Genomic DNA, 124,886 nt, shown 5'->3' on the forward strand with positions numbered 1-124,886 from the left:
GATGAAGGATCTTCCTGCTAACATGTCCATGTAAAAATTTAGCTGACTAACTGCAGTGCTTTTTTCTCGTTTCTTTTTTTTCCAGGGACTGAAAGCTTTTTCTGAGGCACTGAAGGTTTGACTGTTAGAAGCTGGGACTAGACGACAGGAGATGGATCACTCGATAATTGCCCTGTTCTGTTCATTCCCTCTGAAGCATCTGGCACTGACCACTCTTGGACGACAGCATACGAGGCAAGATGGACTATTGGTCTGACCGAGCAAGGCTGTTCTTATGTAAAGAAAGTTTAAATACCTGCAATCTTATAAACTTTCTCAATTTGGATTTTCTTTGTGCCTTTTCAGTGAGAAAACCAACTACCTTTACCAGGGGACAAAGACCTTCATAAATCAAAACAGCAGCTGCATTTTTGTTCCAGATGTATCCACACCCAGACTCTCCACCTTAATTCACTAAGGAAAGGCAGGGGGGGAACGGACAATCATTTTTGTCTGTCAGAGCAGATGATCAGTATTTTCAAAGCCCTCACTTATTTGGGCTGAAGTTCACCCCTGTGCAGAGAGCCAGGACAGGGCAAGTCCAGGTAAATTCTCAAAATCAAACTTAAGTAGGGTGACCAGAGGTCCTGATAAAATCGGGATCGTCCCAATATTAGGGCTTTATTCCCCGCCCTGATCAAAGTACTGTCAGGACGTCATTTGTCCCGATGTTTCATGTGGGTGAAGAAGCCCAAGGCTGAGCTGCGCTGCGCTAGGCTGAAGGAGGGGCTTGGGCTTCTTCGGTCCCTCATGGCAGGGCTCAGGCTTGGGTTCCTTCAAGGAGCCCTATGATACAAGGTAGGCCTATGTGCCCATTATATTTTTATTTTTCATCTTATTCTTCCTCCCACCCTCTCCCAGGAAAAAATAGTGTCCCGATTTTTCACACTTACTATCATGGTCACCCTAAGCTTAAGTGAGATTTAAGTGGCCCACTACACAAGGGTGAATTTTACTGTTTCCTTTTCAACCAGGTGAGCAATTTTACTTTATCTTTTTTGTTCTTCTTCTGTTTGCTGCAGCTTCTCTTAGGCCCCGATCCTTCAAATTGTATCCTGCATCTATAACTTTATTCATGCAAGAAGTCCCATTGAAGTCAATATAGCTAATCACATGACTTAAGCTATCCATGTGGGTAATATTTTGAAGGATCAAGGTTGAAGCCTCTTAAATGGTTCTAGCTTTAAGTAGTGAATTTCTGAAAAATAGGAGAGCACAGGATTGTAAACTGTTGGTGATTTCCAATTGCACTCAAGTCATGACATAATGACATCAAACAATGAAGAGTGGAATGTCATATGAATATATTGTGCATGTCGTTACAAGGACATCATCAGACAATCAAGATTAGACCTAACAAAGAGAAACAAGTGAATGTAATATGACTGATGAATGCAGGTTAATTCATTCATAAAACCTTGGTGGCCTCACCCCAATTCTAACCACATAGAAATAGTTCATGTTTTCTCAAATACTTAGTGATTATTTTTCACAAAGACTCCAGTCAAGTAGAACTCATTCAGAATCTCACAGACTTACATATGTCACATGTGGATTCTGTGTAGATCATACAGTAAATACTTTATATTCGTCTTTGTGGGACTACTGGATTCAGTTACAAGGTCACCCCTTCCTCCCCCCCAGCTATTCTGCTGTTGTTGGAGCTGACTTGTAATGCTAGAAGGGCAATAGGAAAAGAGAAGGAAAGGAGGAAATCTGGCGGAACTACTTGTGTGGTCAGATAACCAGTTAACAACCTTTATTTTCCTGTGAAAAGACAAGCTTGACTTTGGCAGAGCTGAGGTCTTGCTTACCCCTGAAAGCTTCCTCCAGGCCTATGTTATACTTATAAAATAAACAGCAGGATCTTATTAGGGGGGAGGGGACAAGGCAGTACACCACGTTTATTGTGAATACAAATATTTCAAAAAGCAATTGCATACATACTTACACACACACACACACACAAAGATGAAGTAGAGTAACCAGCCTCAGTTGCTCATGTTAGTCCACTGGCCAGGTGGCTAAGGCACGAGGGAGGGAGCAGGGGTCTGTCGGTGTACACCGATGCTCCTAGAAGATGATTGTAGAACCAAATCCAAAGTCCTCATCTTTTTGTCCCCTTTTTATAGGGGTAAGCTCTTATGCCACTCTAAGGGCTTTGCTTCATCAGGCTGCATCTGCATCCTGGTGTGATTATCAATCACTCATATTTTGCAAGCGTGACCATTGTTGTTATCTATTACCGTTCATTTTGGTTATTAGGGTGCACCAGCATTATTAGGGTGGCATTCTTCGGCCAGCTGAGTCGTAAAAGTTGTTATTTTCACTTCCTTAAACATTCGAGGCCGGCGCCTTTCTTCGTCACTCCCTAGTCTCATGGACACACATTGCTCACTCATTCATTCACACACTAACTTCTTAACATTGAACTGAAACTTGTAACTGAAAGACTCAGATGTCCTTCGGAAACAATAACATCTTTTCTTATCTAAAACATTTTCTACTATTACAAAAGTAAATTCATTTAACAATGGATCTTTCTGTTTCAGGACATCTGCTGATGTTACTTTAAACAGCAATCCTAGAATACATGTACTTCAGCAATAGCAACAGTTTCACAACCAGGATCTTTGGCAACTTTACAAACAGGATAATCAATGAGCAAATGATGATTTTAAATGAAGTTATCAATAGTTAGCAGATCTCTGTTACATAAGCCAGGAGGTCAGGTCAAAATGCAAAGCCTCAGAAAAGCTGCTGTAGTGGTTTGTCATGTACCAAAGGGGTAAGGGTATTTTAATGTCCTTAATAACAGAATCAATATAACAGAATCGAGTTTTGGGCCTACACCTACATTTGATTTTTATAAACACAATTTCTACCCGCTTTTTAAACTAAAAACCGCTAACACATTTAATGCCCCAAAATGTCAACAAGTGTACAAGAAACGCATAGTTACAGTGCTATTTCTCAGGCTATTGAGTATTAATACAATTTATCATTTACATAGTGCCATTGAGCTGCATGACTCTTTGCAAATATGCAAGATGACCACTTCAATCATAAAGTCAGAATAACTTCCCAGATTGCACTAGTTGGGGTTATGGCCTCCCAAGAGAGGTAAGTCCACCTGGACGGAAGGTGAAGTGGTACAAGCCACTCGCGACTCCTGCTCTGCTGGGGGACAAAAACCTGGTTGACACAGGTCCATTGAAATCAATGGGAGTTTTGCCATTGCTATGAATGGCGGCAGGATCTAGCCAGATTCTAGGCAGCTTCCACCAACAGGGTTGTTATGGGCCACAAACAGATTTGAAAGTTACTTTCCCCAGGAAGGAATCACTTCTCCATCAGGGCACCAGGTAGTGTAGATTGCAAGTTTTCTGTCTGAGGAAGTCAATCCGGTTCTTTAGTCTGTACCTGTGCCTCTCTCCTTATCCGTAAAATGAGGGAAATGCATCCTCACCTTGCACAGATTTTGTGAGGATAAAATCCATTAATGATCATGAGGCTTTCAGATTCTACGTTGATGAAGATAGCAATATATGTACTACCTAGATAGAAGGGGAGGATAGGTTTGAACTTGAAGTGATCTGAAATAGGAGTTTGGGATGGAGTATGGCTTGACCAGAGAAGTCAGCAAGAATGATAGCTTTAACTACGGTAAAATGTATCAGTGTTTCCTCTGCTCTGAATGAAAATTTATTATTTATTATTATTATTATTATTTTAAGATTTGCAGAGTTGTTGTAGCTGTGTTGATCCCAGGATGCTAGAGAGACAAGGTGAGAGAGGTAATATCTTTTAATGGACCAACTTTTGAGGCTGAGACTATAGAACATGTCCATGCAAATGTCTAAGGATACATTACAAAGACAAAGTATTTCAAGGAAATACGTATCCGTTTAATGTGGAACGACAGAGTACCGCTTGGTACATCCTGTGCAAGTCCTTGTATTACACCCTAGGTGCAGCTGCCATGTATGGTCCACTGTTAATTTAGAGGGCAAGAAGGAGCTACCCCAGGGGAACACTGTACTGATCTGAACCTGGCGTTAAAAACAGACGACTAGCTAATTTTTTGTGCCCTTTTGGGAATTTTTTTTATTTCCTCTTTTCTGCAGTTGGACATTTAACGAATCATGAGGGGGAAAGAAAATCTCTTGCCAACTCTGGCTTCTTCTGAATGGCAACTATCAGTACAATAACTTGTGGCCGTCACATGTAAAGAAGTGCTAATTCTTTGTGGGGGACAAAATTGCCTGCCTGTCTTTTAATCCTGTATTATGATGGGGAACAAAGGTTCAGGTAAAGACCTCCATGGCTGGGATTGTATCTCTTCTGTGTTTGTACGGCACCCAGCACATTGGGACCCCAATCTCAATAGTGGCCTTTGGGTGCTACCTAATACAAATATTTACAATAATAAAAATAGGTACAGGTTATAAGGCAATGCTATATGGAAGGGATGGAAGATATGTTGGGCCAGAGCCTTAGCTGGTGTCAATCAGCCTATATCCACTGACTTTGACAAAGCAATGCTGATTTACACCAATTGGAGACCTGGCCCAGTAAAGAAGCATAATAAAATAAGCAGCTATATTGAACAGCTTACACTATGCCAAAGGGGTAACAGCTGCTGTCAAGGTAGCTATAATCTACTTACTAGGGCAATCCATCCAGACAAAAGTAGGAATGTTTAAAAATGTACATCTCAAGTTATGTTATGTTTGTATCCCCAAGTTCCAGAATGAAGAAGTGATTTCTATTTAATGTAAAATACAGATTTTTAGATTTTCTGTGGTTCTCTGCCTTTGTCTCTTTTTGGTTTTGATTCTTGTGTGTTAAGGTTCTGGATTCTATAAAATAGTTTTACGTTGCAACCTTCCAGAAAGAGTATTTTATGCTTTTTATCTAATTTCTCTGTTTGTATGTTCTGAACATAACAGGGGCCAGATCAGAATCATGAATCTGCCCCAGTATTGGGCCCACACAGACCCTCTTCAATCTGTGGTTGTAAAAGCAGTCCTCATTGTCACCATACAATAGAGAGCTTATTCACAACTTTCATCAAGACATAAAAAGGATGAAAGCTAGGTGAATAATGTTGGGTTTTTTGGCTCACTGGCAATTCCAAAAAATCAGAAAACAAAAATTGTTTCCGGTCACCCCAAAATGAAATTTTTCAGAAAAATTGGAGAGTAAAAAAAATGGATTTCAATTTTTCCTTTTTAAAAAACTATAAAAATAAAATTAAAGGTAATTTTTAAACAAAAAGGTTCAAATCAGAGGGTCAAAATGTTTAATTTAGAAAATATCAAAACAAAAACTCAGATTTTTTCCCACATTTTTTTTTTACCAAACAAAACTGCCAGAATTGTCACAAATTTGAAAAATGTTGTGATCCCACTTAAGATTTGATTGTGCAAGGTGCTCCAGTTTTACTTCCTTGCACTTCCTGGAGTCAACTTTCTGATCTTAAAAAAAGGTTTTGGTTTGAAATTACCTTTATCTTTATTTTTTTTATGTCAGAAGGAAAAAAAGTTAAATGAAATGATTATTTTTTGACTTTTCAATTTGCTGAAAAGAGTCGACCTGAAACAGTTTTTGTTTTCTGGACCTTCCAGTGAACTGAAAAATCCATTATTTGCACAGCTCTAGTCCCTTTTTTGGCGTCTTGGTGGAGGTTGTGAATGAAAATGATGTGTTTATACTGCTAAAGTGAGGACAGCTTTTACAACTGCAAATGCAGGGTCTAGCCTTTAGTTTTTGCTGAACATCCTGGCTTGACTCAGAGCATGGCAATTGCCCCTCTCTCCAATGAAGATAGGCTCTTCACTTCTACCCATTACTGCAGTTAGTGGAAATATGGGTTCTTCTTTTAATTTTTTTTCACTAGAGAGCTCCCTTCCCCTTTCCCAGAAAGCTTGATCCTGTGATTGTCTCTTTATAAATTAAAAACACTGCTGAGGTCAGACCCTGTAACTGTGATGTTGATCCCTGGACCATAAATATTCCCCATGCATGGACATTACTCGGGGTAGAAATTCCCCTCTTTTAGATACAGTTGCACTGATTTAACACGTTTGGTATCTGTCACAATGATGAAGTATCTTTCAGTCTTCAAACAATGAGGCTAATGGTTGTAGCCCGAGGTATGAGTCTGCACAAGTCTCAGAGAGTTTCCGAAAGCATCTGGCCAACTAAACTGGAAAAAAAAATTAAATAAAAGGGCTAATCAACACACTTCACAGCTGCTTCATATCTGCCTTTAATGTAAATTCAATCGTGATCAAATTTGCTGATGGCGTAAAAATTGGACTGAAGGATTAGCAAATGCCAAGGAGGACAAAACCAATCTGCAGTGTTACCTGGGGAGATTCAGTGTTCTGGCATCTTTGTTTTAACACAAGGGCTAAACTTTAAATGAGGTAATTAATCTATAAATCATGAACTTAGACTGTAAGTGGCATCACACTTTCTCCATGGTGCAAAGAAGAGAGAACCTTCAGAGAACTAAATGAAGAGACATGTCTTCTACTGTCATAGCAATATTATTTTATATATTTTTATTGTATGCTCTTTTTTCTTTTAAAACAAAGTTGAAGACTGAAATCCTATATTTATTAGTCACAGAAAAAGTGCAGTATGAGCAGGTATGATCCAAATTGCTGTACACCATCACCTCACTATTTCAGCCCTGGTCCTAAGGTGTGAGATCACTTCACACAGCTAGTAGCACAAGAAAAATAATGGGGCTGGAAGTTTTTAATGGCCTGTGAGAATAATTGCCTTAGCATGAACATATTTAGGATCTGAATTGTGTGGAGTCACATTGCTCACGTAAATAATAAAGTTAGAGAACTTCAAATGCATGTGAGATGGTGGTAAATTGGATCTTAAAATTATAGGCAAATGATTGTGATAGACATGATCAGAGCGATTGCTGGGTCTAGTTCTACCATGTGTTGTACCATGACGGTCTTGGGAGCCTCTGTGGGATGGCCTGGAATTTTGATAGTAAGATGCCATGCTAAGTTTTAAAGTGTTTCTTCATGGGAAGTCAGAGTTAAGTCCCACTACACAAACAACCCACATAATGTTTCAACTTCCTAGACATCAAATGTGTAACGAGGACTTCCAAAGTGTGCAGCAAAGATCCACTAAAGCATTATACAGCCAAGGAGTGAGGGGTTTATTAGACCTCCTGTCTCTAAAGCTCATTTGATGCTTAGGATGTCAAGAGGCATGATCTGGAGAAATAGAACCACTGCTCCTGTGGGGGTAAGAGTCTAGGGACGTGTCTTCATAGGAACTGTCCTCTCCTCAAAAATCTAAAAATCCCACCCAGATCTCTCCCTTATTCCTCCACTCTGCAAATCTCTTCTTCCATCATTCCCCTCCCCCCCGGTTAACCTGCTTCCCCTGGTCTTTTTGTGGTGCAGGGAGTGGGGAGACAGCCTCCCATTACATAGCACCACAGTAGTGGGAGCTTCAGAGGAAACCACAATCCTGGGTTTGAGCAATCCTGGGATCAGACTTTTTGCTGAATTGTCTGACTGCAGCGCTGGCATGGCCATTGCTTCCACTTTGCTCAGTTGCCTGGAGGCTACAATGGTAACTGAGTAGTAAAAGTAGTTGAGGCCTTGTTCCATTTGTTGATCCAGGCAATACCTTCCCTTTTCACCCTCCCCAAAACAACTAGTGCCTGGGTTGCTCAAGTTCCTCCATCAGGCCCAAATACAGAAACTCTCTGACTCAGTCTGAGCAGAGAAGCAAAACTTTGTCACAAACCCAGTCGGCTACACAGAATTCAGAGCACTCGGTGTGTACAGTAACCACACTGCACAGCAGATGTTAAACTTGGTTGTTATGAAACCAGATTTTAATAACATGCTAAGACCAGCCCAGGGTCAAACTACAGGTCCAATTCTGCAAAAATATTACTGCCATGCACAAAGTGAGTAGTAATAAGGCAATCATAACAATTCATAGTAGAAGGCATCAAACTTGTTAATAAGTGATTGCTGGGCCTAAATTCTAACCATTTTTGTTTGTTTTTGTATTTTTAATAAAAATGTATTCTAGAGCCATCTGCAATACATATACGGAGCTGCAGAATCACATGTCCAAACCAAGCTTTGGCACAGTTCAGAGATGTGGTTAGTGATCCAGCCTACAATTGCAAGCCGAAACTGAACTTCAGTCATATCAGAAGCTAACCATGTTGTACCTTTGTCCCCCAACCCAGTTATATATTTAGTGTAGGCCTCTGTTACTGCATGGATCACAAACCTCTTTGAGTCTGACTATGAACTCACCCTTCATTTATCATAACTGAAAGATGAGTTAATCAGGACCTAAGAAGGGGGTTGTGGATTGAGTGGGTGGTGGGGTTTTACTGAGTATTGTGTGGGTGGGGGCGTGAGGTGTGTGTCCGAGGGGGTGGTAAAAAAGCAGAACACACAGAACAGAGAGAGTGAGGCAGAGGCAGAAAAGCAAGAGAGACAAGCAATATCCTGTGAGCACAATGTATAATCCTTGAAAAGCTGGAGAGAGACCTTTTGGGTCTGGTGTTTGCTAAAAAGGCTTGGAACTGTAAGATAAAAAACTGCTCCTTTTGTATTTTATGCCTTCTGCATTCTGAGACACAGGACTTTGTACATTCTTTGCAAATAAACAAAACTGCATTAAAGAAATACTTGGCTATCACCAATTTCTCCACCCAACGGGAATATTACCAGCACCCAGCACTTTGACTAGCTGCTCTGGTTTAAAAAAGGCAACACCTCAGTTTAGATCTCTGCATGATTTACAGCATATTATGAAGCTGATTATGATACAGTTTGGCTCCCTCTAAATAGACGCCAGATCAAAGTGTTCTATAACTAGAGCTGGTCAAAAATACAACAAATATTTCATGATGTTTGTGTTTATATTTTATTCCCTTTTTTCCCTTGAAATTTGTTTTTGTTTGTTTGTTTGTTTGTTTGTTTGTTTTTGACAAAAACCTTCCTAAAAACATCAAATTTTGGGAGGGAAATTTCATCCTCCTCTACTTATCAGTCACAACCAAATTGATCAGTTGTTGTGAGACTCAACATGTCTGGGGAAGTATATGTAATCTTTACAGAAGCTATGATGGTTGCGTGGGAAAAAAACAATAGTGGTGTGGACCTCGTAAGTTATCTGCGCTCTGTTCAAGCCACTTGGCCTGCTGCTTCCTGTAACTTCAAAAATACAGAGAAAATGCTCAGTGGGTATTTTCTTGTGGTTTGTCCGACATTGCATCACATTCGCTATGCTGAAAGAAAGTAAAACCTTTTTGTTTGTTGGTGGAAGTTTTGAAAGCCAGAGAATTCACATCCTCCTCCTTTGGTTCACCTAACCAAGTGAGAGTTCATCCTCCTCAAAGACAAAGGAGCTAGCCTGAGTGCAGCAGCAGGGCAGGAGATGGAGAAATTTCGCGTCGTGCTGGATTTCTGCCTCAGTCACCAGAAGATGCTTGGTTACAGCGCTCTGTCCCTCCTGACGGCGGGCAGCGAGCGCCTCTTCTCGGTCGTGGTGTTCCAATGCCCCTGCAACTCCTGGAACATGATCTATGGCTCTGTCTTCCTGCTGGTGCCTGCTCTGATCCTCTTCCTTCTTGGCTACCTGCTGAACCCCAGGACCTGGCGACTGTTCACTGGCTGCTGCTCTCCGGAAAGGTGGTGCCACTGCACCCACAGGAGGCGCTGCTGGCGCTACGTTAGAGTGCTGTGGCTGGTGACTGTGAGTGCTGCTGTGGCCCCGCTCACCTGGATCGCCGTGGCCCTGCTTAGTGCCAACTTCTATGAGTGTGCAGCAAGTGGGAGCAGCCTGTTGCAGAGGCACCTGTGCCAAGACAGAGGGACTCAGTGCTGTGAGCAGGTGGCCAGAATCCCCTGTGGTGAGACTCTCCCCCATGAGAAACTGAATGAATTAGTGAGCTTTCGGACTCAGTCCCAGGTATGGTCTCTTCCATCCTTTAATTTATCCTATTGTTTTTAGCCCCCTGGAGGTACAGTGGACGTGGCGTGGTTTCTGGAGAGATGGAGAGGCAATGTAAGTAGTTCAGTTAGGTGCTGTCCTGACGCAACAAGTGTCACCTCTGCTTACTTGTGCTGATGTGATGGCATAGGGGTGCCACATCAAGACTATCATATGGGGGAAAAAATCTTGTATTTATGTAGTTAGCAAGATAGTCTAAAGATGCTAAAAGAAATGCAAGGTAGTGTTAGTTCCATCTCCCACTGCAGTCTATATTTCTTTCTAACATTTTGGCCTACTGTATATCTGAGCAGCGAGAGTTCTGTGGCATCTTAAAGATTAACACATTTATTTGGGCATAAGCTTTCATAGGCAGAAACCCACTTCGTCAGATGCATGAAGTCGAAACTTCAGTTAGGTAGGTATATATACACATGCAAGGATGGGGGAGTTACATCACAGTGAGGAGGGCAAGTTTTATATATATATATATATATCTGAGGATATTGCTTCATAATGATGTTCATGTCCTTTCCTTTGAGGCAAGTTGAGAATAAGCCTACATGGGCAGGGAACTGGGCTGCATGTCACATGCATGTCCAGCTGTATATTTTCTACCCATTTCAAAAAAGATGTATTGTGAATGCCTCTTCTCCTATTCCACTTCCTTGACTATTTCTACATCATGAGTTCAGTTCCTATACATAAGAGGAAGCTGGGGTTTACTTAAAATCTTTAGTAACAGCAAAGAATTAGCATGTGAAAAAGGAAGTATTGGGTGTTTGACTGTGGTCCCTAAGTTTGAAATCACTGTCACTGTCAATTTCACACTCATTGCAGGAAAAGAGTTTATTTTTTTGTTTCCCTGAAAGCAAGGTAGCTATAGTCTGTGGAAAGCTGAAAAGGAAGAATATGTTTGTGCCCTTTTTTCCCCCTTTCTTTATGATGTAAAAAGAGGCCCAGAAAGTTTTGGGAATTTTTGGTTGTTCTTGTTTCAATTTCTCCTGTTTTCTTCCATTAGAAATTCAGGTTTTGTATATTCTCTTTTCACTAGAAGACTACAAGACCTTGTCTTCACTAAGAAAAAAGGGTATATCCTTAATGGGCGTTTGCTAACTGGAGGTAAAATCCTAGTGAAGACATGGTATTTTGTAGTTTTCACATGAGTAAGCAGATCAAGTTAAAGACTCAGCTCCCCAAGAGGCTTTATCTGACCTGCTAACTTGTGTGAAAACCACAGACTGCCTTGTCTTCACTAGGATTTTACCTTGAATGAACTAACTCAAGTTAAGAAGACACCTTTTTTCCCTAGTGAAGATAAGGTTTAGAGTTGACTAGAGAACTAGAAGATTTGTGAAATCAGGGAAACAATATAATTGAAGTCTGATTAGTTAAGATGTAAAATGATTTTTGTTCAGATGCTTTAAAAGTGTTTGTTTTTTATCAGCACCTGCTTAACTCAAACATGTCAGAGAAAAGAGTTGAAAAGTTTGTCAAAGATATAGCATGCTGCCCTTCAAGTAAAAGGCTGGGATGGGAAAGGTCCAATCCATATTTCGGAGTCATGCAAAAAATCTGGCAAAACCAGGAGAGAGAAGATCAGCTATTCCTGATATTTCTAAGGTTTAAAAAAACCAGGAAAAGGGTTAAACTGTTGTTATTTATTATTATTTTAAATTAGATCTTTATATATAATTAAAAAGCAAAAGGGGGTACAACTCCATTTTATTCTTTGATGGTCAATTTAAAATATTATAAAAACACATTTGTTTTTTTACTTGTAACACTCAATCATTAGGAGGTCTTATATGAAAATGGACACTATTATCTCTTCCCCTAATCAGTGTTTTCAGCCATTTCCAACAGAATGTTGTATTGACTGAGGCTAGGCAAATAACAGAGATTAGACATCTGAACCCTCCCACAATCAGGATGGATTATTGTTCTCTTTCAAGTCAGAAATCTCAACCCAGACATTTGAAGTTTAGCAGGCTTTGCTGAGGTTGTTCACATATATGCTTTCCACAGACAGCAGAGTGTGATGGGCTTTTCATGCAGTGACCACTTATTGATCTCCTGTCTAAAACAATGTTAAATTACATACCCTTAGCAATGAAATTTTGATGCTCCTAATCATCTGCAAACTTCATTAATCCATCTTTATGTTCCCCAAGGTATTAGGATGGATTCTGATAGCCAGCGTCATGACTTTATTACTGGTTGTCACATGCATCAACCGCTGTCGTTCTCCAGTCAGCTATCTTCAGCTCAGGTTCTGGAAAATTTACTTGGAAAAGGAGCGGGAACTTTTTGAGAGCAAGGCCAAGGAGCATGCAGCCAAGCTGGCAGAAAGGAACTTGAAGTGCTTCTTTGAGTCCACTGATCCAGAACCATTTGAGACTCCCAGCAACAAAGACTGGGAGCAGATTTCGTCCTTGTTTACCTTCAATACTAAAGGACAGTATTACAGCATGATACACAAATATGTTAGTGCAAACAGAGGCACCAGCATCAAATCTACTGATGGGGATGTGCTTTCTACTGTTCTAGGGTTTGTGGATGGCGCTGATTGTAGTGCAACAGGGATAATGTAATTAAATAAAGACGTTTTATTTTTGTAGCATGAACAGTTACTTAATGATGGTCATATAAAAGTGTCTTGTTCCATGCACTGATCTCTCATTGACATCAATGGAAATTATGTGTAAAGCCTGACAGGAGAAGATGGGCCATAAGTTTTACAGCATTATTTTTAATGAATTTTGTTACTTTTACTTAAGTGCCTTTAATAAAATATATATTTCTGGATGGTGGTTTTACAATATTTTTATCCCCTTCACTCCTTCAAGTTAGTCTGCAGAAGAGAAGAGTGAGGGGGGATTTGATAGCAGCCTTTAACTACCTGGTGGGGGGTTCCAAAGAGGATGGAGCTAGGCTGTTCTCAGTGGTGGCAGATGACGGAACAAGGAACAATGGTCTCAAGTTGAAGTGGGGCAGGTCTAAGTTGGATATTAGGAAAAACTTTTTCACTAGGAGGGTGGTGAAGTACTGGAATGAGTTATCTATGGAGTTGGTAGAATCTCCATCCTTAGAGGTTTTTTAAGTCCTGGCTTGATGAAGCCCTGACTGAAATGATTTAGTTGGGGTTGGTCCTGCTTTGAGCAGGGGGTTGGACTAGATGATCTCCTAAGGTCCCTTCCAACCATAATCTTCTATGATTCTAAGATTCTATGCTGCAGAGGAAGGCAAAAAACAAACAAACAAACAAACCCTGAAGTCTCTGCCAATCTGTCCCAGAGGAAAATTCCTTCCTGACCCCAAATATCATGAACAGTTAAGACTCTGAGTACGTTGGCAAGACCCACCAACCAAACACCTGGGAAAGAATTCTCTGTCGTAACTCAGAGCCCAGAGTGTCCGATCACTGGCAGTTAGGGATATTTGCTGCTAGCAGTCGTAGTTCAGCTACATGCCATTGTAGGCAGTCCCATCATACCATCCCCTCCATAAACTTATCAAGCTCAGTCTTGAAGCCAGTTCTGGTTTTGCCTCTACTGCTCCCTTTAGAAAGCTGTTCCAAAACTTCACTTCTCTGATGGTTAGAAACCTTCCTCTAATTTCAAGTCTAAATTTCCTGATGGCCAGTTTATATCCATTGGTTCTTGTGTCCACATTGGCGCTGAACTTAAATAATTCCTCTTCCCCCCTGATATTTATCCCTCTGATGTATTTATAGAAAGCAATCATATCTCCCCTCAGCCTTCTTTTGGTTAGACTAAACAAACCAAGCTCTTTGAGTCTCTTCTCATAAGGCAGGGTCTCCATTTCTTGGATCATCCTAGTAGCCCTTCTCTGCACCTGTTCCAGTTTGAATTCATCTTTCTTAAACATGGGCGACCAGAACTGCACACAGTTTTCCCGATGAGGTCTGACCAACACCTTGTATAATGGTACTAACACCTCTCTATCTCTACTGGAAAGATCTCACCTGATGCATCCTAGGACCACATACTCCTAAAGAATTCCCACTCAAACTCACCTGTTTACAGTAGTTTGCTGGTGCCCGTAGAGACTGAAACACAACAAAGAACATGATGTTTTTACTGCAGTTTCTTATTGGATTTGAAATGTAGCACAAATCAGTTTACCTTGAAAACATTCAGCTGTCTATTGGTGCTTGTATCATTGCTTCCTGTACACATTGACAGCTCAGACTCTCAGTACTCAGCACATGACAGAATAAAACCACAGTGGCAGGCTCTGTTTCCCACTATGAACACCTCAATAGCAACACTGTGCTGTCATTTCTAATTGCAATATACATGTGTTAAGGTTTTATAAAGCACTATACTACAAATGACTTGAAACTTACAGGCAGAAGAGAAAAGCCTATTTCTCACACAGAAGTGGTGATTCTGACAGATGCATCAGCCAAAAAAACCACACAGTTGTATTTTAAGATCATAGTAATTACAGGATGGAAAAGCCTTCTTGGTTTTTGAGTCTATCCTCAAACTAGTAAAGGAGATAGCTCCACCCCCGCTGGTGGCATTTGGTTTATAAAATGCAGGAAGGGGCTAAACTGTTATCTTTTAGCTCAGAATGAAAAACTACATGAAGTATTTAATGAAACCAATTTTTCCCTAGTATTACTGCCATAGTGTGCTTTTGAGATAGAATAATTTCTCCCTAGTGTTATTTTAAAACAAAATCATATATTTTATTCAGAATCACTGAGGTTTGAATAAATAGCATCCATTTAGTTAGCTTCACATAGTATTTTATTATAGAATTGTTCATATTTGTAATATAGTATTATACTGCTCAGTTTATACAACAGTTTAACTACTGCACCAGCGATGTGGATTTTTTTTCAAGTTTAGACTGAAAAAGGAACGGTGTTACCCTAGAGATTTTTATGCCTTGTTTTGCTTGTTTGACCATGATGATAAGAAGCATTTGTCAGAAGCATGAATATTTTTCATGCTTCATAATGGAATGATACCATTTAAATCCTTGACAAAATATTGAAGGCCAGATTCCCAGGTATTTTCAATGGTGTTATGATAATTTACACCAGATGAGGATCTGACACTTAGTTATCAATGATATTTGCATATTATGCCCCTTTTGTTTTTCTCTTGAAAGTTTAGCCACACATTCAGCTGCTTTTTCTCTTCCACAAAGGTGAGGAAGGTTTCTTTAGAGAGGACCCCTGTAAACCTCCTCAAGAAACATACTTGTTTAGTTTAAATATATATATTTTTATTAAAATAAATTTAAATGTTCATATTAAAAAAACCAACTTAACCAGAGATGATTTAAAAAAAAATCAGATCATATCCAGAAAGAAAGGTCTGTGTGAAAAATATTTTTCTAATGTTAATTTCCTGTAGATTATTATGCTTTAAAATGCCATTAAATTACTTGACACCATCTAAATCCTAATGTGTTAGGTTTGAAAATATACATTAACATTACCTACAGAAAATATTTAATACTCTGACCTCTTTACCTTCTCCATTATTTATCTTGTGCAGCTCTTTTAATGAAGCTGTAATAGTCTCTTAATCTGAATAATTATAATTATTAAAGCATTAAGCATATACAATTATGTACACAACAGGTTAGTATAAGGCTATCATTCAAATGGGAGATTCTAAAGCTCTGAATGACAAAAGGAAAGTGGCTTGGTACTGCAACGGTACTGAATCGCTACAAATCACTAGGAAATGTTCAGCCAGCTAGCTCCCTGGATGAGCTGGACTTTCCTGTCACTGTAATTTTGAGTGTAGAAGGTGCCCTGGGCAATGCAATCACTGTCATAGACACATTATTTTCCTGTAACTGCAAAGAGAAGGGGAAGCAATTCATTATTAAAACAAATAGAAATCTATAATATTGACTAACCCAGGGGTTATTTTGCCTGCCTTGACTGAGAACCAGTCACATGGCATCAAAGAACATATGCTGTTGCCATTAAACTGACTTGCAGAGGACTTTAGCATGTATATAAGAGGGAACTGATGTTCATTGTGAATACAGAGAATATCAATTACTGGCTGAGAAACATTTGTGTGATTCTAGGCTCCATCCCCCAAAAGAACATCGCAAGGAGGAGGCGGCACTGGCCACTCCCGGGGCAAGGACTAACTGAAAAAAGCCTTCTGTCCCTTCAATGTCTTCACAGTTGTGGAGGCAAAGCAGAGCACAGTGGAGGTAGGAAATTGGGGGAGCTGGTGGAACTGAGGCAGCAGAGCCCTTTAGAACTGCGAGCATATGAGGGACCCGGGCTGAAGATAAGTAATTTCATACAGCAACAGGGTAAGTCATAGCATGCTTTTCTCATAAATGAAATAATGTATTCCAGTGCATCACACACTGAGCAAGGAACAAAGCTGTGGCTGTGATCCAACGCTATAAAGATATGCATGCCACATAATCCCTAAATGTTGCAGGAAACCGGTTTATCATTAAAGAGTGTTCCCTTACCAATCTTGTTTGAAACCAGTATGTAGGTCCACATGTAGGTCTTCCCTTTTAAGCATTTCATATGTTGCAGATATTTTTGTGGTGGTGTGCAGTGATTTTCTTCTGTGTTTCTGAGGCATGGAGTGGTTAGAACAGAAAGCTATGGTAAGTGGTCTTGTCTTACCCAGATTCTCCTTTTAACACTCAAGTTGTAAGATCATTGGGGCAAGAACAGCTTTTTGGTTATATGTGTATATAGGGCCAACACAATCCCAGACTGGGGTTTCCAAACTATGTTGCCATACAAATAATAATAAATGTGTCAAAACTTTTGGGGTCCATTCCTGGGTCTGCCAGTGATCGGGGTAGGTCACTTAGTTCCTTTGTCCCCGTTGTTAAAGTTTTCCCATTGTTATAACTGGAGCAATTAACTGTATCTATCTTACATTATTATATCTATCCCACACAGCTGGTGAAGCTTAATTAATGAGTGCTTACAAAGTGCTTTGAAATCCTTGGATGAAAGGCAACATGTAAGCACAAAGTATCATTATCTATGCAGGAGGACAGAGAAATGTGCAGACGTTTCTGTGTGTTGGTGTGAGGACATTTTTCTCTGTAGTATAAAATGAGACATACCGACTATGGAGAGAGCCAGCCTACAGAAGAGGTGTGCTCTGGATATGAACTCATTTGATTTTTCACAGCCAAGTTCATAAAGGGTAACATATTGTACTGAAGAAAATCCCATTACATTGACATTCTTAGATTCTTTCAGACAGGGACCTTGCAGAGACAGATGTGGAGCATACAGTAGCATCAGCACTATGCTTTACTTTAAAGTTACTTCTTATTAGTTAAATAAATAAGTTAGCCCAAAACCTGCCTCTGTCACCACTGAAATAGTACACTGGCTGATGTCCAGAGGCGGGGCTGGGAGGCTGAATAGGAGAGAAAAGGAGAAAATATGCGCCGGGGGATAGCCGTTCGGATAGATAGGCTATAGCATGGTTTCTGAGAGCACTGTTCTAACTCACCATGTAACTTTATGTATGTGGACACAAGCTGTTTTACAACTATGATTTCAAGCTCAGCTTCAAGCCCTTGTATGGACAGGATTTTTATGCCTGAAAAAAAATCACTTGGATGACCGAACAAAGTCGAGGTGTCAGGCTTAGCACATACTAGGCTGCAACAGCTAAAATCTAGGGGTTAAGTAGAAAGTCGATAATAACAGGAGTAATAATCCTGTGACATGTCTGTCAGAGAGGTCAAAGTCATGTCACACAAAAACTCTGTCAGTGCGTCATTCTGCCATGTCAGCAGGATGTGTCTTACGTATGATAAAATGTCAGGGCCCCTTGTCTTTGTGTGGTACACAGCATATGTTCGCACAACACGCTGGCTACCTGAACAAGCCAAATTATGTAACGGTCAGACACTCAGGATCAATGTGAGAGTGGCAGGGACTGTGTGAGGGGGTGTTCAGTAGCGCTGAAGGGGTTAAAGTGGCAAGAGAGGCCAATTAGCCTTAGGCTGCACCTGCTGGGGAGCTGAAGGGCAATGATAGGAATTGAAAATGAAGCTCACCTGGGCAGGAACAGGCAGCGGGGATTCTATAAAGTCTAGGAGCTGAGGATAGGGAGGGTGGCAGTGAGGTGAGTCTGCAGTCACACTCTGTGGTACAAAGTGGAGATTAGACAACAGTCTGAAACAAAGGCAGTATCGGAAGCAGTCCAGGGAAAGAGCAGTAAAGTCTGAGAGTATAGACCTGAACAACTGGTCTGAGGGTCCCTGTACTGGAACCCAGAATAGAAGGCGGGCCTGGATTCCCTTATCAACTACTGTGGGAGTGACACAGTCAGCGCAGTGGGTATGGAGTCTGCCTGAGACTTTGTGGAAAGAGACAGATGAGACTCCGGAAGGGGTGGATGATTGTGTCTTGGCCAGAAGGCTAAACCATGAAGGAAAGGCGCTGCAGCTCCTGACTACAGTGAGAGAGAGGCCACAGAGTAAGTGACTGAGGCAATGGGCTGAGTGACCGCAGGATGGGGTGCAGATAGTGGTGAGCTAACTCCACGGATGAGCCACGAGGAGGTATGCTAACGGGAAAATAGCAGACTCCATTGCGGAATGGGATATTGCAACTACAAATTTTTTTCTGAATTATTATTTTATAGCTATTTTTAATAAGAAAAAAAATGTCTCAAAGCTATGAATAACATCACTTCCCAATAGCTCATAAGACACATGTTCTTTGCTAAGTGGGATCAAAAGGAAATAGCTAGAGCTAGTGGACAACTATAAATTGCACAGACAAAACTGAGCCTCAGGTGGGATTGGTTGACTGGCCCACTGACAAATGAGGTCCTGCTATATGTGTGTGCTTTGAAGAAAGATTTATTAATGTCGATGGATGACTGTTCACTTCATCTGTGCTGCTCCAAACCAGAGAGACTTGTTTTTTCTTTAATGAAACGCTCCACCCAAAGAAATGCTAGAAACAGCAACTGCCCCACCAATTATGCCTCATTTTTCTCCTGTTTTGTGGGTTCATCAGTTCAAACATGGGTATCTTCCAAACAGTTTTCAAATTCCTCAGTAGCCAAAAGAAAGCAATTGCTTACAGTTTGATGGGACTGCTAACAGTGGGAAGTGAGCTTTTATTTTCTGCTTCTGCTTTTAAGTGTCCTTGTGGCAACAAAAACTACTCCTACGGGCTGGTGTATCTCTTTGTCCCAGCCTTGGTACTACTGTTTGTCGGGTTTGCATTGAATGGCAGTACCTGGAAGCTTATCATGGGCTGTTCCGTGAACCCCAGAAAACTATTCCCCAAAAGGAAGAGCTGCCATTTCTTTTATGTCTTTGGCCAGATCACCTTAAAGGCTTTTGTAGCCCCCATGATGTGGCTTTCTGTGGCTTTGCTCAATGGGTCTTTTTATGAATGTGCCATGAGTGGCTCAAAAAATCTGAAGTACTTGGAGATGCTTTGCCACAATAAATCCAACTTGTGCTTGGAAGAGCTTCCCAAAGTAGCATGTGGCCAAACTACCCTGTCCTCTTGGGAGACTGAGGAGATCATACTAACACTGCAAGCAGAATCTCAGGTAAGATATCATTTTGATTAAATCATGCTTTGTATTATTCTTTTTGTTTATCATGAAGCCCTAAAATCAATGTGTCCAGATAGTTTAACTATCATTTTAAAAAATTTCAAACACCTATTTCATTACAATGCAAGCAGGATTCAGACTGTGGGAGTGTGTGAGAAGTAAAATACCCAGGGCCTCAAGCAGATTTCTGTAAACGGCATAGCACATCAAGGTGTGGAAGGGTTTGGCAGCTCAGAAGTGCTAGGGAGAATGTTTGTGACTAGAGGGAGGGGAGAATTTTAGCAACCTGGGTAGAGAATTCAGGTTGCTTGATATTTCTGTGGAGAGGGGGTGAGCAAAAGATTTAATCAAAGTAAAGGAATGGTAGGCAGGGTTTTGGAGATTGGAAGGGGATGAGCTCCTTCCTTTCCTCTTGAAGGGTTTTGGTACAGTGGTTGGCCATGTTGTAGAGGAGTTCATAATACAACAAGGTCCCTCCAAAAGTTTATGACCCCCATGATTTGCGCAAGCATTGGGCTAACCCTGAAGGCAACAGTAGAACAACAATGTTAAACACCAGCTGACAATTCTATTGGAATAAATCCTTATTAAGTTTAAAATCAGAAAGAAAAACATAGTTGTACCATACTTAGCGGCCTTGTTCCTTTGAATAGACTTCATTTAGACTTTCTTTTTATAGCAAGATATGAAGTGCCCCAGCAATTATTTTACGTTGTGTACCTCACTTTCAACTATTTAGTAGTGGAGACAAACATTCAGTTACTTTCTGTATAATACAATAATAATTCTAAAATATAGTGTGTCGTAAGCATTCAATAATACTTCAGACAATAAGATTTATTACATATATTCTGGATTTATATCAATAGGGCCTGATCCAAAGCCCATTGAAGTCATGGGATGTCTTTCCAGTGGGTTATGGATCAGGTCCATAATCACTATTTTTAAAGTGCTGAGACTTCCATTTTTGGTTAGAGCTAGTCAAAATTTAAAGTTTCAGTATACAGAAAAATAATATTTACATAGCTGTGTAGATCATAGGCTCCTGAAAATTAGATCCAATTCAGTCTTTGCTTTTAGTGCCTTAAGTCCTTAGGAATTCAGGGCCTCTGCTTGTGAATAGAATTGACTGTTGGTGGATCACTTTATTTTTTAAACCTTGTTTTTTATTATCACACTTCAAGGTTTTGTTACTGATCATTTAAAGAACACAGTCTCAATGCAACAGTAAGAACTAATTTGAGTTTGCAATCAGCTTTCTTATTATAGCCTTTCTTTTGTGCTTCGATACCAAATTATCCTTTCTTTTACAGGTCATAGGGTGGTGTGTGATAGTTAGTGCTGCTTTTCTGTCTTTGTTGATCACTTGTTATGGTCACTGCCAGTCTAATACCAGCCATCTCCAAAAGAGGTTTTGGAAGATCTACACGGAGAAGGAGAAGGAACAGTTTGAAAAATATTTTGTGGAATATGCTACCAAATTGAGCGAACGAAACCTGAAAAGTTTTTTTGAGAACGAGAAACCGGAACCCTTTCCCATGCCAAGTTTCCAGGCCTGGGAAGATGCTTCTGCTTTGGACTCTTTCAACATAACCAGAAAATTCTTCAGCACACTCCATAAAGTAGTGGAAGATAGCATGAAAGAAAATGATTCCAATGAGACACAAGATACCGTGGTAAACATAGCTGGAGGAGAAACAGTTTAGCTGTCAGCTCTCTTTAGCAACATAATTTGTTAATTCACTGTATTTTTCACTTTTCGTTCTTTATGTCTGTTTTTCTGGTAATGATCTGTTTTCTGTCATAAATTCTCTGTCTCACCAAACTTCTGCAGCATGTCCTCAAGCAAGATGACAAATGACTTCCAAGCTCTAATAGCACAACAAAGGATTCAATGTAGTTCCATGGGATACATTGTCCCACACGGACTAACCGAATAGCTTTCCAAGGGATGTTCCCTCTTCTCTCCCGTGCATCTACTGTGCTCACATTTTTAAACAAAACAAATACACACATAATGTCATTGTTTTACATAAATGATATTCTCTCAGTTTTCTTCTGTAAGGCTTGAGACTTTTCAGCTAACAAGTTGTACAATGGCCCATGCAAACATCCAATGACCCAGGAAGCCAGATGTCCTCTTGTAATTCTAATTTCGATAAGAACACCACATTTGCTTTTATGTTTCTGTCTGTCTGCCACCTAGCTGTAAAGATTTCCCCCCCCCCTCTCCCTCCACCCTATCCCCCCCCCCACCAGGTGTAACCTTAGCAGTCTGGATGTAAATGGAGTGATTAAAAGTGTCTCTGTATGTATTTAACAACCATTATCACCGTTGTTCTCTGTAGATGGGACAATGTCTGTATTTGTAAATGAATAGACAAAGAATTTAAAATGTATTATGTAATCGATAAGAAAGGGTATATAATTTATCACTGTAACATCAGGAAGCTGAAGCTGATTTCTCAGACTTCCCGGTATCGTGAATAAACCCCTTCAGTATTGTGTGTGCTGCCTGATTCTTGGAGAAAGAATCCTTCATGCTTTACAATTTTGGCGCAGCGAGCAGGGTGCAACTGGGATCCTCGAGGGCTTCCCATGACTAAGGACAGAGGTGAGTAACTTTTATATTTACCACCTCTGACACACACCTTGGTCTGGGACTCCCCGAGATACCCCTTTGCACCCCTTTTTATACGAACCACATATAAGGCACACAGACAAGAGGACTGAACAGGGATTGTGTTTTGGGGTTGTAGTTTTGGCCACGTTTTCGGGGTGCAGGGATCGCTTCGGCGAAGGCTGTGCTGCCAGGGTTTTCGGGGTGCAGGGATCGCTTCGGCGAAGGCTGCACTGCCAAGTACTGGGCACCAGTGTGTGCTTCTGTAGGGTTTTCGGGGTGCAGGGATCACTTCGGCGAAGGCTGCACTGCCAAGTACTGAGCACCAGTGTGTGTGCTTCAGTAAAGCTGAGTACAAGGGTGTGCTTGACTGATTCCCCTGAAACGCCATTCAAGTGGGTTTTAGGAAGCTGGGTGACAATGTCCTACGAATTGTCCCAGGGTGCTTCAATGATGCCCTCAATGGGAGGAAAAATCATTGAATTTCTAAAAGAAAAACATGCAAAAGTTCAGAAGCTTGTGGTAGAAGAAGGATAAACGGGTATGTGTAAAAGACAGTTGATGTGGTGGTCTTGTCAGACAAGAGAAAAGATAGAAAAAAAAAAGAAACTCCAAACCCAGAACAGTGCTGTAAGGGTTAAACTGAAAAAGTGTAACTCTTCTGCATGTCACATTATTGCTATCATGCAACAAGAGGAATACACCTATTTAGAATGGAAAACAACTAAGCATTTTCATAGTATACTCCTCTCAGTACAGAGGAAATAAGGGGCTTATTAAAGAATCTCCCAGATATAAAGCCCAAAGACCCAAACTTAATAGTTTACATCTTAAGAATCTCAGTATCCTGACTAAGCCAAATGCCCCAGGCAATGCAGCAGGTAACCAGGAACTGATAGTGAAATGTGTGTAAACCAAAACAAGCCTGCTGCCTGGAAGAAAGTGGTTAAAGAAAAAAGAGTGAAAGAGATTAACTCTATAAAAGCTGGAGGAAATGAAACAGTTAAAAGTTGTAAAATTGTTATAGAACAATAAATTCTTCGTTTCGTTGCAGCCATTCTGAAGGAAAATGGGCCCTTCTCCTAAAGGAATGGTCTGTAAATAAACCTAACTGAAATTAGTCAAATATGGGTGATTTGGAACTTAACTGCCTCCAAAGGAAAATGTGTATTCTAAGCAATAATTCGCCCTCCTCCCCCAAGGGGGTAGAAAAAGTGTTCTTTTATCTTTCAGGACTATAAAGGAAAAAAAACTGGTACCAGTCAAACAGCTAGAAAACAAAAACATGGATCTAGTGTTGCAACAAGGGTTGTGTTTTGTGTTTGTTTTGTCTTCATTACTAACTCTGTGTTGTATTATGTTTTATATTTTGTCTTGTTACTGTTATGGTTGTGTTTGGTATTGAAGGTACTGCATTAAGCAGAAAGGAATCAGGAAGAACTGTAAATCAATGAAATCCTGATATTAGATGCTTTTGTAGTATTGTACCAATTAGAGAATGTGATTTTAAATTTCACCACAGCCAACACTTCCTAATTGCAAAAGGAACTGTTGGCACAGGTACCCCTTCAAGTTCTAATTTGTGCAAGATCTGCAAGCAGTTTATGCTGCAGTGTTTCTGTTGTAATCCAGCTACTACTTTGTCATGTTTTCCTGCAACTGCTATCTATTTTACCGTTGTTGTTTGCCTTCATTCTCTAATGGCAGGGTATGGTAGACAATGAATCTTAAAGTTTGCTCCACTTGTAAAATCCCTGCAGAACCTAACCTGAATTCAGTCACTGAGCCACTTATCTAATCGGCCGAGGCTGTCTTATCTCTTTACTTTTTCAGTTTTGCTGCGAGAAGGGGGGTTTGCCCACCCCAATTCAACTCCTCAGAGATCACGTTACAGCAAGCAGTCTGTCTCCCCCCCCTTCCCCTGCTTTCGCTCCGTGACTACAGCAGCCATCTAACTCTAGGCAAACTGAGTATGAAAGGCTTTTCCTTTCAGCCCTAATGCTCTGTAAACTTAGAGCTAACCAGTTAAAGGTGATGTATACCTTTTATTCTTCTGTGAAACCTGTACTGCGTAAAATGAATTTGACTGTTTGCCTGTACATCCTAATTTGCAGAATCAGCTGCACTGCCAAACAGAATAGGCACAAAGTCATGATTATAGGTATTTGCAAGAATTGCCCACCAGCAATCTATGAAGGTAAAGTTTGGAAGGTAAGCCCCTTACCAAAATTGGCCACAGGATCCTTTGGGTTACCCTGGGTTATAAGTCAGTGGTCTGGGAAAGAAAAAAAAAAAACGATTGGATATCAGGGGCTGTAGTACATGTAACCCCACAAATGGGTCTGCCTATCCATACTTTCCTCCATAGAACCATGCAGCAGGACTACCACAGTGGCAACATGTATTTGGCATAAAATAGAAAATGCCACAAGAGTTCTGTACATTGGACAGTGTGTCTGTGTTACATCATGGAAGAATGGGAGTACTAGAAATTGTAGGAAAATAAAAATCCAATGTAAGTGTTCTGTATACCTCAAATCCAAGGGTACAATACAACTCTCACTGCCAGCCTAACTGAATTTGCAGTAAACTTTGGGTTAAATTGGTCTAAAATAGCTAATCACTTGTTACAGAAAGCAAAAGTAACCCAGTTTTTGCAGCAAACAAAGCAAGATGCTGGAAACAGAATTAGAATTGCTAAAGCAGAATAAGAACTTACTGCATATCATAGGTATAATGTTTTTACTGGATGGTCCCCCACCTCTTCAGGAATAGTCCCCCACCTCTTCAGGGATAATGTCTATTATACTACACTCATTGTTAATTGTTTTAGCTTCAGGTTGTATTTGTTTAAGTAAGCATATGTGCTATATGCTGTTGGATAAAAAATATATGCTAAGTTAAAAGCCACAAGTCCATAGTGTAAGCCCAGCAGACCCCTACTGTGTAATATTGTAATACCTTGCATACCGTGCCCGTGCAACTCACTCTGTGACTCACACGAGCAAAGGGGGGATGTCATTGTGATTTGATTTTGTCGTGATTTTTATTTGATTTTTTATTTTATTTTTTTTTTTAAATTTGATTTCATCGTGATTTTTTATTTGATTTTTGTTTTTGTTTTTGTTTTTAAGAGTATTTCATTGTGTGATTTCATCGTGATTTGATTTTTATTTTATTTTATGTCATCTTGAGTAATTTGATTTTTTGACAATTTGATTTTTGATTTTGTGTCATCCTAATTTGATTTGATCATGATTGGGTCACCCTGATTTTTCCTGAATTCCCAAATTTTTCTTTTTTGCCCGAATTTTTTCTTTTTCCTGAATTTTTCATATTTGCCTAGCGTCCCTTTGTGAACTTCACCTCCTCCGTGGGGACCCTTGGTGAACTGGCAAATGGATTACATCCAAATGCCTAAATGTTGTAACCTTAAATATGTGTTAATCATCATTAATATGTTTTCAGTATGGGTAAAAGCATATCCTTGTAAGCAAGCAGATACAGTAACTGTCCCCAAGAAACTATTGAAAGAATTTATACCCAGGTTTGGGTTATCCCTCATCCTGGACAGTGATAAAGGAACTCACTCCACAGAACGTCATTCAAAACCTATGTGCAAAAACCAGCTTGAAGTAGCCAAATGGCTTACCCATGGCTCTCATGTATATTAGAAATACTGTCAACATAAAACATGGACTACCTCCACATGAGATCCTTATGGCCAGATCCATGAGATCACCACTAGACTCACAAGGATTGGATCTGCACTTAACTGATGATGTGATACTGAACTATTGTAAATTATTAATGAAGTGTGTTAAGTCTATCTACTCACAGGTTCAGGAAACCCTTCCAGCACCTGCAACAGAACTGTACCACTCCTTCCAATCTGGCAATTGGATCTGTGTAAAAGTCCACCAACAACACAATGTGTTGCAACCTCGGTGGAAAGAACCTTATTTAGTGCTGCTAACCACTAATACTGCAGTGCAATGTCAAAGATACCCTAACTGGATTCATGCTTCACATTGTAAGCAGACTCCACCGCCAAAAGAAGAAAACAACCAAGAAATCCAGCAACTAATGGACATTTCTGTTTTGCTGTGAAAGTTCAAAATCCTCCAAGGAGACCTTACATTCTAACTGCCTTGACTGCCTGTTAATATCGTTTGATATAATGTAACCTGGACATTTGCACAAGTTTTAAGATTGTGCCTTGTAAAAATGTTTGATCGTTTCCTATCCTAGTCTCTCCTCGAAGACCAGGCCTGTAGTTTTGGGTATTATTGTCCAAGCAGACAACCGCCTCCCTTGCCTCCCCGTAGCATGCCCAGTGGATAAGGCACCGGACCAACCTGGAGCCAGGGCCTCCTCGACCCATGCCCCACTGGTCAGTGTGCGGGAAGGGCAGGTGCCTGGACCTCTCTTTAGATGAGAGTGAGGGTGTGTGGAAAAGTATACTCTAAAGCAGGACAAGTACTGGAACCTGAACTACAGAAAATGGATTCGTGGCACAGGCAAACCTAAGTGTGTTTAGCAAAATTTTTGTTTCAATTCTGTTGTAACTCTCCCCAGTAGTAACTGGTAAAGGAGGCCACAAATGCTTATGCCCTGTCGAATCAAAGTCTTTTATGTTGTACTGGATGTACAAAATGGGGGATTGTGGTATCAAAGAATTAATCATAGAATTGATTAATAGAATGCCTGGTCTAAAGTTGTGACCTGAAACTAAAATAAAAGCCTGAGGTTGAACCATTAGCAGGAGGCCCCAAATGAAACTAAGATAACATGCTAAAATCCCACAGAATGTCTCTGAACCACCATTCTACCTGGTCATGTTAATTGTCTGTCATGGGCCTTAGGCCTTTCTGTTCTGTGAACAGACATCTCCTGTTCTGATAAGTATCGATACGTGCCCCCCTGTCTACCCGGCCCCATACAAATTAGCATTTTAACATGTATTGTGTAGTCACCCATCTTCGGGTGATAGCCAGGGTACCTGATAACCACATTGTATAATCAAGTGACTCTTTGGTCTTTCCTTTGAAAACATCTGGCGCACCCCATTGTGCATTATGATTGTCTTTCCTGTCAAGTATAAACTGTTAATCAAAATCCACTATATGATCAACATGTAAATGAACCTAAGCAACCCCTATATAAGTCTTTTGTATCTGGTAGCCAGGCGAAGTACATTTGCCCAGCATCCAGACATGTTGCTTGACTTCCCTATAGCCACCTGGGTTTTCCCTATGGCTATAGCATTCCCCATAGCTATGGTTATTTGATTGTGTGTGTGTCTATTGCCACTGCTAAATCTGTGACTCTCACCTGGAATACCTCTAACCCTTTTCAAGAATTATGTTCCAGATTTCCTTCCATCTGCGCTGAGGACAAGCTATCCTGCGGTACACAAAATGTTTTTGAGAAAGGAATAAGCCTAGGAGTGGGATGGACAGAACTTTCACCTTTGCTATGGGAACCTGGGATGGAGGGACGGTATTGCCAAGAACACTGTTCAAACCCAGTCAGATGCCTGGGATGTTCGGATGTAAGATGCTATAACTTGACTACCTGTGGTTATATCCCCTCTACCACCTGCTCTGTGCTCCACTCCACCCCTCCTGATGATATTATCCATTTGGGATCTAATAAGACACTTCTACATGATGTAATTATGGTTTCTGTTAAAGTTAAATATGATTTGTCTAAGTTTGCTGTACCACTACAAAATGTATGTTTTGACCACCCTAATTCTTTACAATGACTACATGAACAGTTAAAGTTAACGCAGCCATGGATGGATTCTATACAGCAATTAAAAAATCCTCCGATATCATACTTAATATGACTATATCCCAGTCTAAGGGATGAGCTTGTGATATGCTAGCTTGTGATTTGTTCAATATGTTAAAAGAAGATATGTTAGATATATGCCTTGGTTTCCCCCCCTCCCACACCCTCTCTTCCTCTGCCCTTGCAAACTTGGATTCTTGCCTCCACCCCCTGTTTTCCCCCCTCCATAACACCTCCCCCGTATAATCCTAAAGTAGATCATGAATATCAAAGTATTTAAATAATTGATCATATCTCACTTAGTAGTTCGATTTGTCAAACAGGAGGGAACTGTAAGGCTTGAGACTTTTCAGCTAACAAGTTGTACAATGGCCCATGCAAACATCCAATGACCCAGGAAGCCAGATGTCCTCTTGTAATTCTAATTTCGATAAGAACACCACATTTGCTTTTATGTTTCTGTCTGTCTGCCACCTAGCTGTAAAGATTTCCCCCCCTCTCTCCCTCCACCCTATCCCCCCCCCCCCCCCCGACCAGGTGTAACCTTAGCAGTCTGGATGTAAGTGGAGTGATTAAAAGTGTCTCTGTATGTATTTAACAACCATTATCACCGTTGTTCTCTGTAGATGGGACAATGTCTGTATTTGTAAATGAATAGATAAAGAATTTAAAATGTATTATGTAATCGATAAGAAAGAGTATATAATTTATCACTGTAACATCAGGAAGCTGAAGCTGATTTCTCAGACTTCCCGGTATCGTGAATAAACCCCTTCAGTATTGTGTGTGCTGCCTGATTCTTGGAGAAAGAATCCTTCATGCTTTACACTTCCTTCCTCGAATTTGGCATACAACAGAAAGAAAACCAGTGAAACAATAGAATTTGATATTTTTCAGTTTAGTTATGGTTGGTATTGAGGCTCGAGCTTACTAATTTGAATGTACTGTACTTTGCTAACTACCTTGCATGCCTCCGTATATGTCTTGAAAGGAGTTAAAGAGCTGTAAGTATGGAGCAGTGTACATTGGGTTTGATCCTGCTCCACTGGTGCCAATGGTAAGTATTCCATTGAGTTCAGTGGACTCGGGAACAAGCAGACTGTAGTTAGCTGAATTATTATACTCTGGGATGTTTAAAGGAAATAGATTTTTTTTCCCCTCTTTTGACCCCGTAAATATTTTCTCATGCTCTAGATGAGACCTACACTCTGCACCACTTAAGTCCCACTAAATTAAGCAATGTATAGGCTTTGTGCTGACCCTCAGAAGAGAGGGGAATTTCATCCTTTATTAAATGTGAACTCTAACAGATAATTTTATCTTTTTTTTTTTAATTATACGTACATATTTTTTGTACTTTGCTTTGTTCTTCCTTACCACATAATGGAAATGTATACCCTGTGTAATGAGGAAAAAAAAGAAAACTAAAAACGAAGTCTTAATCTGTGTCTTTGTACTGGCTCTTTGAAACGTACTGTGTATAAGCTGATGGAGAGGAACTTCGGTAGGGTTACACTAGAATTGGAGTGTTTTGCTGAATCAAGGTGTCAAGTGGTACCCTCTCATTTTCCTACATTGAGCACTGCAGCAAACACGTAGTTCTGCCATTTCTAACAATTCTAGAAGAAGTAAAGACAAGGCATGAAATCTTGGACCCATTTAAGTCAATAGCAAAACTCCCATTGACTTTAATAGGGTCAGGATGTCACCAATGTCTCTCCCTGAGAGTTTATAATCTAAGGCCATGATCCTACAAAGTGGTGCTTGCAGGCAGAACCCCATTTAAGCCATGGACGTCAGTGGAGACCTGCACAGACACAGAGATCCACCCATTCACATCATATTGCAGGAGTGGGACCTAACAGACAAAAAAAGACAGGAAAGGGAGATGAAGGACAAGGGTTTCAGTAACAGGATCATATGTCATTCTATGGGCAGCATTTGTATTGATTGATTAATAGTGATTATTTTGCATTGTAATTAAAACAGGAAATTCTGGTTCCCAGAGGGGGGATAAGGAAGGATGGTCTAGTGAGTAGGTCAATGGACCGGGACCCAGCTAAATTCCCAGCTCTGCCACAGACTTCCTATGTTACTTTGGTAAAACACTTAACCTATCCTGTGCATCAATTTCCCATCTGTAAAATTACTTCCACACCTCCTGATAGGATAGAATTTGTGAGGATAAAATTAATTAATGATTGTGAGGTGCTCAGATGCTGAGGTGATATGGGCCATGTAAACACCTATATGGAGAAGAATTGGTGACACAGTAAGGTTTGCATTTTTTTATTAGTGTCCTTGGGTGAGGCTCACATTTAAGATGACTGTGCATTATAATATATCATGCTTTTTAAGGTTGCTAACAATCTATATATTCTCAAGAAGAACACTTCAGTTAAAACTGTACAAGGTGCTTCGTCACAAACAGCATTCGTATTCCATTATTTAAAGAACTTCTGTGGGCCTGCATTATGCATCTGAACAAAACCACATGCAGTCATGTTTGCCTACAGGAAACCTGCTCCCCAGGAGATCACATCTCTGTTTGATTTCAGTGGAGTAGATTGAGTAAATGAAGGAAAAACTGTAATCACAAGTGAAACAAAGGAATATGCATTGGAATGAGAAACTGCATGAAGTATTTATAGCTAAACAGTTTCTGATTCACAATTATAAGGGCTAGAATGAAAATCATGTCGGTTACAACACAGTACGTGATGTCTTTGAAACATCACTAATGAGCAAACTGGAAATAGTCACATTGCTAATGAAAAAGAACAGGAATTAGGATGGAGATTTGTGGCCCAATCACACACTTGTTACTCAGGCAAAACTTCTGATGAAATCAATGGGATTTTTGCCTGAAAAAGAAGTAAGGAATTGGGCCTTTTAAAGATTTTATGTTAATTCAGCAAGGTGGTAATAGAAATCATCTGTACGTTTTTTGTACATTTTCTAGCTGTCTTTACCATTCTAGGGTGTGACTGTACCTGAATCAATGAAGTCATTGCCACAATGTGGATTTTCTTCCTAAATAGGTAAAAATGGGCAAACTGTAAGTTAGAGAGAATTTCTTCTTCTATCAGCTTCATTTATTTCTTTTGTGCTTTTTGTCTTCAAGCTTCTTTAAAAATGTAATTCCTATTTCCGTCACATCATCACCCTTCAGTCTGTCTTGAACGAAGGTAACTTCTGCAGCTAAGTGAACCTGGAGAAAAACAGATCTGGTCACTTCATTTAAAGAATTTTTCCTTCCTTTTCTTCATTTAGTTCATCTAGCTGTTTTTTCTCACCACAAGAGGGGCCTCTTTCTAAAGTTTCATTATAAAGGAATTCTGTGGAAATACTTAAGAATTGCACATAACATTTGAGTTAAAAGTATACCCTACTTATGCATTTAAACATGTATACGTATTTCATTCTGCTAATAACATGCTAATATTTTGGTTAGTAGTGCTTAACATGGTGTTTTGCTTTCTTGAGGACCATGAAACATAAAACAGGTGAGCTTCATATTGTGATCTCAAATTTTCCCACATAATAATATGATACCACTTATTGATATAAGTATTCATGACCTTATAAAATGATACCAGAATCTTGAGATTGATTTACATAAAACTGTATTCAATTTTCATTTTTATAGTACCTAGGATAGTTTTATAGTACCTAGGAGTTATATAGATAGATAGATAGATAGATAGATATATGGCAAATTAGATATTGTTTGTAGGAAAGAAGACTGCGGACAAACTTCATCCTTGGTGTAGTTCTACTGTCTTCAGTAGAATGATACCAGAGTTGAATTTGGCCCTGCAAGTTTAAAAAAAGATTTGAGTTATGGCTTGTTCTGTTTATTCTTCTGTAAAAACTGAGATTTGAAAATAAAATATGTCACATTCTGGATGCACCATAACTTAATTCTATTAGTATACTGACCCAAATTCTGCTCCATTACACCAGTGTAACAATGGAGCAACTCTATTTATTTGGATAGAGTAATTCTGAATTTACTCTGGGATAAACTGAGAGCAGAATTTCACTTGCTATCTTTGGTGGGGGCTAGCAGTTGCTATTGCTAAGTTTGAAGCTGAGATGAAATATTTATAAGAGATATTTCATTTGCTTATCCAGTGGTTCCACTTTGCTATATCAATAGGTAACGAGAGAGAGGAAAATTCAGAGTCCAGTTCTTTACCATTTCTAGGGCTCCTCTAATAACGCCACACAGGAGGTTACAGTAGCAAAGTGAAGATCGTCCTGCTGGGAGCTCCTCCACAAAGTCCACTAAAGGGTTATTATCCAGAATTAAGAAGAATTCATTTTCTGTTGTGTTATTGCAGCTCACACTAGGGGTGATCCCAAGGTACATCTTGAAAGCAATCTGTGAAGGGACAAAAATGTGCCACTTGAAACTATTCTGTATAAGCTAGAAGCTTTTAGATGCAACATTCTATTGTTCAGTTTTTCAGTGAGAATAGAAGGGCTGAGGCCAGACAGAGAATCAGGGGGCTATGACTGGCTCCCTGGCAGCTTTCCACTCTGCTGTACTCTGCATTTGCTAGACACAGCGGAGAATCTGGGCCTATATTGGATTCCAAATAGTGTAATAGAGATGCACGGTGATTTTACTCTGGTGTCACTCTGTTGGTTTCAGCACAATCACACTTCATTTACACCAAAGTATGCAAGATCCAAATCAGGTCCTGGCCTTTTAAGTATATTTCTGTAAACATTGAGAATCGCTCAAGAATTCCTGTGGTCATTTAGTATGTGTTCCTGTTTCATTCTCATTTGAAGCTATAGTCAAATAAAAGGAATGATAACTGCAATTGTGATTTTATCTGACAATAGAACATTGTCTATATTTCAGGTTATAGTACAGAAGAATAATACTGTAGATGTGTAAAATCTGCTTTGCCAGTGGCTAGTCCCATATTTGGTGTATTTAGGAGGAAGGATTTACAATGACATCATCACTTTATCTAGGCTGCACTAACCCAGACACTAGCTGGGTATTTTTCTTCTCAGGAGCTCCTCCCTGATACATTGCTACAAACTGCTTCACAATAGACAAAACCTAGGGTTTTTTTTCTCTTTTGTGGACATCAAACATGGATGGTATCCAAACAGTTCTGAAATTCCTTATTAATCGGAAAACTGCCATTGGTTACAGTTTTATGGCTCTACTGACAGTGGGAAGCGAACGGTTATTTTCTCTTGTTGCTTTCAAGTGTCCCTGCAGCAATGAAAACTTCATCTATGGTTTGGTATTTCTCTTTGCTCCAGCCTGGGTGTTGCTAGTTATTGGGTACTTCATGAATAGCAGGATGTGGAAACTTTTCACAGGCTGCTGCGTGAATCCCAGGAAAATATTCCCCAAAGGGAACAGCTGCCGTTTCTTTTATGTCTTTGGACAAATCACCTTAAATGTTCTGATAGGCCCTGTGATGTGGCTTTCTGTGGCTTTGCTCAATGGAACTTTTTATGAATGTGCCATGAGTGGCTTGAAATATCCCGGGTACTTAAACATGCTCTGCAATAACAAATCTATCAGATGCTGGAAAGAGCTACACAAAGTAGCTTGTGGCAAAACTACCATGTCCTTTTCAGAGAGTGAGGAATTAAAACTGACGCTTCAAGCGCAGTCTCAGGTAAGAAATACAGAATAACTGCTTTACTATTTAGAATAAAGCTTTGTATTATTCTTTCGATTTACCAGCACGAGCTTCCAACATCAGCTGCTAAAATAGTAATGTCAGATCAGAATGCCTGTAAAATGCAACAAAACAAAATGGGGTCGGTGAAGGGCAGATTCTATAAACTTGCTCAAGTTGAGTGATGTCTTACTCCTAAAGTAGCTCCATTGAAATCCATAAAAGTAAGAAAATTGGAATCAGAAAGTTTGTTTCTTTAGCGGAAGAGAATGACTCTTGGGAGAAGAAAGTATTGCATTGCTAGAGGAAACTGAAGTAAATAAAAAGCCAGATCCCTAGGATGTCATCCAGTTAAAGGGATAGTCAGATTTAAAAAAAAAATCTATTACAGATTTTTTTAAACTCTGCTACAAATAGCATCTTAGATTATTAAAACCAAAAAAAAATTTAAACAGCTGATTTCCTGTGCACAGTTTATAATGCTTATTTAATTTTGTTTCTCTCAGATAATGAAAATTGACCAGTTAGTTTCACTTCCATATGAAATGTTTTTATTGTATGAAGAAAAATAGAACTATAACCATTACAATGAAATAACAAAAAACATACAAAGATAAAGTCACATTACTCACTCATATCCCACAATTCTATTTTACATTTGTTCATTGCTTTGTGATATAAGGAAACTGGGAGAAAAAGAATAAAAGAAATTAAAAAGAGAAACAGACCACAGGAAATGAGGGAAAGATGCATGTCAGAATGCTGCACCCCAAGCAGAAGAAATACCTTGCAGAGTCAGAAAATTCTCATCATACAACAATCACATCAGTCTATAACTGTTGCCAGTGCTGGAGACAATTTCAGGTCCTAACGCACTGGTATAACCCTGCAATGTATGGGTTGCAGACAATGCAGGGAAATATTTTATTGTTCAAAAAAATCAGTGTCCAGAAAATTAGAATTAAAAAACGTGTGTGTGTCTATTCGTCTTAAATTGCATATATGGGAAACAGTGAAAATCATCTAGCTAGCCAATTATGCATGAGTAGCTAGATCACAAAAGTGCAGACTTCCCCATGTCAAAGTGCAGCACTGAAGTGCTAAAAGGAAGGATTATATGGGGAAAAAATTCATGTCACAAATTCTATCAGCATGATTTGAAAATAAGCAAAATGAGGCTGATCTTTAAACCCCTCTCCTCAATATTTTTTGGTCAAGAAAAAAATCAAATGGTTCATCATCATTCTCTGTTTCACACATTTCCATAAGGAAATTGTGTATATATATTTCTCTCAGGTAAATACAGATTCTACCTGTTAATTATTTATATATCACAGGTTGCAGATTTCCATATCATCACTATTAGAGCTCTCCGGAGGATGACCATTCCATTTTACAGCAACATTTGAGGTCTTCAAATTTATGAAAACACACATTTTTGCACAATGGAATTGTGTCAGTTGAGCATTTCAACTTGGAAAGGCTGGGGTATGTTTGTGTGGGGCTGGTGGTTAGCGCACTGATGTATGAAACTCTGGCTGAAATCCTGCAGCAAAGGACTGGTTTCAATCAATCTCCCAATACAAAGAATGTTGAAAACAAAAGTCTTTAAATTGTCCAAATACGATGTTTTGACATTTTTAAAAGGAAGTTTCAGGTTTTTTGTTTGAAATGCCTTTTTTTTAAATTTTAATTAATTGATACTAAGAAATAGAATTAAAAAATTGAAATTGAAACAAAACATTTTGATTAATGCGATACACATTTATTTTTGTACTATTGATGTTTGAAAATTTTTAAGCTTTTGACTTTACACCTGATTCAGAATGGGAACATTTTTTTAAATCTCAAAAATTCTTGTGGGACAGGAAAACTATTACCCATCCAGCTCTAGTTCTAATTTACCCTCTTCCACCTACATACATTTTCCTTGACGTAATGAAACACAGGGGGCAGTTTCAAACATATTATGCACCCATATATTTCTGTGATGAAATCTGTGCAGTCCTTGGCATCATCTTCTCTAACCTATTTAGCAAGATGGGTTTATATAAATAAGACACTATTCATGCTGCAGGGAAACTTCATTTTTAAAATAAGGCTGTGCATTTTTAAAATTCTCTGGCTGATCATTTTGACTTTTCTTGGTTTTCAACCGGTAAATCAAGAAAACTATAAAGGACCCAGGATGGTCTTGTGGTGAAGACAGTGGACTCATGATCTGGATTCACTTCCTGGCTCTGCCAGTGACTTTCTATGTGACTTTTGAGAAATCACTTAATCATTCTGTGCCTCAGTTTCCCAACAGTAATATAGGGTTAATATAGTTCCTTTCTCCCATCCTTTAATCTGTCTTCTCTATTTCAACTGTAAGCTCTTTGAGGCAAAGACTGTCTCTTACTATGTGCATGTACAGCACTTTGCACAACGAAACCCTTATCCCAATAGGGACCTCTAGGCATGATAGCAATACAAATAATAAATAATAATTTTAAAACCACACAGATCTGTAGCAAAATACAAAATGTAGGGTATTCAGTCTTCTTGATCCTCACTTACGGCATATTTTATATTTGCTCCAAATACAGAACTCCTGTTGACCTCAGTAGAAGTTTTGAGTATAAAATGAATAAAAAGAAATATGCACTACTGATCTGCACTGTGGCTAAGAAATCCACACAGTGGCTGGGAAAAGAATACTGTGTTTTCAACATGAAGAACTGTGATTATGTCAGTTATTCCAGATCTAAGTGGAATTTAAATTCCAGTTTTTTTAAGCGTGTGGCCTGTTTATTTTCTTTTCCAGGTTATAGGGTGGTGCGTGATAGTCACTACAGCTCTTTTGTCTCTGTTAACTACCTGTTGTGCCAGATGCCAATCTAAAATCAGCCACCTCCAAATGAAATTCTGGAGGATCTACATAGAGAAAGAGAGAGAACAATTGGAACAACTTTTCCAACTATATGCTACCAAACTCAGTGAACGAAACTTGAAGAGCTTTTTTGAGAACAAAGAACCGGAAGCCTTTCCCATGCCAACCTTTCAGGCATGGGAAGATGCTTCTCAACTCTACTCTTTCAACAGCAATGAGCAGCACTACAGCACCCTTCATAGACTGGTCGAAGATGGCAAGAAAGACATCAATGAGGAAAGAGAGACAATGCTGGACTTTGTAGATGGACAGGAAATAGTATAGCTAATAGCCGTTTTCAGCTCTTTTAAATATTTTGCTAACGCGGTATATTTTTAACTGTTTTAATCTTTATATTTTGCTGATAGTGGCCTCACTTTCTCCATACTTTCTTTCCCTCCCAGCCAGTTGCATGCCATCTTTCCACGCAAGGCACACAATGCACACTCAACCGGTTGTGTGCCATCTAACTGGCAGCCCAAATCCAGCCTGTGAGATGATTTCGGTCTGGCCCCAAAATGGCATCCTCAGCACAGTGTGACCTTGCACACACCATACCATTTTGGATACCATTTTGGACTGCCTAAGGCATGCAGATGAGTTTTTGCATGCTGTACTAAAAACTACCATGGCACGCCACTGTTCCCAACTATATGTCTGCTCAAGAAAGTTGGAAAGAAAGTTCTTCAGTGCTTCGGACTCCTAATCCAAACCTTGCTGAAGTCCATGGGAATCTTTGCATCAGACCCCCAACAGTATAAAGAATTCATCATACATTTTGATTAGCTGATTTGTTCAAGGCCAACAAATGTAATAGTTCTTGTGTACAATACATAGCATGCCATAATATTTAAGTAAAGAAAATATCATAAAGTGGCTATTTAATTTAAATAATGCATCGTTGTTGTTTTTTTTTCTTCCATTGGAAATCTGAGACGCCTTCCTTTGTAATGGTAGAAAGCTCCCATTTCTGCTTCTATAGGGTTCTGAGATGTTGGGACTTAAACATGTCACTGGTGCAGGACTGTCAAATACTGTCCATCCTTGGACTTGGTCCAGTGAAAGACTGAAGGGCTGGGAGGAAATTCCACACATTGAGAAAAAGGAAATACCTTTGTGGCAGGCTGATTTTATTGAGTGCCTGCAGCTGCTAAAACTCTGGAAACTTAGAATAAGTCTGGGGTGAGATGACTGAGCAGTCAGAGTGCAGATTAAGTGACTGTGGTACCAAAGTTGGTAAGAAGTGCCTTTTACCACATAGCCCTGTGATTTCTCATAAGTATTTGGAATTCAGCACATGGGTGTCACAACCACATTTTCCCTTCTCCAGAGCTTTTAGAAAAATTGTAAAAACTGGAGGCAAAGCAGCCATCGAGCTCTTTTCCCTTGGGTGACTGGCAGACTTTTATGTAGCATTTTACCATCACTCTCCCTGATTATGAAACAGGCACATTTCTTCCACTCATCCGTTCTGTTCTCAGTAAATATGCTCACTGTGATCAAGGCAAGGAAATTTCTATTCTGCATTCACATTTTAGTTCCTTTTCTTCCTGCAATATCCAAGAGTATAATGCACACATGTAAGATCTAGTGCCAACATCTGTTTGGGTTTTTTGAGGTAAAGTTAGTGACTTTGAGCAATTGCAGGGTTAGTGTTAATTGTGTTAGCGAGACTGATTATCCTCATTTTATTGTGTGAAGACCCTGATTGATATTGGCCATTTGTCAAGAATATGCTTAGTACAAATTAGCATTATAGACTATGGAGGCAGCAGCTTTCAGGAAGAAAAGATCACACAGCCTCAAGCATACCAGACAAACTGCCAAAGCAGTTCTGTCATGCATCTTATCGCACATTCAGACCATTCCCCTTATCTATTCATTGCTAGAGACCAAGAGACAAACTTCTCTGTGGTAATAAATGGGTACAGCCTTCAGTGAAGTTTTAATGAATTATGTAGCCCACCAGAGAATTTGGTCCTATTTCTATAAAGCAGAATATTATGAAAAATAATTGTTGCAGTTCAAAAGCCAAATCCTTTAGTCCTCATTCAGTCACAGAGTCAGTTGAATACTGCAGAAAATTATTGATGAACAAATATTAATTCATATAACTGCAAGTTCATTTTTGACATTTGCCTTTTATTTGCTTTCCATAAACATTCACACAATTCATTTTTTATTTGCCAGAATGTTTCTGGAAAAAGAAAACACTGGGATGCTTTATTACTTTTTTTACTGCTGAAAGTGTCTGCCTACATACATACCATCTCTATAGTATCTGAGCACCCGTTTACAAGACTTTTTTGGGATTTGAGACTTTTCCAATCAGGAAGCAGAAACAATCTCAAGTTCTGCTTAAGTAAGCATTATAGGTTACAGACCTAAAGCCTGTGCTTATACTAGAAATCCATATTGAAACAGATCCTCATTCAAACTTCCCACAAGTCTGGGCTTATGTGTTTTGGATGTTCTGTGAGCAAAATACTGGATGGTTCACGCAGCCTTCATACCATATGGAAGGCTTGTGGATGAAGCAAGAAATTCATGTGTACTTTAAGAAATCAATTTTGGGACTATTGCCCCAATTCAGGAAAGCATGCCTGTTCAAGAAAGCACTTAACATTAAACATGTGCTTAAGTCTCATTGAAGTAAGTGGGATTTAAGCAAATCCATGTACTTAAGTGCTTTCTCAACTAGGCCAAAGCACTGATTTGTCATTCAAATACCATCTCTCTGTTGTCAGAGGAAATTCTGATGAGCTTCTTCACTTTCTAATAAGTAGGTAAAGTGCAGAGACTTCCAGAAATTGAGATCCACATTCATGAATTTTGTCTTATAACACTAATTTTAGATTACAAATATTGAATCCTGAATGGTTGATGTTAAATTAAAGAAGTATGGGTTGGATGAATGGACTATAAAGTGGATAGAGAACTGGCTAGATCATTGGGCTCAACGGGTAGTGATCAATGGCTCCATGTCTAGCTGGCAGCCAGTCACAAGCAGAGTACCCCAGGGGTCGGTCCTGGGACTGGTTTTGTTCAACATCTTCATTAATGATCTGGAGGATGCAGTAGATTGCACCCTCAGCAAGTTTGCAGATGACACTAAGATAGGGGGAGTGGTAGATACCCTGGAAGGTAGGGATAGGCTACAGAGAGACCTAGACAAATTGGAGGATTGGGCCAAAAGAAACCTGATGAGGTTCAACAAGGACAAGTGCAGAGTCCTGCACTTAGGGTGGAAGAATCCCATGCACAGCTGCAGACTGGGGACCAACAGGCTAGGCAGCAGTTCTGCAGAAAAGGACCTGGGGGTTACAGTGGATAAGAAGCTGGATATGAGTCAGCAGTGTGCCCTGGTTGCCAAGAAGGCTAATAGAATATTGGGCTGCATTAGTAGTGATTATTCCCCTCTCTTCGGCTCTGGTGAGGCCGCATTTGGAGTATTTTGTCCAGTTTTGGGCCCCCCACTACAAAAAGGATGTGGACAAGTTGGAGAAAGTCCAGCGGAGGGCAACAAAAATTATTAGGGGGCTGGAGCACAAGACTTATAAGGAAAGACTGAGGGAACTAGGTTTGTTTAGTCTGCAAAAGAGAAGAATGAGGGGGGATTTGATAGCAGCCTTTAACTACCTGAAAGGGGGTTCCAGGGAGGATGGAGCTAGGCTGTTCTCAGTGGTAGTAGATGACAGAACAAGGAGCAATGGTTTCAAGTTGCAGTGGGAGAGATCTATGGTGGATATTAGGAAAATGTTTTTCACTAGGAGGGTGGTGAAGCACTGGAATGGGTTACCTAGAGGGGTGGTGGAATCTCCATCTTTAGAGATTTTTAAGCTGCGGCTTGACAAAGCCCTGGCTGGGATGATTTAGCTGTGGTTAGTCCTGCTTTGAGCAGGGGGTTGGACTAGATGATCTCCTGAGGTCCCTTCCAACTCTAATCTTCTATGATTCTATGTAGAATTTCTCTTTGAAAAAGTGACCATTCCTTGATATTCATGACAGCCACAGAGTTTAAGACAAGAAGAGATCATTAGATCATCTAATGTGATCTCCTCTATATCACAGGACATTAACTTTCATCCAGTTAACCCTTTACTGTGGGCAGTAATTTGTAGTGAGCACACAGTAAACATAAAACTTTACAACTATAGATTCAATCCTTCAGTCTTTACACTGAACTCAAAGCGGGGGGGATGGAGGGGGGGAGAAGGGTTGACTGGTAAAGACTGATTAAGGACATCAAGAATGAACACTTAATTAGAAAATTGTATTAATTATTTCCTCCTTTAAGATTTTTTTAAAAACAGATTCTCTTTTAGCATTTAACATGTACAGAAATGGGTACTCAGCAAAGTCCAGTTGACTAGGAGTTAAAATTTTCAAAGTGCCTCATCCCATTTTTCTAAGAGTATGCCTACACGCTGCCAGCGACTTGGGGATCGGTGCAGCGGGACAGATTGAGTGGGCAGTGGAGACCCGCTTAATCGATCCTGACAGTGCTCTCCAGTCGATGCGATTAAACCACCTCCCAAAAAGGAGTAAGGCTGCGTTGACCAAAAGGCTTCTCCGCCTCCCTCCCCCCCCCATGCCAGGGGGTGAAGCCACCCTGTCCGAGCCGGTGCCAGGCTGCAGGGTTGGAGCAGCAGGTAAGTGCGTTGGGGAAGGGCGGTGAGCGAGGCTGGGGCGGCCCAAATGCAGGCTTGGCCCCCGGGCGCCGGAGACCCACGGTATGCCACTGCTCCCGTCAACTGCCGGTGGTAGTGTAGACGAGGCCTAAGTGATGTAGACACTAAGAAGCCAACATTTCCTTAGTGCCTGAGTCACTTTTGAAACTAGGACTTAGGCTCCAAAATCACTTAGGCACTTTGAAAATTTTATTCTAGGTCTTTGTTTCTCTCTCTGTACCTTTTTTTTTTCCCCTCAAAACATCTTTAGTTTCATTACAAACTGCCATCTGGCTCCTGGGAACCTTCTGTGGAAAATCAGCTGAGGGTCCCTCAGTTTGAAGCCCATGTTTTCAATTAAACTTGACCATGGCGCACAGCCCACAGAGTCTTTCAAACAGATGCCTCAAACTCTGTTTTTATTAAAATTGTGTCTAAAGCAAACTTTCAGTTGCAACATCTCCCGGCATGTGCTTTGCTGGACCTTAAGAGTGAGAAGGGTGATTAAAGACTGGAAATTCACCCACAGAAAGTTAATAGTATTTACCACTTTTATAAATGATTTTGCCATCAAAGGGTATGACAAAAAAATTAACAAAACCTCATTAATAGCCCTGGGAGACAGGTTTATGCCATTATCCCAATTTTAAAGAAGGGAAAACTGAACCAGTGATGTTAAGGGTTACTTTACAATAAACCCAGGCTAAGGGGCAGCACTTAGCTGAGCCACTCCAGGGGCAATTTAGAGAACAGAGACTCAGAGAGTCACAATTCAGCCCATCCTCCCTCCTGGCTCTGGGTAAAGAGTAAGTTATTTCATCCTTTTTCATGAAGCATCTTGGTTATTCCTTGCTTGTGCCTGGCTCGCTACTCTGGCTGGTGAAGAAGAAGAACAGAGCCAGGTCACTTCTAGCCCCTCTCAGCCCTCTCCCCTTGCAGTGGGGTCTGGGGAGAGCACTGGATAAGTAGCTCCTGCTCTCTCCTCAGCAGCTGGAGTGGCAATCTGAGCCAGGCTGAGCATGAGAGTAAGGCCTGTGAAAATCTAGCCCTGAATGACTTACAAAGGGTAGTGCCCATTGCAAGTGAAGGTGTGATTGTAGCATGAATAGGCACGGTAACAACAGTTGTGAACAAATGGTGCCAGGGGCTAGCAACACAAATATATACCCAGGGTCCCCAGAAGACTTGTACTTGGAAGGCTAGCCAGGCTGAAGCCCATGCCATCGTGTTTGCCTACCCATGGGGCTCCTGGCTCTCAGGATACTTACCCACTCTCTCTAAAGGGAATTAGAACTGAATATTCCATTTTCTGAACTCAAGATGGTAAAAAATAAACTAGACCTGAGAAGGGAGGAATGATGCGATAACGCTTGGAACTCCAATACCCCTGCCCTATTTGCTAAAGTGGATCAGAAAACAGAATTTCCATCCCACAGGAAATTATAATATACTGATATTTGTTTTCATCCCAGATCAGGACAAAAAGTCAATATCAAAATGTTCATGGAATCCAAAGTTCTGAACATTTTCAAATATTTTGGTTCAGTTTGTTGACCCAAAACAATTTTTTTTGTTTCTGGTTGAGTCAAGATTAATCTACATATGCTTGTGCTGCTGTGGTGCCTCATGGGAATTATAATGCTGGTGCCTCAGTCTCATGCTGCCATTCTCTCCTATGGGCTGGGGCATATGTAGTCAATCCACATTTCCCATGATGCATCGCAGCCATGGAACTCCCATGATGCACTGCAGCATCTGAGCCAGAGGGAAAGAGACTGCAGTTTATGCTGGGAGATGAAGTCTGTCTGGGAAGCCTGGCCCAAATAGAAGAAGCGGGGTGGCTGACGCAGCTGAACTACCATTCCTATTAGGTACTGTAGTGGCTCAAGTGGATGCAGAAATTAGTGTTAAGCCTACCCAAAACAAAACAAAAAAATAATTTCAGGAAAAAGCAACATTTTCCCATGGAAAATGGAAAACATCAATTTTGTATTAACCACATTTTCCATTTAAAAAAAAAAAAAACAGAAATTTCCTAACCAACACTACTATGTCTGTCTCTTAGTTTACTAGACCCCTCTCTCTAATAACACATTTTTCTCATTTAGTTATCAGAGTTCTGTTAAACTCCTCCTCTGCGTTAAATCTAGCTACGCTCTGTCAATCTCTTGGCTTCTGTTACTGAGGAAAGTAACCAGTTAAATGTGCTAAGTGCCTCATATGCTTTTAATTTAGTTTGAGCTGTACTTCACATTAGAATATTATAGGGCTTTCCAAATTCTTTTGTTAAAATTTCCTGTGCATAGCAGAACTCGCAAAGCAGAACTCACATGGAAACAATACAGAACAGTGGCTCTTAACTCATACAAGGGATTAAAATAAGAGGTTAAAATTATAAACAATTGAAAAAAGTTTAGGACTTCAGAATAAGTGAATGGAATGTGAGAGCTACACTAAGAATATGTGAAGAAATCTGAACAGGTAAAAAAGTGGACTTATATTTTCACCGCAGACCATGTCTTGCCTCAATGTTCTTGAAAACTACCCTGTCTAGCTCCTTTGAAGGTTAAATAAGGCAACCTGAGGTTGGCAAAGTGCTCACTTCCAGGCCCTCCTCATGAGGAAAAGGTTTTGATTCCCAAAATTTGAGGCAATTTTTAAAGCTGAATTTCAATCTCTCTGTGCCCGTTTCCACATATGAAAAATTGAGAAAATAATAGGACACTCTGACCACCTCCCAAATATTTATGAATTTACCATGATGCCACCCTTGTGAGATAGGAAGGTCTTATTGTTCCCCTTGACACATGGTTGCCAAGAAATTGAACATACATACACAACTAGCAGACCAGTGCCTTAACTACAAGACCATCCTTCCTAACTATTGAAACTCACCTCACTAACCTAAGATGCCTAAATACAGTGCTGAGTACTTGAGGACAGGTCTATACTTAAAAAACTGCAGAGGCCTGGGTGCTTCTCCCATCGGTGTAGTTAACCCACATCCGTGAGAAGTGATAGCTATGTCAACAGGAGAACCTCTCCTGTCGACATAGTGCTGTCTACACTAGGGTTAAGGCAATATAACTGGGTCACTTTGGGGCTGTGGATTTTCCACACACCTGAGCAATGTAGTTACGTTGACAGAAGTCTGTAGTGTAGACCAAGCTTTAGAAATGCCTATAAATAAAAAATAGCTTGCTTTGGCATCCCAACACGTTACTAGGGATTTTTCACTAACACTGCATAATGCACCATAAATATGAGTAATGGGCCCAGAGTGAAGACTTGTTGTGATAAATAAGCTCAAAAAATGACATTAGAATTCAGATCAGAAAGCAGAACTACTCGTGATAAAAAAAATTAAAGTGCTGAGAAGGGAAAAAGCTGTTGGCCAAAATAACATATTTTGCTGGTATCCTTTTAGTTTTTCCAAAGTATTTTTCCTTAAGCACTGTTTGGATGCAATATGATACTTGAAAGGTTTTGGCATGTCATTGATGATTCCATGGATTAATGCAATCGTAATTGCTGCTTGCTATTCAGTACTCTACTTTGCAATTTACTACTTAGCATAGCAACCTTTCGTATGCATTTTTCTCTCTTTCTCAGAGGCAGTAAAGCAATTTTTTAAAATGTATTTGTTTATTTTTATGTGGTGTTTTGGAGCCCCAGTTGTCATGTTCCTGTACCAGATATGGACTGGTCCCATAGCTTTCTTATATACACCAGATGTGTTCATCATAAGAGCCTCTTAATGCTCTGACTGGTACTGCTGAGGTTAGCTTTAAATAAGGTATTTTACACATAGTGTCACCTAACGGCAGAACTGTATAATGCAGTTCAGCATTCCATTACATCTTCCCGTTTAAGTTTACTTTCCTACCATTTATAATATTTACACTATTACACTATCTTTGAAGTTCAGTACATGTCAGTCTTTTAAGTGTCTCTGAATTGTGCTGGATTTCTAATTACATGACCTGAACATGTAACAACTTGGCTGTCTGCAATGACTGGCTGTAGTTTGTTTGGAATGCTTGAGCCATCTTGTTCTGCATCTGCCAACTGTAGAACTTGTTCTGTTGGTTGTTCTTTCTGAGGAACAAACTGTAGGTATCAAGGGTGTCTGTTGAACTCTCCACTGTTGGTCTCCACCATATGTGAGCTGGGCGCTGAATTATTTTTCTTTACAACAGTTGGAGTTGTCCATCCTTTTTTCTCCATCCAATTTGACATGTAGCCAATCACTAGGTTCTAGACTCAGCAATTCTCTAACTAAGTGATGCCTGCTATAAAAGTATTCAAAAACTCTTTTAGCTTTTTTTATCTTATTTGGCTATTCCCTTCATGTCTGGCCACTTTAGAGATAGCTTCTTTTTCAAAGGTGTCTTCCCATCAGCAGTTGTGCTGGACTATATCCAGTAGCTGGTGTGGGTGTTGATCTGTAACTCAGAAGAGCAAGGAATGGATCTTTCTGCTGTAGGATTTTCTTGGCTGTCTGTACTGCTCTCTCAGCCTCCGCATTCACTTGTGGGTAATGTGGGCTGCTAGTAATATCATCAAAATAATATTTTGTTCAGAGTGACAAATTCCATTGCAGTGAATTGTGGTCTGCTGTCTGTCACTAGTTGTTCTGTAATATCAAAATGAGCAGAAGTGCACTTCAGTTACTCGATAATATTTTGACATGTTATGACTTTCAATTACATTATTTCTATATACCTTGAAAAATAGTCCATGACAACCAGGTGATGATATCCTCTGAAATCTGCAATTAATCTTTTCCAAGGTCTGTCTGGTAGACATGTTGTTATTAAAGGTTCTTTGTGTTGTGTTGATCAGTTAGTTCTGCAATGTTCACCTGCAGATACTTTTTCTTTATGACCTTTATGCTGCCCAGCCACCACACTGACCAGTTGGCCCGTTCATGGCATTTAGTTAATCCTTGATGTCCTTCATGGATGAGTTTTAGGATTTGCCCTTTCATTTTGTTGGGAATTACAATGCAATTGCCTTTAATCACGAGTCCATTTAACTTTCTTATTGTCCATGCCCTACAAAGTAGTCTCTTGTAATTTTCTTAGAGTCCTTTAGATACTTGGGCCAGCTGCACCTAATGTAACTTAGAACTGCCTGAGGTTGTCTGTCTATCAAGATAACTTTTGGTAGCTGTTGTAATCTCTTTTCTGACACTGGTGTGTATGTGTCCACAACATCCACGAATGTATTACAGGTAGTTGAGTGTGATGCTGGGCTCTGTGACAGAGTGTCTGCTACTACTAGGAACATATTTAGCAATTGGGTTAAATTGCATTAATCATAGTACTAGATACTGGGAGTAGGGGAAGGCCAACTCCAACGGCATGACATGACATGAGGAGCTTTTTTCAGGCAATGAGGGCCAGTTATGGGTCACGCTCCTGTGATTTCACATCACTCCAAGCCTAAGATGGGTCGATAGGCTTTAAGGACAGTGAATCCATCAAAGCCAGATGGAAGGAGCATTTTTAGCTACTCCTGAACTGTGAGTCAACTGTCTCTGATGCCACTATTGAATCCATACCTAGACAATGTGAAAGAGAATCACCTGCTGATCTCCCTGTCCTGGAAGAAGTAACACAAGCCATCATGCAAATTAAGAACAACAACGCAGCAGGACCAGATGGCATACTAGCTGAAGTCTACAATCTTGGAGTAGAAGAACTGGTAAAGAAGCTCCACAAACTTTTTCTTCAAATCTGGTATAATGAGAGGATTCCAAAAGAGTTGAGAAATGCCAATATTGTTCTAATCTTTAAGAAAGGGGACAAGTCGAAGTGTGGAAATTATCAAGGCATTGCCTTGTTATCTATAGCAGGGAAAATTCTTGCCTGTATTCTCTTAAATTGATTACTTCCCCTTGATGAAGAAATTTTACCAGAATCTCAGTGCAGTTTCAGACCATCTCGCAGGACAATTGACATGATCTTAATTGCCTGACAAATCCAGGAAAAGTCTCGAAAGCAAAATCAGGACCTGAATATAGCCTTCATTGATTTAATGGAGGCCTTCATTCTGTCATTCCTTAAGGCCTGTTGAAGGTGCTGGCCAGATCCAGTTGTCCTCAAAAATTTATTAAGGTCCTAAGGCCTCTTCATGATCAGATGACTGCTGCTGTTCTTTGTAATGGCTTGGAGATGGACTCTTTTATCATCAAAACTGAGATTAAGCAAGGTTGTGTTATTGCCCCAACCCTGTTCTCCATCTATTTAGCAGTCATTCTGGTCCTCGTTAAAGACTATATCCCCATTGGAGTTAACATTTGATATGGAATGGATGAGCAGCAGTTTAATGTCTGATGTCTCCACTTGAAGTCTAAAATCCTCAGGGCGTCCATTATTGATCTTCAGTATGCTATCCTTCAGGTTGTGCTATTCTTGTGCATACTGAGTGTAACCTTCAGTCCACACTGGATTTTTTTGCACAAGGCTACCAAAAGCTAGGATTTTCACTTAACATCAAGAAGACTAAAGTATTCTATCATACTGCCTCAGGTCTTGCACATGATCCACCACAAATTAGTGTCGAAGGACAGACTTTGGAGACAGTCAAGCATTTCTGCTACCTTGGTAGCCAACTCTCTCAAAATGCAAACATTGACAGTGAGATTCAGCACAGGATCCAGTACACAAGTGTTTCCTTTGGGAAATTATTCTGATGTGTTTTCATGGCTCATGAACTATGGAAGGACAACAAAATCCAGGTCTATAAGGCACTCCTTCATGGATGTGAAACCTGGGTGACCTACCGACAATGACTTAAGTGTTTGGAGAGGTATCACCAACGATGCCTCCGGAAGATCCTTTGCATCAAGTGGGGAGATCACAGCACTAATACCAGCATCCTCATTGAAGCCAATGTCACTAGCATTGAAGCAATGATCCTTATGCACCTACTATGCTGGGCTGGACATGCACCTACTATGCTGGGTTGGGCTGGATGCCAGATTTTTGCCTTTCAAAACAAGTTCTCTATTCTCAGTTTACCTATGGTCAGAGATTCTGTGGTGGTCAGAGGAAACACTATAAAGATACACTGAAAGCATATCTTAAGAAAACTGATTTGGACATAATAAGCTGGGAGGAGCAAGCCACCAACCAACCTCAATGGTGCCTTCTTCATGCAGTGGCCCGCTTTGAGGAGCAGCATCTTGCCCTTGAAGCTGAAAAAAGGGAGAAGGAAAGAAAGAGAAAGAACTTTGTACCAGCAGGCAACTGACCCATTAGGAAATATCTGTACCTATTGCGGGCAGATCTGTGGTTCCAGGATTGGACTCCTGAGTCATCTCAGGACTCATATGTAAATCCATGGTAGAGATCATCCTCGAATCCAAGGATTGCCAATGTCCGAGATGTTGGCATCTTAGCTGCATGTTCCAGGTCTTTTCTGTTGATGAGGGACACAAGCAGTTTATGATCTGTTTCTATGTAAATTAATCCAATCCACATAGGTATCTGTAAAACCTCTCACATGCCCATACGCTTGCCAAGCACTCCTTTTCAATCTGTACATATTATTTTTCCATTTCTGTGTGTGTGCAAGAACAAAATGCAACTGGTTACCACTCAGATCCATGTTGTTGCAACAATACACCACCTAGGTCATAGCTGCTTGCATCCCCACTGACCATTGTGAGTTTCTTCACATCATAGTACTTGAGAACTGGAGCTGTTGAGATGATTTCTTTTACCTTTTGGAAGAATATGTCTTGATTTGGCCTCCATAGCCAAGATGTTTTAGTCTTTAATAGTTCATTTGGTGGTTTTGTCACTATAGAAAGGTTTTGTAGGTATCAACCAAAATAATTTACCATTCCCTGAATACATCTCAGTTCAGGTACATTAGTTGGTGCATTCAATTCTCGAATTGATTTTACTTTCTCAGCACAAGGACTGATTTAATTTTCTTGTTGTCTGTCCCAAAAACTCATTTTGAGGTAGGCAGAAAACATATTTTTCCTTATTTAGTTTCAATCCAAGCTGATTGGTAAGGCTTAGGACTTTGTTCAAGGATCTGTTGTATTTTTTTCCTCGAAGATACATATCTCAGGTTACTGTCCATGAAAACTAAAACTACAACAAAACTGACCCAGGACCGACCCCTGGGGCACTTCGTTTGTTACCGGCTGCCGACTAGACATCAAACTGTTGATCACTACCTGTTGAGCCCGATGATCTAGCCAGCTTTCTATCCACCTTATAGTCCATTCATCCAACCCTACTTCATTAACTTGCTCGCAAGAATACTATCGGAGACCATATCAAAAACTTTGCTAAAGTCAAGATATATCATGTCCATCACTTTTTTAAAATATAGCCAACTCTCTTGATTCTTTCTCCCTTCATATTAGCCTCCCAGGGTATCCTCCCCATCAGCTCCCTGAGGGAGTCAAAGTCTTCTTTTCTGTAGTCCAGGGTCTATATTCTGCTGTTATCCTACTAATGCAGCCCAATATGCTGTTAGCCTTCTTGGCAATAAGGGCACACTGTTGACTCATATCCAGCTTCTTGTCCACTGTAACCCCAGATCCTTTTCTGCAGAACTGCTGCCTAACCAGTCGGTCCCCAGACTGTAGCAATGCATGGGATTCTTCTGTCGTAAGTTCAGGACTCTGCACTTGTCCTTGTTGAACCTCATCAGAGTTCTTTTGGCCCAATTCCCTAATTTGTCTAATTTGTTGCCCTCCAACATATCTACCACTCCCCCCAGCTTAGTGTCATCTGCAAACTTGCTGAGTGTGCAATCCACCCCATACTCCAGATCATTAATGAAGATGTTGTACAAAACAGGGAAGAGCAGAAAGGCGTGTGGCCAGAGTGCCCGAGTTAGCAAAACTGCCAGTAGGCAGCTGTTGCAGGCAGGAAAGATTAGATCATCTCTGAGGCTGCTCTGACTACGGCCAGGGGTTAAATGGGCCCTATGTGTTACCAAGATCTGGGAAATGTAAAGGTCATTTTAAGTCACTTTTGCCCCCACCACATCTCCTGTGGCAAGCACAGCTTTGCTAGACTTCCAGCTTTTCCACAGTTGACTGCAACATGTTTACCATCATCATCATCTTTGTTTTACCCATCAAAGACAGATATAATAACATTTTAGCCATGTTTTGAAATGCAACCCTCTTTATTTCTCGTTCTGTTCATGGCCTAGTTCATTTGAAAAAATACCTCTTCTGCTTTGAATTGGAAATAGATCCAAACCAGAACTTCAAGTGCTAGTCCTCCGAAATGTTATGGAAGGTGGTTGGAGTCTACATCCAAATTGCTCTATAATTTTGGTCTGGATTGGAGCTAAAACCAAAAGACATCTATTTTCTAGATCTGGTTTGTATGTGACCCATGGTGTTGGAAATCTTACAGGATCAGTTGTAAAATTTCTGATTTATGGAGCAAAAGCTCCCAAGAAGAGCTCACCAGATCGCAGAACTTGGCCTAGTTCATCCCAAACCCAAATTCTAAAACTTAGTCTAAACCTAATGTGGATCTGGGTCCAGACTTGCACATTGGCTTGTCTCCTTGGCTTATTCCTACTTTCAATACATTTCTTCAGTTTTTTTCCCGTTTCTTCTCTGGTCAGTTATAGATTTGAATATCCATTGGATTTTTAGAAAGTGGGTTATTTTTTTACTTTTAAGAGGGTCATTACATCTTTTTTCCATTCCAGCGGTAGCCATGTAGCAAATATTTTCTGTCACAGGACCCTGTGACATGGGGATTCACTTCACAGCATGGGAAATTGGTGAAAGAAGGGTTTTCTTTGGCTGATCATCACTCTGTTTTGGCCCTATACCAACTGTGTCTAAATTAGCAGTAATTCCTAGATACTGATGTCTGAATTGCTAAACTACTGTTTTTAAATTCCCACTCACACTAAGTGGCTGTGTTAAATTCTGTCCCCTCAGCATGATAGGGTTGGCACAGCAAGTTGTTTTGGTGCTTATCACTTGAAGCTTCTTTTTTTGTTTAATATCTTCCCAATTTGTACTTGCATTTAACAGCTAAGGCCTGATTCTGCAGGCTTCAGTTTTACTTTCTTAAAGACTGCAGGATCAGAGTCATAATGATACATGTTGTCCCCAAATGATTGCTGGCTCTAACAATCATAATAATTGATCCTAACCTAGTTTATTTAATCTACAGGGTGAGTCAGTGCATTTAGATATACCAGTACCTTGCTTGTTATTTTTAGTCTGGTTAATGAACTGAGGAATTAACATATATAAAGAGTTAATGCAAAAAGCTGTGTAATCTTAAACTAGCAGATTGATTGTGTTTACCTGATATTCCTTTTATTTCCATTTATATACTGGTTCATTTTGGAGAAATTCCTGACTATCTGTTCATCAAGAACATTGTCGTAAACCAATGTTCAGATTGTTATACTACTTATAATTGTATCTATTTCCCAGAATTTTCAGAGCATTAAGTTCAAAACCACACTTAAGAACATTAAACTGCTATTTGTCAATAAAGATTCAGAAGTGGCTGCCAGTTATTTAATCTTATTTTGTTACTAGTAACTATGTTACTAGAGACTCCTTCTATTACTATGCTAAACGGTCTTGATAGCAGTTGATAGTAGAACCTGTAACATGAGGAAAATAGAGTCCTTTTCCTTGTTCTTAAAGTTAGTCTTTCACTACTTATATTTGTGTTGTTTGATCAACTGTACTATATAACAAATCAGGGAGAGAAGAAATGAGGCCTTTTTAAATAGGCAGGACTTTTAGTAAGTTCAAATACCCAGCAAAACCAGAAAGATTGTCTCACATCTGGTATTAACATTTGAAAAAACAGAGAAAACAAAGGAAAATGTATCACGCAGAAAAGAAGAGAAGAAAAACAAGTAAAGAAAAATCTGACTAGGTCCAGAGGCTGATTTGAGGGACATCACAACACTCTTCCTTTCAGGTGCTGAGCACCTGAAGCTGCTTTATGCAATAGAAAGGTGTCTATTTTGTGTTCTATATCGCAGGGGAGACCTCTGGTTGTTGCTTCAGTGACATGGCTTGCAGTCACACCAATGGATCATAGTATTGTGTGCAGTGAGAGACTTTGGCTGTATGACTCATTACAGAGCATTACAGGGCAACATCAGCTGTAATGAATGCAAAGATATCCTTTCTGTGTTTCCAGGTGAGCAGTTATGCTCAGATCCTCAAAGGTATTTAGGCACCAAAATACCTTTTAGTTTCTGGGCCTTAGTCCCTCCATGGCCAACATGAAAGATAAAGTGTTTCCTGTCCTTTCATGTCAGTCACAGGTGAGTTATAACATTATTTATTATATTGTTCAGCAACTGTCCTTAATGCCAAAATATCAGAGTGGATCACACATCACGTTACTTAGTTTCTATAATTTCGCATAATAAATATCTTCAGCTAAACTTTTAGGCCCAGATGTTGCCACCTTTATTCAACTTTAGTAATACCTTACTCAACAAGTGGTCCCACTGAAGTCAATAAGGTTACTCATGGAATAAGGTACGAGGATCAACGTAAAGGTAGCAAAACTGGGCCCTTTGTGATTTGTGTACCAATCGTTTGTGTTTGGTTGTTTTCTTTTGGTCTTTTAACATTTGACATGACACTCAGTAATATGAGAAACAAGGTGTATTCTCGTGAAACTCTGTACAACTTGCAGGTCCACTAGTTTTTCCCAGGCCAGATCTACACTTATCTGAAAATTTGGCAGCAGTCGATGGGAGTTATGCAAGCTACTCAGAGTAGCTTGCGTAACTCTTGTCAACTTCTTACCTTCCATTGTGTGTGGCATCTTCACTGCACTGCACTGACGGGAAATCCGTTCCCGTTGATGCAGCGCTACGCCACTTGAGGGGGTGGTTTTAGTGCGTCGACTCCCGGATCGATTGAGCGGGTCTTCACTGACCACTCAATCGATCCAGAAAGATCAATCTGATTTGCCGTCAGTGTGTACATAGCCCCAATCATGGAAAAGTACAACTTTTTTCCTGTTTCTTTTAATGGTAATGGAGTCTCATAACTTTGACTATGAAAGAATCCCAGAGTTTGTGTATTTTTTCTGAATGTTTATATATTTTATAACCTGTCAAATTAAAAACTGCATAAGGAAACCATAATATGATTGGGCTGGACGTAAAATGGCAATGTTACTTTAGTGTGGATACATTGTTACCATCAAGAGGCATATCAGCTTTACTGGGCAGAATCCTCTAGCCACCACCCTGACACAAGGTAGAAGCTCTGAGCTCCCCACCCCAGTCTAGTAGGTGGAGAATGGTGGGGGGACATAGAGGGTTCCACGAGCCTCACTTTAACTGCAAAAGAGCCGCATGCGGCTCAATGGCCGCAGTTTGGCCACCTGTGGTATAAATGAATTTATTTTTCAAACTGATCCAGTTAATGCCAGTTATGGAGCTGATTTTTGTGCAGTGGCAGTTGAAATGAGGACAAATTAATTTCTCAAATGCCGCCAAATAATTCTCAGGACTGTTAAAATGTAAAAGTGATTTAACATGTACATGCCACAGACATAGGAAAGTCTGTGGAATGTATATGTTTCAAATATTGTAATAAATGGCATATGCATGGGATGCCTGGGAATTTTGTTTTTTGTTTTTTTTTAAATCTGATTTAGATTCACCTCTTCTTAATGCATATATGGGTTTCCTTTTGCAAGTGCTTGGACAACTAAACATATGTAATGTACTAAGTTGTATAATTTGTATGAATTGCCCTCTACTGGATTGAAAAGGAAAATGCCTGGTGGATGGTAGATAGCAGGTGATGTCGCTATGTTAGCTCACTGTGTAGAAAGAAGCTGGTGTTTTACAGATGATTGGGTTCTAGTTTATGCTGCTAAATCTACAGTATTTGTTTAGCTGCTGAGTGAGTCTGTGTACTATGAATCATTACAAGCAGTCACAATTGTGCCAAGCCTCATATAAATTTACTTCACCAAATGATAAAATGGAAATAAAACCCTGATTTAACTTATTTTAGCAACAAATGATTCCCCACAGAGATTCCACTCAATGACCACCTAGTAAACAACCTTTCTTCTAAAAGATGGCTTATTTGTTATTCTCTGAACAGAGATCATGCAGGCATCACAATACTCAACAACTGAAAATCTCCTTTAAGGATATGAAAGGAATATAAAAGAGACCGTTCCCAAAGTAAGAATCTGATTTGGTACTGAAAATTATAAGTCATATTAACAACTTAGGGATAGCCCATCTTCTATGCTGGGGAAACCTATCTAGGGGACAGGGAGCCCTCCATGTTTCCTCTGCTGGAGTTTCCAAGGGGGTGTTTCCTTTGGGAGATGAGATTTGCCCTTGTAGACATAAACCCTGTGTGCAAAGGGCCTATGTCTCTGTACTGGCTCCCAGATTTTCCCTCACGCTTTCCAGTTCTCATGGCAGTGCCAGAGGAAGGATCCTCCTCCAATCAATGACCCTGGACACCCTCCCCATTAAAGTGAATTCCACACCATGGAGGGGGAAAGCACCTGAATGTGATGGTTAAAGTACTCAAGAAGGGCTTGTGGGGAGCAGGGACAGTGTCCCTTTCTTTGTGAGCTAGTAAACACGATTAGTCAGAGCTTGTTCTTTTCATATAATTATAAGATGCATCCTCCTCCATGGAGTCTTCCATTTGCAGAAAAACCCAGTTTCTTCCTAAAGTTACCATCCAGCAAATTTCATCAAGGCTAAAAATACACAAAAATGGTGACTGATATGCACAGTTGTAGCTCTCCATCACGAAAGTTATAGCACTCATAGCATTGATACTGGCGGGCTGCTAAAACTGTTGTTGTAACATCTTGTAATTGGATAATGAGCTCATTGTAGTATTGGGGTTATGAGGAGGTGGGGTGGATCTGCTGTGTGATCAAATGAACTAATGGAGGTCTGGTATTTCTTCCAATATTTATTTTTCTACAAGAGCATTTCAACATGTAAAACAATCTAAAATAGCTTAACTGTTATATTTTTCAAACTGCATGACAAAACTATTCCACATTTCCTGTCCACACAAGTGCTATCAAGCCCTGATTTAGTAAACTACATCAGCATATGCCTAACTTTAAGCATTTGGACAGTCCCACTGAAGTTGACGGGACTACTCACATACTTCATGTTGGGCACGGGCTAAAGTACCTTGCTGAACAGGGGTCTTAGCAAGCTTCCAAAAAAATTCTTCAGCTTTCACCAAGCAAAAGCCTCCGACGCACAGTATAGGACTGAAGGATGAAGTTTTTATTTGAATGTATTTTACCATTAGAAAATATCATTCTCTTAAATTTCCAAAAGCCACACTCTCCCTTTAAACTGTTCTCTACAAAGTTTTCTCGCTAAAATATACACCCTTTAAAATGACATTTTACATAACGTGCCTGAGTCTCAGGTCTGCCCTAGCTGCTTTGCACCATTTGCAAATCCTGTTCTCCGCAGGATTATCCCTGCCTATGGGAGAGCTAAGTTGTCAAGAAATGAAAAGGTAACTCCTTTGTTTTTTTACTTTACTTTTTAATATTTTTGTGCTTCACTTCAAACCCTCAATCTTTCCAGCCTGACATGAGCAGGAAATGTCCTCCTTATCCATTGTTATTGCTTCCATATAGAATAGCCAGTAAAAGAGTTTCAGTCTTGATGACCATTTGGATAAGTGACTGGGCCTCAGCTCCTATAGTGGAGTGCTGTTAGATAGATGTAAAGTTATAAATAAGGGAACTGATTTAGTTAACACAATGAAAGCTTATGTTAATATGAAGAACAACACACTGTCTTGTTCTTCTGCTTTGTAGCACCTTCATTTAAGACAAGAGAGTTAAGCATATTAGTATATGGACTAACTACTTTGGAATGAACTGGTAGGAGGTGAGGCCGCTAGTGTCTTCCCAGAGGCCGAGGACATCAAAGGATAACAAAGTCTAGCTACTTTAATTTTATTTACCTGTGCAATCACCTCTACAGTTTCAGAATAGCTACGGCACTTCCTCACAGCAGAGCGAGCCAAAAAATCTTCAACCAGCCTTGTACCAAGGTTATATCCCCTAAGGCAAAGGAAAGAAAGTTACATGCCAAGTTACTGGACACTTTTCATCTCCTCCCCTTGTTCCTCTGTCTAGTCTCACTCTTTCTCTGTGCAAAATAGCTGCATGAACTGGGTCTGAAAAATGCTGTGGCCTGAGTGTGGTAGTATTTTGAGACATGGAGATTTTACTGGGCCCAATTCTTATTTATACTAAGGCCACTTTACATCACGCTGGCAGTGTAAAGTAGGCCTGGACCTAGTTATGGAAAGGGGGTTTAAAGTTGGCACAAATATAATTTATGCCCATTTTAGGGCCTCTTTGTATGACTAGAGTGATGTAAAGTGGCCTTACTGTAAATGTGAGTCAGGCCCTACTAGCTTGTCACTACTAAAGCCGTGGTTAGTGCCATCTTTCCCCATGTCATTCTCTGAAGTAAGATCTCGAAAGGGGATTCTCTGAGAAGACATCCTGAGCCTACAACTTGGCCAGCTGGGAATGTGATGACACCAGTAAACTATTGCCTATGAATGGCAATTTGGCATACCCAAGCATAGTCTGAGGGGCTGGCATATGCTTTTCATGACATCATTTGCTTAGGATGAAATTTGACAAGTTTAGATTCTTTGAAGCATGTGTGAAACAAGAATAGTTAGCAAAAAATAATAATACTAATTACAGAATAATTGGAAAAACCCATAAATAAAATGTTCCTGGTTAACTAACCACAGAGAAATCACTGCAGTGTTTTATAGCAATTCATTTCTGTGTTTTTTGCTGGGTGGTTGGACTTGATCACAAGTGGAGTCACATTCTGTTTTGTTCTATTTAGGTTCTTTTACCACGTTGGTTACTACAGTATATTAGCACTGCATGGTATGTCCCCTAGTTCCATGACTGGCTGAGCCCAGCCTACCTGATTAGGAGGCTTGGCAGAAATCATTTTCACTGTGGTTTTCAGAGAAGAGTTGTGTTTTGTGTGAGCTCCTGCAATAAGCTGTTATTTATGTATTACAAGAATAAAGGGAATATTTATTTGACCCTCTCCAGGGAGCCTGTCCCTTAGAGTTGGAGCTCCCTGAGTCCTGACACAGCTGTGATATTAATGTATTTATTAATGATGTTTCAGCAATCTCTCCTAGTCTCTCATAGAAACAAAAGGCACTCCCGCAGCAGGTCACATAACTTGGATTGCACAACAGGGGGGCCAGAGTCCAATTTGACCTAGGCATCTTGATTCATCTGCCTCCCATGGAAATTGTAGGTTACAGATGTTTTGATCCCTGCAACCTCTCTGAAATGGGTCATACAAGAGATGAGTAGATCTCCCATGCCTGCATTCTCTCCCTCCTCTGTTGTCTCTCCTCCATCATTATATACCTTCTCCTCATCCACTGCTACTCCCCTTCTCTTTGTCCTTCTTTCTCTTCTCCTCCTTCTCACTCCTCCTCTGAAATGCCTTCTCCACTTTCTCCTTCCTCTTGATTTCCCATCACCATAAAAGAATGTCTAAAGTGTCTGTTGTGCAACTTCTGCACAAAATTAGCTGCATCCCTTTAATCACATTTAAATTCAATTAAAATGTTCTAACAGAACTGGAATTCCAGAGAAATGAAATGGTCAATATAAAAAGGATGAAAGTTTGTAAAAATCTTCTCCAAATAAAATAAGTCCTTTAAATGCACTGCAAGCATTCTGAAGACAACCCTGGTTACTAAATGCAGAGAGATTCTGTAGCTAAATCATAGCAAATATTGTATAGGAGAGTTTGTAAAAGGAAAAGTTAATGAAACTGACACAACTGTCAATACAAGCACCTGGGCCAAGCTCAGAAATGCTTTTATTGATTTTTTTCCCCATATCCATTTAAACTCATTGTTTCTTAATCTCTCTCACCATCATTATGGGCCTTATTCAAAGCCCACTGCAATCAATGAAAAGTTTCCCATTGATTTTGGATCAGGCCCTATGACAAGAAGCCTAAAAGTTATACTATACCCAATGCCATGTTATAACAAAAAGCTTTCTGGAAGACTGAGGTTCAAAATAACCCAGTGTGGTGTACTGCCAAGCCAGGAAATATGTATTTATTGCCTGGCACATTTAGCTAAGTATCACCATTAGCTGCACTAGTAAATATTTCATTAGCAGTTATTAAAATATGTACATCACCAATACAAGAGAGTGCTCAGGTTATTTTTAGGTTTAACCTTTGGATCCATAAAATCAGCTGTAAACTAAAGTGACAAGTTTCTGCCTGACAACCTGTATATAGCAGAAACACAACAAACAGCCTTATTATTATATCTATGCATCTAGGACCTGCTACGTTCTAAACTTTGCTTCCAAAGTTGTGCTGCTTTCATCTTCACCGATGGTGCTGCATAAGCAGAAAAACGTATCAAAATAGCCCTGTTGGCAAAAATTCCAATAAAAACACTAGGCTTAATTCATATAAAATGTTAATGGTGTTAAATCGAGGAGTATGCTCATCCAATGTAAAAGAACGACACTTTGTAGGAAAAAGCTTATGTAGTAGGAGAGACCCAGAGTAGGACTCCACGCCTCCCAATGTGAACCTTTCCCTGTCTCTACCACAGAAGCTGTAAAGAACCTATATAGAATGTCCTGCAATATGTGATATTGATTGAGGCTGGGTGACGTGATATCAAGTGATTGATTCAATGAGTTTCTTTGTTTTTTTTTCTATTTGTGAGCAGATCAAGATTTTCTCAAACTGGTGCTGTCTTGAATAATGTTTGTGAATAACTATTGGCCTGTAATAGTTGTTTGCAAGCAGTTTGTGTGTCTATTAGTCAAAATTCCAGTTGTTTTGACTGAATGTGTAGATCACATGGTATGTTTCTGTTTTCTGAATGGATGAGCTTAACGCTTAAAGTCAGGTTTTGTTGGTTGGTAACGAATTCAGAAATTGCTTCCCACAAATTTTCTATAATATTATTATTTATTGTTTTCTATTATGGTAATCCTTAGGAGTCCCTGTCATGGACCAGGACCCCATTGTACTAGGTAGTGTACAAACACAGAACAAAAAGACCATCACTGCCCCATAGAGCTTACTTGTTTAAAATTCATTGCCCTGGTGAACATTCCTGCCATTCAACTCATTTGCTAGAAAGTCCATCGAAAAGAATCATCAAAGGGGGTCTGTATGGGGGTGATGGGTTCTAGGAACCTGTACCAGGACACAAGGCTCTTCTCTTGAACCACCTTGTCTAGTGCGAGAAAGTTTATTGTAAGCACTCTTGTGTCAAGGACTCTATATTCTTTTGTATTTTGCATGGTCCCAAACACAGTGCTATTATTCTACAAATAATAGACAATAAGGCTGGAGGAATATATATAGGTAGGTGGACATCACTAATGCTAAGCTGGATATGCAACGCAGAATAAACTTGTTACTTACATTCTGTCTAGACACTTGTTCACATCTTCATCCTTTTCATAGTCCTTACAGAGCTGGGCTACCAAAGCCCCATAGGTGAGCACAAAGAGTTCTCTACTCTGTCAAACAAAGGGGAAAATGAGCATGGATATGGTTTGCGAATGAAACAAACTAGGATCAAACTCTTATTGCTCCTCTTAAGCTCATTCAGTGTCTTGGAATAAAAAGTGCAAAATTTATTTTTATAAGAGCCTTCTGTCTATGGATACACAGTCAGTGAAATCCAGAGTGTGGGTTCAGTGGAGCTTTACTTTATTATTACCCCTTGCTTAGACCCCAGGATTGCAAGGGATCTGGGCAAACACTCCTTATGCCTGCATGGAGTACCATTTGCAAGACTGTGGTGTTTCTAATCTCATTGTTTCTTATACCTATAGCAACATGTTTGAATTTTGGAAGGAAGAAGAGTTGTAATATAAAAAAATATATCAATGACTAATACCAGGCATTCAGGATTATTGAATGAATTGGGTCTTTTGCAAAAGTAGCAGCAACCTGGATGGTGAAATTCACTTGCAATAGAAAAAGACACAATGGATCTGAGTCTTGTCATTTACACCTGTGCACAGTGAATGCAGAATGGATGCAGAAAGCTGTCAGTTTAGAACAGTAGCACTTTACATCCACTTTTGCACATGTTCTGCATGGGTGTAAATGACAAGGGAAAGCAGAGGAGAATCAGTCCCAAAGCTCCCTCCTCTTTCAGCAATCTAATAAGATGCCAATATTTTTAATTCTTTTTCATCAATAGCTCTTATTCAATTCCTAGTGCTATTGCACCACCAAATTCCTGAAGACTTTTATCCTCACACTATTTCTGCCACACAAATAAGTATATCTGTTACTTTCCACTTTTAAGCCAGAAGTCTGTCCTGCTACTAATGCTCCCCACTTTCTAAAATCCTCATGGCAAATCAACAAGGTAGGAAGGCAAACGCATGAACTGGCCAAGAGGAGATGGTATATTCAGGGATATCTGGTTATTTATCTATATTACGAAAAGTTGACCTTGACTTGCTAAACTGAGGTAGAAAGAGTTAACCTGGATTTACATTAGGGAAAATTCTTAGTGTACATAAAATCAGAGACACCAACACTCAGTTTACATGGAGTCATATGGTTCACTATAGAACTTTCAGAATTCTACAAAGCACTGGGTTCTGTCCTTTCTGGTTTACACCTAAGTGCCAGTGGCCTTCCATGATGGTGAGACTTCCCTATTAACACCAGACCTGGGCTCTTAGTAAGAGAGCATGAGAGCTCAGACACATACCCCAACAACGCAGCCATGGAAAATCAAGTATGAGGGCTCCTGCCACCTTGTACATCTAAGTGTACATAGTACAAGAGAAAATTAAGGGTTAAAGCTTGTCTGCATTAGGAAGTTGTACCAGTATAACAAATTTAGATAGGGATGTGGTTTTTTACTAAAATAGTTATACTCCTAGTGTGGATGCAGTTATATCAATATAAAGGTGCCTTTACCAGTGCAGGTTATTCCCTTACCCAGATGGGAATAGCAATACTGATATCAGCATGTTCATACCAATATAACTATCTCCACAGTAGGGGATAGTCACCCTTTTAACTGTCCCAGTGTAGTTAGAGTGGTACAACGTTTGTGTGTAGGCAAAAGCTTAGATTGTGCTTTTAGGCACAACCCTGAGTAAGGATTGGTAATAAACTGCATCAACCTGGGAGTAGCCCCCAAAGGCATAGTATTTCAGTGACACCTCTCTGGGACACACTTCCTCCTTTGCTCTGAGGTGGGGGAAGGGGTAATACATTATTGCCATCCTTGAAAGGATGCAGTTTATTTTCCCCCTCAGGCCTGGCCCTCTGCTCTAGCCAGTGAACAGGGGCAGGGTGAGAAAAGACTGCCTCTTCCCAGCCCCTTGCTCATAGAGGGGAATATCCAAAAAGCAGGGACAGTGCCTCAAAGCAAATCCAGACCCCAAATGCAGATAGGTTTTATTCAGTTGCTCAGCTGAGTAAAACAGGAGCACAATCAAGCCCTATATGAAAAGAATGAAATTCAACCCGATGGGTCATTCCTTCATTAGCAGAGGACTTTGTGAAATATGTCAAATGTAATGTTTTGTGGGGATGTTTAGAAGAAAGAAAACTATTCTGTCCTGCAGGACTTTTTTTTTTTTTTTAATTAAATGAAAATATTTGTCTATATCTGAAACACCTTGCACTGCTCGTGAATTGCTGAAAAATCCGGATGGATGGCAGGAAAAACAGTAATCTAGATTTGCTGCATACCATGTGATGTGCTGATGCAGAGGAGGAGAGGCTGGGTAAATGCCAGTCCTACAAGATAAAAAGAAGTAAAGAAAAATGACAAGAGTGCACACAATTCTTTATGTTGCTTCTGATGGAAAGTTAAAAGAAAGAAGCAAAATGTGATGGACTGAAATGTAAAGGCAGTTTAAAGAGAAATTTAAATTACATTGGCAGGAATAAGCCTAAGCATTTAGCACAAAGGGGACCCCGATTAGGGTTCTTAGATGCTACCACAATACAAATAATCTGAATAATTGTAACTTAACAAATCTCAGATAGTAATTGGAGCCAAGGTGAAATAGTCTGTTTTTGTCCTACTCTGCTATTTAGGTTTCTCATATCTGTGTCACATTTTTATTGTTGGTTAGTCTCATTCTTTTAAAGAAAAAGGTTGACCCTGGCTGGAGCTTTTTTAAGACAGCCTTTGTCACAGGCTTGGAGACAGACAAATATTTGTGGTGCCTGACAACAATAGACCTGCAGCACGAGCAGGATTCTAGCAGCCTGGGCAGGGAGCAGACCATGAGAGTGAACTCCAGCATTTGGCTGTGTTTGTGGGCAAGGCAGGGGAAAAGGCCAGTGGATCTACATGGATCTTGCTGTCACACACGCTAGACTGGACTCCTTGGGTTGCACTCCATTCTCAAGGAAAGGTTTCTGCTTTCCTACTCCTGGAACACTATGGATTGCCCCAACCTATAGCCCATTTACTAGCCTTGGACTGGAAACTGGAGACAGCATGTGACACATAAAAATACAGAGCTCAGTTTTGTTCTCATTAAGTCAATCGGAGCAGTATCAAGCTCACAGAGGCAAATCCTTCCTGCCTTATAACATGATTATGCCTATTGACATCAATGGGAATTAGTTTCATTTTATTTATATATGGCAGTGTCATAACAGTCCCACCTGAGCTCGGCCCTATTGTGCTAGGCTCTGTATGAACACATATATAGAGATGGCCACTCCTTCAAAGAGCTTGTAAATAAGAGAAACAAAGGCCAAAAGGGGAGACAGAAGCAACTTGCCTAAGGCCACACAGCCGATCAGTTGCAGAATCCAACTCTTCTGACTACGAGGTCAGTCACTGGACCACACTGCCAAAGCACCTCCTTTCTGACCTGAAACACCCCATTTCTTTTCATCTTGAGCAGAGGCTACTAGTTGGGCAGATTTATATAAAATCCTGTGGTGGGTTTGTTATCCAGATCTTTCCATAGGAGACTAGACTAGTGCTGACTAGTTAGTCATCATTTCATCGTTTCATTTTCATTGATGACCAAAGCCTTATTTCTCAAAACAGACGGCATAGTGCCCTATGCCATTGTGCCAGCTAGCACCCATGGAGGGTACTTTTGAATAGCAATTAAGAACTATATTATATCAAAAATGGGTTGGCGAAAGTGAGGCCAATTCACCTTAAGTTCTTAGAAATAAGAAAACACTTCATCTGTACTTCTGAGCAAAGTTACTTAATGGGGAGATCCAGAAATGAACATCCTTGTGCATACACATTTGGCTGGCAGGCTCCTGGACAAAAAATTAGAACCAAGTGTTTTTAGGGCAGGTTTTCAATAGTTGACTATTTCGCCCCTTAAAACCCCAGTCAGAGAACTAAAGAATCATTGATAACCTTGGTTTTCTGGCCCTTTTCATGGAACAGAATATTCTTCTTTTATTTTTATTTTTTAGTACTCATGCAGTTTCAGAAATGCTTCAAGGATAGTTTCACATGCCACGTTTTTAAAGTAGACATTGGAATATTAGGCAATATTAACAGATACTGCACTTGATCAAAATACTGAACAAGCATAATAGTTGGAACAGCAAAAGGTCTCATTTCAGTATGAGTTTGAACATTGTTTTCAGTGGGAGCAGATTTTGGCCTAAAGGGCCAGCTCCTACCCTGTGACGTGCAGGTCGTTATTTCCTATCCTCCCATGCAAGAGGAGTGCAGGATCTCTCCCTAGCACTAGGAAAGAGGACTGACCTCAGTGCTGGCCAAGCACCACAGCCACAAAAGGGTGTGGTCTGCCATCAAGGAGGCATGTTTAGCTCTCCAGCCGAGCCGCTCACATGCTGCAGCTTTGCCTAAGCCATCTGTCCCTGCAACTGCAAATGGCTCATGCTAGGTGCATGGCTGACACTGTTCTGCTCTCCCCAAAATGAGGGCAGAGTTCTGCCATATGGATTCACCACGTTCTGGATCAGAACTGGCTGAAAAACATTTCATATCACAATCAGAGTCACAGGAGGAATTAGAATGTTTCTATAGCAAACGTTAATGTTGGTTGTTTCACAAATACTTTTAATACCAAGATCTGATTTGGTAAGGAACTTAAAAACAAACAAACAAAACCCACACTAACTTTTAAGTCACAGAATTGGCTGCTCACAAGAGGGTTAATATTTTCATTGAAGCCATAAATGTCTTCAGTGCGGCCATTCTAAAATTGACAGCGTCATCCCTTGGTACATAGATTTACTGAAATTCGGTTCACTTATCTACTTTCTAGCTAGTCTACCATCATGACTGTACAAAACAATACAACACTTCAATAAAAGAATAGCTAGCTACAGTTCCATGTGCAGTAATATTTATATATTCAAATAAGCCTTACTATTTTGTGATTATCTTGTCTTCTGTTCGTTGGCCGTGACATGTTGCTTGAACAATGGTGAACTGTAAGATTTATATCTTTTTTCCTTTAAGAAGCATTTTCCCCTCCAGTTACTGTATTTCTTTCTTCACCCTTCCTAAAGTTTTCTTCTCTCTTCTGTTCTGTCTTTGCACTAGATCCGTTTGCTGCACTCTGTGCTGTAGCTGATGCTCCTCCTATTCATTACAAGCATGAAACCTTTTAGGAGAAATTTGCTTGGCAACAGATCTGCTTCCCAGCACAACCACCTAAATAGCTGCTCCATCCAGAAGAATGAATTGTAATCCAAATACACAACAGCTGCATCTCACTGTGTGAAATCAAGCCAGGCAACACCAAGGGATTCTAAATTCTTATGCTCTGAGGGATAACAAAGTTGGCCTATTGTTCATGCCAGCAAATGAAAGCTTCCACAATAGAAAATAAAAACACAAATTCAGGAAACTGAGGAACAAGATAATCATTCCTTTGATTCTTTTCAAGGATAAAATCAAGGATCTATATTCAGCTGTAGGCTTCTGCTGGGCTACTATTGACAGGGCCAGGTAGGAGAAAGCCCACCTAGAGGGTAGATGCAGGGATGCAAGGCACCTGCAATCTCTGTGCCAGTGGGGCCCAGAACAAGTAGCACAGTGGCACAGACCCCAAAATGGGCAGCATTGGCCAAGAAGGGTGTGTAGCAATGGCTGCAAGAGAAGGAGCTGATTCAATATATCTTCCAGGCAGCCTCTGCTAATGGTGTTCCCAAAGTACCTCTCCTACAGCTTATAGTACCTTGGGAAAGCACTTCTGTAAACAATAACTCCCCTTACAACGGAGCATTTACCATCACCCTGGGTGGCAGATGCCCCTGCTGGCAGAGAGGGGCATGCAATTTACATCCTCCTGCACCAGACGAGATTAATTTAGCCCATTTTGCCAATTTAGTTTAGGTTCAAATTTAGGTAATGGTCACACATAAGTTTAGAAATGTGTGGGGTGGTTATAATCCTTAATGGGCCAGCTTCTGCCACCTGGACTTATCGTGAATACTGTCTAGCTCCACGAATAGTCCTATTGACTCCAGTGAGGCAAGGGTACTGGAATCTAACCTACAATGAATGGAAATGTTTTCATTAATTCGTTTTCTATAATACTCAGTCCAGTGTTAAGAAGTAAGTAAATATTCCCCTGCAGGATTGGGAATGTGAGAAAAAGTTAGTTTAAAAAACCCAAACAAAAAGTAAATTAGGGGTAAAATTTTCAAAATGTGCCAGTACTGTCATCAAAAGTGATCTAGGGCAGGATTTAAAAAAATATTTAGGCACCTAAAGATGCAGAAAGGCGTCTAATGGGTTCCTCATTGCCTAACTCCCATTGCAAAAACACACAGAGACCCTGTCTACACTTACCTCTGAGATTCGGCAGCAGTCGACGGGAGTTACACAAGTTACGCAAAAAACTTGTGTAACGCCTGTCGATTTCTCTCCTCCTCTTCTGCACACCGTCTTCACTGCTCTGCGCTGATGGGAACTGCTTTCCCATTGATGCAGCACTACGCCACTTGTGATGGTGGCCTTAGTACGTCGATTTCTGGATCGACTGAATGGGTCTTCATTGACCGCTCAGTCGATCCAGAGAATTCAATCTGACGGCAGCGACTTTGCCGCTGTCAGTGTAGCTGTAGCCATAGATACATTTAAAAAATATTATTACAAATATATTAACAGTGCCTTTTTATTTGATGTACATTTTATTATCTTTAATTCCCGTTAACGACTGTAATAAAGTAAAATAAGCAGTGACAAATCACAAAACTGACAGAATGTCTACTTTAAACCAGCACTATTTGTATCTCTCAACATTAGCTTTTTCCCCAGCTCAGGCTATACAGGACAAATGATCTGAATGTACTTGGTTAATCTGGCAGACTTGAGGTGGTAAAGCCTTGATTCTTCAGAGTTCCTAAATACATGTTTAACTTTGAACACGTAAATGATCCTGCTGAAATCAGTGATACTGTTCATGTGCTTAAAGTAAAGCACATGCTTAGATGCTTGACTCGATTGGGTCTAGATAAGTAAAAATGTTCCATTTGATTAGAAACCAGTAAAGTTAACAATGAGTTAAAAGATCCAGATTAATTTTATCTTTACCCATTCATTGCTACCTGTCTCTTTTCCCTCATCTTTTATGCAAAGGGTTAGTTTAATACACTGGGTAGACAGCATTAAGCAAAACCAATATCTACAATGTTTAGACACAAAACTGAATGTGAACTGGAGGTTATTTCATATATTGGGAGAATCATTTTCCTTCTATTATTCAGAATTACTATTAGGAACGGGGAAGGGAGAAAGCAGAAAGCTAGAAACCATGCATGGCCCAATGGGGAAAAATACCCCTTTCTTATATGATTGTCATACTTAATAAAATCTGCTGCACATATTCCTGATACGGAACTTTGCAGTTGATCTATCAAATGCATTTAAGTTACAAAACTCATCATTTTATGATTTGTTAAGTCTCTATTATAACACAATATATCTGAAATGTTATTAATATTGAACTATATGGCAAAATTTTAATTATAGTAATATGTATGTATATATGTAAGAACAGTAGGACAATGGGACAAACTGCATGGAGAAGTTGTGGAATCTCCTTCACTGGCAGTTTCCAAAAGGAGGCTTGATAGCCATCTGTCTTGGATGATTTAGACACAACAAATCCTGCATCTTGGCAGGGAGTTAAACTAGATGACCCTTGCAGTCCCTTCTAACCCTATGGTTCTATGACTCTATGATTCTATGTGTGTGTGTGTGTGTATACAAAGAAAGAGAGAGATCTCTACCCTCTGTTGTTGGGAATAAAGGACATACAGGCCCTTTACTCCTCTGCACGGAGGTTCTGGGTTAGTATGACTGATCCTCAGGATACTCGGGCTGCTAAGCGAGGGCATGTGAATAGGAAAAGGGGAAATTACTTAGGTCCCACTTCTGCAAACACTTTGGCACAGGTTTCAGAGAGCTACCTCAGCATCAGATGTATTTGATTTGTATTCATTATTGGATCCAGACCTAAAGAAACATTACAGCTAAAGATTTCTGACTGCGGACACTTTGTTTTAATGCACACAGTAAAAATGTTGATCTCTGATATTATGAGCTTTCTTATTTTTAAAGGGAAATATGAATATTAAAACAGCCATAATTTAAATGGTTTGCTTCAGATCTGAGTTGTGCTTTGTAAGTCTTTCCTGAGTATGATGATCCAACAATATTATTTACAAAATAGCATGAAAGGAATAAAAAAACAAAACACCCACACAACAACAATGCTGCAGTACAAAGTTGTTTTACTGGGTTTACAGATTGCTAATTCAACAGTCTTGAGTTTACTCTTGATGGACTTCTGGTCAATTTTATATCTAATTATTTCTGAGTGAAAGAATGAAGACTTGGGAAAGCCTCCCTCACCTAAAAAGCAAAACAGAAAAGTGTATGTCCAAAGGATGCTCAGCTGAAATCAGTGGAAGATTTTAAAATGATCTGAAGCTTAATGAAAGACAGTCATAAAATAACTCCTGAAAACAATACAGGAGAAGCCATAGAGGTTTGATTTTCCTAATCACAAAGGTGGAGGAAATACCTGTAGAAATGTCATTCAAGTGATGCATGAATTGTATTTCATCTATAAATAGGTGGAAAATCATGTGGTATTGGGAGAAAATAAAGTTTTAAAAGGCACTGGCCACAAGTTCTGCAGATGACACTAAAGAAGTATTGTCTTAGTTTGTGTGCTGAGGAAGTTAGTTAAACAGAAATTAAAAAGATACAGTGCCAAAAGTAAAATCCCTGAAAACTGCATGGAAACTTTTTAAGACATCATAATAGAAGATCAATTTAAATGTATACCCCAAATTAAAAAATATAATAAGAGAATCAAAAAAGTGCCACTATGGCTAAACAACAAAGTAAAAGAAGCAGTTAGAGTCAAAAAGGCATTTTTTAAAAAGTGGAAGTAAAATCCTATAGAGGAAAATAGAAAGATCATTAACTCTGGCAAATAAAGTGTAAAAATATAATTAGGAAGGTCAAAAAAGAATTTGAAGAACAGTTAGTCAAAGACTCAAAAAATAACAGCAAAAAAAGTTACATCAGAAGCAGGAAGCCTGATAAACAGCCAGTGGGGCCAATGGTAAATCGAGAGGCTACAGGAGCTCCCTAGGACAATAAGCACTTAAGAAAGTAAAAATGCCCATATTGGACCAGACCAATGGTCCATCTAGCCCAATATCCCGTCTTCAACTGAAGTCAGTGGAAAATATGGGTGTTCAACATCTCTAAAAAGGTGAGTCGACATATCTCAAATTATGCATTAAAAAATTCAGAAGTCACTTTTCAAAACGTTGATCTGAAATGCTCTGTTCCTCAGCTTTCTCCATCTGTAAAATGGGACTGAAGATATATAAAAAGATTAAACGCATGATATATGGGCTAATTATTAGCTAATGGGCTAATATAATTTATGTGTTTGAACCAGGCTTATCAGTATATAAAGTGAATGGCAGACATAACACAACATTACATTCTTGAAAATCTTTCATAAGTCTAGTTCATGTTGACAAAGACACTTTTTAAACCTGTTTGGTGGCATACGTAATATGACCTGATAGTTGCAGTCCTGTGTCTCCTGGACAGAGGTTAGATTGAGCCAATGCTTAATGGGTGGTAAGAAGCACAAGTGTTTCTCCGGCCCCTAAGTTTCTGCATAATGTAAACTTCCATTTGATTAGAAAATAAGTAGAGGTGGTTGAAAAACGAGATAATTTATCACAAATCCCTTTTTTTGATTGGAACGCTTTAATATTTCTGACTGGCTCTAAAATTAAATTTCTTGCCTATTTTACTAAAGCTATCACTATCTACAAGCCTTTTGCCAAAGACTGGACACCAAGATACAATTCTTCAAGGTGCCGAGTACTCTGGCCTGAAACTATTTAAGTGTGTGCTTAAAGTTAAGCATATGAGTAGTCTTACTGGATTCACTGGGACTATGCGTAGGCTAAGTGCTTTTGCTGGATCAGGCCAGAGTGCTCAGGGTCCAGCGCCAGTGGAAGAAACATTACTAAACATGGCATAGCTGTGGAATGAGGAAGATGAGGGACTGACTTTAACAATTACTATAGTAAAATGCATATTTTATAAACTCTGTGATACCAGTAATAATAATAATTTTTAATTGTCACTGTTTGGATCATTTTGGTAGGATAATGTAGATTTTTTTAAAAATAGGATTGTCCATCAAGCTGTCAGCATGTAGAAATTAGAAGCAAGCTGAACCAAAATCCCAAATCCAAAGACTTCAGACTTTGGGGATTTGAAAACCATAACCAAACATGCAGCTAATACTCATCTGTTTGTACTATAAACACTGTTGACTTGATGAAATGGAAGAAATAAAAACAAGGGCATTACTGTCTATGTTACTATAATGCTGCAAAGAATTAAGCACGAGGAACTTATGAACACAAGTAGTTTCATGGGACTTACACACCTGCTTAAGTCATTGTAAGATTGGGACCTTATTCACGTGCTTAACTTGAGTAGTGTGGTCGACATCAGGGGGATTATTCCAGGGTAAAGTTAAGCACATATTTAAGTGTCTGTAGGCTCTGGGCCTCTTATTTCACCTTCCATCTGCCAAAGTATAAACTTTTTATTTAAAAGAAAAGTGTTACTTGTTTTAGGGGAAAAAAGCATTCATTTAACAAAATGCATCCTTGATTAACTCCTGTAGTCTTTTATTTTATTTGAAATAGGCTTAGTGATGTTATCCTACATCACCCTGGGTTCGGCTCTGGTGGCTACCATTTCAAGATCAACAGAGAAAGTCACCTCTGCTACTTGTTTCAGATTTAGAGCCTCCAGGAACACATGAAGACCAAGGACAGTGACACATACATTCACAAGTACTATGTCTAGTCTGTATTACAAGTTTTATTAGAGTCACAAGCAAGGTGATGATTACCCAAGCATATATAAATCCTAAGAATACCCATGCACAAGTTATATAGTCATACTCACATCCTCAAAGATATTCCTAAGATCTGATGGATTCCTCACCAATTGATCATCAGTAGAAGGATGGTTCCTGCTGGGGTTTTCCCAGAGGTATACCCAATTTTACCCAATCCAGGAACCCTCCTTTATATTGTAATTCTAACTACACCTAACACTCTATACATGTGCATACAGGTGTCAACCCTCTTTTTCCTTATCTGTACTTCCACACTCCATGAATATTGGGGTGCCCCATTTTTCATAGGTTGTTTGTAGTTCCTCTTATTTTCATTAGCATCTATGCATAACGTACCCTAAAAGATGTATTGTAAAAGATGTTACAATGAGGTATCTTGTGATCTTGAACGGTACATTGCAGTCGATTTTCTGCAACATCACCTGTTGGCACATCTTTTTCAGTAGTCTTGTGATCTTACTGGCATAGGGTCATTCTTTGGTCACTTATGTCAAGCATTACTAAGCCTGTGGCCTAGTATGGCTAAGCTGAAATCTCACAGGCCTCAGACTGCCATTTGCGCCCTGCTTTACTTAGATACCTAATGCATACTTATCACTCCTAAATACTTATCAGTCTTATACTTCTATGATCCTACAGTCTAAGTCTATTTAGCATACATTCATTATGTGTAACATAGCATAAACTGAATCATAACATCTCACAGCATAACAATAAATGGATAATAAAATGAACTAACTGACTACATCCAGCTGTAAAGAGATTCTTGTTAAGAGCCAAGGGGCTAGCAAGAAAGTCTTGCTTTATTAGTCACTACTGAACTTGCCTTTTTTTAGATAGCTGGCTGGCTTTTCACCACAGTGGTAACGATCACTGTCTTTCTGTCCTATTGTATGGCAAGATATTTCCATTCAGCTTCCCATACCTAGATACTGGGCCTTTTATATCTGTAATGAGCCTGAACTCTTTGAGGAAGCTGCAGACCAGTACTCCAGGCTCTACGCCACCTTGCATGTTAAGAAGTTCTTTGGTTTTGCCCCAGGGAGCAAAAATGTGAAGGCAATCCATATCCTCTCCCATGGGGACTGGCTATCCATTTCAGGACTGACCTCCTAAAATTTGTGGTTGAAGACCACTATGACTGAGCAGTTAAAGACCCCATGAATGGAAAATAGTTTAAGATTGATGAAAAATCTAGCTCAAACAATGCTGAGCCTGCACCAGCATCTTAAACACACACATTAAATCATTAAATACACTCTTTAGCCCCATATATGAATATGAAAGCAGATACTTCAGATTGTGTCTACATGTGTTCTTGTCCTCCTATCGCATTCTTTACAGTGACACATGGAGACTCATTCACAGTTGAGCTTTGTTTTTATGGTCCATTGTTGAGATTGCTCCCTCATTTGTTTACACTCCCATCTCCTTATTCTCTTCCCCTCCTCACCCAACGTTTTTAGGGCATGAGACTTACCATATGTTGAGATTTAGAGGCCTACTCTGACCCCACCCTTTGTAGCCCTTCTCCAGTGGCCTGAGCAATGGAAAATGCCTATTGAAGAGTATTATAGCTCAACAATTTCTCATTGATTTATTTTTGTATCATTTTTTAAATGAAATAAGTTTAACCCTGAGCCATCTTCCCACCAGCGATGGGTATAATGTCATAAAATGCAGCTAGGTATAAATGCTAGGTATAAAAGTTATATCATGTACAATAAACGCCTGCAGCTATGGACATTGCATTTGCAGAGTAGTTTGTCAGTTACCGAGACAGACAAATCTTGGAGTGGTGACTAAAGAATCTTATTTTAAACAATAATTTTAAATTGATTCTGATAAAATAAATCTCCATTGAAATGAATAGGAGAGAGGGTTAAGTTAATTTCCATATGAAAGATGTCTATGCATGACTTCTTTTAGTGTGGGGATGTTGTCATACATCAACAAACACACAATCCTTTATAGATGAGGGATCTGAGTCTAGTGGCATGGAATCCAAGACGACTGGAAACCCTTAATCTGCTGTCCACTTTCGTCCGCCTTCACAGCCGTTGGAAAGGGGGTTCCACGTTTCTTTCACCTGGTCCGCCGTTGAGGTCTTCTTGGTTTGCTCTTAGTTGGGAACCTTCCCCTCGATCTTGCCGCCATGGGTGACCCTACCAGGAGCATGAAGCTCCAGACGACCTTGCTCTCAGGATCATTGGAACATGCAAGCCTCTCCACCACTACAAGGTAGTGCACTGGGAAAGAGAAACTACTTCCCTAAATGTGTTCCATTTTACATGATTCAGTCTCTTCCCTATGCCCCTCTTCAGGATTTTTTGTTTGTTTGTTTGTTTTTTTTGAGTGAGTTTGCTGGTATTAGTAAAATCAAAAAAGGAATAGATGGCTGATGAGTACTTGGAATTTGACCCTCCTTGTCATGTTCAGTGGGAAAACTGTTGGATTCAATAAGAGAAAGATCCACATGGTCTGTGTATTGATAAACAATCATTATGTCCAGAAGACCATTGTTTAGCTCCTGAATATAGGAGCCTGGAGTAGGGATTGTGCTAAAAAGCCAATCTAGGTGAGCATAACTTTGTGTGTGTGTGTGTGTTTTTTTTTTAATCTGTAAAAAAACAAAAGCAGGCATTTTGCAGATCAGATTTGCATATCAGATGTAATCAATGGGGGAGATGCAGTATGTTATCACCTGATAATTCTGTCCGCAAAACTTCTTCTGGCTTTTCCAGAATTAATGATCTGTAGTATAATTGCATCTATAACTTACATGACCAATTTGGCAAATTTAAAAATAAATATAACTGCACCATATTATTAGTCTGGTAACTTAACTGATCTAGAGAAAGTTGATTTGACTTCAATTTAGAGGAGAGACTGTCATGTTAAAAGCTTTTGAAAACAAATGTCCTTACTGCAGTTATACAGATAACACCATAAAGAATTAAAATTGAATACTTTAAATGTGTAGGCTAGGATTTTCAATGGGAGTTGTGTACTTAACTTTCTTATGCTCCTCTTAAAATCCCACCAATACTCTATATTTTTTATTTTTTCCATTTTCTGTGACTTTGGACAATAAAAACAAACTAGTGGGTTTTGCTTTCATAGCTCCCATGCACCATAGCAGCACCATGATGCAATGTTTAGGGTTAAGAATAAGCTCTATTTGGATGTGGAAGCTTTTTCATTAATTTTTTTTAATTCATGGAGATATTTCTACTTGATTTTATATTTTATAAAACTTGTGTTTACAAGCCCTAAATTAATATGATAGCGCCTCCCAGAAGCACTTTCACCTCCCAAAATTAAAGTGCAAATATTTAAAATTTGTGATTGCTTTTTAAAGATGGTTGATATGTTGGGATTTGAAATTTGTTTATAATATCTTTTATATAGTAGTCATTAACAATACCACTTAGCTTCTGAAGTCCACCTGCCAGAGAACTGTATTCCTGAGAGAGTGTACCATAGCTAACAAAAAAGCAATTAGCTGGTTTGAGATGTCATGTGTTTTCTCTTCTTAAGTATATTTAGACTGCAGAGTAAGGCATAGCTTTCAAAAGAACTTGTAACTATTGGAAATCAATAAGTTGGCATTGAGCAGAATAACTGTGTCTGCTGAAAGCTGAGTCATCTCTTTCAAAATCAATTCAAACTTCTACCTCTTTCACTTTGGAGCTCGAAGTGTCCACTTTTCCTCTATCCTAAAATCAGCTGTTGAAAAATTAGAGCTTGTGAAACAGACTGAGAAGAGTGTGCTGACCATAATCACACCAAAATGATTTATCTTAAAACCATTCTATATACACTATTACAGGTGTGGGCAGGGGCCATTTATCCACATACAATTGCTAAAATGCTATTCACAGTCTATCTTTAAGGTACCTAAGCCAGATACTTCAGTATTAACTCTCTGTGTAAACTCTGACATTGCCTTGGCCCATTCTACATTTGTAACTTACATGGTACATATAACCAAAGAATTCAAAGGTACTTGACAGATTGCTGAGGAAATTTCCTTGAGTATTTGCCAATGAATCTTAATCATGACCTTTAGCACAACTGCTATTTCATCCTGGAGCCAGCCTGCCTGCCATCTTGCTGGGTAGTCTTGTGGTATGGACCTCAGTTTTTAGTATTAGAGAAACGTAGGGCTGGAAGGAACCTCAAGAAGTCAAGTCCAGCCCCCTGCGCTAAGGCAGGACCAAGTAAAGCTAGACCATCCTTGACAGGTCCTGTCCTGTTCTTAAAAAACTCCAGTGATGGGGATTCAGCAACCTTCCTTCCAGAGCTTATACTTAGTATCCTTATACTTAGAAAAATGTTCCTAACAGCAAACTGAAACTTCCCTTGCTGCAGTTTAAGCCCATTACTTCTTGTCCTATCTTCAATGGACACAGAGAATAATTGATCCCTATCCTTTTCATTACAAACCTTAACCTGCCTGAAGACTGTCATCAGCTCACCCTTCAGTTTTTCCCCCTCAAAACTAAACATGCCTGCTTTTTATTTTTAACCTTCTAGATTTTCTAAACCGTTGATCATCTCTAAGGAGGGTGCTATCCCTATGCAATCTGTATGTAGAGAATCCTCTCTATCTTAGATCTCAGCTCTCCTGTAGAGTGGTATTGCACTGACTTCATTGCACCATTTGCCCTTCTCTTTACCAGGATTGCATAGAGCACCATCTGTGTGGCAAGGTAGACTTTAGAGTCTAAGAGGGCTGTTTGTGATTCTATGGTAAGATTGGTACAGTAATCCATGAGTTCACATTTGTTACTGGCTTGGTTAAAGCTAATTATAAAACATACCACCAATTTGGGGTGTCTGCCCTGCGATAGGCACTCACACTTGTGAGCCACTCCAGACAGCAAGACAAAAGGCACCACTGGCAGAACAAGTCTAAAAGTTACAGTACCTGCAACTGCTTTTGTTTATTTGAATGAATGTTGTCCCATGAATGTTAAACCTCACTTCCCTCATGAGAGAAGTATTATGTCAATTGAACAGCTGGGTAAACAGAGAAAAAGTGCATAAAGGTGAGCTACAGAAGTGGGCTGGCGCTGCTTTTTATGATTTAGCCTGATTTTCTGTCCATGCACAATTTTATGCAGTGTGTCCAGAGTGAAGGCGGTTGTGAAAATCAGACTGTGTGAGACTTCGTTAGACCATGGGGGAAGTGACGATTTCCATAAAAAATTCAGCAATCCAGCTTGGAGCTCTGCAAGGAAGACTCCTGGCCTTGCAGATATTACGCACCCCACCCCCCCTTGCTGTGATATCGCCAGCTTTGCCAGCTCCCGCTCACTGCACCTTCCCTGTGCCGAGTAACTGCTCCGCGGCAGCCCAGCACTGACACCGCCGTTCCCACAGGTCAGGGTCTCCACTTGGCAATAACAGAGGTTACGAGCCAGCAGATCTGAACTAGGCAGGCAGGCAGCCCCGCTCCCCAGGCCTGCAGCACTGAGCGCCCCGCCGCTTCTGCAGCAAAGCCGGCACCCTCCTTGACTCCTTCCCGGCGGCAGATCGCGGAGCCCAAGGCTCGCCCACGTGCCCATTCCCACGCCTCCTCACATCGCCCCTCCCACACGCCGCCACCAGGCAGCTGTGATGACGCCGCGACCGGCGCGCGCGGCGATAGCGACCGGCGCGCGCGCCTCCGAGTCCGCGTCGGCGGGTGGAGCCGGGAAAAAAAAAAAAAAAAAGAGGAAGCCCAGGAGGTGTCTGCCCATCACGTGACCCACGACCCTGGCCACAGGCGGGAGCGCGAGCTTCAGCGGCTCCCCCAACACGTGACAGCCGAGTCAAGCCTCGCTCAGACCTAACACATCCACTGAGGAGAGATGCCTATAGCAAAGCGGATCCCCTAGGCTGGTTGCATCCCAAGGGCAGGGCAGGGTAGAGGGGGCTGTCAATCAAGGAGAAACATTTTTTGTCTACAGGTGACTATTCACGTGGGTGAAGGTAGGGTGTGAATCTTAGGCAGGTTAACTACTCTGGATTAACTGCTGCTGTAGATAGTCTTAGTCCAGAATAAAAATGCCTTATTCTGAATTAGTTTATCCTATGTGTGTCCCCGCTCTGTTTCTGCCATTTAGATGGTAGAAGAGTAAACCTGTGCATTGTGCGCATGCTCACATTCAGCAGTCAGCAAGCAATGACACACAAAATAATGGTGACCCTGTATCACCGAATGATTCCTCCCCCCTCTCTGGTTTTGGTCCTCAGACCCTCTCCTACTCCTGCCTGCATCGGCTGCACAGCACAGACCAGTAAAATTCTGTCCCCTGATTACATCCTGCCCAGCCCAACTCACTGTCATCCGAGCAAGGGCAGGGTGCAGAAAACAGATGGTGCCTGAGGTGAGATTGCGTGAGGTGAGATTATTTACAACGCATGGCGGTGTGTGGAAGAGCACAGCATCACCCTGCCCCTGCCCTGGTATGAGTGTGACTTTGCCCACATGGTGCTTTTGAAGTCACATGGAAAGGGGAGGCGTGCTCTGGCACAACCACAAAGGGTGTTCATGTGGTTCCAAACTGGCTGATTAGACTCCTTGTGTGGTGGATTCTCTGTACCTTAAAGTCTTTAAACCATGATTTGAGGACTTTAATAACTGAGTCATAGGTCAGGGGGCTCTTACAGGAATGGGTGGGTGCGGTTCTGTGGCCTGCATTGTGCAGGAGATCAGACTAGATGATCATCTTGGTCCCTTCTGACCTTAGAGTCCATGAGTCCTTAGTTTACACTGGATTAAGGCCCTTCAACCTAAAACACTTTCATTGAGGACTAAGAGCCTGCAGGAAGAGCTCTTCCCAAGTAACTTCCCATTTCACAGTGGATGAATCTGAACCGGAGCCAAGTGCTTCATTCCAGCACCAGCGTCCACACTGTACGGGGACGGGGAGCTCGCGCTGTTCGCGCTAAATCGATTTTAAATCCCGTCGTGTAGACAAAGCGCAGGGGGGGTCTGGCTGCCATGGGCGCCTCAGACGTGCCTAGTCGAGAGAGAGCGAGCAGAGGATATGGCGCGGTTTCAGCGTTCCGCTCCGGCGCCGCCGCCCCTCCCGTTCCTCCCCCGGTTTGGTGGCGGTCGGGTCTGGGGAGCAGCCGCCGCTGCCGCCGCCGCGCCGGGGCGGAGCAGACAGGGCAGCAGACTGCGCCTGCGCGGGCCGCCCGTTCTGGCAGTGGCTGGGCCGCACTGCCTGAGCGTTCCATGGCCGGCGGCGCGGGACCATGACGGATTACAGCGAGGAGCAGCGCAACGAGCGGGAGGCGCTGGAGTCCATCTACCCGGACTCGTTCACCGGTCAGTCAGCCGCGGCCCGGCCCGGCCCGGGGAGGCGTCGTCGTCGTCGTCATCGCCTGGCGCCAGCTTCCCGGCAGAGGGGCGGGGGCGGGGACCCCCTCCCGGCCGGCAGCTCCTAGGAACGGGGACCCCCACCCGGGCCGGTGCAGACAGGGTCCATGGGGCGCCCCCTCTTTGACCCTGCCCCCCGCCCCGGGCCACGGTTACACGGACGGCACAAGCCTCTCGGGGCTCCTGTGGGGTCACCCCAGGCTTCTTCCGGGGCCAGGGCAGCAGAAGCTGGCCCGGCTGGGTCCCCTGTGACTCCTTGTCCCCCTGAGCGACTTCCTCGCGCTGGGGTTAGTGCCCACTAGCCGCCAGCAAAGCGCTTCCCCTGGCTGCTCCCTGCCCCTGCCGCCTGAGTTGCTTTTTCGTGGCATGTGTCAGGCTGGCTTCTTCTCTGGGTGCTAGGCCACAGCACCCCTGGCTCAGGCGGCTACCTCGGGACTCGGGCGGAGAGCCAGCAGCGTTGCCGTGCGTGGCTGCTAGGGCGAGCATCTGTGTGGGAGCCGTTCCTGGCAGGGATCTTGTTGACACCTAGGTGGAAATTAAAAGACAAAAAATAGTTAACTTTGTGCCCTTTTCTCAGTAAAACGTTTTCTAATCATCACCGGGCATGTGGCATTGCTGAGTACAACAGATGCTCAGTTTGCTTTCCTACTTGTTACCAATATCGGGGTTTTGTCCCTAGTTTCCAAGGCCAGAATGGAGCACTGTGATCATCTAGTTTGGCCTCCTGTGAAACACAGGACACAACTTCCCCAAAGTAATTCATTTTTGCTTATTGCTTTGTAATGACCTGTGAGGTAAAGAAAGTGGCAGTAACTCAAAACTCCTATTCTATACTTTATTCAATATGCAAGTGTTGGGTTTTTTTTTTCTTTTTCAGAGTGTTTAATTGACCTGCTGCCTATTTCAGCCTTTTAAAATCCGTGTTGAAGTTATTTTAGAGTGTGGTATTAGGCCAAAGGTATATGAATTGATTACCAGTGACTTAAGAGGCTGTATCATTGATCATAATGAAGTCCTATATTAAATCTGTAACATGCTAGTTGAGCTGATCCAGCTCCCACTGTTAGGATTTCCTCAAACCCAGGGGAAAAGGTTTTTTGTAGTTTGCAACAGCAGCAGCATTTAGGTCAAATTTTAAGACTGGGATGAAAACTGTTTCACCTGATTACAATCTTGAGCAATCAGGTGAAATTGACTCCACCTTCCCAGTATGGGTCTAGAATGTGGGTTGTAATAGAGTTCTCCTGTGGCCATTACTCCAGGCAATGGGCTTTATAGACCCTCTGAAAAAATTGTACACTGTGCTGGAGCATTAGTCTGCAAAATTGTGGGTCTCGTGCCCATCTTCCTTGCCAGATGAAGCACAGTTGTCACAGAGATCTCCTCGTGGTACCACTCATCTAGGGGCCCCCTGTGTAGCCCTCAGAAAGTGTAACTGCTGGTTAGGACCTTGTTTTGCCTCCTCAGGTGAATTTAGCTCTTTTATATCTAAATTGTGTGTGTCAATTGTTCATTGCCTTCATTGTCATGTCATTTCCAAAGCTAGATTGCTTAGTCTTTGAGGCAGGACCCATGTGTTTTCATTCGCTCTGTAAAGCACTCTTCACTCTTCTGGAGGCTTGTTAAAAATAGCAATAGGAGCTGACTTCTGTTTTGGAGAGTTGCTACATATACTACCTGTAATAAAGATAGAAATGCACCCTTTACTGTTCTTCTTCTTATTAGTGAGACACATTGATAATGAATTGGTAACAAATGAGTAGCTGCATTTAGATCAAGAAAGCACTTAGTATGCATATAACTTATGCACTTATTCAGTATGCATATAACTATTCACAGACATATCAACTTTCTTTTAGTCAAACAACGTGTTCTCTGCTATCCTCATAAAGAAAATCTTATTCAAGATTAGATTTGCACTATATGTCCTTTTGGTGGACAAACATTTTGTATTAAATTGATGCTAGAGGAATGCTGTGTAATAGCGGAAGAACAAACCAAACATTAAATCATCTAGAAAACATAAAACTATTAATCTAGAGGAAAAATTAACATACTGAAGGCGCATTAAGTCCCTCTTTTAGAGACCTAAGGATGTTCAGGTTTAGTGAAATAATAGAAGCAAGGTACTAATCCTAATGAAGAAAAGGTGTCTGACTTTAGGAATCTCTCTCTTTATTAAAAACAATGAGAGTTCTTTAAAGACTAACAAAGTGCCACAGAACTCTTGTTGTTTTTGCTGTATACAGACTAACACGGCTACCCCTCTGGAACTATTCTCTATTTATTATACCTCTACTTCTCTTTTTTCTTTTTTTACAGTATTATCAGAAAACCCTACAAGTTTCACTATCAATGTGACATCTGAAGCAGGAGAAAATGATGAAAGTAAGTTGATCATGGGTTGGTCATGGGGAAAACTTTTCTTTATACCTTATAAAATTATAGGGCCTGATTGTTTAAAATATTATCCCAAGTGGCTGTGTCTTTGGGGTTATCTCTAGTAGATATAATATGAAGTAACTTGCTGTGAAAAGTCTGCTTGTCCTCTTGTGAATGAGCTTTGAATATCAGTTAAGGCCACAGCTGTAGTTGGTGTAACAAAACAGTTGACAATGATTTTTTTCCCCTAAATCTGTTATTTGAGAACTCTTAATCTACTGTTAATATGTTCTGATCAGTGGATTGTCGAATCAGAACAATTCCTTTATGATGTTTTAAGTGTCGTTTACTGTTACCACTAGAAATGTAGTTGTTTGTTTTCTGAGTTTGAGATCCTGCTTCTGTTGAAGTCAATAGGAGCAGGTCCTTCATCAGTAAAACTTAACAGTCTATATAAAGTATAGATTTGAAGCGTGTAGTAGTTCAGAACTGTAGGAAGCTCCTAAATTTAGTCAGCCCGTCACAGTAATGGTTCAGAATGTCTTCGTATCACAAACTAGCTGCTCAATACTCAGTCTCTGGTCACTTTATTCATGCTGACTAGGGTATTTACATATCAGATATTGTACAAATAAGCTATATAATGGTTTGAAACAAGAAATGCTCTTGCTGGTTGGGTCTACTGGACTGGCACAGTACTGGGAGCCAGAAACTCCTGAATTCTAGTCTTGGATTTGCTACTGACCCACTTCATAGCCCTGGGCAAGTTACTCAATCTCTCTGCCTTACTTTATTTTTTAAAAGGGGATATTGCTTACTGATCTGCAGTTCCTCAGTAATTAATCTACCTAATACCCCTCTGTTTCTAATGTGCTTTGAGGATGTAAACAGCTAGTAAGTGCTAAGAATTATCTCCTGTGTAATGGATAACTTTTATAACACTTCTGCGGGTTAATGATGAGTTGAGGTTCATATATTATATTCAAACCAACTGATACAATTCCAGCATGTACGTAAGGTGAAGGGTTCCTCTAAAACATTTTATTTATTTAAATACCTGTTGTGGATTATTAGATAAAACAAGATTGTTAATCTAATATAAATCTAAGAATTAATATTTATGACGTTTGAGGCTTTAACACTAAGACTGCCTTTTGTACTATAGCTGTCCAGGCAACTCTTAAATTTACCTACGGAGAAAAATATCCAGATGAAACTCCACTTTATGAAATTTTCTCCCAGGAGAACCTTGAAGATAATGATGTCACAGACATACTAAAACTTCTAGAACAACAGGTAAGGCAAATTAAGTGTGTATTTACTCTCTTACTGATGTCATTTCATAAATAATTGGTTTGAGAGGTGAATCAGGGACAGTAAATTATGATGCTGACCAAAACCCATAAGAGCATATGTCTTATGAATTGGTGTATGCATTCTGCTATAGGAGTGACTGACAATAACTTGAGTTTAATTTTCCAAGCCCAAAGACTTTGCTTTTTGACTGAAGTTGTGTAGTATATATTTAAAATAAAACATTTTGCTGATTTTTTTTTTTTTAAATGCCATGTAAGAAGAATAGTTCAGCTACATAAAGAGGCATGATCTAGCTTTAGAAACTTCATTTAAAATGTTTTTGTCTAAATGGTTAAACAAAGGTACAGAGAAGAGCAACTAGGATGATCGGGGGCAATGGAGGGCCTATCTCATGAGAGCAGACTAAAAGAGCTTGGCTTGTTTACCCTAAGAAAACAAAGGCTGCCAGGGGAACTGATTGTTCTCTATAAATACACTAGGGGGTAAACACTAGGGAGGATGAAGAGCTATTTAGTCCTTTAGCCTATGTTAGCAAAAGAACCAATGGGTATAAACTGGCCCTCAACAAATTCAGGCTGGCAATTAGAAGGAGGTAACTGTCAGAGGAGTGAGGTTCAGGAATAGCCTCCCAATAGGAGTTGTGGGGCAAAAAAAACTAAGTTTTGAGAGAGAGCTGGACAAATTACTAGTGGGATTTTATGAGAGTTGCTTGTGATTGGGGAAAGGGGGGAGAGACAGGGCTTGGCAGCCGCAGCCCTGGGGATCCTTTCTGGTTCTTGTCTGATATTTCTAAACTCTTATGCTTAAGGGCTTCAGCCAGTCACTTGTTGGGGGTCAGGAAGGGATTTTTTCCCCCTGTGTATTTTGTGGTGGGTTTTTTTGTTTTTTTTTCTTTACCTTTTTCTCTGACGCATCAGGGTTGGCCAGGGCTGGAGATGGGGCATTGGATGGGGTGGGCTGGTGCTCTGAGGTGGCGCCAACCATTCTCTCTCTCATGTGCTTGGCTTGCTGGCTCTTGCTCAAGTGCTCAGGGGCTAACTGATTGCCATATATTGGGTTGGGAAGGAATTTTCCCCCAGGTTTGATTGGCAGTGACAATGGGGCTTTTTTTGCCTTCCTATGCAATGTGGACACATGCATCACTTGCCAGGCTCATCTGGTCATATATCTCATGTAATCAATACCCTGCCATTGCAGGGATCTTGAGCTCTGATCCCACCTATTCTCTGCCAGTAGGACATAATAGTTTAGTCTCCTTTGGGCTGTAATTCTTTGGTCTAATTTTGGTTGTTGTGTGGTGTTGGTGGCCTGTGGTATACAGGAGATCAAGCAAGATGATCTGGTGGTCCCTTCTGGCCTTCATACTCTGAGTATGAAACAGTAGGGTTAACTTGGCTCCTGTTTTAGGGTTCACAAACACAACAACAAAACTCTGAAATGGAAAAGCTCTAAACAAATGGGTTAGCACCTCCTCTGCTTCACAACTTTTGCTTAGTGCAAATGCCTTTGATTGTATTTAACAGTTTTGTATAAGTAAGTTGCCTGATATTAAGACTACCCAAATAAAGATAAATTCGCTACATCTTTGGACAGCTAAAATATAGGGAAATACTAAGGCACTTAAAGCAACTAAAATGAAGGCAAGACATTGCTATTAACAATGAGCTAGCTGAACGATTCTAGCATGCATATTTCTCATAGGACTCATAATAGCAGTGAGGACTGGGGACAAAGCTGAAATGCCCTTCTCTACCATATTGGCTCATGCAGGTAATTAGTAAGTGTAGCCTGATTTGGGGGGATTTAGTCATTTGAATGGGGTTATAGGCTCACCAATTAATCTGATCAGAAGATAATGAGTCTTGTCCTGGAATCAGGCTCCAGAAGAGTTTTATAGGGACCCCGGGGTGCACAACAGGAATGCTCACACTGATAGCCAAATTTTTATAATTTTATAAGCTTTTATTAAGATAACATAAAATGATGGACAAATGACCGATTAAAAGAAAATGAATAATCAAATGGATAATGGATAGGATTACAGTCTTATTTTAGAGACTCATGTGATATATATATTTTGACGGTATGCTTTGGATTAATATTCTCACACCCTTCCCTGATGACCGGGTTGAGAGAGATGTTCAGTTCCTCAACTCTTGAGTAGAGGGGTGGAGAGCTAGGCATTGCTCAAGAGCTAAGAGCTTATAAGGCTAAGACTAACACTACAAATAATATTAAGTATGAACAAAGAACAAAAATCTGAACATAACCTGAGACAGCCCCTCCTGCTTTGATGCCTCCTGACTTATATGGGGTAAAGGTTAAAACCATATATGTCTTATCCTTTAACTCATCATTACTTATCTGGGCCAAAGGTCCCAAACATATGTATGCTAACTGTCTTAGCTTTCATACAGGATGTGTCGTGTAAGGTACCTTGCATTACAGCTGTAATACTTTAATATGAATCTATGAGTCTATTATAATAAAACAACAATACTTAAATCTGTAAGGAAAAATATAGATATATAGATGCAAGCAAGCAGGCTAGTCCTATAGGCTACATAAGCACCTGTGGGCATGTTTACACTGCAGCAGGGAGCAAGTTGATAGACTGATGCTAACAGGGCTTTAGCTAGCATGCTAAAAATAAGTGTGGATGTTGCGGCTTGGGTTGTAGCTTGAACTCTCAAGCCCACCCAACCCACTGGGTTGCTAACCTGAGTCTCCTCCAGAGCCCAGTGTCCACTTTGCTATCTTTAGCGTGCTGGCTCAAGTCCCATTAGCATGAGTCTGTCTACTGGGCTGGAAGGCTTGCTCTGAACAGAAGTGTAGACGTACCCAGCGTGGCTCCAGGGTTTCATGATTAGAGGGTTCAGTCCCCACCTGTTTTAAAATTGTTTTGTTTCACAAATGTGTTTGGGTTTCCTTTGTCTGTTAGCATCACCCTGTATCCCCTTCCTGTCAAGAGTGCTGGCTTTTCATGGGAAGGGGAGCTATATCAAGTCTAGAAGCATCTCCTCCCCCAATTGCCCTTCCACAAATTTACGGGATACAGCAGGGAGAAGGAAACCATTTGGGATAAAGGTTTGGATGCACCCTTTTCAGCACTCAGGATGATAGTCTTACCATAGAAAGAGACTTTGCTTCATTCTTGAAATAATGGGTCTTTAATTAAAGAAGGTGTAATCAGAACATATTGGTAACCTGTTGAATAAAAAGTGATCTGAGAGATGATGGTGTTCTGCCACTCTTCCTTCCTCTCTCTCCCAAGATCATTTTAACTGGCTTCAACCCAATGAAATAAGTTTGACTACATTTCCAAAACTGGTGCAAGGCAATTCAGCAGTGTAACTTCCATTCCTATGGGACTAAGCATAGCACTTTCCAAACAGACATAAGGTATAACCACTCTGTCCGCAATGAGTTTGATTAGTGAATTGCCTGACTGACTCTGTCCCTTTTTATGTTGCAGGTAGAAGAGAACTTGGGGATGGTAATGATCTTCACTCTAGTGTCAGCTGTACAAGAGAAATTAAATGAAATAGTGGATCAAATAAAAACGAGACGAGAGGAGGAAAAGAAACAGAAGGAAAGAGAAGCAGAGGAGGCAGAAAAGGTGGGTGAAGTATTTTCAACTTAGTTTTTTCTGATTTTCCTTCCTAAAACTGCTGTGGATGCTTTAGGGTTGGCAAGCAGTAGTAGTGTCCCAGATACAAGCATCAATATTTAAAACTTCAGAAGTAGCCACATAATGACTTCACCTTCATTGATTTAATATATCATAAATATTGCACTTTCCACGTTGCACCTTTCCGGTATTTACTTAAATGCTTAATAGCTTCTGGCATTGCTTTAAAAAGTTGGAGCATGTCCTTTGGACACTCCCCTCCCTTTGGGGCCCCAAGCAGCACAGAGTGGACACTGGCATCATCCCTCTAGCTAAATATTTTTCCTTGGAATGAGGGTGCAGAGCTGCCGTTAACCAGCTCTATGCCATGCTCCATGTGGCTTTCATTTTAAATGGAAGGAAGGGATGAGGAACAGGAGGGACTCTAGAAAGTATATTACGTTGCACTCATACTATTCTCAGATGTTGAACTGTCCCTGGGGGACTGTAGCTAGCTATTGAAGGTTAGAACTTCCTAAATTGTTTTCTGATGCCTCCTCTCCCCTATTTATAACATGAATGCCACCAAAGAGGGGGGCAACTGTTTGCACTCCTCCTTCTCGGTAGATTGACTTGATGGAAAGGAATTTGGATGGCTCAGCCTCTAGTGTCAGCAGGACCCAATAGCCTCTTCAGTGTAGCCTGGTATTTCTGTTTGGCACCACTGAGTAGTGATTCCCATTCTCAGGATGTGCTGGAAGAAATTCCACCACTGAGTCTTCACTTCCTCCTTTTGGTAGAAATTGGAGGGCTGAATATTCTTTCAGTCTGGGTCCCATCGCTTTGGGTCTGTTCACACACTCATGCTCTTCTGTGTTTCCCTGATATTTATACCTCAGAGTGCACTGCATTTCTGAAATCCCACATAGTGAGAGTTGGCTGTGGGCTTTTACAAGCACAAAGCGCTGGAATCCCCAAAGTGTGGAGGAGTGTGACAGTAAAGCAGGGTCACTCTGTAGTTGCCACCAACGGGTAGTGCCGGAAGGAACAATTTCTCCCCCTCTGTGGTACAGATATTAAATATAAACTTGTTCTGTGGGTTAAGAATTTGAATAGCAAATATTCATATACAAAAGCATATCTGTTCAGTGCATGCCTAGCGCTCTTGTACACGCCACCCCCTGATTCATTGTGACTTGGCTTAAACCACTAATAAGGTGCACTACCCACCAGTGCACATCCTGCATTATCTTACTGGTATTACATTATAGATGCAAATCAAAACAGGGATTTTCTACAATAGTCTTATGTGAATAAATTTGCAAGCCACAAGAAAAAAGTGATTAAGAATGTCAGTTTTCACCTGTCGCTTATTGTGGTGTGGGTTAATTTGCTATAAGAAATCTAGTTAAAATTTGTGCATAGTGGTTACTGCTTCTTGGCATACAATAACTTCAACCATAAAGAGAACGTTAATACTCACTCTTTACTTTGCCACTGAATTGTCTTAACTTTTTTTCTTTTTTAGCTCTGTTTCCATGGCACTCCTGTTACAATCGAGAATTTCCTAAGCTGGAAAGCAAAGTTTGATATAGAACTCCTAGAAATTAAAAGAAAAAAGATGAAAGAAGAGGAACAAGCAGGCAAAAATAAATTAAGTGGTATGACTTTGTAATTTTCTCCAAATTTGCCAACTTATCAGACCAGTATGTCAAATAACAAAACCGTGTCCGAGATTTTCTTTTTTTTATACTAAGATTTGTAAGAAGCAAATTAAGGCCTGATTGTTAATGGGGAAGATTTGTCTCGTAAACGGAGCATTAGCTTATTGTTGTGCCTCACAATGGAGGCTTGAGCATTTATGTTAGAGCAAGTGAGAGTCCTAAATGTTTCCATTTCACATGTGAAACCATTCACAGCTTTAAGGAAAAGTGAGGAAAAACTGGAAAGGGGAGGAAAGTGGGGAGTGGTATGATAGGAGCATATAGATTGCCAGCTCCATGTTAAATTATTCAAGCAAATGTAGAAGTTTGTATTATTTCTGGTTCATTACTCCAAAATAGGTGATATATTTGTTAATGCATGAGCTATGCAATCAGTACAAAGCAGACAAAATCTCTTGTTCTCTGAGGTTTAGAAGCAGATTTTGGTGTTGATGCAATATTCTTACTGTCCATATAATTCTGTTTAGTCTGCCCATATGCCATAAAGAGGGAAAATTGCTATCAAAACCTGAGTTACCTGCAGAAACGGTCTATGGAGGAAGATTTCTTCACTCCCAGACAATTACACAGCTTGGCTGTGGCTGCAACTATTACCTGTGGCAAGGAGTAGTGATTGTGACCTGTTTTGGACTCCTTCCCTCCAGTGGAATTGCAGCCTCATAGATCCATATTTTCTTTTTTGGGACCATGCTGGCCCACTGAAAGTATCCCTTCTGTGTTTAAAATCAGAGCGATGCTGCAGAGCTTGGTTTCATGGCACAAAGAGGATGAAGACCATATACAGGCTTTCTGCTTGCTGGCCTGCCACACAGTTGAAATGCATCATTTCCATTGTATTTAAGCCAGTTTTCTTGTGCATAGAGAGAACCAAGGATTGTGCCTACAAAGCAAATACTAAGGGAGATTGATGTCAGAGATGTGGATTCAGATCCTGATGTATTGACTTAGATGGGAATTTGACTTAAAAAGGACCTCTGGATTTGGCCCCTGCAGTGTCAAAGATTTTCTTGCAGTGTAGTTGTAGCTGTGTCAGTCCCAGGATATTCGAGAGACAAGGTGGGAGAGGTAATATCTTTTATGGACCAATATCTGTTGGTGATAGAGACAAGCTTTCGAGCCACACAGAGCTCCTCTTCGTATAACTTGCGGATATGTTAGGCTGAATTCATGGAAACTTACATTTGAAAAGATTTAGCTAAATATGACCTATTTTCAGAAACTATATATAGTAACAACACAAATATAGAAGTCTTAAGCAGTTTAATATGAACCTCAGTAGTTTGTAGAATCAGTATAAAATGAACTGCATTACATTTTCTGAAGACAGATAATGTGCGATTTATCTCCATTTTTATAAAAGGGTCCATTTTACTTGACATGGACATATGATAGGAAAGTAATCAAATACATGTTGAATGCAACAAACATGAGCCTGATTGGATCCTCAAATCAAATCCTCAAATCATGGCTTAGAGACTTTAAGGTACAGAGAATCCACCAGCAAGTGAGCCACGCCCCATGCTACAGAGGAAGGCGAAAACCCCCCAGAGGCTTTGCCAATCTGCCCTTGGGGAAAATTCGTTCCCAATCCCAAATATGGCGATCAGTTAAACCCTGAGCATGTGGGCAAGACTCACTAGCCGGACACCCAAGAATGAATGCTCTGTAATAACTCAGAACCAACCCCATCTAACATCCCTTCACAGGCCACGGGCATATCTACCACCAGTAGTCAAACTGAGCTGTCCTATCATACCATCCCCTCCATAAATTTATCAAGCTCAGTTGAAGCCAGCTAAGTTTCTTGCCCCCACTGCTCCCCTTGGAAGGCTATTCCAGAACTTCACTCCTGTGGTTAGAAACCTTCATCTAATTTCAAGTCTAAACTTCCTCATGGCCAGTTTATATCCATTAGTTCTTGTGTCCACATTGGTGCTGAACTTTAGTAATTCCTCTCCCTCCCTGGTATTTATCCCTCTGATGTATTTATAGACTGCAATCATATCTCCCCTCAGCTTTCTTTTGGTTAGGCTAAACAAGCCAAGCTTTTTGAGTCTCCTCTCCTAAGGCAGGTTTTCCATTTTGCGGATCATCCTAGTAGCCCTTCTCTGCACCTATTTCAGTTTGAATTCATCTTTCTTAAACATGGGAGACCAGAACTGCACACAGTATTCCCGATGAGGTCTCACCGGTGCCTTGTATAACAGTACTAACACCTCCCTATCTCTACTGGAAATACCTTGTCTGATGCATCCAAGCATCACATTAGCTTTTTTCACAGCCACATCATATTGGTGGCTCATAGTCCTCCTGTGATCCACCAATACGCCCAGGTCCTTCTCCTCCTCTGTCACTTCCAACTGATGTGTCCCCAGTTTATAGCAAAAGTTCTTGTTATTCCCTAAATGCATGGCTTTGAACTTTCCACTATTAAATTTCATCCTATTTCTGTTACTTCAGTTTACAAGGTCATCCAGATCTTCCTGTATGATATCCTGATCCTTCTTTGTATTGGCAATACCTCCCAACTTTGTGTCATCCGCAAACTTTATTAGCACATTCTCACTTTTTGTGCCAAGGTCATTAATAAAAGATGTGAGGGATCCACACTGTCTTCCTCCTTCTTGAAACTCCATGAGCATTCTCTATGGCCTGCAGGCAAGACCAGAAGAGATGGGGTGTATTCCTTCTCTCTCCCAGCAGCCAGCATTGATTTCACCTGGGGCTGCAGTAACTCTTGCATGGAGCCTTTTTTCAGGCCCTGTCTCACCTGTAAGGGAAGGAATCCCTGAGAGGACAACACCTGCCCTGAAAACTTAAAATTTAAATAGACAAGATAAGCAAAGTATCAGCAAAATGCTAAGGGTACATAAATTATCAAATATTATTTTGATGTTACTTAAATATCAAAATTCTAACATATTCTTGCAAATTTCCATGTTGCATGGTTCTAGTAATTACATTCCAGGCTATCACTAATTTTAATATTTATTATTCCTTTTAGGAAAACAACTATTTGAAACAGATCATAATCTTGACACGTCTGACATTCAGTTCTTGGAAGAAGGTAAACTTCTGTCATTGTTTTTTCTATTATTTGCACTATTGAAAGACTTGGTTAGAAATCTGACTAAAACTCAACTAAGCTACAAAACTTGATTTATGGTTAACATCTTCCTTAAATGTTTGTTTAATGTGGGAAGAACTTCTTTTGCAGAAATATTGTGAAGTAAAATGCTTTTAAAAAAAACAAAAACACAAACATTTAGAGCATTAGCAGAATATATATTCTTCTAAACCAGTTTTAAAACACTTTTAAGTTAAACCAATATAATTTTCTCATGTAGACAAGGCCTTATTAATTCAGTTGATGCAAAAAAAAGGAATAGAATTCAGCTGTCTCTTAGCTTTCTTGACTCTTAGATCTAACAGAAGCAAAAAACAGTAAAAACTTATTTTGTCACTAATGCTGGCAGCTAAAACTCTGAATACACAGAATAAGCAGAAGTCTTGAATTGGGTAGTGTGTTTTCTATGCAGGTCCTTTGCAAAAGCTTAAGATGGCGCTATCTTCCTTAAGATGCCATGTTGATGATTTCACTAACTTTTATAGCAGAAGATTTTGTTTAAAGGCATTATGGTCTTAAACAAGTTTTGTTTTTCATGTAAATGTTCTTTACTTTAAAACAGTAACTTTTATACCATATGGTGGCCGTAATTCAGTGTGCATCTACTCCTGCACCTATTAGTAAGAAAAGGCCAACTGCCTTCAATAAGAGCAGGATGTGGCCCTAAATGAGGATGTTGCTCTCGTGTCCTCTACCAGGAGCACAATCGAGGTGTGCATGACAATATGAGAATAAGTAAGAAACTGGTTTAGTTTTAAATAACTCCACTTTAATATAGTGCTATGTTATAACTCTGACATTATTACGCAATGGGAAATGGGTAGGTAAATCTCAAACCATTTCTGTATTATTAACTTTTAAATGAGAATAGAGACCCACTGTGAAATACTCACAGGTGAGAGAAATAAGCCTGGGACTGTTTTAAGTGACCAGTAGATGTCTCCATTGTTCCATGCCGAACCAGCTGTGACATACTGCAGGTTTTATCAGTCACTTATATTGCTGTCTCAGAAAGAAATATGAAAACATACAGAGCTGCACTTACTATCTCTAAGGGCTGGTCTACAGTAGAAGCACTACATAACCTGTAGTTTGGACAAGTACTAAGACTTGCTGAGAGCACAGTTGAAACCTTGAACCGGGTTGTTGGGTTTTTTGTTTGGTTTTTTTTTTTTTTTGAGAAGTACAAGTATTTGAATTTTATCTGCTCTCCTGTTTCCCATTAGATATCATAACTGATTTAAATGTAGAACTCTTACATATATTTTTCATGGTTTTTTCCATAAGTCTGGCTTTAGCAATTCCATAAACTATAATTTTATTTTTTGTGTGCATAACCAATAAACAAGAATTGATGTATGAAAAAGGGTAGTTGTCTTTAAAATGTTTGTCGGGTTTTGTTGCTTCCTTGTAAGTCTCATATAGTTTTGCAATTTTTCCCTCCGTGTAAAGTGACTGACACTGCTTCATGAGCTAAATTAGTTTGGAATAATTTAGAGTGTTGCTAGATGTGTTGAGGAGAGGAAGTTTGAGGAAAGCTCTTATGTTTGTCTAACCAGCATTCTTCCGAACTGATAAAGATCATATATTCTCAAATAACGTTCCAGTAGTTGCTGTCCTGAAAGCAATGTGTGGTATTCTCATGTTAGATGTAGTGTTTGAGTGCTCTGTTTCTAATAATCCTATAGGCCCATATTTTGCACTGAAGCGTGAGAGTAACTTCAACACAAATGTAGTACCATTGACTTCATTTACTCTCACTTGTTTGCAAGATTAGGGCCATAGAGACCTTGCAGCTTCCACAAACTGATGCACTTATTTTGGGATTAATCATAGATAGCTGGGTGAATTGGATAGTTTAGAACTATTGCCATCTCTTGGAAATAGCAGTGGTAACATCACTTCATCAATGAGCTGTGAGTATTTCACCTACGTCACAATAAGCTCTGTTGAGCACTGGATTGGGAAATGCTTCATTATTCTAGTAGTGTTTTTTTGTTCCTCCATTTTGTTCAAGTCAACATGTATTTTGAACCAAACAATAAAGTTCATCAGATTTGGACCAGCAACATGGAATAACTTTAAAGAGCTGTTAATGAGGAATTTTTCTTTGTGGTGAATTGGAGGACTCAGAGACTTTCACTGTCTGATTTTTTTCAGCTATCCAGGTGATGGAGAAGTAGCAGATCAATGCGTTTTTCTCTCTGAAGAATGAAGGGGAAAAACCCTAATTTTTATTTTTCCTGCTTCCATAAAAATCCATAATGAAACACTTTTTTTTTTCTTGCAGCTGGAAACAGTGTGGAAGTGGATGAATCCTTGTTCCAGGAAATGGATGACTTGGAGTTGGAGGATGAAGAGGATGACCCTGATTACAACCCTGTTGATTTAGACAGTGACTAGACTGAGTTTGCTGAACTGGCTGTATCATCGGTATGTGTGGACACATGTAGGGAGAAAGAGGCAGTCAGGAAAGCCACAGCATCTGTGGCTCTACCAAGCATGTATTGGTTTTCATTTTTGAAGGAAAAAACCAAACTATTTTAATTTCAGGAGAATACTCTTCTGATGACTTTCATCATAATTAATAAATTGACTTTGCATTTCAAATGTAAAATGTTAAGCATATTGTTAATCTGTATGAAGTCTAGAAACCCATACATCTGTTTTCTCTTCTCTCTCCCTTCCCACCTACTAACTGTCCTTGAAGAGATCAGACATGCAAGATGAGACCAGATGCTGAATGTGCTGCAATACAAAGGTGTGCTGAGCACTTACTCTATTATCTTCAGCCTAAGATACGTGTGGAAGTTCTGGTGAAGAAATGGGGAATACTTAATATAAAACTGCTCTGTCTGTGGAACTCTACAGTGCTTCAAATACAACTTATTAATGGGGCTTCTAACCATTCATATTCATAAACGGCTGTAGAGCGACTGATTTGTGGTGATCTTCCAACCTCTCACAACCTTCTCAAAGTTACATGTTAATGATATTCTTCTTCTTCCCCGTACTACATCTGCACCAATAACACTGCTGATGTTAAAGATGAAATCGTTTCTACATTATAAACATGGTTTGATAACTTGGCCATTTCAGATTATGTGGAGTTTTAAATTGACATCTTGAACACAACTTTTTTTAAAAAAAAGTAAAACCAGAGCAGTGAAAACTCCTTAATTTCTCTTGTTTTCAAATTATAACTCTTTTTGGCCATCACCCAGGCAAAGAAATTGGGAAAAAAGTTGTAAAGGAAATGGAACTCTTAAAGTCATTATCAAAAGTTGATGGATCTGTTTGAAAGGCAGCTTCTCTTTTGAACTTGTACAGTAGTTAACCTTATTGCAAACAGTGTTATGAAAATAATAATTTTTAATGGGACTTATTCTCTACAATCAGCAGAGTACATGACCGCATAACCTGAGTGACAGTTTAGAATTCGCTCGCTCGCTCTCTTTATTTATTTTATTTATTTGGCATTACTATTGTTGTAGCCAACTATGGTGAAAAGTCGGTTAGTACAAGATAGAGCAAAAGGTTCCAGCTGCAGGAACCAACATGTAGATGTAAGCCCAGCAGTTCTTTTGCGGTTATGGTGGCATCAGCATGCGCCTGCTTTGCTCCCACTGTTTCGGGTACCACAATAGTACATCTAGGAGAAGAGCAGTAGAATGGCTGGAGGGTCACAGGCTATGGAGCGAGGTGAGAAAGGGAAGAAAACTGCTACTAGGAGGAAGATGTAGCATGTCAGTGTGGGTATGAGGGTAAGGAGGATGCTGTATTTGGGCTTAAAAGGGACTGGAAAACATTTTAAACAGAGAGAGAGGAAAGAGTGAATAAATCAAGGCAAGAGAGATGAAAGAAAAGTGAATAACTGAAATGGGGAGGGGAAGCTAATCAGACATGGAGAGAGGGGATAAGACACCATTCTATTGTAATTATATGTGGTTACAGATCAAGGTGCAACAGATATTTGCTACTGGTCATCAGTTATAAATGAAAATCCAAGAATCTCCATGTTGCTAATATTGTAGCATGTTCACTACTTGTTTTTGAAACCATGGTCTTTTTCTGATGAACAGACATTCATAATTAATCATTTTATATTTGAAAGGGACTAATATCAGTATGACTTAGTGTATGAGTGATTGTTCAGACATAATAACAAGGCATAAAGCTAATTTGAAGAGACAGGTCGCAGAATAAACTGGGATCAGGAGACTGCCACGCCTCTAGATGATGGAGGCTTGTGTGCGCACTCTACATTTTAACTTATTTTAGTATGACTACTTTAACCACCAGGTCATCATACTTTGTGCTGCTTTGATGTTGTTCAGTTCTGAGAGTTTGTTAAAGAGGGGAAATAAGTTTATGAACATCAGTACTTGTAAGAGTTTTAAATCAAGGGTTTTTTGTATGCAGAGTGTTTACTGCTGTTGCCACAAGTGTTTTGAGAACTAGAAATATTTAACTTTTACTTGCATATTTAGAAATGAGAACCTCCAGCCCAGAAGCTCCTATGTAGGATAATACTGTCACAGTCTGGGGTGCATGCTAGACATGAGGGCTTGTGTCACTGCCTGCCGTGCAACCGTGGATGCCTCACAGTGGTTTACTGTTGTAACTCCCAACCTGGGAAACCCACAAACAGACTGACAGCATTCAGGACACACTCTGAGTATCTACATGTAGTTACAGCGTTGGTCTAGCAACTCTGACCCCAGCAGCAATAGATGAGCCACACTCTGGCTTCCAGCAGCCTTGGTTACTACTTTCAGGATGACCCCAACACACTCACAGTCCCAAATTTCCCCCTGAACATATTCTGCACTGTCTAGCCCTCTCCTGGGCAGTTCAGATACTAGAGGTCTTTTACACTGTAAAAAGTCAACGTTCAGCAATTTGTTGCTACTCCTGGAGTTACCAAACAGTTCAATTTAAACACAACACTGGATTAGTTTGTAGTTAAATAAACTTGTTTTATTTTTAATCTAAAGAGAGAGGTTTTAAGTGAGTACAAGGATAAGGTATTAAGTCAGAACTGGTTATAAGAGGAATAAAGTTCTAATAGCTAAATGCTTTTTAGTAGCTAAAACTTAAGATTTGGTTCAAGGTACTTACTAGAGATTCCCAGCAACATGACTGACCAAATTCAGGTCAGGATTTCCCATCAAATTTAAAGGGATGGTTACTTTATCTTTTTAGGTTTGAGAGAGAGAGGACTTGAGGGTGTGTTTGCCCCCTCACTTTTATAGTCCTTTTAAAATGGATTTTTCTGAGGCTTATCCCTCAAAGCAAAGTTTATTCAAACAATAAAGAAGGTAACATGGAGTCTGATGGTGAAGGTGTTCTTTCTTCTCCCCTGTGCATGCTGAAATGCATATTTGCCTTGTGTCCTACTATTCCTCCCCTCTTGCTGTCTCCAGTACCCTGTTTACTACCTATATATAAACTGAGATAAACACACACACCTTTGTTTAAGATAAACCTGTTGAATAATTTTTGCCAAGGCTGAGCTTTGTGCGTTTGAACATGTGCTAAAAACATCATAACTTTACATATAATGTTGCTACATACATTTCACCACAATATTATTAGTTATTAGCAAGTTATTAGTTTTCAAATGATACTTCACACAGGATATTTTGTACAAAAAATATTACAATAGTGCACAAGGTGTGAATACAGGGGTGCTTTTGTCAGATACAGAACAAGATTATTTGCTCATGTGACTCTTTACTACTTGTTTGTAATGGTTTTGGTAATCATTCATTTTCCTTTTTTTGTTTCACATAAAATAGCAGTGGCCTTATCCACACTTGAAGCTTTTATCGGCATCACTGTGTCAGTCAGGGAAGTGAAAAAAACCACACCTAAATGTGTGATGTAGCTATACTCATGACAGAATCCCCCAATGTGGATGCTGTTCTGACTGAGTGCTTCTGTGGGCAAAGCTAACATCATTCAGGGAAATGGTGTTCCTACACCAGCAGAAAAACTTCTGCCTGCATTCACTGTGCTCACACTAGGGGGCTTTGCTGCCATAACTATACAGACAAGCCCTGGCCTATACTAGAAACTTATATCTGTATAAGAGTATATCTGCTGAAGAGTATGGAAAATCAGCACCCCTGAGCGATGTCGTTATACCAAACTAATCCCCGATGTAGACAGCGCTATGTCAATGGGAGGGCTTCTGTCACATCAGCCACTACGTTTGAAAAGTCAATTTCATGTTGTAGAAGGCTCTTTATAACAGTTTGTGCAACTGTAGAGTAATTAACACGTTCTAACTCCACTGTGTCTACAATCTTGACAGCAGTTGGGCAATCTTCTGAAATGTGCATCAGCTGTATTAGAATATTTTCAATATACCAGTGTAGGCTGACTGTATATTCATCCACAATTACAGCTATGTTCTGATCCTTCAATTCAGTGATCAGTTGTTGCTTGTGTAGTTCAAAGATTCGAGGAAGAGAGACTCATCTCAGTATACTTGCCTGCGGGATACAGCTCCCATTTTGTGCGTGATCGTTTAGGAATTCTTACATTTTGGGATTATCTATTTTTTTTTCTAGTGGGGTGTTTGCACTGCCACAGTCCTCCACCCAGTCTTGTACTATCTGTATTTCTAATTTTCATTTTATTGTGTAAGCACACCAGTAAGTGTGAGCTGTTGCTTTGCTGCTGTCACATCGCTGCTCTCTGCCCTTCATTATTTTTTTTTTCCTGTTGCTGCAACATGACATGGACCTTTTATGTGGTTGGCTATACAGTTCTTTTTAACATGGCCAAGGACTTTGCTGCAGATTGTACAAAATAACTTCCCTCCATCCACATCTTTGCCTAATTCTTTAACTCTATCCTCAGGCTTAACCATTTTAGGCACTGGTAGTAAAAGGCTTGAAATGGCCAAAGCACAAGGTGGAAAAATCGGAAAGAATCAGCAATTCTGGAAATGAAAGATAATTTTGAAAACACAATATCAGCAATTTCTGGAAAACACTGGCCATATGAGTGTATATATATGTAGTTAATAGAAAACTTTTGCAGGTTTCAAATATTTAATTTGCCCAGAACGATGATTTTTTTTATGAATACTGGAGACAAAGACGTATTTTCATTTTCTTTAGTGCACTTCCTCCTCTTTCCAACTGGAAACTAGCCTATATTTCTTCATTAAGATCCCAGATGAACTTGAAGGGCAGGTCTCTCATTTTCTCGTTTAAAAACCTTGTCGAACCTTTCACTTTGTGCCACAGTCATTATGTTCTTCCAATCTCCAATGGTCCCTGAGGTGGGAGGTGGAGAAGGGGCAATAATGGTTCGATGCTGTGCTGCCACTTGGACATTTTATTATACTCTGAATAAAGCCTGTACAGGTAAGAAACTGTGCATAGTGCTAGATGGGAGCAGTTCCTTTTCAGTTCATTCCTACTCCCCAAAGTGTAGTTCATTAGGTCTTTGGGGATTGGAGGCACATTTCCACATGTGGGGTGTGACTGAAATACAGCATAGACCCACCTATTTTTAAACTTGGAGTTGTGTGTGTTGTCCATCATACCGTTACGGTCCACTGATGAGCTGGTGGAAGCCTTTGATCATGTGATTTGCGTGTTACAGATGTCAGCAGCTTTATCTGAAAATGCTGCTCCTCTGATAAAACATGCTCTTGGTGAAAAATGATGTTATTTTTTGTAGAATCTAGACTCTAGAGGGCCCCTGTAGAAAATTGTAATGGGCCAATGACTTGACAGCAATGACAGTAATTTGACCCAATATTTCTAGACAGTGTCACCCATTCTGTTTGAGGCATCCGTAGCTCTATACAGTTACTATCTTGTACTGATTTCTTTTGGCACAAATGGTACAGGGGAAACGGGGAAGAGGAAGGAGCTACTGTCACAAGGAATATATGAATTTCTCTGAAAGCCTTTTCAGATAATGCTTAACACTAGGCAGTGGTTTTTTGCTGCGATACCCATTTTCATTCCAGGGCCCACTCCCTTCTAAACAGGATCCCTATGTAGCAATATCAGAAGAACAGAGTCATCACAAACCTGTAACATCTATTCACAATCACACGTTGAGAGCCTCCCATAATAAGGATACATACAACGTGATAAAAACCCAGCTCCTCCTCTCAAGTACAAGAATTGTTTCGTAGATTTGTATTAGTTGGATTATTTCATGCTCGGAATAATCCCTGAAAGCTGTAAGGCATCTGAACTGATTTGTCTCAACACTTATGAAGCTGCACAGAATCACTAGACTTTCGTTTTCTCCTAGTGTTCACAGATTTTAATTTTTTGGGGGGAAAAAGTCCTAACTTTTATAGATTGTGCCAGGGTTCACAGGCTTACATGTTTATAACAAGTGGCTGCTTCCATCTTACCTTTCCCAGAGACTGGGGGTAGAATTTTTAAAAATGACTGTGTGCGGTAGGCACCTCTCTTCTATTGCGGCTCCTGGGGAGTTCTGCAGCCCACTCAGAACTCTTCCATTTTTCAGTTGGGTGCTTTGGAAAATCTCACCTTCCAGTCCTGATTCTGCCACCCTCACACTGAGAAGTATTTTTTCAAGGAGTGTCAGTGAAATCAGTGAGACCAATGTACTTCGTGAGGAGTCTCATTGTGAGTAAGGGTGGCAGAATCTGATTTGTTTACTGGCTGGGTGAAGTGAGATGTTAGGCCTGGCCTTCACTTAAAGGTTAGGTCAACGTAGCTAAGAGGAACAGAGGATCATTGGCGATATATAGATTCCCTTGGTATATGGCAGAGATCAGAGTGATGCATGGAGGGGAGGGGCACACGCAGTGTCACATACCCCGCCAGGTTTCTGCCAGGGTTTGCCAGCCTCGCTCGGTCACATGGTGTGGCCAGGTCTCGTCCCTGCACGGCAGCTGACAGTGCTAGTGAGCTGCACTCCCATAGGCAGAGGCAGGAGCAACAGCTGAGATGTGCTGGGAGCAGTGCTGCTTTCCAGAAGGGGAGACTGAGGGGTAAGGGGGGGGCTGCCTGGGGGCAGCTGAACCTTTAAATTGCCCTCCCATCCAATCAGCAGGTACGGGTTGTCTCTGGCAGAGGTGCAAGTGGGGTGGGGCACACAGAGCCTCTGGCATAATTGAAGGGGTGAGGGTTGCAGGGAGTCACTGCAAAAGGGGACAAGAGGGTGGCACACAGGCAGCAAGGGGGAGAGAGGAAGGGATGCAAGAAGGCCGTGGCCCACAGATACAAAGTTCGTGATGCATTAGTGTTTAGATATAATGATGTCAACAGGCCTCACCTTCTTCATCTCCTCGTAAGTAAGGAAGAGAATATTGTAATCAGCTCTGTGGGTGTACCAACCTCTGATGTGATCAAACCAGGAGCTAGCATAGGCGTGCGCACAGGGTTTGCCGGGTGTGCCCAGGCACACCCTAATGCAGGGGTTTCAAACATATGGCCCGGTATCTTTTTGATGTGGCCCACGGTGCCATCTCGCTGTGTTTCCAGCTGATGGTGGAGGGTAGAAAGAGCGGCAGGCGTGCGATTTCTCGGTGGACGGACACAGCGAGCTGCCGCGGAAAAAGAAGGAGCTGCGAGATTTTGCAGCGGAGGCTAGGGCGAGAATTCCGCTGATGGAACTGAGTTTGACACCCCTGATAAAGATGAAAATGAAAAATCCCTGGGTGCACACCCTAATGAAATGTGCTGTGCACACCTATGGGCGCTAGCAAGAACTTATGAGGGTGAGAAAATAATCAACGTAAACATTAATGGTCTCCAAGAGAAAAATAGTTCAATTATCAACACTTCAGCACCCTAATAGTGTCACCCGCAGGGCTGCAGAATGACGGTTCAAGTCCCTCCTCAATGACTAGCTGAGTTATACAAAGTGGGAAACTTCAAGAGGAGAGATTGAGGAAATTGTCCCACCCCAGAATACCCTGTAACCCCATGGTTAGGGCACCCCTGGGATGTGTGACAGCAGGGATTTCAACCAGCGTGTCTCACATCTTCTGTAAGTGCTCTAAGCCCTAGGCTACAGGGTAAAAAGGGGCACTTGCTCCTCTTCTGGCTGTACGGTCATGTGAGTCCCAACCTGGTAGATGGTCTCCCGGGTGGCCTCTGAGCATATCTACTGGATAGGGTTCCTCAGGCAAGATAGGGGGGATGCCTACTTTGTGAATCCTGCCACATGAGTTAAGAGCTAAGCTGCTCCAAGGTGTCAGGACTGAGATACCTGTGTACATGCCCACTGGCAGAAATTTTAGGCTCCTAGGAGACTTTGCCAGAGGAAACTTGGGCAGCTAGGAATTTTAAGCACCTTCAGCATTAGATAACAGCTGAATGGGGCTTGTGAGAATCTACATTTTGCATTTAGGCACCTAAAGTGGCCACTACACACCCAAGTCCCCCCTGTGACTCCCAACCAACAAATTTTGGTTTTGGTTTCTTTTTTTACAGAAAAACAGTCAGTTACATAGCTAACAACAAGTTGTGCTTTTACCTCTAGACTTCACTGGCATCATAAAATGGTACTTTACCCAGTACAATATTTATGCTTTGATGTTCAGAATAGTTTACTTTTAGATAATAATTTCCATTACTTCCAATGAGCTGCCTAGAACTAAATTCCCCTGTATTATTATCCAAAATCCTGTGTCCTTTGTGGTAACCTGGCCTAAATTCCAAAGCAAAGATCTTCCAGTTTCTTCAGCACTCTAGTGTAGAAAAATGGAGAGTCTGCTGTAACTTCAGCAAAAATGGAAGATTTTTTTTATTGAATTAAATATGAAATGAACAAAACTGTAAACTCACTATTCCTGGTTTTAGTAATACATTTAATTTATTTTACTGTAAGCTCAAATTGTCAGTGTGCCACAGACTGCTTTAGAGAGGACACTGCATTGCAAGACAGATGTTAAGAGAGAATTCAAGAGCTGGATAGATAACAGCTGAGTCTTTTGGCTCTTGGGAAGGCATAGATGGTAGTTTGAGAATGTGGGCTCACCACAGTAGGTGGATATTTCTACTAATGTGATCAGTACCATACTACTTCTGTTTTCTCTGTACAGTGCTTATTAGCATCTGCTCATCTCAGTTATTTCAGTGGTTAAGTGTTGAAATGTATTTAAATATTCATTATTATCAGAGTTTATACCTTATTGAGATAAATTAAAATCAGGCAACATGCACTTTACTGGTGCATTGTGTGTGATTACACAGCTCCCCTGAACTAACTTTGCACACAGAATTTCTATAGTGAGCTGTTGATACTACTGCAGTCACTGCAGCCTTAGAACCGTGCCTGTCTCTCCCCATGACCCCTGTGCCCATCTAAGGGGGAGAATTCTGACCAGCACCACATTCAGCTCCACACGGATAGTTTATTCAGTCTGGGCTCAGTGAAGAGGGTTTGACCTTCTAGCAGTAAATGAAACCTTACCTTCCCCAGCTAAAAACCTCTCCATTAAAATATTAAAATCAAGTACTTTCTCAAATATGAATGCATGCTTGCTAAAATGAATATAGGAAACCACAACATCCTTTTGGTTTCTGGCTACATAAATAACCTGCAAGATAAAAAAAGGGGGCAGTCTCAGATAAATTAAAGGGGCACCATTAACATTCACCATGGAAGGCTCTCCTTTTAGAACAAGGAAAACAAAGCAGCAGGGGAGGGGACATATCCTGGAGAGTGAGATCAGTGGGAGTCCCTGACACCCCTCTCTCCACAACCTCTTGAGCTGCTTCGTGGCACAGACATGATTACTTAAAAATGTTTAACTTTAGTAGCTGCTGTGTAACTTCCTTCAGCGTCACTATTAGACTGTTACTTAAATTTAACATCCTGGTGGGGGGAGGGGGAATGCCAAAGAAACCCACCACAGTAGCATTTAACTTCAGAAAGGAGAACTACACAAAAATGAGGAAGCTAGTTAAATGGAAATTAAAAGCAACATGAAATGCCTGCAAACTACATGGAGACTATTTTAAAACACCATAATAGAGACTCAAACTAAATGTATACCCCAAATTTAAAAAAAAATCCAGTAACAGAACAAAAAAAAATGCCACCATGGCTAAACAAGCAGAGTAAAAGAGGCAAAAAGTCATCTTTTAAATATTGGGAAGTCAAATCCCAGTGAAGAAAATAGAAACGAGTATAAACTCTGGCAAGTCAAGTGTAAAAGTATAATAAGGCAGGCCAAGAAAGTTAAAACAACAAGAGTCCTGTAGCACTTTAAAGACTAACAGATTTTTGCAGGCATAAGCTTTCAGGTTGCAGCCCATGAAAGCTTATGCCTGCAGAAATTTGTTAGTCTTTAAAGTGCTACAGAGCTCTCGTTGTTTTTGCTGTATACAGACTAACATGGCTACCCCTCTGGAACTTTTCACCAAGAAAGTTAGTTGCACTCACATTCTAGGGGCACAAAAACTAAGCCTTTTTTCTTTTTTAAGTACATAAGAAGCAGGAAGCCTCCTAAATAGTCAGTGGTGTTACTGAACAATCAAGATTCAAAAGGAGCACTCAAGGAAGACAAGGGCATTGCAGAGAAGTTAAATGAATTCTTGCATTAGTCTTCACTGAAGACAATATGGGAGAGATCCCCACAAGGCTCCAGAGATAATCGTGGCAATTACAAGCCAGCAAACCTAACATCAGTAACAGACAAACTGATTGAAACTATCGTAAAGAACAAAATTATCAGACATATAGAGAAACACAATATGTTGAGGAAGAGTCAACATGCCTGTTGTAAAGGAGAAATCATGCCTCACCAATCTAGTAGAATTTTTGAAGGGGGCAAACGAATGTGGACAAGGTTGACCTAGTCATTATAGTATACTATATTGGGTTTTTCGAAAGCCTTCGACAAGGTCCCACACTAAAGGTTCTTAAGCAAAGTAAGCAGTCATGGGATAAGAGGGAAGGTCCTCTAGTGAATTAGTAACTGGTTAAAGATAGAAAACAAAGGGTAAGAATAAATGGTCAATTTTCACAATGGAGAAAGGTAAATAGCAGGGGTGTTCAGTTTAGAAAAGAGATGATGGGTGGGAGTAGGGGGAGAATATAAAATCATGAATGGTATGGAGAAAGTGAATAGGGAAGTGTTATATACCTAGCCACATAAAAGAACTAGGGGTCACCCACCAAATTAATTGTTGGCAGATTTAAAACAAAGGGAAGTACCTCTTCACACAACGCACAGTCAACCCAGGGAATTTAATGCCAGGGGATGTTGTGAAGGCCAAAAGTATAATTGGTTTAAAAAAAGAATTAGATAAGTTCATGGAGGATAGGTCCATCAATGGCTATTGGAGACACAATCCCCTGCTTTTGGTGTCCGAAATCTCCAACTGCCAGAAGCTGGGACTGGATCAAGGGATGGACGGATCACTCAAAATTACCCTACTTTATTCATTCCATCTGAAGCATGTGGCTCTGGCCACTGTCAGAGACAGGATACTGGGCTAGATACACCATTTGTCTGACCCAGTATTTCCCTTCTTATGTTCTAATTTATGGAACATTTCTGCCTTTGCCACATTGTAATTGACAATTCTACCATTTCCCTCTGGTAAATGGATCAATCCCATTTTTAACTTAATTTTTGTTCATAATATACATCAATTGTCCTTAACTCTGCTGACCATAGACGTCTCCTTTTGTCCTTTTGCTTCCCTTATCAGTTTTCTAAATTTCCTAGCTTCTGATTTATATTCATTATTATCAACTTCCCTTTTCTTCCTTTCGTTATGATAGCTGCCACCACTTCCCTTGTAAGCCAGGTTGGTTTTTAACCATGTATTTTAATCTTCTCTCTCTATGGTGATTTTTTGAACATATAGTAAAATGTTCTTAAACAATTCCCAATTATCATTCACGTTTTTCTAATTAATTTTTTTCTCCCAGCTGATTTGGCTCATAATTATTTACAGCTTTGGGAAACTGGCTTTTTAAAGCACCAAGAATATATATTATTAGTTTGAACTCTATTCTGTGTGCACATAACAAATGTGATCAAGTCATAATCATTTGTACATATGTTACCACTAATTTTTAGTTCTGTGATCAATTTTTCTTTATCTGTCAAGAAAAGGTCTAATATAAAACTCCCCTCTGTTGGATGAAGCACTTTCAGTTAGATAAAAAAGCTCTGACAAATGCTACCACCAAACTTAGGTTGTAATGGTGGTCAGTAAGAAAAGGGTTAATGTAGGTTTCAGACAAAAGTCCGATTGCTCGTTTCCCTTTAGGAAAATTGCATCAGTCTTACCTGATTTTGGAAAGGTAACTAAAATACATCACTGTCTCGGATTTCAAAATGCTCCAGTGAATCTATATATTCAGGTGTGGCCAAGTCTTGCAGGAAATAAAATCCCTTGTTTGAACATAAATTCTTCTGATGGCTCCATTGTTTACTTGGTTTCTCTTATATGTCAAGAATCTGCAGGTAAGAGAACATAATTTTATATAATTTTTGTTTTGCAGTCATCTTTTGGGAAAAATTTCAATACAACATACAACAGTTCCTGTCTGATAGCAAAATGAACAACAAGAACAGCAGATCGAATGATAGCATAGAACTCTCATTTTTAGGGACTGGCATGAGAACAGAATATTTTTCCCAGGAAAAAGTGGTGTGTGATGTGTTTTCTCTAGGTTATTTATTTGTACAAGGTGTCTGGAAGTTAGTCACAAACTTTGCTTAATTATTTATCTAACTGTACAGAATCGATGTAAATGGGCACTAAATATCAGAGCTACTCAAGAAGCTCACCAGAGTCCAGTTCTTTCTAAGGGCTATAATGGTCTTTGTGAACATCCAGAGTAACTAGGCTGCAGTCAAATGAATTTTGTGTCTGGAATTCTGTTCACATCATCTCTCTCACTGATTCTCTTTTTCTAATATTTCACTATTTAATATGTTTCTCCTTCTTGTCCAGTAACATAAATTCAGCAAAATGGAATGGAGGAGAGGAACTTTGTTTTCTCTTGAGTTTTCTTTGATAACTCTTTTTCCTCATCTACTATATTGTATAAGGGTCATGACATAACTCAGTAGTGTTACTACATATGTGCCAGTGAAGAACATTGTCTATAGCCCTTCCAACGGAGGTGGAAGAGGGAAGAGGGAGAGAGGAGTTGAGGACATGGATGGAGAAAGGAAGGAGTAAAATAAACCCTGTAGGGGATTTCAGCGTGTGTGTCTGAGATGGAACAAGTTTTAAGAAATTTCCAAGTAATAATTTTATCAAATTAATTGTACTTAATATTCAGATTTCTTTTTCCAGGCTTCCCAATAATAGATGTCTTTTTTTGTGGGACACAGCTAACAAAGATTCAGAGGGGTAGCCGCGTTAGTCTGTATACAGCAAAAACGACGAGAGTCCTGTAGCACCTTAAAGACTAACAAATTTCTGCGGGCATAAGCTTTCGTGGGCTGCAACCCACTTCGTCAGATGCATGAAGTGGAAATCACAGATAGGAAGTGTATATATATATATATATATATATATATACATCCAATATATGCCATCATGTGCCAGCAATGCCCCTCTGCCATGTACATTGGCCAAACCAGACTGTCACTACGCAAAAGAATAAATGGACACAAATCAGACATCAAAAATGGTAACATCCATAAGCCAGTAGGAGAGCACTTCAATCTTCCAGGACACTCTGTAGCTGACTTGAAAGTTGCCATACTTCAACAAAAAAACTGCAAAAACAGACTTCAGTGAGAAACTGCAGAGCTGGAACTCATATGCAAACTTGACACAATCAGACTGGGTCTGAACAGGGACTTGGAATGGTTATCTCATTACAAGAAGTAATTGTCACTGTTTACACATTCTCACCTCCTAATCAATGGTTGTGAATAGGCCTCATCTACTCTAACTGAATGGACTTTGTTAGCACTTGCCCTCCCCATTGTTGTTTCTTACCCTTGGATATATATATATATACATACATATATATACATATATACATATAATATACATATATATATATATATATATACATATATATACTGCCTATCTGTGATTTCTACTTCATGCATCCAATGAAGAGGGTTGCAGCCCAGGAAAGCTTATGCCCGCAGAAATTTGTTAGTCTTTAAGGTGCTACAGGACTCTTGTTGTTTTAGCTAACAAAGAGCAGCAGGTATGTGAAACAGAGCCTTAGTTAGAGCAATTAGACAACACACCAGCCTCAGTAGGGGTAATTGTATGTCCTAATAGTGAGAAAGGTAAGACATACATTGTTTAAATAATGTCATTAGTTATTGCTACTAAGTTTTACTGTTCTTTGGACTGGGTTCCTGAGATAAAACAAGGACTGGAGAATTATTATAAATGTATGAGCTTTTTTATCAAGTAAAATTGCTTTTAAAGCAAACAAGCAAAATAAAGATTTTTAGTTAGTGTTCACAATTTCAGAAATTGAACTCAGCATGGGATTGTTGCAATTTTCAAGTGATAACTAATCAGTTACAGTTTATTCAAGGTCTTATCAAAATCTTATTACAAAGCCAACTTTTATCCTAGCTCTATAATAGTATGATTCAGTGATTTTGCTACCCGCATGGAGCTATGGACCCTTATTTATTCCAATCAAGTTTATATGTCAATGGAATTATGGGACTGCTCACATCAGTTCAATCAAGCAATTGTACAGTAGAATTTGGAGATTTTATCAAAGTAACTTCATTCTCAAAGCATGTCACTTCTGTTCAGAAGTGCCTTGCCCAAATAATAATACTCATTGCCAAGCTTTGTCACTTACACACAAGACTAGCACACATTAAATCCAATATAATTTAATAATGTTGAAGCTATTCTAATTTTTCTAAAATTTAAGCTGTACTGTAAACTCTTTCATGCCCCTTTAACAAAAAATGTACACAGTGGTAAAATCTTTTGATTACAAGCCAATACAACACTTCCTTTTTTTGTCTGAGAAGAGGTCAATCTCTTGACAACAAAATCTGATTTTTTTAGGCAGACCTCTTTGAAACACTCAGGGCAAGTACTGTTGCCTGTCACAAACATTATGAGGCTTAGTTTCCCTAGCCTCAATGCTTGCTCTCAATTACTTATTGATTTAGTGTAATTTCTAGACAACTGACAGCAAGCTTGTTAGTAAAATAAAGGTTTGCTTCATACACTGAGTCCTTCAGAGGATTTTAACTCAGGTAATTACTTTCTGAGAAGAATTTTTTAGCTTACCATAACCAAGTCATCACTTGGGTAAGCAATACATGTATTTCATGTTGTTATTTATCCGTTGGAACTGGCATGAAGCTGATTTTTCCAGCTCAGATTCACAGTTGCAGTGACTGGTTCTATCTTTGAGTGATTGCTCATATCCATTCCAATATAGCTGAGTGTGCGCCCCGTGCACTGGTTCCCGGAACTTTTTTGCCCCTAGCAAGCCCCGTAGGGCCGGCTCCGGCGCCCCCTGGAGTGCCGCGCTCATGCTGCGGTATATCAGGCGCCGCCGGCCCTGAGGGCCCTCAGTTCCTTCTTTCCGCCCGTTGACGGTAGCTGGAACAAATGCCCCTTGCTCTTCAGCAAGTAGCAGTCCCTGTAGTTTTTTCTAGTAGTTGTTGTTAAAGTTGTTGTTAGAGTTAAGTATAGTCATTAGTGAAGTAGTTAGCACAGAGATAAGATAGTTGCCCTTCGGGGCTTAGGGTTGAGCTATGCATCACTCCAGATATTGTGACAGCTGTTTTCCTATTCTTGTTACAGATTTTGCAGCTATCTCCTTAGAAAGGACTTTAAAAGACAAGTTTAATAGGATGCTTGAAAAGACTTCACTTGTTACCAGGCAGAAAGTACTCTAGTTGGCCAGTAGATGACCTCACCATCACTCTCATCCAGATATTTCAGCTTCAGAGAGCAACAAGTTGAACACAGAGCACTTCATACATTTTCCGCTAGGCAACGTGACCGGGTTACTTTTATTAACAATGCTGATACATGCCAATGAGAAAGTTTCCTATGCTTCTGGCAAAGAGTTAGAATTATCTAACCAGGTTACGAGTTGTGTCCCTTATCATTCAACAAGAAAGGCATCTCCTGTATGGCTTCTTGCAACTTTGTCAAATTCCAGTTTTTTTGTGCAAAACAGATTGTGCCCTCCCAGTCTGTGTAAGATGTGCTTGACCCTGCGTTGACTACCCGCTGGCTTAGCTCTGCTCAGCAACCTACAGCTGCAAATTAGTTCTCATGGGCTGCATTGCAATTTGGGCCTTTGACCAACTTTGTATGACTCCAAGCTCTTTCCATCAGCACATTTAGCTGTCTGCAGAGATGCCGAATAATTTCCTCCCTGCCTCTTTCCTCCCTTTCCTTTTTTGTTGTTGGTTTGTTTGTTCTCCCCTTACTTTTGTGGGGAAAAATTTCAACAAAATGTAAATAAAAACATGCAGGTCATTGTTATTAATGTTACATATTTTCTGTATCAGCATGACAAAATTCACTTTCACGATTGAATATTTCAGGAAAAGTGTCAGATTAGAATATATTGCAAAAGAGAGACTTTCTGAGCAGGAATTGTTGCAATTCTTCTATACCCATATTTCCACTCCCCACCCTTTAAATAACTTAAGTAATTTAATAATATTATATCTGACAAGGTCCATATCACTCCCTGATCTACACTACTTATAATAGATTAGAGGTGTAAATGGAGAGAGTCTGAGAACTCTCATTTCTCTTTAAACTCAGACCAAAGTTGTCAAGCTGGGAAACAAAAGATTGAGCAGCAAGATCTGGGGAGTGACCAACTTTGTCTACTGGTACAAGAGCCAGACTGGGGAGTTTATCATTTTGCTTCCCATTGTAGTCCAGTGCACATTAGGGGTAGAAACATAGCAATGTGCAGTGTCCAAGGAAGCCTTCCTCCTGGGGGCCACAGAAGATGTTCCCTTGGAGCTTACATTTTTGATTTTGCCAAATGAATCTGCTGATCTCCCCGTTAAGTAACGGAAATTTTAAATCACACTGAGGAAAGATTGTTTTGTTTTTGTAGTTTGATTTTAGAAATAGAGGGGTCCTCAGGATAGCGCCATATGATAAAATACTCAAGTCACATGACAAAACAAACCTCAACCGGCACTTAAATTGGAAGACAAAACAATTATATGCTCAGACCCGGCAGAGCTACATTCACCTTAAAAATTCCCTCCTTTCTTGCTTTGTTACACCAATCAGCTGCTTTGACAATTGTATTATTTCGTTTTTTCAACTTTTAAAAAATGTATGCAACTTCCTTTTGCCCTTCAGGTTGCACTGCAAGCTCCATAGAAGATTTCAGTTTGACGGACACTGCAAAAAAGGGCTGGTTTAAAATGGTCACCCATTTGTAGGAGGAGGAGATTTATAAAACCTTGAATTCATTTATTTTCATTACTCAGCTCCTTTGTTGAATGGTCACAAAAATAAAATAAAGTAAATTCAGGAACAGATTCCATGCCACTCAGCTGATTACCAAAGGGCAGTGATAGAAAATAGTTCCACTGCCTCCAACCCACATTCACTCAAGCATATAAAATGCTTAAGTCAGTCACAAATTTACCACTAAAGACTTTTTAGTAGCATATTATTTTACTGCATAATATTTACCTTCTTGTCTAGGTTTCTGCTGACACACATCCACAGTCCTTGATGCTGTCTGAATAAAGAAGATAGACATTCAGTCCTATAATGGCAAATATTTACACTGCTTTCAGATCAGTTGGTGTACAACCTCAGTGGAGTTTCATGATCTTGTTAACCTTCTTTTAATCCCTTCCAATCTTTGAACTGAGGGTTGACCCCTAGTAAAAGATTACAAAATTCAGTAATTGTTACAAATGTAAAGACCTCAGATTGTCTGCATGAAAAAACAGTAGTGAATGTGTCTCTGATTCCATGTATATGTCTGATAGCAAAATTATTTAAATGATAGTATCGTAGTTTTCACTTCATTCCAACTTTTCATACCAGCAACACTTCAAAAGGGCAATAGAAGAAATGGACAGGAGTAAGAAAAAACTGTTTTGGTCCTTGATGAATCTTAGTTTAAAGTGACCTAACAACAGATTTGTAATAAGTGTCCACCTACTTTTAGGTAATTTATTGGTTAAAGGGGAAAAAATTGCTGATATATCATATTGAGTTTGTATTAACACACATATATATTAGCTTTTGCTAAAAGGTTGAGTGAAGTTAATTTTTATGAAATTTAGTTACTACAGTAAGTGCACAGTTGAGATAGAACCACAGACTCTAACCCACCTGCCTGGTTTATCACCAGCATTCGAATTTAGGACTTTCAACACTAAAAGCTGGAGCCTCTTCCACTGGAGCTGAAGGAGCACCTGAACAAGTTAATAATAATAGGTCCTTAGCCATTAATGGACCAACCACTTTCATGGGCTCAATACACATTTTGCCAGTTTGTTACATGATGTATACAAAGCACATGCAGGTGCAATACGCACATAGCACATCTCTCCAACGGTCTATGAAAATCATGTAGTCGTCAAATGATTCTTCGGATTTGATTTATTCTTTCATTGTTTCCACAATAAAAAAAGTGAGCAGTACAAGAATTGGCTGTCATTTGGTCATTTTGCTACAAACATGGCAACATTTAAAATGAGTTTTAATTATCAAAGGCAATACCCCAAATATTCCCATAGGTTAGATTGTGAAAGCTGCCTCGTTTCAGCTGCATGTCCTGTACAATCCAATATTGTTAGGCTTGGAACAATTTACTTTTTATTGGCAACACAAACTGATGAAAAATATTTTTATTGATAAGCAGCATTTCTTTCTCTGCCTAAGAATTTTTAGTTTGATTTAAGGATGTTTGCTTTGTATGTTTTAACATGTGATGTTGACAATTTGTGTTTTAACAGTTACAAAGCTTTAGCTTTTTGAATATCAATGTCTACTGTCATTATACAATTGTCTGACCTCTCCTGATGATTTCCCACAACTGTGAAAATTTAAATTGACAAACATTGATATTTTCTATACAAATTATTTAAAAAATAAAGTACTGCCATGCCTAAATGTTGTTTATTGTAAGACTGGTGTATCTTTCTGTTGGCAGGTAACATACAATTTTTTGGTAAGGTGTTTTTTTGGTGAGTTGTTCTGCATGGATAGAACTCTGCACCTACACAGAACACAGTGGGCTGGAAGATTTTGCGGGATTGGGTCCCATAAATGACACCATACAGTATGCATTGTTTAAAAACACAATTGCAACTTCCTATATTTGTGCAGTTAAGTAGCTGTTTTTTGTCCTATATTGTTAACTGTATTAGCAATCAAAATTGGGTATTTTTTAAAAATTAAAATCTATTTTTTCTGAGACTTTTCTTGGCAGGCACCATTCCACAGAAAAACAACAAGGTTTGTCTGATAAGAAGCATGAGGAGCGGTCAGGTGTCAAAGTCTATGAATTGCCTCCCATCCTACATCAGTATTTGTTTCACAATCAGTAGCAGAATATGTTTGGCCTAATCTGCCTTATTTCATTATTTATTATTCATCAGTCTTCATACCACAAACTGCAGAGTGTTATTAGATGGGCAGGCAGTGTGGTCAGTTAATTTAAGCATAGGGTTGGGAGCCAACAACTCCAGTGGCATAATTCTGTCTCTTCCATTGACTTACTGCATGACCTTTGGCAAGATGCTTTCAAAAGTGGACTCTGATTTTGGGAGCTCAACTAATAACTTCTTGGAGTTGCTTTTCAGACTTGCTGCCTACCCCATCACTCTAATGAAAGTCAAGGAGAGCTATGAGTACTCAACACCTTTGAAAAAAATCATACTCATGGTGTCTTTAATTGGGGGACTCAAAAATCAGTGAAAATGTTCATCTTAACCTCTTTGCTTCTTAAGAACCACCTTGGAAGATTGATTTAGTATGTCCCTATTTCACAGGAATGTTGTGAGAGTTTAGATGTGTAAAAAGGGCTTTGAACATATAAATCCTAGGAATATACAACTGCTAAAATTACTATAAATTATTTGGGGACAGAAAGTTCTGATATTTGGTTAGAAGACAGTAACACAGGTTCAAATTTGTAGTGCTAGCTACAGTAGTGCATTTAACATATTTGATTGCCTCTGCATTACCTTTGTGACGAAAATGTTCTTTGCCTTTCTCCAGAAAGTTATGGGACAAGCCACATGGCTGGCTTTGGGATCAGCTTTCATATTATAAGAGCTCTGCGTAAGCTCGAAAGCATGTCTCTCTCGCCTACAGAAGTTGGTCCAATAAAAGATGTTACCTCACCCACCTTGTCTCTCTAATACAGACTATGGTATGTCTGCTCTATAGGAGACCTCTCACCATGGTACTTGACATGAAAATAGTTGGTATGAGTATTATGATAGTCAGTCCCAGTGAGAAGACATGAGTTTGCTAGCAGAAGATACAGAGGCATCCAGCCAAAGCTGCAGGAATCAATGTGACTACATCATCCTGTAGGGGTTACTAGTTTGTATTACCAATCCCCTGATCCCTTTTTGATGAATAGATACAATTGTAGATAAATAGATAGTTTTAAAAAAATTTGAAGACTGGACAAGGGCCTAGATCTTTACACATATTTAGGTCGTAACTCCCAATGGGAGTTCAGGGCCTGTCATGGGGTCTACTCACCTCCTGGCCACTCTGGGGAATCTGTTCTTTCCAGGTCAGAGGGCCTCTTCTGCTACTTGCCAGACACTCTCTTGCCTCTCTCTCTCTCACGCGCTGCCTGGAGCTGAGGGTGCTCCTCCTTCATGACCTGGCCATCAAGCCAGGTCACTATCTCTGTTAGACCCCCTTTTGGGGTACCAAAATCTCTCCTGACAAATGGGCTCAGACAGTCTCCCCGTTCATTGTTCGGAGCCACTTCTCAGCAGCTGGTAGGGAAACCTGGGAAGACAGCCTGAGCCAATTTATCAGGAGAGACTTTTAGACCCCCTTCCAGGGGACCACACGTTTAGTGGCCTGGCCAGAGGGTCAAGTCACAAAGGCACACCCTGAGTTCCAGACCATGAGAGAGGCAACAGAGCGTGCAGCAAGCAGCAAAACCTTTCTTGGATCTGGAAAGGGCTGATTCCGCAGAATGGGCAGGAGGCGGCGCCCCTAGCAGTGAGTGGACTTCATGACATTGGTGGAGAACATGGGCATGTGTCAGCCCTAATACAAGGGGAGTGTAGAGAGCCCTAACAGAAAAAGGGACCGAGACAATGGAGCTGCAGTATGCGGAAGCCTTTTTCCACAGAGGGCACTTATACCCTCCCAGGCTGGACTCCAGATAGGGTGACCAGATGTCCCAATTTTATAGGGACAGTCCCGATATTTGGGGCTTTGTCTTACATAGGTGCCAATTACTGCCCCCTGTCCTGATTTTTCACACTTGCTATCTGGTCACCTCACCTCCAGAGTCACCGCCTCTGAAGAAGAGGGGTGACGGATAGTGGGCATGGATCCAGGCCCTGCTGCGGCAGGTGCTGGACAACCAGCAGAGCCAATGGGAGGCACATGGGTACCTGAAGACTTATCTGGTCCCGTTGGCCAAACAGCAGCTGGCTCTAGTTAAGCTCCTATGGGAAGAAGCTAGCAGAGGCCTCAGACAGCAAGATAGGAAGGGAGGTACCAGGACCAGGAGGCCAGAGACCTGATCAAAGCAATATTATGCCTGCAGGCAACAAGGACACCTAAAAAGGGAGTGCCTCTACTAGGATGGGGGAGAGAAGCCTTACTTAGAAGGCAGAAAGATAAGAAAACCCCAAAAAGTTCGTCCTATGGTGAGAACAGGAAAGGGAGGGGCTTGTTTCTCCTGTGGTCAGCAGGGACACCAAACAGAGTGGATGCCTGCATTCTCCACCAGTGTCACAGGGTCCATTCACCCCTGGTCGGGCCTCCTCCTGATTGCTCTGTAGATTAGCCTTGGCCAGGCATTAAGCCCTCCTTGGGTGGTGTCATCCTTTCTCTCCTCCCCCCCTACAGGCTCCTCTTGTTCCAGGAACCACAGCCTCCACTTCATGACTTGGCTCTCTTGGTCCTCTGGCAAGTGTTTGGGGGGGAGGAGGTGACAATGTCTTTCTGGAACTAATTGTCCCAGACAGTCCACTGTCCTTTGTCTGGTCTATGCCTCACCCTCAGTGGCTGGTGAGCAAACCCAGGCCCATCCATTACTTCAGGTTCCAGCTCAGGGGCCCTCTAATCAGCAGCCAAGGTCCACATTCCTCTTCCTCGCTGCTTTTCCCCTGAGCCTTCTCCTACCTTCTTGGATTCCCCCTCTCCAGGTTTGCTGGCCTCTCAATTCCCTCCTCCCAGAGAGTACTTGTGGACTGCCCCTATAGTCCTAAACACTCCCTCCTTTCACCCAGGCAGTAACTTCAGCCTATTCCCTTGCAGCCTCTTTTCTGTTCTCAACTCCTGGGCTTTATACAGGCCCCTCCTTTTCCTATCCAGCTGAGCCTGCTTCCAATTAGCGGCTCCTTCACAATCTAAATCTCTCTCCTGCTCATGGCTTAAGTGGTTGATTGAGCCCACCTGGTCTAATTCAACTCTAAGGGTATGTCTACACTGCAGCACTAATTCGAATTAGCTTAATTCGACTTTCAGCAGCTGATTTATAGAAATCGCAGCAGAGTGTACACACTACGCTGTTTGTGCTGGTCTCTTGCGTTCACACTGACCAGCCTTAATTCGAATAAGAAAGCAGTGCAATGTGGGTAGCTATTCCACAGTGGCTGTTGGGACTAGTGTCATTGTTCCAGGATGCAGCGCTGCTTCCCCCACCCTTTCCTCCGCCAAACAAACAGGAAAAGGATTTTGTGCCGTTTTTTTACTCCCTCTGATCGCCATTGCTGCAGAGACATGGAGCCAGCTCAACTCTGCACTCTAATTGTGAGCGTGACAAATACATAGCAGCTTATCATGGAGTACTTTAGAAATACAGCAAGAAGGCGAAGCAGATACTACATCTATGCCACCGAGGCTGCCCTGCTACAAGCCATTGAGCAGAACAATTCCCAATTGCTGCAGGCTGTAACGTGTCACCTGCAGTCCGTGGAGTGCCAGTTCTGGTGCACTTTTGTGTCCTGGGTAATATCCTTATAGTTTACTCTTTTGATGGATTAGTGATCACAAACCACAATTAAATTGATTGATTCATAGATTAATAGATTTTATGGCCAGAAGGATCATGGTGGTCATCTAGTCCAGTGCTTTTTAACGACCGGTCCATGGACTGGCTCTGGTCTGTGGCAGCCTCCTTGCCAGACCTTGAAATTTCCCTGACATAGAATATTAATATTTATAATATAAAGGGGGCGGGGGTTGTACTTGCATTTTACTTTACAGTATTCATTCAATTATTTGAGAACATTAAAAAATAATAAATAAATAAACTGACTGGCTGACATCGGTTGCCAAGGTGCTGATATGCAAAGCAATTTCATGCGCATTTGCTGGAAGGAAGTTAACAGAAAGTGGCGAACAAAATTTAAATTCTAGTAAAACTTTTATTTAGCGAAACCAGACAATGTAATTGTCAAAGCAGTTATCTGTGGATCGATTTTTCAGAATGAACAAAAGTTCAGAAAAACATAATAGAGATGTGAGTGACGCCAAACGTGGTAAGGAGGATGGGTTAGAAAAGAAAAGGAAATGTTTGGCCTTCAATCGAAAATACAATTTATCTTACATTAAGTATGGGTTTGTTACAAGTGAGGATGTAGATTGTTCGAAATCACTCTGCTTTGTGTGTGGCACGACTCTGAGCAATGATGCCATGAAACCTTCAAAAATGATTTGACACCCTGACCTCCAAACATCCAAATTTAAAAGAAAAGCCAGTGGAATTTTTCCAATGGAAGTGAGATGAAGTGAAAGGGCAAAAGAAACTACTGCACTCCTCTGTAACATCAAATGAAGTTATGTTTAAAGCCTCATATCTGCTGTCCCTACACACAGCTAAATGCAAATCGCCAGGTACAGTTGGTGAAGAACTAATCATGACTTCAGTAATAGATGCCTGTCACAAAGTCTTGGGTGATGCAGTTGCCAAAAAGTGAGTTGTCAAATGATAGTGTCTCACATCAAATTACTAATACTGCAGAAGGTATTGAAGCTCTGTTGATAGAAAGGGTAAGAGCGTCGAGCTGGTTTGCAAGTCAACAGACATTTCTGATGCAGTGGTTCTTATTGTTCCTGTGCGCTATGCCTATGAAGGCACATTTTACGAAGATTTCCTCTGCTGTGAAGAACTGCCACAAAACACAACAGGTGCTGAAATCTTCCAGGTCCTAAACAAGTATGTAACAGGACATGGACTTTAGTGGAACCGCTGCATTGGCATTTACACTGATGGAGTGGCTGCAGTGACAGACAGACATTCAGGTGTAGTGGTGAAAGTGATGGAGGTTGCACCGACTGCTCAAGCAGCACACTGCTTTATGCATCGAGAGGTCTTGGCAGCCAAGAAATTATCTCCAGACCTGGTTGAGAAACACTGTCCTACACCATCAAAATGTTCTTAAATTTGTAAAAAAAAACTTTGGTGAGAAAGCAAAATGCAGACAGAGGTCTCATTAGGCAATCTGCCTTGCTGAAGAACTCACAGGATTTTTTCAGAGATGCCTTTTTTTTTGTTCCTGGTACATGTGAGCAGCAGAAAGAAAGACAGACTCCCCCCTGAGCAGGGACTTGAACCCTGAACCTTCAGATTAAAAGTCTGAGGTTTCAACAACTGAGCAAACCAAGAAGCCATACCTGGAAAAACCCCACTCAGGATGAAGTGACACATTGATCTCTACCCAGGAGGGGTGACAACTGAGAAGACAGGAACCTAGTGTGGTTGCCCTTCAGGGACCACGGACAGGGAATGCCCTGAACTATGATATATACATCTTGAATTGCTTTACTGTTTGTCTCTTCAGTTTTAGGAATATGCTGATGGTGTTTTATGTCTGGCTTTTTATCTTCCATCTGGCTGTTTTTAGCTGCATTACTGTATAATGTGGCTCTCTTCCTGTTGAAGGAGAAATTGGTTGGGTTCTACAGCAGTGCCTTTAGCATTACTTATTAACACTTTGGCCCAGATAGATCCCCAAAGATATTTAGGCCCTGTGATGGGGTGTATTCCCCATACCTCACACATAGGCCTGGTCTACACTGACGACTTAGGTCGCCTTAAAGTCCCTTAATTCGAATTAATTACACCCGCGTCTACACTGCTGCCACTGCTAAATCGAATTAAGGTGCCTGTAAAATCAACCTAATAAGACCACCTCTGCAAGTGGCGTAGTGCCTAATCAAATTAGTTAAATCGATTTAGCATCAGTGTAGATGCAAAGGGGCTTAAATCGAATTAATTGGCCTCTGGAATGTATCCCAAAATGCCCCACTTCGACCGCTCTGCACAATTGCACTGTGCTGCTCTGTGGTCACAGAAGCAGGAAAAATCCCCTCCCCTCAAGCCCCAGGAACATTTGAATTTCCATTTCCTGTACTTGCTGCCAGCATTGAGAGAGCTTTGCCACTGTTCTCAGCATGTCTACTTCCAAGCCCAAACATGCTCCAGCATGGAGTTGACCAGAGGGCTTAGACCTCATCGGGCTGTGGGAAGAGGAGTCTGTTCTGGCTCAGCTCAGAGCCAGCTAAAGGAATCTGGACATATATGAGAAGATATCACAGGGCATGCTGGAGAAGGGACACCAGAGGGATGCTCAGTTGTGCCGAGTGAAGCTCAGTCATATCAGAAAGCCAGGGAAGCTAACAGCCGCTCGGGCTCCTCTCTCAAAACATGCAGGTTCTATGATGAGGTGCATGCTATTTTGGGGGGTGATCCCACCACGATGCCTCCCCAAAGCATCAATACCTCCGCTAGGTCACGGTCCATGAACAATGATGAGGACTCCGTGGATGAGGAGGAGGAGGAGGAAGCTGTGGAGAGCAGGCTGCAGGAGAGCTGGGTGTCCGTTCTCCCACAAAGTCAGGACTTATTCCTGACCCTCAAGCAGTCCACCAGCACACAGGACAGCACAAATGATCCCGGGGAAGGCACATCTGGTGAGTTTTCTTTCTTATTAGCATTTCTGTCCTTGTACATTGGGTGTGGGGGGCACGAAGGGGATCTCAGGTGTTTCGTTGACTGTACTGGGTGGTTACCCAGGTATCCGGTTTTTTATGTGATTAGAAACGCTACTTTTATCATCAGTTGATATCACATGGAAAATTTTATGTATGTAAACTGTTATCCCTTAAAAAACGTTTCAGGAGAGGGCTGCCTTGTTCCTCGCTCCACGGTTGGATTCTTCTCTGCAATCAAGGTAGCCAGCATCATGGCTTCATGTGTTTTAAGCCTTCCCCACCCACCATGCCATCTGCAGTTCCTCTCTGTAAGGATTTTAAATATAAGCACAGAGAAAAATCATTTGCTACATTTATCATGACATCATTATTGACAATGTTACGTTTGTTTCATGTTCCTCACTATGCAAACTGTGGCTACATTTTATCACGGCATCATTATTGAAATTGTTACATATGTATCTTGTTCTTCACTATGCTAACTGTGGCTGTCTTGTTATTTTTCTTTCATTCAGTAGACACCACGGCAGTGGACCTAGCATTAAGCAGTGCTGCAGACAGACTGTCTCAGATTAGAAAAAGGAAAAAAAATAAAGCAGAGATCACATGTTTTCAGAGCTCATGAACACCTTGGCAGCCACAGAGACAGAGTGAAGAGCGTGGAGGCTGACCTTGTCCCAGAACATGGGACAAATGCAGGAACATGATCGCAGCACCCCGCAGGAGATGCTGTGACTACTGCGGGACCAAGAAGACTTGCTCCGGCTTCTTGTGGACAGAGTCCCGCTGCAGGCCCTCCATAATGCTCCTCCACGGAGTGCTATGCCTTCCCCTCCCCCGCCCCAGACAGGTCTCGGGGGAGATTGGTCAGGATGCAATACTTGCTCTCCTCCACCCCAGTGGAGGGGAGCAGAAAACTGCGGTGGCCACGCTGACTGCTGGCCACCAAGCTACCATCTTACCCCAAGAGACAGCGAATGAACCCTCCCCCCCACTTCACCCAAGACTTGAATGTTAAAAAATAAAGTTTTGCATCTTTCCAAAACGTTTCTTTATTAAATCATATCTTGTTCATGAGGGATTTGTCAGGCACAGATATCGAAGGGGGGTGGGGGGGATGGGTATCATCAAAGGCAAACAACAGACAGGAACAGAAATCACTCCTGCATCTCATTGCAGAACCTTTTTCAAAGCTTCCCTAATGCAAAGCACTCCGTGGTACGCTCCCACCATAGTGCTGAGCATCTGGCTGCTCATAACTGGCGGCCAGTCTTTCTGCTTCCACAGCCCAGCCCTGGGGGAACCTCTCACCCTTTGCTTCTCACACATTATGAAGAACACAGCAAACAGATATCACAGAAGGGAAGTACTCCTCACTCATGTCCAGCCTAGTGAGGAGACTCCTCCATCTATCCTTTAAATGCCCAAAGGCACATTCTACAACCATTCTGCAACTGCTTCAAACACTCCTTGTCACTGTCAAGGTGATCGGTGTATGGCTTCATTAACCAAGGGAGCAAGGGGTAAGCAGGATCCCCCAGGATCACTATGGGCATTTCCACACCCCCGATCTGAATTTTTTGGTTGGGGAAGAAAGTGCCCGCCTGCATCTTACAGAACAGCCCCGAGTTACGAAACACACGAGCGTCATGCACCTTCCCAGATCACCCCCAGACTGATGTCTGTGAAACAAGCCCTGTGATCCACAAGCCCTGTGATCCACAAGCCCTTGCAGGACCATGGAAAAGTACCCCTGGCAGCTTTTGTACTCGGTCGCCAGGTGTGCGGGCGCTAAGCTGGGGATGTGCGTCCCATCAATGGCCCCCCTGCAGTTTGGGAAACCCATTGCGGCAAACCCCTCCACTATGTCCTACACATTTCCCAAAGTCACTAGCTTTTGTAAAGGCCACAGTAAATATGCTGTGCTAGGTAAAGTACCATTCTATGATGTCAGTGGATTCTGGAGGTAAAAGTACAATGTGTATTAGCTATCATGTAACTGACAGTCTGTCTGTGGAAAAAAACAAAACGCCCCCAGATACCTAGATTAGATTAGATTCTTGGCTTGGCTTTTATCTCATGTTTAAGGTGAAAGATAAACCAGGAGAAGGTTGTGAATAAAAACAGGAACTGGAATAAAATCTCTGTGAGCCCAAATATCCCCCCAACAGCAGAGAAGAGAAATGGAAAAAAAGGAAGTACGCTTAATTGATTCTGAAGCCATGCTTGTGAGAGTATTAGGGTGCAAAAATGTCACCAATAGAACTGTTTTTCTGTTTGAAATCATTAATATTTATTTCTATAAATTTTCTCCCTCCTAAGTTTTGGCTGGCTCACGTCGAAGGCTGGTGCACACACATGGATGACTTCAGTAAATAAAATAGTTTAATAATTATTTTGATGTTTTCAATAAAGATATCTATTTGAAATCGTAGAGAAATAGAAAAAATATATAAAAATTCTGAAATAATTGAATTAATACTATGATGTAAAGTGCAAATACGGAAAAAAAACCTTTACAGTCTTAATATTAGTCTTCTTTGATAGTGAAATCTCTGGGACCAGCAAGGAGGCTGTCATGGACCGGCGCTGGTCCACAGAGTGGTTGTTGATAAACACTGGTGCAGGGAGTATTTTTCTCCTCATGGCTTTGGGCTGGCTGTTCTTAGTGTGCACCACAACCAGGCTTAGCTGTCTGTGTGATTCTCCAGAAATTCTCAGCACCAAATCGTTGGAGAAATTGGTTGAGGTGTTCAGCAGTGCATTTTGGATTTACCCAATAAACAAAATACTTACTAAAATGGTCCAAAAATATCTGCAAATTATCTGAAAGAATAGTCAATTCTTGCTTACTAGATTCTACTCTGACTATATGTTTTGACTCAACTACTTTACAACAGACCCAACATAGTACACATAAATAAACATCTGTTACTGTTTGTACCAGTGTTTGTATTTAAAAGGATCCCAGTATCAAATCAATTTATTAAAAACTTTAAATTATTTAAGGTAGTACTCCTGCAACTGCATTCCCTGTTAATTTTTGTGCTTTTTACTATCCCATATCCCATGACTTTTAAATGTTTTCGTTCCCCTCTTGCTGTGTGAAAGACCCATGCAAACAACAGGAAAACCTAAGGACCCGATTCTAAGAACACTTGCCCATGTGCTTAACCTTACAACAGTGAATGTCCCATTGAAGTCAACAGTACTATCAGATATAGACAGTTATGCATGTGCATGAGGGTCTGTAGAATTAAGGAAGCTCAATAATGACACTGACGCTACAGAAGGTGCTGGCATAGACACAAAAGCAACCATTTATTTAAAATCTAGATAAAATATTGAATAAAGTACTTATTCTAATCTTTTTCAGATATAGTGCATTTAGTGTTACCTGCAGCAATAGCAATTTTATAAAACACAGATTTTTAGGTCAGTTGTGTCCCTTTAATATATCTGAGACTGTCACTCTTTTTACCTTGCAGGTTATTTGTGTGGTCAGAAACCCTAAAGATGTTGTGGTTTCCCTTTTTCATTATTCCAAGCTTTCAGTCAAACTTGAGACTGTCCCAGATTTTAATATTTTGCTGGAGCGTTTTTAGCTGGGAAAGGTAAGGTTTTATTTACTGCTAAAAGGCCAAATCCACTTCATTGGGAAGAGCCTGAATAAACTATCTATGTGTGTAAATTATGTAGAAGGTGGGGCTGGTCAAAATCCTGGCTCCCATCTCACAACCTGGGATGTAAGGTTGCAATTAATGCAGTAGCATCCACAGCTCACGTCAGAGGCTCTGTGTGGAAAGGTAGTCCAAGGCGAGCTATGTGGTCACATGCACTGCACTAATCAAGTGCAAATTGCCTCATGTATCTCAACTGAGTGTTCACTCTGAAACATAACAATGGAGATTTAAATACATTTCAGTATGAACACTGTACAGAGAACACATAGAAGTAGTTTTCTACTGTTAATTTTCTAATTTAGTAGATTTCCACAACTATTATTCCTGTTCCACAATCCCAAACCACTACTTATACCTTCCAAAGAGCCAAAAGAGTCAGCTGTCAGCTATCTAGCTTCTGAGTTCCCTCATAATATCTCTGACAATGCAATGTTCTCACTAATGGAGCTCATGGCACACTGAAAATGTAGGTACTTAGTAAAATAAATTCTTCCCATTCTTCTATGATGGTTCTTAGTGTGACCATCTGATCTGCACAGGATCTTTTGGGCCTGAGTCCAGCCTGTTCTTACATAAGCATTGAATCCACTGCTTCTTTCGTCCCGTGTAGTACCATAGTACAGAAGATTTTCCCTACAACAGAGAATAGTGTGACTCCTCTCCAGTTGTTGTAGTCTGTGAGATTAGCCTTTTTAGGTACTCTGCCAACGATTACATGTTTTCACTGGTCTGGAGCAGTCTCTTTTCCCCAGAGTTTTGAACAGTTCTGTCAGTTGTATTAGGGTTGTGGGATCAAATTCTTGTAGCATATCTGCTGTGATTTGATCATCTCCTGCTATTTTGCTGTTTTTCAGCTTCTTAATTACAGCCTGTACTGCTGACATCTCTGTTGCTTCAGTGTTAATGTCAAGTAGATCAGGGTCACTTGTTTCATCATGCTGAGCTGGGGCTGAGTATATTGAGGACTTGCCTGAAATACGCTGCCCATCTGTCTTTCAATTACACCTCAGTCGTAAGAATTTTTTCATCTTGGCTTTTTATTGGCCTTTTTCCTGTTTCAAAATGTCCATGATTTTCACTGCTTTGTCTGCTTTCTTGTACTCTTCCTTTGCTTTCTCTAATATTTCGTTTGTCTTAGCATTCAGGAGCTTTCCTTTCGGAGCTTTTCTTTCCTTAATGAGATGCAACATCTCTTGGCTTATCCAATTTTTCCTCTGTGTATAGTGATACCAAGATGTGACTGCTGTAGTTTGAAGCACATTGTCCTGGAGCACTGCACATTTACTTCAGGCCTAATCTCTATCTCACCTTCCTTGACCTCTCTCAGCATCCTTAATCTGCTTCATAGTTCACAATGGAATTTCTCACAGCCTTTTGTTTTCAGTTTTACACTATTAATTTTCTTTGCTACTTTCTGTTTAAGGATGATCTTTCTTATGGCAGGTCTACACTACAAACCTGCATCAGCGCAGCTGCGCCACTTTAATACTTGTGGTGAAGATGCTCTAAGCCAATGGGAGAGATTTCTCCTTTTGGCCTAATAACTTCACCTCGGTGAGAGGCAGTAGCTATGTCGGTGAGAGAAGCCCTCCTGCTGAGATAGTGCTGGCTACACAGGCAGTTAAGGTCAGTATAACTATGCTGCGCAGGGGTGTAGATTTTTCAAACCTCTGAGCAACGTAGTTATACCACAGGGAGTGTGTAGTGCAGACCTCAGTTTTAATTTCAGTTTGGCAATGCAAAGACCTGGTCATTGCTGACACCTGCAGCTTGATATGGCCTTGCATCTTGGACAGATGACCTGAATCTTGATCTGATGCAGATGTGATCTCTGTAGTTTTTTGTTTTGACATCTGTGAAATTCCATGGTTCTTTGTATATGACTTCATGAGAGAAATAGGTTGGAGACCCAGCACAATTCTATGAATGGCAGGCTCCACTCATTAGTAATTTCATTGGCTTTGAAAATGTATTTGAAAGCCTGCATGGGTATACATTGTGGAATATTCCTGCTGAATTCCAGCTAAAGCCATCAATACCGTCAAGCCCATGTACAGACATTCAGTGTGCTCTGTAATTGTGAACAACCAGATAACAGAATGGGTCATTGTTGACACTGGTGTGAAACAGGGCTGCATTTCATCTCTGCTGTTGTTTGGCATTGCCATAGAATGGATAACGAAGATATGTATTAGTAACACAAATGCTGCTATGCAGATGGCAAATGCCTAGAAGGCCAATTCTTTGCTGATGATATCACTACTGAATGACACCTCTGAAAAGGTACGAAGACAGACAAGCTGGCAAAAACAGCAGACCAAGCTGGGCTCAAAATCAGTTATGCTAAAACAAATGTCCCTGAAACTCAGACATCAAGCAGTAACATCATATTAGAAGGCAAAAATATCATGAAAGTAGAACAGTTCATCTATCTAGGCAGCACCGTGCTAACAATAGAGAACTCATGAAGAAAGTGACACTAAGGATAGGAAAATAGGAATCTACTGCATTCACTAAACATAGCAACATATGGAAATCAAAGTTATAGAACACCAAACAAAGCTGAGAATTTTCAATTCAAACATAATCTCAGTGCTAAATATGGTCGCAAAAGCTGGAGATCTACTAAAACATTACACCGAAAATTGGTGCCCTTGAAAATAAGTGCCTACAAAAGTTTCTGGGCACTGGATGGTAAGACTTCATCAGCAATGAATATATCTGAGAAATCACCAGCCAGCAGCTTGTTTTCACTAGAATTAGAAGGAAGTATTGGACATAT

At 40.5% G+C, this 124,886-nt stretch overlaps 5 protein-coding genes across 8 annotated transcripts; 4 read left to right on the forward strand and 1 right to left on the reverse strand.

Moving 5' to 3' along the window:
* The first annotated feature begins 9,495 nt into the window (after positions 1 to 9,495).
* Positions 9,496 to 12,644, forward strand: CALHM6 (calcium homeostasis modulator family member 6). The gene is made up of 2 exons (XM_067546778.1): positions 9,496 to 10,029; positions 12,225 to 12,644. The coding sequence occupies exons 1-2, from the start codon at positions 9,496 to 9,498 to the stop codon at positions 12,642 to 12,644; spliced, it is 954 nt and encodes a 317-aa protein (XP_067402879.1).
* A 6,444-nt stretch (positions 12,645 to 19,088) lies between these two features.
* LOC137152213 (calcium homeostasis modulator protein 5-like) lies at positions 19,089 to 21,565 on the forward strand. The gene is made up of 2 exons (XM_067546780.1): positions 19,089 to 19,628; positions 20,948 to 21,565. The coding sequence occupies exons 1-2, from the start codon at positions 19,089 to 19,091 to the stop codon at positions 21,338 to 21,340; spliced, it is 933 nt and encodes a 310-aa protein (XP_067402881.1). The 3' UTR covers positions 21,341 to 21,565.
* Positions 21,566 to 31,052: 9,487 nt separating this feature from the next.
* Positions 31,053 to 64,801, reverse strand: TRAPPC3L (trafficking protein particle complex subunit 3L). 2 transcript variants are annotated; one of them, XM_067546781.1, is made up of 6 exons: positions 64,733 to 64,774; positions 62,091 to 62,138; positions 59,784 to 59,881; positions 56,278 to 56,377; positions 32,255 to 32,440; positions 31,053 to 31,264 (listed from the first exon to the last, which is right to left on the reverse strand). In XM_067546781.1, the coding sequence occupies exons 1-6, from the start codon at positions 64,772 to 64,774 to the stop codon at positions 31,145 to 31,147; spliced, it is 594 nt and encodes a 197-aa protein (XP_067402882.1). In that variant the 3' UTR covers positions 31,053 to 31,144. The 2 variants fall into 2 exon arrangements, with proteins under 2 accessions (XP_067402882.1, XP_067402883.1); XM_067546782.1 differs by lacking the exon at positions 62,091 to 62,138 and having other exon boundaries at positions 64,733 to 64,801.
* On the forward strand, positions 33,171 to 36,909 carry LOC137152212 (calcium homeostasis modulator protein 5-like). The gene is made up of 2 exons (XM_067546779.1): positions 33,171 to 33,710; positions 36,520 to 36,909. Exons 1-2 carry the CDS (start codon positions 33,171 to 33,173, stop codon positions 36,907 to 36,909), a joined length of 930 nt encoding a protein of 309 aa, XP_067402880.1.
* A 13,075-nt stretch (positions 64,802 to 77,876) lies between the features above and the next one.
* Positions 77,877 to 95,658, forward strand: RWDD1 (RWD domain containing 1). Of its 3 annotated transcripts, XM_067546628.1 has the most exons (8): positions 77,877 to 78,116; positions 80,490 to 80,555; positions 81,715 to 81,845; positions 85,342 to 85,485; positions 87,005 to 87,137; positions 90,205 to 90,267; positions 92,618 to 92,760; positions 93,038 to 95,658. In XM_067546628.1, exons 1-7 carry the CDS (start codon positions 78,044 to 78,046, stop codon positions 92,728 to 92,730), a joined length of 723 nt encoding a protein of 240 aa, XP_067402729.1. In that variant the 5' UTR covers positions 77,877 to 78,043; the 3' UTR covers positions 92,731 to 92,760; positions 93,038 to 95,658. The 3 variants fall into 3 exon arrangements, with proteins under 3 accessions (XP_067402729.1, XP_067402728.1, XP_067402730.1); XM_067546627.1 differs by lacking the exon at positions 93,038 to 95,658 and having other exon boundaries at positions 77,878 to 78,116; positions 92,618 to 92,937; XM_067546629.1 differs by lacking the exons at positions 77,877 to 78,116; positions 93,038 to 95,658 and adding an exon at positions 79,559 to 79,634 and having other exon boundaries at positions 92,618 to 92,937.
* The last annotated feature ends 29,228 nt before the right edge of the window (positions 95,659 to 124,886 follow it).

Source organism: Emydura macquarii, unplaced genomic scaffold, assembly GCF_026122565.2.
Source record: "Emydura macquarii macquarii isolate MOO-44397 ecotype Brisbane River unplaced genomic scaffold, CSIRO-AGI_Emac_v2 contig_1146, whole genome shotgun sequence".
NCBI lineage: Eukaryota > Metazoa > Chordata > Testudines > Chelidae > Emydura > Emydura macquarii.

Coding starts and splice junctions, on each gene's coding strand:
- CALHM6 (XM_067546778.1), top strand. CDS start 9,496: ATGGAGAAATTTCGCGTCGTGCTGGATTTCTGCCTCAGTCACCAGAAG. Junction 10,030..12,224: donor GCTTTCGGACTCAGTCCCAG/GTATGGTCTCTT, acceptor ATGTTCCCCAAG/GTATTAGGATGGATTCTGAT.
- LOC137152212 (XM_067546779.1), top strand. CDS start 33,171: ATGGATGGTATCCAAACAGTTCTGAAATTCCTTATTAATCGGAAAACT. Junction 33,711..36,519: donor CGCTTCAAGCGCAGTCTCAG/GTAAGAAATACA, acceptor TTTCTTTTCCAG/GTTATAGGGTGGTGCGTGAT.
- RWDD1 (XM_067546628.1), top strand. CDS start 78,044: ATGACGGATTACAGCGAGGAGCAGCGCAACGAGCGGGAGGCGCTGGAG. Junction 80,556..81,714: donor AGCAGGAGAAAATGATGAAA/GTAAGTTGATCA, acceptor TTTGTACTATAG/CTGTCCAGGCAACTCTTAAA. Junction 87,138..90,204: donor AGGCAAAAATAAATTAAGTG/GTATGACTTTGT, acceptor TATTCCTTTTAG/GAAAACAACTATTTGAAACA.
- TRAPPC3L (XM_067546781.1), bottom strand. CDS start 64,774: ATGTCACGGCCAACGAACAGAAGACAAGATAATCACAAAATA. Junction 62,139..64,732: donor GACAAGATAATCACAAAATA/GTAAGGCTTATT, acceptor TTTATCTTGTAG/GACTGGCATTTACCCAGCCT. Junction 59,882..62,090: donor CTGCATCAGCACATCACATG/GTATGCAGCAAA, acceptor TTTGTTTGACAG/AGTAGAGAACTCTTTGTGCT.
- LOC137152213 (XM_067546780.1), top strand. CDS start 19,089: ATGGGTATCTTCCAAACAGTTTTCAAATTCCTCAGTAGCCAAAAGAAA. Junction 19,629..20,947: donor CACTGCAAGCAGAATCTCAG/GTAAGATATCAT, acceptor TTTCTTTTACAG/GTCATAGGGTGGTGTGTGAT.